The sequence below is a fragment of the Salvelinus alpinus genome, chromosome 6 (assembly GCF_045679555.1).
Source record: "Salvelinus alpinus chromosome 6, SLU_Salpinus.1, whole genome shotgun sequence".
In the NCBI taxonomy this organism is placed as follows: domain Eukaryota; kingdom Metazoa; phylum Chordata; class Actinopteri; order Salmoniformes; family Salmonidae; genus Salvelinus; species Salvelinus alpinus.
This window is the reverse complement of record NC_092091.1, coordinates 23,529,183-23,673,361: the sequence shown is the minus strand read 5'-3', so window position 1 is coordinate 23,673,361 and position 144,179 is coordinate 23,529,183. Positions and strand designations below refer to the sequence as shown.

The 144,179-nt window shown below is 42.5% G+C and overlaps 5 protein-coding genes across 15 annotated transcripts; all 5 read right to left on the bottom strand.

Moving 5' to 3' along the window:
• Window positions 1-28,439: 28,439 nt before the first annotated feature.
• LOC139578406 (casein kinase I-like) lies at window positions 28,440-68,332 on the bottom strand. Of its 8 annotated transcripts, none has more exons than XM_071405936.1 (12): window positions 67,461-68,217; window positions 63,857-64,639; window positions 45,034-45,103; window positions 39,251-39,399; window positions 38,775-39,009; window positions 36,720-36,805; window positions 33,400-33,484; window positions 33,142-33,287; window positions 32,791-32,871; window positions 31,699-31,806; window positions 30,265-30,371; window positions 28,440-29,986 (listed from the first exon to the last, which is right to left on the bottom strand). In XM_071405936.1, the coding sequence occupies exons 2-12, from the start codon at window positions 64,073-64,075 to the stop codon at window positions 29,932-29,934; spliced, it is 1,341 nt and encodes a 446-aa protein (XP_071262037.1). In that variant the 5' UTR covers window positions 64,076-64,639; window positions 67,461-68,217; the 3' UTR covers window positions 28,440-29,931. The 8 variants fall into 8 exon arrangements, with proteins under 8 accessions (XP_071262037.1, XP_071262038.1, XP_071262040.1 ...); XM_071405935.1 differs by having other exon boundaries at window positions 29,786-29,986; window positions 33,142-33,290; window positions 68,206-68,332; XM_071405933.1 differs by having other exon boundaries at window positions 29,786-29,986; window positions 33,142-33,290.
• A 6,336-nt stretch (window positions 68,333-74,668) lies between these two features.
• On the bottom strand, window positions 74,669-77,289 carry LOC139578405 (diencephalon/mesencephalon homeobox protein 1-B-like). The gene is made up of 4 exons (XM_071405932.1): window positions 77,088-77,289; window positions 76,587-76,741; window positions 75,897-76,072; window positions 74,669-75,692 (listed from the first exon to the last, which is right to left on the bottom strand). Exons 2-4 carry the CDS (start codon window positions 76,732-76,734, stop codon window positions 75,234-75,236), a joined length of 783 nt encoding a protein of 260 aa, XP_071262033.1. The 5' UTR covers window positions 76,735-76,741; window positions 77,088-77,289; the 3' UTR covers window positions 74,669-75,233.
• A 5,738-nt stretch (window positions 77,290-83,027) lies between these two features.
• On the bottom strand, window positions 83,028-96,761 carry LOC139578404 (RNA exonuclease 1 homolog). Of its 2 annotated transcripts, XM_071405931.1 has the most exons (16): window positions 96,090-96,761; window positions 91,685-93,588; window positions 90,620-90,721; window positions 90,316-90,526; window positions 89,904-90,061; window positions 89,678-89,815; window positions 89,303-89,426; window positions 88,976-89,101; window positions 88,741-88,878; window positions 88,516-88,629; window positions 88,310-88,383; window positions 87,961-88,071; window positions 87,726-87,841; window positions 87,450-87,588; window positions 87,226-87,346; window positions 83,028-84,152 (listed from the first exon to the last, which is right to left on the bottom strand). In XM_071405931.1, exons 1-16 carry the CDS (start codon window positions 96,274-96,276, stop codon window positions 84,064-84,066), a joined length of 3,852 nt encoding a protein of 1,283 aa, XP_071262032.1. In that variant the 5' UTR covers window positions 96,277-96,761; the 3' UTR covers window positions 83,028-84,063. The 2 variants fall into 2 exon arrangements, 1 of the variants encoding a protein (XP_071262032.1); XR_011675539.1 differs by lacking the exons at window positions 83,028-84,152; window positions 87,226-87,346; window positions 87,450-87,588 and having other exon boundaries at window positions 87,961-88,102.
• Window positions 96,762-108,992: 12,231 nt separating this feature from the next.
• LOC139578402 (MAP kinase-interacting serine/threonine-protein kinase 2-like) lies at window positions 108,993-128,209 on the bottom strand. Its single transcript, XM_071405926.1, has 14 exons — window positions 128,076-128,209; window positions 127,367-127,542; window positions 126,794-126,878; window positions 126,550-126,651; window positions 126,356-126,453; window positions 124,088-124,167; window positions 123,792-123,865; window positions 123,357-123,461; window positions 122,896-122,951; window positions 122,319-122,414; window positions 113,246-113,440; window positions 111,532-111,696; window positions 111,374-111,414; window positions 108,993-111,218 (listed from the first exon to the last, which is right to left on the bottom strand). The coding sequence occupies exons 2-14, from the start codon at window positions 127,415-127,417 to the stop codon at window positions 110,954-110,956; spliced, it is 1,413 nt and encodes a 470-aa protein (XP_071262027.1). The 5' UTR covers window positions 127,418-127,542; window positions 128,076-128,209; the 3' UTR covers window positions 108,993-110,953.
• A 6,078-nt stretch (window positions 128,210-134,287) lies between these two features.
• LOC139578403 (MOB kinase activator 3A-like) lies at window positions 134,288-139,565 on the bottom strand. Of its 3 annotated transcripts, XM_071405928.1 has the most exons (5): window positions 139,337-139,565; window positions 138,691-138,767; window positions 137,827-138,370; window positions 135,361-135,563; window positions 134,288-135,154 (listed from the first exon to the last, which is right to left on the bottom strand). In XM_071405928.1, the coding sequence occupies exons 3-5, from the start codon at window positions 138,242-138,244 to the stop codon at window positions 135,125-135,127; spliced, it is 651 nt and encodes a 216-aa protein (XP_071262029.1). In that variant the 5' UTR covers window positions 138,245-138,370; window positions 138,691-138,767; window positions 139,337-139,565; the 3' UTR covers window positions 134,288-135,124. The 3 variants fall into 3 exon arrangements, with proteins under 3 accessions (XP_071262029.1, XP_071262028.1, XP_071262031.1); XM_071405927.1 differs by lacking the exon at window positions 138,691-138,767 and having other exon boundaries at window positions 139,337-139,563; XM_071405930.1 differs by lacking the exon at window positions 138,691-138,767 and having other exon boundaries at window positions 137,827-138,286; window positions 139,337-139,549.
• Window positions 139,566-144,179: the final 4,614 nt, after the last annotated feature.

Here is a 144,179-nt window from a genome sequence, read left to right as displayed (position 1 = left end):
GTACAGTATAGACAGTATAGACAAGTAAAGTTTAGTTGCTCCACTCTACTGTACTGTGCTGTCCAAACTTATGAAACATACACTACTGTTCAAAAGTTTGAGGTCACTTAGAAATGTCCTTGTTTTTGAAAGAAAAGCAAAAAAAATTGTCCATTAAAATAACATCAAATTGATCATAAATACAGTGTAGACATTGTTAATGTTGTAAATGACTATTATAGCTGGAAACGGCAGATCTTTTATGGAATATCTACATAGGTGAACAGAGGCCCATTATCAGCAACCATCACTCCTGTGTTCCAATGGCACGTTGTGTTAGCTAATCCAAGTTTATCATTTTAAAAGGCTAATTCATCATTAGAAAACCCTTTTGTAATTATGTTAGCACAGCTGACAACTGTTGTGCTGATTAAAGATGCAATAAACTGACTAGTTGAGTATCTGGAGCAGCATTTGTGGGTTTGATTACAGGCTCAAAATGGCCAGAAACAAAGAACTTTCTTCTGAAACTCGTCAGTCTATTCTTGTTTTGAGAAATTAAGGCTATTCCATGCGAGAAATTGTCAAGAAACTTAAGATCTGAAAACCTGGTAAGCATTGGAGTCAACATGGGCCAGCATCCCTGTGGAACGCTTTCGACACCTTGTAGAGTCCATGACCAAACGAATTGAGGCTGTTCTGATGGCAAAATTGACACCCAATTTGACATGCTCCTGTGAACTTCAGATATTGGCGCTCATGGATCCTTTTACATGGAAATTACCCTTTATTGAACAGAAACACAAAACGACCCGTGTTTAAACGACCCATCCCAAAAAACAATTATGTCCAAGTTATAAGCAAGAGTCTAAGCTTTAAACGTTGCAAGCCCCTTGCTCTATGGCTTTGAGGGGCATCTGTTCTGAGTGGTTTTTCTCCTGAGAGAGACACACACACACACACACACACACACACACACACACACACACACACACACACACACACACACACACACACACACACACACACACACACACACACACACACACACACACACACACACACACACACACACACACACACACACACACACACACACACACACACACACCTCCCTGCCCTGACCAGGTAACACAGGTAGAGCTGACTGCCAAGGGAAGCCATCAGGGAGACCAACATCTCACCAATAATAACCACACAGCTGGAGTTAGATAATAAAGCTCTTTTCCAATACTTTTTTTTCTTATTGGACTTTAAATGGAGGAGAGAGACTCGTTACATACTTTCATCGGAGTGTAGTCAGCAGGCATTCTGCAATGGCTTTGTATTTTTTTTTCAAAGAGTGTGGTAATTAAATGTCTGTTGCACAAATCCTCCACATCCCCCGGTCTTGGGGTAACCAGCCGTTGACCCATTGACATATGGTTTGACCACATAAATGCTGAATCTGCATAGAACAGATGTAGAATACTCTTTTTGTCTTGTTTTTGTCTTGTTATTGTTTCTCTCCCAACTGTTTCTGTGGTCAAAGATATCAAAGGCCAAAAAATATGTTGTTGTATGATTTTAAATTGTGGTAAAAATTATTTTTTGGATCAAGAACACATTGGCCTAACATCCATTATGAAATAGATACCGTGCATTCTGAAAGCATTTAGACCCCTTCCCTTTTTCCGCATTTTGTTACATTTACATTTACATTTTAGTCATTTAGCAGACGCTCTTATCCAGAGCGACTTACAGTAGAGTGCATACATTTTATTACATTTTTTACATACTGAGACAAGGATATCCCTACCGGCCAAGAGCAGACGCTCTTATCCAGAGCGACTTACAGTAGAGTGCATACATTTTATTACATTTTTACATACTGAGACAAGGATATCCCTACCGGCCAAACCCTCCCTACCGGCCAAACCCTCCCTAACCCGGACGACGCTATGCGCAGCTAGCACTGCGATGCAGTGCCCTAGACCACTGCGCCACCCGGGAGATAAGCCCCTTGCTTAGCTGCGCCACCAGAGAATAAGGCTGTTACATTACAGCCTTATTCTAAAATTGATTAAATCGTTTTTTCCCCCTCATCAATCTATACACAATACCCCATAATGACAAAGCAAAAAAACAAACATAATTTTTGCACATTTATTAGAAGAAAAAAAGTATTCAGACCCTTTCCTATGAGACTCAAAATTGAGCTCAGGTGCATCCTGTCTCCATTGATCATCCTTGAGATGTTTCTACAATTTTATTGGAGTCCACCTGTGGTAAATTCAATTGATTGGACATGATTTGGAAAGGCACACACCTGTCCCACAGTTGACAGTGCAAAAACCAAGCCATGAGGTTGAAGAAATGGTCCGTAGAACTGAGACAGGATTGTGTCAAGGCACAGATCTGGGGAAGGGTACAAAAACATTTTCTGCAGCATCGAAAGTACTCAAAAACACAGTGACCCCCATCATTCTAAATGGGAGAAGTTTGGAACCACCAAGACTCTTCCTAGAGCTGGCCGCAGGGCCAAACTGAGCAATAGGGGGAGAATGGCCTTGGTCAAGGACGTGACCAAGAACCCGATGGTCACTCTTACAGAGCTCCAGAGTTCTTCTGTGGAGATGGAAGAACCTTCCAGAAGGACAACCATCTCTGCAGCACTCCACCAATCAGGCCTTTATGGTAGAGTGGCCAGAAGGAAGCCACTCCTCAATAAAAGGCACACGACAGCCCACTTGGAGTTTGCCAAAAGGCACCTAAAGGACTCTCAGACCATGAGAAACAAGATTATCTGATCTGATGAAACCAAGATTGAACTCTTTGGCCTGAATGCCAAGTGTCACGTCTGGAGGAAACCTGGCACCATCCCTACATTGAAGCATGGTGGTGGCAGCGTCATGCTGTGGGGATGCTTTCAGCGGCAGGGACTGGGAGACTAGTCAGGATCGAGGCAAAGTTGAACGGAGCAAAGTACAGAGAGATCCTTAATGAAAACCTGCTCCAGACCTCAGACTGGGGCGAAGGTTCACCTTCCAACAGGACAATGACCCTAAGCACACAGCCAAGACAATGCAGGAGGGGCTTCGGGACAAGTCTCTGAATGTCCTTGAGTGGCACAGCCAGAGCCCGGACTTGAATCTGATCAAACATCTTTGGAGGGACCTGAAAATAGCTGTGCAGCAACTCTCCCCATCCAGACTGACAGAGCTTGAGATGATCTGCAGAGAAGAATGGTAGAAACTCCCCAAATACAGGTGTGCCAAGCTTGTAGCATCATACCCAAGAAGACTCAATGCTTTAATCGCTGCCAAAGGTGCTTTAACAAAGTACTGAGGAAAGGCTGAACACTAATGTGATATTTCATTATTTATTTTTATACATTTGCAAAAATGTCTAAAAACCTGCTTTTGCTTTGTCACTATGGGTTATTGTGTGTAGATTGATGAGGGGGGAAAAAACATTCAACCCATTTTAGAATAAGGCTGTAATGTAACAAAATGTGGTCTTAATACTTTCTGAATGCACTGTAGATCTAAAAGATCATTGGAATGTAGACAGAAGACTGTGACGACTACTTTCACAGCGCTGGAAAATGTAGACTTCCTTCTCATAATCTAAAACTGAAATTCTTCAACTATCACTGTGTTTTTGACAACCCTAATTGTTGTGATGAAAAATACAAGTGATCATAAACGAGGCAATGGCATCAGTCCAACCACAGTGGCTCAGAGCATGACAGTGGGTCCGACACTTCAGTTAGCATCTACCCAGTAGAAAACAGAAGGTCTACATAAACCCCTGTCTAAACTAACCACATGCTTACTCTCCGACTTTAGGAGCAAGGATGACCATAGAAAAAGCGCAAACCTCAGATGAGGATGACATTTCACCAACCTTCTTGGGGACAATTGGCTGAAACAGACTCCTATTGTTTTAAAATTATATTTCAGGCTTGAAAAGTAGCAAAAGCTGTTATTATTCAAACATATTCAAAACCACAACAACTAAACTATAGTGGTACTCTGCAATTAAACCAGTCATTCGGAATATTGTCATAATTTAATATCTAACTTCTAATGGGGAAAAGCTGGTGAAAGCTCTTTCAGGGTAAACAATGAAAACAACTCATGTACATGATGTTTTAAGTGTCTATGCTGGAGTAATAATAGTGTCGTAAATGTTCCATGACTTTTTGAATTCTAGCTTCAGCAGGTCTGATCTGGACTTCTGCTGGCTGAGTTGGCATCAGAACTTGTGCACATTCTTTGGCCATCCACAATGAATCATGACCTATCCTTACTCTGACAATAATGACATGCTCTGCAACAGTAACCTTTTCCCTCCTCTAATTCTCTCTTTTCTCCCAACTTCTCAGAGTTTCATCAGGACAGTGTGGTGATATTGTGGCAACCCTCTCCCCATACCATGAAGAGATTTTTCCCCAACCAGAAAAACATTAATAGTTTTAAAGGGGAGGATAAAAATTGAGAAATTGTTGTGCCCACAAAAAAGGCATCAGGTCATTCCCAAGACTCACAATTGTAACCCCACTCAACCAGGCACTCAACAAACAACATCCATAACTCACCAGAAAAGAAGACACCTCCCACAGTGCTTAGACATCAATAGACCCCTCAGTAGTCTTCAACTGTAAATAAAAGACAAAACAAGTATCTAAACATAGGCCTACTGTAGGCTTAGTAGTAGACTAACCCATTACTAGTGCTAACTACCTTTAGCGCCTATTGATGAAGGTACACTACATGGCCGAAAGTATGTGGACACCTGCTCATCAAACATCTCAATGCAAAATCCTGGGCATTAATATGGAGTTGGTCCCTCCTTTGCTGCTATAACAGCCTCCACTCTTCTGGGAAGGCTTTCCACTAGATGTTGCAACTTTGCTGTGGGGACTTGCTTCCATTCAGCCACAAGAGCATTAGTGAGGTTGGGCAACGATATTGGGTGATTAGGCCTGGCTCGTAGTCGGCGTTCCAATTCATCCCAAAGGTGTTCGATGGCGTTGAGGTCAGGGCTCTGTGTAGACCAGTCAAGTTCTTCACACCGATCTTGACAAATAATTTCTGTATGGACCTTGCTTTGTGCACGGGGACATTGTCATGCTGAAACAGGAAAGGGACTTCCTCAAACTGTTGCCACAAAGTTGGAACAGCACAGAATTGTCTATAATGTAATTGTATGCTGTAGTGTTAAGAATTCCCTTCACTGGAACTAAGGAGCCTAGCCTGTACCATGAAAAACAGCCCCATACCATTATTCCTTCTCCACCAAACTTTACAGTTGGCACTATGCATTGGTGCAGGTAGCGTTCTCCTGGCATCCACCAAACCCAGATTCGTCCATTGGACTGCCAGATGGTGATCACTCCAGAGAACGCGTTTCCACTGGTCCAGAGTCCAATGGCAGCGAGCTTTACACCACTCTAGCCGACGCTTGGCATTGCGCATGGTGATCTTAGGCTTGTGTGCGGCTGCTCTGCCATGGAAACCCATTTCATGAAGCTCTCGACTAACAGTTATTGTGCTGACGTTGCTTCCAGAGGCAGTTTGGAACTCGGTAGTAAGTGTTGCAACCGAGGACAGATGATTTCTACACACTACACGCTTCAGCACTCGGATATCCAGTTCTGTGCGCTTGTGTGGCCTACCACTTTGTGGCTGAGTCGTTGCTGCTCCTAGACGTTTCCACTTCACAATAACAGCACTTACAGTTGACCGGGGCATCTCTAGCAGGGCAGAAATTTGACAAACTGACTTGTTGGAAAGGCGGCATCCTATGACAGTGCCACGTTGAAAGTCACTGAGCTCTTCAGTAAGGCCATTCTACTGCCAATATTTGTCTATGGAGATTGCATGGCTGTGTGCTCGATTTTATACACCTGTCAGCAACGGGTGTGGCTGACATTGCCAAACCCACTAATTTGAAGGGATGTCCACATACTTTTGTATATACAGTGACGTCGGAAAGGATTCAGACCCCTTAACTTTTTTCACATTTTGTTAGATTAAAGCCTTATTCTAAAATTGATTAAATATTTTTTTCCCTCATCAATCTACACACAATACCCCATAATGACAAAGCAGAAACTGTTTTTTAGAACGTTTGGCAAATGTATATGTATTAAAAAAAACACTAACTAGCTGTAGCGCAATGACTTGAAGCATTGGCTTGAGAAACTATCCCTAACTTCCTTCATATGGACGCAGAGACATACAAATGGTACCCACGAGTTCATCTGACTCTGTGGAAGTATATAAAGGACTCCATTGCTATTGTATCTCTTATGGTACGTTTCATTTAAAGGTGTAAAATTCAGAAATCGCTCTGCCATGTCTTGGTTGCAAAAATTCTAATAGTACCCTTAATTTCAGTTTGTGACAAAACAAGCAATGTATAGTGTAGAGAATCATTGTACCATCCAAACCGCTGTGAAATATATTTTCAATAACCAAAAATATTGTATTGTGTACAAAACCGCAAAATCTAAACTAAAGAAGGGGAAGCATAGAAATAACTCACATAGAAAAGATCTACCACTTCTTAGACTTGCTTTCTATGAGAATGAGATGTATAACTCAAATTTCTATGTGAATTTGGTCAGATCACTCAAAAAGTTACATTTTGCAGCTTTAATTTATATTCAAAATGTTAGCCATGTTCTAGTGGAAGGCTGCCAAATAGCCTACTTTATCTTCATGGCTAACTCACCTGTGTATGCCTACCATCAACTTTCAAGTTGGAGAGAATTTTGCGATGCTAGAGATTCCATCGGATGAGCATGTGCGAGCGCTCAGTCTGCCCGTTAAAGCCATGCAATGCATTTGAGCTTACAATCGTCCACATTTTTACTGCAGCACCTGACCTGAACGCATTGTTGCACTCACCACTAATGAGTTATCACCTAAAAATCGAACCAACTTCACCACCGTCTTGCTGTTTCTATGTGCAATATAAAAATATATTATCTAAAAAAAAATATCTGTTTCATCCACAGAAGTCTGTGGTTTAACTTTAAGCTATATGTCCATTGTCCAATGTTTTGTTTTTCATTGGAAAACAAATGAAACTCAAAGTTAGTCAACTCAAAGCAGCAGGGCAACCACACAGGAATAGGTCAGTATGTCACGGATCCAAGAGCAGAAGCAGCTGTCATGACTTGCCACAGCTATGTTGGGACACAAGAAATGATGTAAATGTCAAGTTACTGTTTTTAAATCATGAAATAGCTTCAGGCACAGAGATGTTGGCTATAATTACATATGTTTGAGAGAATTTGATAGCCACGAGGAGCCACAGAGCACAAAAGGGACATAGTATTGACATTGGAACACTGGACACCAATAGTTCTTATGATCAAGAATAGATAGGTCGGCCTAATTAATTTTCAAACATGCAACTATCCTAAAATCAAGCCTCCTTATATAATAGCTGGCCGAGCACTTAGAAACAGTGTGACACATTGGGGGAATGTATGCTGTTTACAGACATCAGTTAACACTGAACAAACCCCCCCCCCAAAATGATGGACTCCCTCTAACTCCATTGGAGGTATGTATCTGTGTGTTTGGCACGCTAATTAGATGGTTTGTAGGAGGTGGTTTATGGTCCACCTGACACATTAATGAGAAAGAGCTCATATTTAATGGGATTTATCCACTGATTAAATATTCATCCTGAAGGAAGCATGATAGCTGTAGTTGACAAGTAGGCCTACAGTTGACAAGTAAATGACTGTGTGATATGTGTCTTCTTGGTAGGAGGTGGTTTATTTTCCAAGAAACAACTGAAAAAAAACACTAACTGAGGAAGCAACTGGTGGTGTAGAATGGTGAGTAGATTATCATAATATACAGCAATAACATTGAAATGGGACAATGAAAACGTTACCTAAAAAAGTATTTTGTCGTATGGACTGATGAAAAAAGAAAAGGAAGGGTGTCAGTCCTGGACAAGCATTATGATAATGGTATGCTTTCTGTACAACACTATTCCAAAGCTATAGCCCCTTAGAGGACCACAGCGTACCACTGCTCCCGCCACCCACCTCCCACCAATTGCCAGCACAGACTCCAATTACTGGTTCAACTAACAAGCAGTGATGACGCCCACTCTCCAAATTACCAAGACCGCATTTCTAAACAGTGCTTTGGGGAATCAGTTAGACGGCTGTAGGCTGAGCAACAAGCCCATCTCACAGAGAATAATGAAAGGACCTTTTCTCTATTTGTTTCTCTTGATTATATTTCATAACAACCTTTCATATTGGACTGAACTGACTGTACTCCCCAAATGGTTACAATGTGCGACTCACAACATTGAATTCAACTTTACAACAACATAAATCCAACTTGCAATGTGGTTCATTGTGATGTCTACCCAGGGAACCCACCTGTGGAAAATAGTATGTACAGTTGAAGTCAGAAGTTTACATACACCTTTGCCAAATACATTTAAACTCAGTTTTTCACAATTCCTGACATTTAATCCTCGTAAAAATTCCCTGTCTTGGGTCAGTTAGGATCACCACTTTATTTTAAGAATGTGAAATTTCTGAATAATAGTAGAGAGAATTATTTCTTTCAGTTTTTTTTTCTTTCATCACATTCCAAGTGGGTCAGAAGTTTACATACACTCAATTAGTATTTGGTAGCATTGCCTTTAAATTGTTTATCTTGGGTCAAACGTTTTGGGTAGCCTTCCGCAACCTTCCCACAATAAGTTGGGTGAATTTTGGCCCATTCCTCCTGACAGAGCTGGTGTAACTGCGTCAGGTTTGTAGGCCTCCTTGCTCACACACGCTTTCTCAGTTCTGCACACACATTTTCTATAGGATTGAGGTCAGGGCTTTGTGATGGCCACTCCAATACCTTGACTTTGTTGTCCTTAAGCCATTTTGCCACAACTTTGGAAGTATGCTTGGGGTCATTGTCCATTTGGAAGACCCATTTGCAACCAAGCTTTAACATCCTGACTGATGTCTTGAGATGTTGCTTCAATATATCCACATAATTTTCCATCCTCATGATCCCATCTATTTTGTGAAGTGCACCAGTCCCTCCTGCAGCAAAGCACCCCCACAACGTGATGCTGCCACCCCCGTGCTTCACGGTTGGGATGTTGTTCTTCGGCTTGCAAGCCTCCCCCTTTTCCCTCCAAACATAACAATGGTCATTACGGTTAAACAGTTCTATTTTTGTTTCATCAGACCAGAGGACATTTCTCCAAAAAGTATGATCTTTGTCCCCATGTGCAGTTGCAAACCGTAGTCTGGCTTTTTTATGGCGGTTTTGGACAGTGGTTTCTTCCTTGCCTTGCGGCCTTTCAGGTTATGTTGATATAGGACTCGTTTTACTGTGGGTATAGATACTTTTGTACCGGTTTCCTCCACCATCTTCACAAGGTCCTTTGCTGTTGTTCTGGGATTGATTTGCACTTTCCAAACCAAAGTACGTTCATCTCTAGGAGACAGAACACGTCTCCTTCCTGAGCGGTATGAGGGCTGTGTGGTCCCATAGTGTTTATACTTGCGTACCATTGTTTGTACAGATGAACATGGTACCTTCAGACGTTTGGAAATTGCTCCCAAGGATGAACCAGACATGTGGAGGTCTACAATTTTTTTTCTGAAATCTTGGCTGTTTTCTTTTGATTTTCCCATGATGTCAAGCAAAGAGGCACTGAGTTTGAAGGTAGGCCTTTAAATACATCCACTAGGTACACCTCCAATTGATGCAAATGATGTCAATTAACCTATCAGAAGCTTCTAAAGCCATGATTTCATTTTCTGGAATTTCCCAAGCTGTTTAAAGGCACAGTCAACTTAGTGTATGTAAACTTCTGACTCACTGGAATTGTGATACAGTCAATTATAAGTGAAATAATCTGTCTGTAAACAATTGTTTGAAAAATGATGTATGTCATGCACAAAGTAGATGTCCTAACCGACTTTCCAAAACTAGTTAACAAGAAATTTGTGGAGGGATTGAAAAACGAGTTTTAATGACTCCAACCTAAGTTTCCGTAAACTTCTTACTTCAACTGTAACTGTACTGACAATGAATTGTCTCATGTCCCTCAGTGAAGATATGAGTGAGACGTAAATGTTGACTCCTCTGAGATAACTCCTCTCCATTTTAATCAGAAACTAGTCATTGACAAAATTACTACATTGTGTCCACTATGCATTAGTCAAACTTGGCCAAAGACTCTCAATCTTAAAAACAACAAGACAACATTTTAAAACGTTCAATCTGAAAAGAATCACCCAAAACCAGTTTACATCTCTGCATATAATTTCTAAATCAGTACAATGAAAATCTGAAGGTAATAATGGATACTGTAGACAATACACACATTGCACACCCTGTTATGTAATTAGTTCATAAACTTCTATGGGAGAAAAAGTAACTGCTTTCTCATTTAAAAAAAAGGTGATTCCCTTTTAGTGTAAAACATTGACATGTCTTTGTAAGTACAGTAAAGTATGCAGTATTAGTATAAAGTAGAATATTGGATCCATGTATAGATTTTTCCCTATAAATTACATTAATTACCCCATTCAATCAAAATCTCTTATGAAAAGGTTTAGATACAGTGCATTGGGAAAGTATTTAGACCCCTTGACTTTTCCACATTGTTTCTCTGACATGCACTGTCAACTGTGGGACCTTCTATAGACAGGTGTGTGTGTGCCTTTCCAAATCATGTCCAATCAATTGAATTTACCACAGGTGGACTCCAGTCAAGTTGTAGAAACATCTCAAGGATGATCAATGGAAACGGGATGTACCTGAGCTCAATTTCAAGTCTCATAGCAAAGGGCCTGAATACTTCTGTAAATAAGGTATTTCAGTTTTATATAAGGCATTACAGCCTTCGGCCATGAGGTCGAAGGAATTGTCCGTAGAGATCCGAGACAGGATTGTGTCGAGGCACAGATCTGGAGAAGGGTACAAAAACATTTATGCAGCATTGAAGATCCCCAAGAACACAGTGGCTTGCATCATTCTTAAATGGAGAAGTTTGGAACCACCAAGACTCTTCCTAGAGCTGGCCACCCGGCCAACTGAGCAATTGGGGGATTTTTTTTTTTTTTTAATGATTTAACCTTTATTTAACTAGGCAAGTCAGTTAAGAACAAATTCTTCAGAGATCTACATCTGAAGGCCTGGTACAAGCAAAACATCTCTCCAACTACAGACACCAGTGTCTCTGGTCAGGCAGTTTCTGTGCCCTCAAAAACACCTTTTATGCCCAAGTCCACCTTTTGTCCCATCGTCCAGAATGCCACACTAAATACATTTGTCAAGAAGGTAAATTTTGATGTGGAGAATCTGTTTAAGGGTAAAATTGACTCTAACCAAACACAACGTAGTCTTTCTAAGACAGAGAGGGATGCAATTCAATCATTGTCCAAAAATGGACGATTGTGGTTAAAAAAAGCAGACAAAGGTGGTGATACAGTAGTGTGGAGGAAAGACAAATATGTGACAGAAGCCTACCGTCGATTAGATAATGATGAATTCCACCAATCTCTTACCTTCAACCCTACAGAGGACCTAAAAACTGAATTGAAAGGGATCCTCACAGAAGTTAAGTAGAATGGCTACATTTCAGACAATGAGTTCAAATTTATTTTCAATGGCAGTCCACGTATGGCTTCTTTTTATCTTCTTCCAGAAGTCCACAAGAATGTTGAAACCCCCCCAGGCCGACCAGTCATTAGTGGTCATGAAAGTCTGACAGAACCCATCTCTACATACATTGATTACTTTATTAAGACTTTTCTGCCGTCACTCCCAGCCTATCTTCAAGATACCACAGATGTGTTGAACAAAATTAAGGAATTGACCATTATAGGTACAGATTCCTTTTTAGTCAGCATGGATGTGGAGTCTCTATACACCACCATTGAACATGAACAAGGATTGGCAGCAATGGACCATTTCTTGAGTAACCGGCCTGAGACTGAGATGCCTCTAACAGAATTCATCGTCTCACTGACTGAATGGACTCTTAAAACTTCTAATGGCTGGGGGCAGTATTGAGTAGCTTGGATGAATAAGGTGCCCAGAGTAAACTGCCTGCTACTCAGGCCCAGCAGCTAAGATATGCATATTATTAGTAGAGTTGGATAGAAAACACTCTGAAGCTTCTAAAACTGTTTGAATGATGTCTATGAGTATAAAATAACTCATATGGCACGCAAAAACCTGAGAAAAATCCAACCAGGAAGTGGGCAATCTGAGGTTTGTAGGTTTTCAAGTCTTTGCCTATCCAATGTACAGTGTAAAATTTGGTCCGATTGCACTTCCTAAGGCTTCCACTAGATGTCAACAGTCTTTAGAACATTCTTTCTCCGTCTTCTACTGTGAAGGGGGAGAGAATAAGAGCTGTTTGAGTCAGGTGTCTGGCAGAATGCCATGAGCTCAGTCAGGCGTGCGGCCGTGAGAGTTAGCTGAGTTCCTTTTCATTTCTAAAGACAAAGGAATTCTCCGGTTGAAACATTATTGAAGAGTTATGTTAAAAACATCCCAAAGATTGATTCTATACATCGTTTGACATGTTTCTACGAATTGTAATATAACTTTTTTGACTTTTCGTCTGGGCTAAGTGCCTGCGCCTCTTGAATTTGTGAAATAAATGCGCGAACAAAAAGGAGGTATTTGGACATAAATGATGGACTTTATCGAACAAAACAAACATTTATTGTGGAACTGGGATTCCTGGGAGTGCATTCCGATGAAGATCATCAAAGGTAAGTGAATATTTATAATGCTATTTCTGACTTCTGTTGACTCCACAACATGGCGGGTATCTGTATGGCTTGTTTTGGTGCCTGAGCGCTGTACTCAGATTATTGCATGGTGTGCTTTTTCCATAAAGCTTTTTTGAAATCTGACACAGCGGTTGCATTAAGGAGAAGTATATCTTTAATAATAACATCTTTGTCTTTCAGGACCGTATTTTTAAACAGGTCAAAGGATGTGCCATGGGAGCTTGCTACAGCCCTTCCTATGCTGGTTTGTACTTGGGTAAATGAGAAAATGACTTCATTTTGGATCCTTCTAATAACCAGTTCTTTGACCGGATTATATGGTGGGGACGCAATATTGAAGATGTTTGCCTGTTCTGGTCCGGCTCAGAAGATGAACTTATTTCCTTCCACCAATACCTTAACAGCATTAACCCTAACATCAAACTAACGACGGAGTACAGCAAGGATAACAATCATTTTTGGACCTTGACATCAGTAAAAAATGACAAAGGTTGTCTCCACACATCAATCTTTAGGAAGCCTACAGATGGGAATAACATTCTGGAGGGCAGACAGCTTTCACCCCAAAAGGCTAAAAGAGAACATTCCATATGGCCAATTCCAAAGAGTCCGCAGAATTTGGATCAGGAAACAGTGTCAAATCTGCTGAATTGCAGAATCGCTTCTTGAATCGGGGCTACAGCGCTCAGGTCCTGAAAGATGCAGGTATAAGGGCCGGACAACTTGACAGAGAGAACTTGTTGCGAAGGGGAGTGCCTCGTGATACATCAGAGAGTGCACTTTGTTACAAAATACAGCACTGAAGCAGAGAACATTAAAATAATCTTTAAAAATAATTGGGGAATCATCCAAAGAAATATGCTACTACGCCAAGTCTTCCCAGAACCACCAGTCATAAGCTTTAAGAGATATCCTACCCTAAAAGACAAATGTGTCCACAGCCATCTCCCTGGTGACTCTCAAAAAACTTGGCTAGATGACAAACCCAAGGGTTCTTCTAAATGCAACCATTGCAGAAATATTGCACAGATAAAGTATATTGTTGACACAGCTTCTAAAATGGAGTATCACGTCAAGCATTTCATTAACTGCAAAACCACTTATGTCATCTACAGATTGGAATGTCCACAGTGCAATGTGTTCTACATTGGACGGACAAAGAGACGCCTTCAAGACCACTTAGCGGAACACAAGTACGCCATACGGCACTACAAGTCCTTACACAATGGCAACCCTGCCTCCCTACAAGCTATGTGTATTGATCATGTTCTGGCCTCAATTAGAAAAGGGAACCGTCTTAAACTGCTGAACCAAAGAGAACGTTTTTGGATTTACAAACTACAGGCCACTAAGTACCCTGGTTTAAATGAAGATATGAATTTCTCACCTTTCCTGTAGGGTCGTGATAGGTCCATTTGCTGTCATCTAGTGGACATTTTGCTCTATTGCCCTCAGCTATGTTTAGACTGTTATTGTCCATGTTTACTGTGTTCTAGTGTACTATGAAATAGATTGCTTTCCTATTCTTGGCACTTTTCCCAGTCATATTTAAGGTTAGAACTACCTTTCTAGGCATTCTGAAGCTTCTAGCTTGGAGTTGAATTATTTGATGACATATCTACAGTATTTCACTTTTTAATGTGTATAGTACTGCTTACTAGGTGTTGTCCAATCAGTTTTGTAACCACTCCCTCTTCAAATTAGGGCTGATTGGAAAAAGCTGTTCAAAAGAGGACATTGTCAGGGAGTACAAAGACATTATAATACAAAGGCCATGCAGCCGAAACGCGTCAGATTTTTAAAACTTTGTTTCCACTGAACATGCCATACAAATAAAGGCATTTTAATTAATTATCTGAAGAATCCCTTGGTCCTCCTTTCTTTTTGATAACCAATTTACCCCTTTTACCAAAGAGCACCTTGAGCCTTATGACTCGACCTGACTTGATACTCTCCCTAAACCCAAATATTAAAAATTATGCTATTAAAAAAGTGTGCAGCTCATCAACTCTTCATTTAATGGTTTACAGTTTGAATCGGACAGCAGCCAATCAAATTGTGCCAGCTGAGAAAAAGTTGTGCGTGGCAATGCAGAGGAACGTCGGCGGGTGAATTCAGATGGAGCCCTTGGAAAGATGATACCCCAAATTATTATTTTCAGATATAAAGACAACGCTGTATTAACAAAAAACGGATTGCAACTTGCAAAACATGCGGGAAGAAAATTACAGATGGAGCTTTGTTCGACATTTGAAGCTGCACAAAGAAAGGTAAGTCGTGGCTAATATAGCCGACAGCTATATATTTTATTACTTTACTAGTGTATCATGTAGGCAAACGTAATGTTAAATCAATGAGCCTCCACACAGTCAGTCAGTGCGGGAACGTGATCATTGCACCCAAGATTGAGCTACAACTGGCTAGGCAGTTGGTAGCCTGCTGTCTACCAAAATCTACTATTGTGTACCTTAGCAGCGCTTCCCTTCCTCCTCTTTTTTCCTTTAAGAACAAATACTTACTTACAATGACGGCCTACCCCGGCCAAATCCGGACGACTCTGAGCCAATTGTGCGCCGCCCTATGGGACTCCCAATCATGGCTGGATGTGATACAGCCTGGAATCAAACCAGGGACTGAAATGCAGTGCCTTAGACCGCTGCGCCACTCGGGAGCCTAAGAGGGTTTTATAAATAAGCATCAACCAGTAGGTCTTGCGATGGGTATACAGAGATGACCAGTTTACAGAGGAGTATAGAGTGATGTGATGTGTCCTATAAGGAGCATTGGTGGAAAATCTGATGGTCGAATGGTAAAGAACATCTAGCAGCTCAAGAGCACCCTTACTTGACGATCTATAAATTATGTCTCCGTAATCTAGCATGGGTAGGATGTCAAGGCTCAGGAGAAGACCCAGATGCAGACAGTTTCGAAGTAACAAAAGTTTATTACAAAAACGGGAGGGCAGGCAAACGACAGGTCAAGTGCAGGCAGAGGTCAGTAGTCCAGAAAAGAGTTTGAAAGGTACAGAACGACAGGCAGGCTCAGGGTCAAGGCACGCAGAATGGTCAAAAACCGTGAAAGCTAGAAAACAGGAACTAGAGACAAAAAGGAGCATGGGAAAAAACGCTGGTTGGCTTGATGAAACAAAACGAACTGGCAACAGACAAACCGAGAACACAGGTATAAATACACTGGGGATAATGAGGAAGATGGGCGACACCTGGGAACGGGGGTGGAGACAAGCACAAAGACAGGGGAAACAGATCATGGTGTGACATAGGATGGCCATCTGAATCAGGGTTAGTTTGTCAGCTGGGGAGAAAGAGGAGTGATTACGATAGAGGAAACCAAGTCTAGATTTAACCTTAGCGCCTGCAGCTTTAGTATGTGCTGAGAGAAGGACAGTGTACCGTCTAGCCACACTCCCAAGTACTTGTATGAGGTGACTACCTCAAGCTCTAAACCCTCAGACCAGTGGGGAGAGGGGCATTCTTCTTACCAAACTACATAACCTTGTTCTGAACACCTCCAAAACAAAGGTTAAGGGCAGAAAAAGCTTGTTGGACACTAAGAAAGCGTTGTTGTAGAGCGTTTAGCACAAAATCCGGGGAGCGGCCAGTTGAGTATAAGACCACATCATCTGCATATAAATGAATGAGAGAGCTTTCTACCGCCTGAGCTATGTTGTTGATGTAAATTGAGAAGAGCATGGGGTCTAGGATCGAGCCTTGGGGTACTCCCTTGGTGACAGGCAGTGGCTGAGACAGGAGATGTTCTGACTTTATACACTGCACTCTTTGAGAGAGGTAGTTAGCAAACCAGGCCAAAGACCCCTCAGAGACACCAATACTCCTTAGCCAGCCCAAAATAAGGGAGAACGGCCTGGATCAAGGAGGTGACCAAGAACCCGATGATCACTCTGACAGAGCTCCAGAGTTCCTCTGTGGAGATGGGAGAACCTTCCAGAAGGACAACCATTTATGCAGCACTCCACCAATCAGGCCTTTATGGTAGAGTGGCCAGAAGGAAGCCACTCCTCAGTAAAAAGCACACGACAGCCAGCTTGGAGTTTGCCAAAAGGCACCTAAAGGGCTCTCAGACCATGAGAAACAAGATTCTCTGTTCTGATGAAGCCAAGATTTAACTCTTTGGCCTGAATGCCAAGCGTCACGTCTGGAGGAAACCCGGCACCTTCCCTGCGGTGAAGCATGGTGGTGGCAGCATCATGTGATGGGGATGTTTTTCAGCGGCAGGGACTGGGAGACTAGTCAGGATCGAGGGAAAGTTGAACGGAGCAAATTACAGAGAGATCCTTGATGAAAACCTGCTCCAGACCTCAGACTGGGGTGAAGGTTCACCTTCCCAACAGGACAACGACCCTAAGCACACAGCTAAGACAACGCAGGAGTGGCTTCGGGACAAGTCTCTGAATGTCCTTGAGTGGCCCAGCCAGAGCCTGGACTTGAACCCGATCGAACATCTCTGGAGACCTGAAAATTGTTGTGCAGCGACGCTCCCCATCCAACCTGACAGACCTTGAGAGGATCTACAGAGAAGAATGGGAGAAACTCCCCAAATACAGGTGTGCCAAGCTTGTACCCACAAAGACTTGAGGCTGTAATCGCTGCCAAAAGGTGCTTCAACAAAGTACTGAGTCAAGGGCCTGAATACTTACGTAAATGTGGTATTTCCTGGGTGGTTTTATTATACATTTGCAAACAATTCTAAAAACGTGTTTTGTATTTGTCATTACGTGGTATTGTGTGTAGATTGATGAGGGGAAGAAAACATTTAATCAATTTCAGAATAAGGCTGTAACGTAACAAAATGTGGAAAAAGTCAAGGGGTCTGAATACTTTTCCGAATGCACTGTAGATATGGGGGTGATGAAGTGCCGATTTGTTCCCTTTGCATCTCCAATGGGTATACCGTAGGTTTCCTGGTCTTTGTCCTGTGAACAGGCACAATGTTTTCCCCACAGATGAGTCAGTGTAATGATGGATCTCTGTACTTCAGTAGACTGCTGTGTAGTCTCATTCTCTAACTTCTGCCTCCATCTGGACGAGAAGGGTGGAATTGCGGCATTTCTGTATCTGCAGGAACACCTCTTTATACTTATATTGGTCAATTTTAAGCTAGAACAACGTTGGATGCCAGCCGCCGATAAACCCAACAGAAGAAGGGGCGGGGGTGACAACGGTATCCAGCTTGCCGTATACCGGTAAACAATGCCCCCACCTGTTGGCACTGTTTTCCTGCAGTTCTGTTAATGACGGTGAGGGCAGGTGTTCGCTCCAGCTAGCTAGCAAGTAGGACTCTGGGAGGTGGGGTCGAAAACTCAGACAATACTTTTATTTCCCTTTCGACCACATTCAAAAGTGTCACAAGCATGACGGTGTCATGTTTGAGGGTGGAGAGTGAAAGGGGGGTGTTCCTGCAGGCTGCAGTTGCACACTATTGATCTGGACAGAAGCACTATGAGGAGAGAACAATTATAGGAAGGGGATAGAAAACTCAGATATTATATTCAACCAGTGTGCCCATGTTTGAGTGCTGTTGTGCGGAAGGCCCATATCAAAATGAGATGTAGTTCCCATATGTTGACACTAGAGGGAGGCGTGGCTTTATTTTAGGGCGTAAAACATTTTGTGGGGCAAAGACCAAATTTGCAAGTAGCAAATACAAGTCTAAATATTTCTGGAATTAGCAGCGCCAGCTTGTCGGAATAAAAAGCGAAGAATATTAGTTAAATGCTCTCAAGCTGCCGACTGGTTTTCACCCTTCACCTGATCACAAAAAAAACTTCACCTGTCTATAGAGCAGATCTCCCACTGTTTAAATGATATTCCAGTGAGACTGGAATAAAGAGCAGTAAATTACAACACCACCACCATACCCTCCAACACACCCAATAACCAGATACTGCAACCTCACAAATAACAGTCGCAATCCTCTGCTCAGACGTTGCATTTATCAACCAATTGTTGTGTGCCACGTCATCGACTGTCCTGTCAAGGCACCAGTTTGCTTTAACATATTGATTCATTGATACTTAAAATAACTATCCAGGCGTTGTAAAGATCTGGCATGCGTCAGCAACTTCTAAACAGGGGAACACGGCCAACAATTTATTTGGACGCTTACGTTGGCGGATACCAATAGGCCAGATAAGGAGGGCGCAAAAGGAAATTGCTGCTGCTAAGGACACACAACCGGTCACAATCACTACGGTAGAACCACACATTAGTCGCATTCCCCTGCACAGACGTTGCATGCATCAACCAACGGTTGCGTGTCACGTCATCGACTGTTGCCGTCTGGTACCAGATTTCTTTTACACGTGATGCTCTTAGCTGATACTTAAAATACCTATCCAGGCGTTGTAAGATCTGGCATGCATCAGCAACGCCTGGGCAAAGGAACACGATCACTGCCTGAACAGCTATCTTGTGAACGTATACAACACAGAGCAACACAGTTACTCATAAAGTTGCACCCTGGTTTTTATGGAACGCCGTGTGTCTTTGTGTGTCAAATAAGATACAAGTCAAATAAGCTTGTTGACCAATTAGGACCTAAATATGACTGCACACCAGATAATAATTTAACACGTTCATTATTTTTTTACGTAGTTATTACACATAGATTACACTATCACTTGTATTTCAGCGATCCACGGATACGTATGCTATGATGCTGGTAAAGTGGTGTGTCCCTGCAACTGCCGCACTTCAGCGCAGACACACTTCTCCAAGCTCTGGGAAAATGCTGGTCATAAAAAAAAGCTAGCTAGCTGATGGAAACAATGTTCTAGAAAAACTAACATCTGTTTCAGTAGCTATATTTAGCTAGCTAGCCATTTAGTTAGGTGTCATAATCTAAAATACCCCCGATTTATGACAGTTCTTATTTGATTAATGATGGTCAGACCCACCTATGTGAAACTAGACACAATAAGGATTAGTCACAATAGTGGAATTTTCGGTTCGCCTTCAAAATAAAACTATCATTGACAGTGATGCAAATGATTACAAATAGTGCCACAATTGAACAGATCACACTAAACGAGGTTGGAATGTTGTTATATAAATTAATCAAAAGACAATAAAGTATTAATTTGGCAAAAATCTGTTAATCGCACTGTGTCGCACTGTATTAGACTTTTAGAATTGCATTGGGGGCATGCCTAGTTAAATAAAAGGTTAAATTTATAAAAGGTTAAAATGCAATCACTGTACAGCCTTACGTATGAATTGTGGATCAATGACATGGGGTACCAGTTTACTCATTGACACCCACAGAACATTAGCGTCGTAGCTCTTATTGCGGGACTCTGAAACCACTGTGAAATGAGCCACGTTTATTTTACCAGTCAACCGACTGTATTGAACACTATTCCAGAGGAAAAACAATACAAACCTGGATGATTTGGAGTCTGAAAACTCTGAGGACTATGGGAAAAATAACTTAGGTACTGAGTGGACTGATTCCCCATTTCATTCATCCCAAATCCTTAGGTAATGCTGTACATAGCAATATGAATGGCAATACGCACAATAGGCTGACTGGGGAGGTGATTTCACACAGCTAAAGTCCTGCAATAAGAGCTACGATGCTAATATTTGTGTAAGCTCCTCACAGTTGTGCTCTGTGGGTGTCACCGAGTAGACTGATACGCCATTTCATTGCTCCACATTCCAACACTCGAACCTTGTTTAACGTTATCTAGTCTAAATGTGGCATGATTCCATCAATACTAACCATTTGCATCACTTTCAAACGTGGACTTTTATTTTGAAGGCAACCCCCAAATTCCTATTTTCTGGCTAATCCTTATTGTGGCTACCTTGTTAAGAATATTGATAATGACTGCAGTTTCTACTGGTCATTGTTTTCAGTCTGCTTGCATTGGTGCCAGTTAGGATGGTATCACGCTGAAGCTAGCTAGCTACCCACCCCCAGGAGTTTCTAATAACATCTGTATTAAAGATATTTCAAACATTTTTGATCCTGCTCTTATTTCAAATGCTCACACAGACATTTTCCCATTCGATCGAACAAATATAATATTGCCTTATTACCAACGCGATATTGTAAACACATTGCGGCTGGTGTGTGTGCTTGTTTTCATACTTATTTTTTGTACATCATTGACAGTGCTACTGATTGTAGTGGTGGCGCTTGGCTTCTACGTGCAAATTCAGCACACCCAACATTCTATAATAAAATTGTGTTATTTGACGTGTCAAATTAAAAGCTTATTTGATGCATCAAATAGTCTTATTTGAGGCGTATATTTTTTCGACACGGGGGAGGTATTCGTGTACGAACCAATGGGAAGTGCTAGAGGGGGCGTTCTAGCAGTAACCAATGGGATGCTGAAGGGGTGGGGGATGTTCATGAAGGAGCCAATGGGATGTTCGAGGGGGGCGTACCTGCAGATTGCCCCGCATTGTGGGCTGCAGTTGCACCCTATTGCTTGTAATAATAATTAGATAGAGGACTCATTATAGATATAACCCGTTTTAGCTTGGCCATTACGATTGGGGGCTTCCACCATTTTAAAGTAGTCACCAGGGTGGTGATTCCTATGAGTTGGGAGCAGTCAGCCAATGAAGAAGAAAATGTACTACTTTAAAATGCCCATTCTGTTACAGATGCTATAATGACACATATATACCTCTATCTCTGTGGCTTGTTGTTCACACGCTATCTGCCCTTTCATTGGCTATAATGGTCCCACCAGATCCGCCAACGTAAGCGTCCAAATTCCATCTTTGAAGACATGTATTTCCATTGTTAGAGCGGTCAATCGAATATCCTGTCAATAGAGCTAAGGATAACTTTCTTCATTGCGCTAGGCTACTCCAAAAACACACAACATTCCTAGAAAGATGAAACCAGCAAAATTATGATTAGCCTACATCAAGCTGTTCCCCTGCTTGATCAGCTGAAACAATTTAAAATAGGACCTAACTTGGAGGTAGTGTCACCTAATCCTAAAACAAAATATACTTTACGCAGGCTATGAGTCTCAACCTGCACGCACAAGCCAGAGATGCCTATCCACAGGAAAATTACATTTTCAGTGAGTGCACATGCCTTCAATGCCACTTGTCAAAATGAAACCCATGAATGTGATGGTTCTCCACTTTTCATTTCCAGGCCTGTAGAAACCAATATCATACCATCCAAGTGCAGACTAGGATACATATAGTAATCTAGTGTTAAAATGCTTGAACCCTTGCATCAACCTGGACTCAGATGTAGACGTAACATTGTAAATGTAAATCCAGGACATGCCAATGAGTATATATTACTTTTGTTATGGTATGTATTAATTTGTTGATGTCCATCCATTTTGTAAGTACCCTGATTTCTGCAAGACAGCGATAGTGGGGATAGTTAGAGGAACAGATCAGTCTGGTCCAGACTCACTTGTAGGGATGCAGGATCTGGATTATGATGACACCAATGCCATTGGCCACCTTATCTGCAAAGCTAATCTCGACATACACAAAAGCCCCACTTTGCTGCCAAACCAGGTCACAATTCCTGTTCCTCTAACTCAGTGATCACCAATCTTTGAGTCAAGATCACTTGGAGTCAAAATGCAAGCCACGATCACTCAGATTTGTTAAAAACATGACTTAAAAAACATAAGCCTCTGCAACCTTATCCAATTAAAAACAATGAGCAATGAGGTTTGTGCAGTAGGCTCTAGACCCAATACATTATCACTGCCTATTGGCTATTCTTGAATTGCCCTACCAATGTTCTTTACAGACCATTTCAAAATGGTAAATTTTTTAATTAGGTACATGAACACAGGTAGTAGATCATTTGCTGTATTGCTTGTGAGGCACAGCTAAGTGAGCATAATAATTAGCTTATTTTTGGGGGTTTAACTTGACTGATGGCCTGCATCTGATGGTCAGTCTGAGGGAGCAGCGATGAGGCTGCCTCTTACCAGACTCGTCGCGCACTAGCGACTCCTGTGGCGGGCCGGGCGCAGTGCACGCTGATCAGGTCGCCAGGCGTACGTACGGTGCTTCCTCCGACACATTGGTGCGACTGGCTTCTGGGTTGGATGTGCATTGTGTCAAGAAGCAGTGCAGCTTGGTTGGGTTGTGTTTCGGATGCATGGCTCTTGACCTTCACCTCTCCCGAGTCTGTACGGGAGTTGCAGCGACGAGACAAGACTAACTACTCCCATTTGGTGGGAGAAAAAAAAAGACAAGTCGCACTGCATTATTTCTGCCTCCTGCACCAATTCATGTTGTTACTCCTATGACCAGAGAAAGTGAAATATTCCTCTATATAAAAGAAAAAACAAGCAGATATTAATAACAAGCTTACCGGAACACTTTGCTATACTCATTCATTGCAGTGCTAGTTGTAGCGTGTGGAATTAGGGAGAAAGCGCATTTTATGGCTAATAAGTGTTGACAGTAATGAATAACAACTTAAACATTAACTTACACATAGAAACAGCAGCTCTTAGCTCTATTCGTTGCGTCTCTCTCTAGTCATAGTTTTAACGTTTTAAAATCTCATAGTATCAACTTTACTGTGCATTCAAGGCTTCTTTTGTACAGTCTATGGTCTACAGGCTATTACGGACTACAAAAGAAAACCAGCCACGTCGCGGACACCGACATATTGATTCCAGACAAACTAAACACCTTCTTTGCCCGCTTTGAGGATATTACAGTGCCACCGACACGGCCCACTAACAAGGACTGCGTCCCTCCCCACCACCACCGTGGCTGACGTGAGTAAAACACTTAAACGTGTTAACCCTTGCAAGTCTGCTGGCCCAGATTGCATCCCTAGCCACATCCTCAGAGCATGCGCAGACCAGCTGCCTGGGTTTTTTCCCGACATATTCAATCGCTCCCTATCCCAGTCCGATGTCCCAACATGCTTCAAGATGGCCACCATTTTTCCTGTACCCAAGAAGGCAAAGATAACTGAACTAAATGACTATCGACCCGTAGCACTCACTTCTGTCATCATGAAGTGCTTTGAGAGACTTGTCAAGGATCATATCACCTCCACCTAGACTAATTTCAGTTTGCATTCCGCACCAACAGGTCCACAGACGATGCAATCGCCAACACATTGCCCTATCCCATCCGGACAAGAGGAATACCTATGTAAGAATGCTGTTCATTGACTACAGCTCAGCATTCAACACCATAGTACCCTCCAAGCTGGAGGCCCTGGGTCTCAACCCTGCCCTGTGCAATTGGGTCCTGGACTTTGAAGGGCCGCCCCAGGTGGTGAAAGTAGGAAACAACATCTCCACTTCGCTGACCCTCAAGACTGGGGCCCCACTAGGGTGCATGCTCAGCCCCCTCCTGTGCACCCTGTTCACCCATGACTGCGTGGACATGCACGCCTCCAACCTCAATCATCAAGTTTGCCAAAGACGAGACAGTCTACAGGGAGGACGTGAGGACACTCGGAGTGTGGAGTCAGGAAAACAACCTCTCACTCAATGTCAACAAAACAAAGGAGATGATCGTGGACTTCAGGAAACAGCAGAGGGAGTACTGCCCTATCCACAACGAAGGGACAGTAGTAGAGGAGGAAAGTTAAGTTTCTCAGCGTACACGTCACAGACAAACTGAAATGGTACACCCACACAGCCAGTGTTGCGCAACAGCGCCTCTTCAACCTCAGGAGGCTTAAGAAATTTGGCTTGTCACCTAAAACCCTGACAAACTTTTACAGATGCAAAACTGAGAGCATCCTGTTGGGCTGTATCACCGCCTGGTACGGCAACTGCACCGCCCTCAACTGCAAGGCTCTCCAGAGGGTCGAGCGGTCTGCACAATGCATCACCGGGGGCAAACTACCTGCCCGCCAGGACACCTACAGCACCCGATGTCACAGGAAGGCCAAAAAGATCAAAGACATCAACCACCCGAGCCACTGCCTGTTCACCCCGTTACCATCCAGAAGGCGAGGTCAGTACAGGTGCATCAAAGCTAGGACCGAGAGACTGAAAAACAGCTTCTATCTCAAGGCCATCAGACTGCTAAACAGTAATCACTAACTCAGAGGATGCTGCCTACATAAAGACTCACTAATCACTTTAAACAATGCCACTTTAATAAGAATGTTTACATATCTTACATTACTCATCTCATATGTACATACTGCATCTTATACATCTATTGCATCTTGCCTATGACGCTCGGCCATCGCTCATCCATATATCTATATGTACATATTCTTATTCCATCCCTTTAGATTTGTGTGTATTAGGTCCTTTTTGGGGAATTGTTAGATTACTTGTTAGATATTGCTGCACTGTCGGAACTAGAAGCACAAGCATTTTGCTACACTCCCATTAACATCTGCTAACCATGTGTATGTGACCAATTTTCTTTTATTTGGCTCGAGGAAACTGTGCAGACACAGTGATCTGAGCTATCTGATTGGCCAGTGGTAGGCCTATAGGTGCACTCGAATTTGCTCTCTGGGCTTGTTCTACCTTCAGACAGATGAAATAGATAAAAATGGGAACACTTTGCCTTCCCGGCATTAGGGCTGCCGAGTCAAGTGCACCTACCGCCAACATGGTGAATAAATGAATAAAAATACATTTTTAAAAAGGCATAAAAAAAATTAAAAAAATTACAGACATTTTTGGTGATCGCGATCAACCGGTTGGTGACCACTGCTCTAACTCATATGATACAGTACATGGCCAAAAGTATGTGGACACCTGCTCATCGAACATATTCCAAAATCCTGGGCATTAATATGGAGTTGGTCCCCCTTCGATGCTATAACAGCCTTCACTCTTCTGGGAAGGCTTTCCACTAGATGTTGGAACGTTGCTGCGGGGATTTGCATCCACTCAGCCACAAGAGCATTAATGAGGTCGGGCACTGATGTTGGCGATTAGGCCTGGCTCGCAGTCGGCGTTCCAATTCATCCCAAAGGTGTTGAGGTCAGGGCTATGTGCAGGCCAGTCAAATTCTTCCACACTGATCTCGAAAAACCATTTCTGTATGGACCTCGCTTTGTGCACGGGGGCATTATCATGCAGAAACAGGAAAGGGTCTTCCCCAAACTGTTGCCACGAAGTTGGAAGCACATAATCGTCTAGAATGTCATTGTATGCTGTAGTGTTAAGATCTCCCTTCACTGGAAGCCCGAACCATGAAAAACAGCCCCAGACCATTATTCCTCCTCCACCAAACCATACTTGGCACTATACAGTAGGCACCATGCATTGGGGCAGGTAGCATTCTCCTGGCATCCACCAAAACCAGATTCGTCCGTTGGACTGAGATGGTGAAGACTGATTCGTCACTCCAGAAAATGAGTTTCCACTGCTCCAGTCCAATGGATGCTTGGCATTGACCATTGTTATCTTAGGCTTTCATGCGGCTGCTCGGCCATGGAAACCCATTTCATGAAGCTCCCGAGAAAGTTATTGTGCTGACGTTGCTTCCAGAGGCAGTTTGGAACTCGGTAGTGAGTGTTGCAACCGAAGAGAAACAACTTTTATCCGCTGTGCGCTTCAGCGGTCTCATTCTGTGAGCTTGTGTGGCCTACCACTTCGCGGCTGAGCCGTTGTTGCTCCTAGATGTTTCCACTTCACAATAACAGCACTTACATTTGACCTGGGCAGTTCTAGCAGGGAATACATTTTACGAACTGACTTGTTGGAAAGGTGGCATCCTATGACAGTGCCAAGTTGAAAGTCTCTGAGCTCTTCCGTACTGTCAATGTTTTCACATAGAGATTGCATGGCTGTGTGCTTGATATTTTTACACCTGTCAGCAACAGGTGTGGCTGAAATAGCCAAAACCTCTTTTGGCCATGTAGGCAGGGTATGTAACGAATTACAAGGTTAGCTAACATGCAAAGTAGCTAAAAAGTAGTAAGTTTGTTTTTGTCTAAAGTAACCTGTCTTATGTAACCCTACCATACTAATTTGAGTGTCCTGGTTTTACGTTTACTATGTTACATCTAGTCTATGAGACCAGGCTGCTTGTGTGGGTGGTAAATGTGTGTTACCAAAAGGGCTTTTTTCTCTTTTATTACACACATGGTGAGTCAGGTATATGTAGTCCAGTTCTAGCCTAATACTAATGGCAGTTGAACAGGCTAAGCCTTCTACACTATGTTTCACTTCCCCATCTCACTTCGCTCACATAACACGTCAAGAATGGAGGTTAGTTCGAACTCCAAACAAGACATGACCAATACCATACAGGTTGATCAACAGCATCGCGATTACAATCAGTGATATTTTCATATTGAAAAAGTTTAGCATAATTTGAGTAAAGCATCGTGACAAATACTGCACCAGAGCTCACACCGCACAATCATAATGGAGATTTGCCCTGTTAAGAATCAGAATGACCATAAGTATAAAGCTTCTTGTATTGGTGAAACTCATATCCATTCTGTTGCATTGAATATTGTATCACTTGAATATTGTATCACCAGAGCACTCACAGTATAGCCAGGGGTTAAACTAGGAGGAAATGAATTGGAAAAGAGTTCTACCAGCATGGTGGCAGACAGCAAATAGTGGGAATCAAATAGATTAGATTTTTTTTTTAAGTTTTGGGAAAACAACCAAACTGGAAACAGTTCCACTACATGTTAAAATCCCAATTAAAAACTCATGGGTATTGCTATTTACAAAAGAGACTAATTATTTCCTTAATTTAACTTTTTAGCCCAATATGTCTCCCCTGCTCTTCTTAGTTTGAGACGTTTATAAAAATGTACATAGCTGCTATTGATATTTCCATATTTTTTTAGCAACCCTACTACCCCAATGCCCTCATGTTAACATCTGCAGGGAGAAAAAAACAAAAAAACAGAGCATGTATGACTGATCTCATGACAACAATACATTCTGGGTCACATGGCATTGACTCATAAGCACAATGATGACACAAGCATATAGAATGCTATTTTAAAGGGCATAGTGATATCTTTCGTAGAAGGGGGTATTTACAGTATTACAATCAAGGGGGTTATGGGGGCTTCGCTTGTGAACAAATGTTTGAGACCACACACATCTTTGATTAAAAAAAAAAACTATTTGGGACCACTGTACCTACTGTGTGTGTGTGTATATATATATATATATATATATATATATATATATATAGACTTGAGACGACGGAGCATGTTGTTGTGGTCGAACACACATCTCATGTTAAGCCATGAAAATCATAGACCATTACAACGTTCAAGCAAAGATTTACAAAACTACTGCGAGGAACTTCAAAAGAAAAACAGTTTTGTATCCAATTCAAGTCTTGTGGCAACTTCAGTCATTGATGGGAAAATCGCTTCATTTTTTGTCTTTAAACATAAACTTGATGTATTTGCATGCTGCCCCTAACTTTGATCAGCCACCACCAATGACTAGAATTGCTTAGCTCACAATGCACAAGCTTTCCTCTTTTTTTATGTCGAGTGCACCTAGAGAGTTAAACTGCAAAGATCCTTTGATTGTCCTAGCAGAGGAGATGGACACGGTGGTTGTGAGACAGTAGGACCTCTATACTGGGCATCCTATAAAGACGATGCTTTCAGAGATATACACGCACGCCCGGACACACAGTTAATGAGCAACATTTGGAACAGTTCAGATAAAATGTCATTGCAGGACACTTACTTGAGCTTTAAACATTTTACTTGGAAAGGCACAAACTATGATTTCCTGGTAAATTATTCTGATGTAGAAATAAAACTGAAAGATATCTTGTTTCATGTAAATTGACATTTCAGCCCTTACTCAGATATGCACTGAGTGTACAAAACATTAGGTACACCTGCTCTTTCTATGACAAACTTACCAGGTGAATGCTATTATCCCTGATTAATGTCACTTGTTAAATCCACTTCAGTGTAGATGAAAGGGAGGAGACTGGTTAAAGAAGGATTTTTAAGCCTTGAGAAAATTGAGACATGGATTGTGTGTGTGTGCCAGGGTGAATGGCTAAGACAAAATATTGAAGTGCCTTCGAACGGGGTATTGTAGGCGACAGGCACACCAGTTGGTGTCAAAAACAGCAACGCTGCTGGGTTTTTCACGCTCAACAGTTTCCCGTGTGTATCAAGAATGGTCCACCACCCAAAGGACATCCAGCCAACTTGACACAACTGTGGGAAGCATTGGAGTCGACATGGGCCAGTATCCCTGTGGAACGCTTTCAACACCTTGTAGAGTCCATGCCCCGATGAATTGAGGCTGTTCTGATGGCAAAAGGAGGGGAGGAGGCGCAACTCAATATTGGGAAGGTGTTCTTAATGTTTTGTACAGTCAGTGTTAGCCTTGTATAGGACTCTTCCTAGATCAGTCTTCAGTTGTTTTCCTGTTTGTTAATTTCAAACCTAGAATTCCATTGTACTTTCTTTTTGTTTTCAAAAGTGCAACAAGAAGAAAAGAGCTAATATCAGTTTCTCTCAATCTTCCACAGTACCTGAGGCCAGTGACTGTGCTACAAAGTCCACATTGACAGACATGAAAGCCAGAGAAGAAAAAAGAATACAAAATGAATTCCAGTACACTAAAACAAACATTTGTTTTCAATCCAGGGAGTTGACTTTGAAAACAACAGAGGATTAAATAAAAAACTCCAATTCTGATTTAGATGAAGTGTTTTCTGTTGCGCTCAGTGATTCCAGAGTTATCATTAGTATAGTTCAGTCTTGATCCCACAAGTAAAGGACTATTTCTATGGAACAGATTTCTTTCCCTCGACTCATTGACAGTTCCCTCAGATCAATGGCTGTTGAACAGTAAATGCTATGTATGGAATCTAGAATACAACAACTGTTTCAAACAGTATCATTTTTTTCTATTCACGCCACGATATTCGCGTTTCTTTGTTACAGCTTTTAAACGTTCTCTCTTTATTATGCAGGTACTTTAACGGTTTCTTTCTTTTGGAAGCCAGTGTCTGTTGTGAAGCCCACAAAGTCTGTAGGACAACAACATTGCTTTACACGCCTGTAGCAGAAGAGCGCTGAGAAAGATGGAGAAGAGCGAGAGGGAGAGAGAGAGAGATTGGGAAAGGGAGATAGGATGGGTGATCGGTGTGGTTGCTTCCATTTAAAACTTGAAAGTGAGCAGAATGTTTCAAGTTCCCGCCGAGGTCTTCTCTTCACTTGTGCCGCTGGAGAGTTTTCCTCTTTCTCATTTTGAAGAAACAGCAGCACCTGCAGGCAAGGACACACACTCATTTAGTTTCAAAAGGAAATTAATGTTGCATATCAAAAAATACAATGTTTTAAAGCAAAAAAAAAAGGCAAAACTGAACATTAGAGGCCTTAAACATGTGGAACCTGTTAAATGTTTTATTGTAACAGTATTTTGAATGACTGGGTTCAGATGTCATTTGACAGTGCGTTTCAGGCAACGACTGCCAGAGGTCGTGAGACCAAGCAGAGCATGGTGAGCCAATGCAGTCAACGCCAGGGAAAGACAGCTGTCTTACTTGGTATCATCAGCCACCTCCACCTCAGTGGGAGCAGTGATGGGAGCATTGGAGTGTCCCGCCGTCGGGTCGTCAGTGTTCAGCTCTCCATTCGTCGAGCTCATCACCTGTACAGGTGAAGACAAGGAATTCAGACAGGATGTCTGTGCATGACTAATTATCTGTCATTTATCCTTCATATGAAGTGAGAGATTGAGCATTAGCTTATGACTCTTACCTTTGACATTACATTGTAAAAGAGCTGTCAAGAAAGGCATTTCACTGTACTTGTGCACGTGACATTTAAACTTAAAATGGATCTACTAGTTGGTAAAAAGAGGTCATTATTTCAAAGGATGCAATTCCCTTCCAAAACCCTAGATGGCACATTTGCTCAAAAAAATAATCTTCAAAATGTAATCATCTGAGACGGCATAATTGCGCCATAAAGGACTCTAGATATGAAATATCCACTTCCGAATTGTCATGTTTTCATGTGAAGAGTGTAGCTAACAGGCATCTCCTGAGATGCTGTTGCCCCTTCATCCCTTTAAAGGTCGAGTCCGTTCTGAGACAGTGCATGCTCAATCAGATCCTATATCACACCCTTTTCCAGGGAGAGGGGAGGGGAGTTCCTGTCCTGATAATGGCTTCAACGGCCGCAGGGTTCCCGACTGTGCATCCCTCCCCTGTTATCAGCCTGGATGAGTGAAGCAGAGCAGGCAGACAGATAAGGAGATAGAAAGCCAGTGACACAGACAGACAGAAAGCCAGCGACACAGACAGACAAAAAGCCAGCGACACAGACAGACACAGACAGACAAAAAGCCAGCGACACAGACAGACACAGACAGACAAAAAGCCAGCGACACAGACAGACACAGACAGAAAGCCAGCGACACAGACAGACACAGACAGAAAGCCAGCGACACAGACAGACACAGACAGAAAGCCAGCGACACAGACAGACACAGACAGAAAGCCAGCGACACAGACAGACACAGACAGAAAGCCAGACAGACAGACACAGACAGAAAGCCAGACACAGACAGAAAGCCAGACAGACAGACACAGACAGAAAGCCAGACAGACAGACACAGACAGAAAGCCAGACAGACAGACACAGACAGAAAGCCAGACAGACAGACACAGACAGAAAGCCAGACAGACAGAAAGCCAGACACAGACAGAAAGCCAGCGACACAGACAGACAGACAGTGACACAGACAGTGACACAGACAGAAAGCCAGCGACACAGACAGACAGCGACACAGACAGACAGCGACACAGACAGACAGCGACACAGACAGACAGCGACACAGACAGACAGACAGTGACACAGACAGACAGACAGACAGTGACACAGACAGTGACACAGACACAGACAGAGAAAGCTGGAGTGGACAGACACAGCCATGCAGCACCATGCGCAGCACCATGCGCAGCAAGCAGTACCTGGACAGAGCCCCCCAGCCTTTCGGCCACAAGATGTGACCCCAGTGTCTCTGTATTGGTCATTGGAGACAGCTGACGCTGAGCCTCATCTCCTTTGGCCTCAGGCAACTGACAGGGGGGCAGGGTGTATGGGGGGCGGGAGTCAAGAGGTGGGAGGTAATGTGGTGGTGGTGGGAGAGTGGGATGGGGAAGTGAATGAACAAAAACAAAGAAACAAATGGAAATAAATACAGAAGGCAGGCTTGTTAAAACTATGTTAACAGAAGGAAAATAGAGCAAAACATAAAGCAGAGCCCACTGACTGATGCAAGAGTAAAAACAGCCTTGATCGGAAAAAACAAAGCATCTTGACTTCTATTCCAACATCTAGATTTTCTATTGATCTGACTGAATTAGCTAATAATTGTTCTGATTCTATTCCTGGTTTCTGCAACAACAACAAAAATCTAACTGTTTGCGCTATGCAACGTGTTGCACATAAAGGATGATATGTCCTACTCATGACATTGTTCTGGAGAACCATAAATAAAGACCAGAGTCCACAACAACCAGAAAACCGTATGCACTTTGCCTTAGAGGAAAAGATTATGACTAATAAAGTTCAATTAGTCATCGTGAATTGGCAAAAATGTAAACAATGTGTCACGTTGGTGACAGTGTAGTAGGACCAAGGCTGAAATAGCATGCTGATAGAACAAGGAAAAGAACGCAATTTTGCCACACACTAAGCAAACTGCTTTGTCATTGCTGATGTGAACAATGCATTTAACTCATGCATGAAATAACTAGTTCTTTGGGAGGCAGGCTGAAGACAAAACCGTCCAATGCTAAAACTGTTCCAACTTTCAGAGATGTTGCTACAACATTTAATGACAATTAAATTCATCAGTTCCCCATCTTTCTTGCTCAATCGCCACAACAGAGTAAAGAGGAAATTGAAGAGGTTGGATTGGAAAAAGGTGACATTGTAAAAAAAGAGGCCATATTGTTGAGGAAGCGGAGATTAAGATAGGAGGTTTGGCGGCTGCCTCAGACACGGGGAACTCGACTGACGAGGTGGGTGGGTGTGGCGGGCGGCGGCGGCGAGCTCACCTGGTTTTTGGTCTGCTGTTGTGCTTTGTCTCTGCTGGGCTGAGCGGGCGTGTCACTGGGGATGGGGCCTACCGGTGTAGGCTATGGTGGGGGGGGGACAAAATGACAGCATTTTACCTAGGACATCAAAATCGTGGCTGAGAATACTTACACTCACCACAAGCTGAAGATATTCATATATTATATAACAAAAAAGAAAGGCCCTTGAATAACAGACGTCACAGGAAATCTCTATTTTGATCCTTTTGTGATTATTTACAGAAAAAGACTAATGAAAGTCTGCAGATTAAGGGGTCAAGTGCTCCACTCAAAACGTTGAATAGGAAGAAAAAGCAAGTGATGGAGACTCACAAGTGGCTTGCCGACCCAGTCGTATTCATAATCAAAGACGTAGCCGTTCCTGTCAAACAGTTCCGTGAAGAGTTTCCGTAAGTAGTCATAATCAGGTTTCTCAAAGAAGTCCAGCCTCCTCACGTAACGCAGATATGTGGCCATCTCTTCTGCAGCAAAGGACAAAGGCACACAATCATTTAATTTGCATAAACTGAACTAGATCTAGGCCTAAAGAGTTATGAAGATTCCAAATGAAACCAAAATGGCAGTACTGACCCGGGAAGCTTTCACAAAGCACTTCAATTGGGGTAGCTCGCTTGGTATCGCCAATCTTCTGATACCTCTCCTTCAATGTGTCCGCCTGGAATCAACAGACAGTGCAACAATTATCCTCCCATGTGTTTAGCTTTAATTACCACAAAGCACAGTAGAGTTGAAAAACTACAGCTTTGCAGAATGCACAATATAACAGCCACATTTGGGGCTGGAGGCAGCATGACTGAATGGGCATAATGTCCACGTGTAGAATATTTGAGGTGTCTTAGTTTTTCTCCACATGCATATCCTCTCTTAAGAACAAATTCTTATTCAGAATAACTGCCTACCAAGAGGCAAAAGGCCTCCTGCGGGGACGGGGGCTGGGATTAAAATACAAAATGTAGGACAAAACACATCATGACAAGAGAGACACCACAACACTACCTAAAGAGAGACACCACAACACTACCTAAAGAGAGACACCACAACACTACCTAAAGAGAGACACCACAACACTACCTAAAGAGAGACACCACAACACTACCTAAAGAGAGACACCACAACACTACCTAGAGAGAGACACCACAACACTACCTAGAGAGAGACACCACAACACTACCTAGAGAGAGACACCACAACACTACCTAAAGAGAGACACCACAACACTACCTAAAGAGAGACACCACAACACTACCTAAAGAGAGACACCACAACACTACCTAAAGAGAGACACCACAACACTACCTAGAGAGAGACACCACAACACTACCTAGAGAGAGACACCACAACACTACCTAAAGAGAGACACCACAACACTACCTAAAGAGAGACACCACAACACTACCTAGAGAGAGACACCACAACACTACCTAAAGAGAGACACCACAACACTACCTAAAGAGAGACACCACAACACTACCTAAAGAGAGACACCACAACACTACCTAAAGAGAGACACCACAACACTACCTAAAGAGAGACACCACAACACTACCTAAAGAGACACCACAACACTACCTAAAGAGAGACCTAAAACAACAACATAGCATGGCAGCAACACATGACAACACGGTAGCAACATAACATGAAAGCAGCACAAACATTGTTAGGCACAGACAACATCACAAAGGGCAAGAAGGTAGAGACAACAATATATCACACGAAGCAGCCACAACTGTCAGTAAGAGTGTCCATGATTGAGTCTTTGAATGAAGAGATTGAGATAAAAAACTGTCCAGTTTTGAGTGTTTTTTGCAGCTCGTTCCAGTCGCTAGCTGCAGCGAACTGAAAAGAGGAGCGACCAGGGATGTGTGTGCTTTGGGGTCCTTTAATAGAGGGTTGCAGTAGGTATCTCAGATGGGGGGAGTGAGGCCTAAGAGGGTTTTATAAATAAGCATCAACCAGTGGGTCTTGCGTCGAGTATACAGAGATGACCAGTTTACAGAGGAGTATAGAGTGCAGTGATGTGTCCTATAAGGAGCATTTGATATGAAGCTGTTATACACCCCTTGACTTTTTCCACATTTTGTTGTGTTACAGCCTGAATTTAAAATGGATTACATTGAGATTTTCTTTATCACTGGAATGTCAAAATGGAGTTGTTTTTAGATTTTTTTAACAAATTAATTAAACATTTAAATCAATAAGTATTCAACCCCTTTGTTATGGCAAGCCTAAAGTTCAGGAGTAAAAATGTGCTTCACAAGTCACATAATATGTTGCATAGACTTACTCTGTGTGCAATAATAGTGTTTAACATGATTTTTGAACAACTACCTAATTTCTGTACCCCACACCTACAATTATCTGTAAGGTCCCTCAGTCGAACAGTGAATTTAAAAAAGATCCAACCACAAAGACCAGGGAGGTTTTCCAATGCCTCGCAAAGAAGAGCACTTATTGGTATAGGGGAGGCGGAAAAAAGAAACTTGAAGATCCCTTTGAGCATGGTGAAGTTATTAATTACACTTTAGATGGTGTATCAAGAGAGGAAGGAATCAGCCTGGGATTTCACTAACTTAAAATAGTTAGTGTTTGATGGCTGTGATAGGAGAAAACGGAGGATGGATCAACAACATTATAGCTACTCCACAATACTAACCTAATTGACAGAGTCAAAAGAAAGACGTCTGTACAGAATAAAATATTCCAAAACATGCCTCCCGTTTGCAAGAAAGCACAAAAGTAAAACAGCAAAACATTTGGCTAAGAAATTAACTTTATGTCCTGAATACAAAGCATTATATTTGGGTCAAATCCAACACATCACTGAGTACCACTTCATTTTTAAGCATGGTGGTGGCTGCATCATGTTATAGGTATGCTTGTCATCGGCAAGAACTAGGAAGTTTATGATAAAAAGAAACGGAATAGAGCTAACCACACACAAAATATTAGAGGAAAACCTGGCTTAATCTGCTTTCCAACAGACACTGGGAGACAAATTCACCTTCCAGCAGGACAATAACCTAAAACACAAGACCAAATACACACTGGAGTTGCTTACCAAGACGACATTTAAATGTTCCCGAGTGGCCTAGTTACATTTTTGACTTAAAATTGTCTTGAAAATCTATGACAAGACTTGAAAATGGCTGTCGAGCAATGATCAACAACTAACTTAACAGAGCTTGAAGAATTCTAAAAAGAAGCATGTGCAAATATTGTACAATCCAGGTGTGCAAAGCTCTAAAGAGACTTACCCAGAATGATTCACAGCTGTAATCGCTGCCAAAAGGTGATTCTAACATGTATTGACTCAGGTGGTTGAATACCTATCTAATAAAGATATATTAGTGCTTTATATTTCATAAATGTTTTACAAATGTGCAAATTTTTCTTCCACTACAGAGTATTTTGTGTAGATCTTTGACAGAAAAGGACAATTAAATCAATTTTAATCCCACTTTGTAACAACAAAATCTGGAAAAATAAAAGGTTTCTGAAGGCACTGTATATACTGCCATGCAGGTCCTCCTCCTGACACTAGCCTGGGTGGAGAGGACCTCACAGGGGGAAATGTGGAAGTGACTTATGTTATAATATGATGACATTTAAATCTCAGGAGGTGAAAATCCTTTCAGTGTATGGTTACAAAAGCACTATTGACATGGCATTTTTCATAAGCATGTTTTCCTCTTCCTTAAAGGGAAATTTAAAAAAAATTATACTTCATACTCATTTCAAGCACCACCTCAGCTTCAACATATGTGAAAACAATACGTTTCTATATTTTGTAGATAAACAGATATAGAGGAACATGTGTTTTCAATGACATCGGTTATTTAGCAGCAGGGTGAATGTGCCTGAAGCCATGTAGATATAATGAAACTGTATACCTTCAGGCCTTGCCAGGGAAGACTGCCTCGCAGGAAGTACATGAACATGTGACCCAGAGCCTCCAGGTCATCCCGCCTGCTTTGCTCTGGAGGAGAGGAGAAGAAGAGTTCATTAACGACACACGCAGAAACAGCACACAAATTTAAAAAAAACTATAATCTCTCAATTATCCACCCTGTCAACTATATATGATACCATTAGTCCTAATGTGAAAATCTCAAATTCAATCAATGAATGCAAGATCCACATGGAAGTAATGTTGGTCAGATATGTGTCCAGTTCTGAAGTTAGGATGAGGTCCTTCCTGAACATTACGGAGAACTTGATCATCAACAGCCCAGGACAAATTTATAGGATTAGGAAAGAAAAATATATACAGTGGGGCAAAAAAGTATTTAGTCAGCCACCAATTGTGCAAGTTCTCCCACTTAAAAATATGAGAGAGGCCTGTAATTTTTATCATAGGTACACTTCAACTATGACAGACAAAATTAGAAAACAAAATCCAGAAAATCACATTGTAGGATTTTTTATGAATTTATTTGCAAATTATGGTGGAAAATAAGTATTTGGTCACCTACAAACAAGCAAGATTTCTGGCTCTCACAGACCTGTAACTTCTTCTTTAAGAGGCTCCTCTGTCCTCCACTCGTTACCTGTATTAATGGCACCTGTTTGAACTTGTTATCAGTATAAAAGACACCTGTCCACAACCTCAAACAGTCACACTCCAAACTCCACTATGGCCAAGACCAAAGAGCTGTCAAAGGACACCAGAAACAAAATTGTAGACCTGCACCAGGCTGGGAAGACTGAATCTGCAATAGGTAAGCAGCTTGGTTTGAAGAAATCAACTGTGGGAGCAATTATTAGGAAATGGAAGACATACAAGACCACTGATAATCTCCCTCGATCTGGGGCTCCACGCAAGATCTCACCCCGTGGGGTCAAAATGATCACAAGAACGGTGAGCAAAAATCCCAGAACCACACGGGGGGACCTAGTGAATGACCTGCAGAGAGCTGGGACCAAAGTAACAAAGCCTACCATCAGTAACACACTACGCCGCCAGGGACTCAAATCCTGCAGTGCGAGACGTGTCCCTCTGCTTAAGCCAGTACATGTCCAGGCCCGTCTGAAGTTTGCTAGAGAGCATTTGGATGATCCAGAAGAAGATTGGGAGAATGTCATATGGTCAGATGAAACCAAAATAGAACTTTTTGGTAAAAACTCAACTCGTCGTGTTTGGAGGACAAAGAATGCTGAGTTGCATCCAAAGAACACCATACCTACTGTGAAGCATGGGGGTGGAAACATCATGCTTTGGGGCTGTTTTTCTGCAAAGGGACCAGGACGACTGATCCGTGTAAAGAAAAGAATGAATGGGGCCATGTATTGTGAGATTTTGAGTGAAAACCTCCTTCCATCAGCAAGGGCATTGAAGATGAAACGTGGCTGGGTCTTTCAGCATGACAATGATCCCAAACACACTGCCCGGGCAACGAAGGAGTGGCTTCGTAAGAAGCATTTCAAGGTCCTGGAGTGGCCTAGCCAGTCTCCAGATCTCAACCCCATAGAAAATCTTTGGAGGGAGTTGAAAGTCCGTGTTGCCCAGCAACAGCCCCAAAACATCACTGCTCTAGAGGAGATCTGCATGGAGGAATGGGCCAAAATACCAGCAACAGTGTGTGAAAACCTTGTGAAGACTTACAGAAAATGTTTGACCTCTGTCATTGCCAACAAAGGGTATATAACAAAGTATTGAGATAAACTTTTGTTATTGACCAAATACTTATTTTCCACCATAATTTGCAAATAAATTCATAAAAAATCCTACAATGTGATTTTCTGGATTTTCTTTTCTCATTTTGTCTGTCATAGTTGAAGTGTACCTATGATGAAAATTACAGGCCTCTCTCATCTTTTTAAGTGGGAGAACTTGCACAATTGGTGGCTGACTAAATACTTTTTTGCCCCACTGTATCTTTAGGGTTTAAAAAACAGCTTATATTTCCAATAACACAGCAGCATGTGTGATCATTATAATTTCTCACCTTTCCCCAGGTGTGTGTTGATGCTCATGTAGCGCGCCGTTCCCGTAAGGCTCTTGTGCTCCCGGTACGGGATGTGTTTTTTGGTCTCAGGGTCGATGTATTCTTTGGCCAGCCCGAAGTCGATAATGTGGATTGTGTGCTGCCTCTTGCTGCCCGGCCGCCCCACCAAAAAGTTCTCTGGCTTGACGTCTCTGTATATCAAGCTTTTTGTGTGGACAAATTCCATCCGTGTTATCTGGGAGGCAGAACACAGAGCATTTAAACAAGATAGGATCTCAAACTCTTTCAGGACACTTTTCAAATGCTGTAAACCTCTGAGAACAAAGAGAATGACAACACAGCGATAGGAATAGAGATGGCTGACATTGTAGTGATCCCATCATTCACTATCTAATTATGTGGCTGACATACTGTGAATATTCACTGAAAGTAGTCTTATAAGCTCTGGGTCAAGTAAACAACTATTACATTCTTACCAGCTGTATGGCTATCATGAGGACGGTCTTGAGGGAGAAGGTGCGGTCACAGAGATCAAACAGGTCTTCCAGGCTGGGCCCCAGCAGCTCCAGCACCATGGCATTGTACTTCCCACATGGCCCAAAGTAGTACACCTGAGGAATACCCTCTGCAACAAAGAGACAGGTAAGGACACATGTTATATATGAATGGGACCACATAACTTACAGGGAGCATGCTAGCATCCTAAAGGTTTAAAAAAGGCTTTAATTACTAACCATCTGTTTTAGCATCATAAGAGCCACAGATATTTCAAAAGCATTAGGCCCCAGCTAAAGAAGTTTGAGGCAGAGGGCCTATGGATGGCATGAAAGGTCATAGTTAAAGGAAGGCATTGGGGCTTTGACTTGCTGACTTGAATGAGCCTAGAGGCATGTTGATACAGTGCATTCGGAAAGTATTCAGACCCCTTGACTTCTTCCACAGTATGTTACGTTACAGCCTTATTCTAAAATGTATTAAATTGTCTTTTTTCATTAATCTCCACACAATACCCCATAATGACAAAGCAAATACTGGTTTCGAGAAATTCTTGCAAATGTATAAAAAAAAAAACAGAAATACCACATTTACATAAGTAAATCAGACCCTTTACACTAAGTACTTTGTTCAAGCACCTTTGGAAGCGATTACATCCTTGAGTCTTCTTGGGTATGATGCTACAAGCTTGACACATCTGTATTTGGGGAGTTTCTCCCATTCTGCAGATCCTCTCAAGATCTGTCAGGTTGGAAGGGGAGCGTCGCTGCACAGCTATTTTCAGGTCTCTCCAGAGATGTTTGATCGGGTTCAAGTCCGGGCTCTGGCTGCGCCATTCAAGGACATTCAGAGACTTGTCCCGAAGCCACTCTTGCGTTGTCTTGGCTGTGTGCTTAGGGTTGTTGTCCTGTTGGAAGGTGAACCTTCACCCCAGTCTGAGGTCCTGAGCACTCTGGAGCAGGTTTTCATCAAGGAACTCTGTACTTTACTCCATTCATCTTTCCCTCGAACCTGACGAGTCTCCCAGTTCCTGCCGCTGAAAAACATCCCCACAGCATGACACTGCTACCACCATGCTTCACCGTAGGGATGGTGCCAGGTTTAATCGAGACGTGACGCTTGGCATTCAGGCCAAAAAGTTAAATCTTGGTTTCATCAGACCATAGAATCTTGTTCCTTATGGTCTGAAAGTCCTTTAGGCAAACTCCAAGCTGGCTGTCATGTGCCTTTTACTGAGGAGTGGCTTCCGTCTGGCCTCTCTACCATAAAGGCCTGATTGATGGAGTGCTGCAGAGATGGTTGTCTTTCTGGAAGGTTCTCCCATCTTCACAGAGGAACTCTGGAGCTCTGTCAGAGTGACCAAGGCCCTTCTCCCCCATTTACTCAGTTTGGCCGGGCGACCAGCTCTAGGAAGAGTCTTGGTGGTTCCAAACTTCTTCCATTTAAGAATGTTGGAGGCCACTGTGTTCTTGGGGACCTTCAATGCTGCAGAAATATTTTGACACAATCCTGTCTCGGAGATCTATGGACAATAACTTTGACCTAATGGCTTGGTTTTTGCTCTGACATGAACTGTCAACTGTGGGACCTTATATAGACAGGCGTGGGTGTGTGCCTTTCCAAATAATGTCCAATCAATTGAATTTACCACAGGTGGACTCCATGTTGTAGAAACATCTCAAGGATGATCAATGGAAACAAGATGCACCCGAGCTCAATTTCAGGGGGGGGGGGGGGGGGGGGGTTAAATACATTTGCAAAAATGTCTAAAAACCTGTTTTTTCTTTGTCCTTATGGGGTATTGTGTGTAGATTGATGAGGATTTTTTAAATCCATTTTAGAATAAGGCTGTAACGTAACAAAATGTGGAAAAAGGGAAGGGGTCTGAATACTTTCCGAATGCACTGTATATTGTAGAGCAGCCTACGTGTGTGTGGAAAGTCAACACAGGCGCTATGGCAACCATGACAGCCCAGGAGGCGGTTTCGATTAGAACAACAAGAAGGCTAAACAAAACAAACTTGTCAATGTTGATGATGCATTGTGCCGGCAAAACATTTTTGCCAACACACCCTGTCATGTGGTCTCATGTGTGACCTGGGAGGAACTTAGGAGTTTATCATCACAGTAAAATGCCCTTCTGAAAAGGAGACTTCTAGTTGAACAGTGACTCTGTTCCCTATGCGGAATAGAACAAAGGGTAATGGCCATTTATGACCCCCATGGCCTTATGGTCCAGGCTCCAAGGTCACATACAGTTCCCGGTTATGCCTCACCAGTCCAGACCAGTACCAAACGCCAGGGGCCTTCATTCCATTCCTTGGCCGGCAGTTGTGCCAAAGTGACTGCATGCTCCTTTCTCGGCAGGCGGCCCCCAATCCCGCCAGAGAGAGGAGCGGTACGGCAGCTTTAGTAGTACTGCAGGCTGGCCTTTGGGGTGTGTGAGTGTGGGGAGGAGGGGATGGGGACGGGGACGGGGGGTGACTAGAGCAGAATTTACCTGATCACCCCTCACGTCACTCCCACAGAGAAACAATGCAGATCTCACACAGCCACACACCTGTCCTGGGCCTCTTTAGACAGCAGGATTTGCCTGGTAATAATGGCGATGATGGATAAGGCGGAAGCGACAAGCGATCAACCAGGAAGCTGACTCATCACATCTGGAGTGAGGGCATTCAGCCCTGCCAATGCACTAATCAACAGGAAAGTGCCTATGAACAACCTGTCTCCCAACTAGAGAGCTGTAAACACAGCAAGGACAACTGCTGGGGAAAAGATTTACCTCACATGGAATAGGCCTAGAACAAAATGACCATTTCAGAGAAACCATTCAAAAAGAGAATGATTTTATTCTTTACAAAAGCTAGACCTAATCATGTGGATGTTTTACTCCAGTGTAAAAATAACCCAGACCAATGTGGTTTCCTAGAAGCCATTCTTTATTGTGATTCATCACAGATATAATTGTCTGTTCTCCTGTCCGTTATAACACCACAAAGCTTCAAAGTCTATTCTGCTGCGTCCCAGTGCCATTCTGTGCACCGCTCATAACCCACTCTCTCCAAACACGAGTGAAACGTGTCGGGAACAATCCAGTGTATTGTCTCAGACAGGGGCCCCTCTCAGTCTGAACACTGTGGCAGACAACGTCACCCTATAACAGGGTTTCCCAAAATCGGTCCTTGGGACCCCAGGGGGTGCACGTTTTGGTTTTTGCCCTAGCACTACCCAGCTAATTTAAATAATCAACTAATCATCAAACTTTGATCATTTGAATCAGCTGTGTAGTGTTAAAGCAAAAACCAAAACGTGCACCCCTTGGGTTTCCGAGGAGAGTTAGGAAACGCTGCCCTACAATGAAATGTCAAGGTTTAGGCCGAGCTCGACAGGAAGGCGGTCTCTATTAAACATTTAGAATGCTGAGTGCATCGGGTAGAGAAGAGGAGGCGCTGATTCCATTAGGCCGAGTGGGCGACGCTGTGGAGATGTAGCCAGGCTGAAACGTGATCGTCCGGCCAGCCTGCCTCTCCTGCAGAGAGCCTGTGTGACTCAGTGTTAGATCATGTTATCTATCACCAGGCAGGCAGTACATCAAATATCCAGACTGCTCTGGACTGGATGAACAGGGTGGACCACAGAACATCACTGCAACCTCACACTCAAAATGGCACTGATTTATCACTCCCAAGACACTAGGGCAGTAGGCATGGCAGAAGGACACACGCACGCATCCATCTGACCAACAGAGTCTCACAATGCTTTTAAGCAGAGCCTTGATGGCTCACTAAATATTCACAAGTACTGATATCAGTGAAATGTTAATCATCTCATAAGGAGACGGGTCTCGTACTCTGCTTTCAAAAGAGAAGACCATCCAGGCGTATCCGGACTGTGAGCTCAGTCAACCAGTCATCCAGTTAAATTATTGATAGCGACATAAAAAGTGGATGATATCACTTCCGACGCCCCATGCTCAGTGGTTAATGGTGGAGTTGGGGCGTGGCCAGGCTAGACCAGCTAGTGTGTGTAACTGAACGTGTTGTTCTCGTGTTTGGGTTCTTTCCAGGGCAAGAGAGAATTAACACGAGGTAAGCTCTTCAGTTTTAAGCACCATGTAGAGCTGACATTGCGAAGACCAGGACTTGAACCTTATGTTGCCACATTCATATTGTAAAAACAACTACATGCCTGTATCCATCTGTACCATAGGGTTTACAGAAGGATCAGCAGAAGCAAGTGGCTTGAAGAAGACTTTCATAATTCCTCACGTGCATTTTTTAATGAATGTAGCCACCAGTTGGAGGAACACTTCCCTCTATTCTATAATGTGGGGGAAGCTGAAGCACCATAATCTGTGGTTCCATCTTTAGCTCAGCCTATGAGATTGTAGCAGGCCTCTGGTGGTCCCTCTGCCACAGTGGCCGGGGGAGGAGAGGGGAGTGGAAGTCAGGATGTGTTTAACGCACCAGTACAAACGCCACAGAGGGGCTGCTGCCTGAACTCGTCCAATCGTTCGGCCCAGGGGGTGGGGATAAAGACTCACTATCCAATGAACGGACCAGGATCAACAAGCAACTTCGAGTGACTCTGTTCCCAAATAGGCGTAAGGCAGCGAAATACTAGTGTGCTGTAGTGCTGCCTGGGATTGGAAATACAACTTCTGGTCCAGTCAGACAGATCACACGAAGGAGGGCTGACAGAGAGAGATAGGCCAGACCTTTTCCCTTTGCATCATGGGAGAGTTTCCCTGGGCTTTCTTCTCCAGGCAGGCCGGAGTCAGTGCTGAAACCAGACATAGAGGCAGAAATACTCTAATAATGGCCCTACTGCACGGAGACGGCCATCTATAAATAGACTAGCCTAGGACACCCCTAATGCCCTGCACTCCAACTTCCTATTAACACAGTGGAGCTGCTGCCCTGGCACAGGCACAGACAGACAGCTGGCAGGTGATCAGCTCACTACGAGAGAAAAAAGAGAGACACTTGTGACAGAGAAGATCACTGGGCGCAGTGACATGCACTCTCTATAACACAAGCGCGCGTGTGTGTGTGTGTGTGTGTGTGTGTGTGTGTGTGTGTGTGTGTGTGTGTGTGTGTGTGTGTGTGTGTGTTCTGCCTTCCACTCCAGTGAACAAATGGGTGCAGTCAGGCTTTGCCCAAGCTGTTCATCCTTTTCCTTTAAAAAGGCTAAAAGGATCAACGACCAGTGTCCTCAGTCAGTCAGGGTAGGCCTAATTAGAATACAAACATTCAGCTTACCTGCGCTCAAATACAACATACCGTAAATATTCCCTTTCTTGACAGATGCTCATAGAAAGTCACTAACTAATGATGAAAAGTATCATCTTTGGCAACAAAAAAAAACAGCAGTCCAATGTCAGAGATTATCAATGAAAAATGAAGCTGCAAGGTTCTAGTGAGAGGATGAAAAACGAAGGCTGGCCGAGCTGTGGGCTGTTCCAAAGTCCCTGTCCCTCCCCACCATCTGATCTTACTGCCCCACCGATCGCCACTGAAGCCAAGCAGCCACATCAAAGGGCTGGAGGCACTGCACAGCCCCATGGACCACAGCACAGAGTGAGCACACAGACATGTTGGGCCTGCGCCTGATAGGGATCAACCAACTACACAGAGGGGGCAGAGCCATCACATCTTCTAGCTACAGAGAAGAACTCCATCCATCCAGCTGATTCTACTAGCTAACTCAGTGTTATTAAAACAGTTATAAAGTATCAACAACAACAGTTATATGTGCTTACCTGAACTTCCCAACTGTTTATAAAATCTATATTCCAAATGAAGCTGTGGCGCCCGGGACTTAATTGGTTCCTGAAAAAGAAGAGAAAGAGAAACCAATTAGTAATGGTAATTAAAATGGAATTAAACATTCTATAGGTGGATCATTACAGCAATAAAGACTGTATGACAAAAAGGTTGAAAAAAATTTATATAATGTACGTAAAGAGTATAGGACTTCTGGGATATTCCAAGATGCAGCTTGGCGATGCATTTATGTTTACTATAACATTCATAAGATACCTAAGACTTAAACACTGTATAGAGCTAAGAACCTAAAACTTAATCATTGGCTTAACACAACATCCTTCCTCCTCTATGACACAAGCCAGGGCATTATGCAATTATAAACAAAATGTAACTAGCAATATCTTGAAATGCACGTTTGAAGTCTGGTACCATCCAATCATGGGCCATTTCCCATGATTGGATGGAGAGCATTCTGTACTAAACCACACTCATACTCCCGGTTTTGTTCTCTCCCCTGCCATAATAGCAGGTTAAGCTGGTTTGTGACTGCGGAACACACGGCCAGAGATACAGAGGGCCACGCTTCAACCAGCTGCTCATCACATCACAGGAATAACTATAGGGCTGTGCGACATCAAATTAATTAGAATGTATGTTTTTGCACAATATTTAGAACGCCTAAATCGTAGAATAATTTTTGTTCTGTTTTTATGAGCGTTTATGTCCACTTGTTCTCATGTTATCTTTTTTGTCTCGTCCACACCTTCTGTGCTGTACACCTTCCCATTTACACCAGAGACCTGTATATAATGACGAGATGCTCATGTCTCCCCACTAACAATGGGAGTCGTTGTCCCGGGGGGGAGGAGACAAGCTTAGGTTCAAAATAAGCACATAGAAACGCAGTGGGCTTATTTTGGCGAGAGTAAAACCTCTCGCGTCACCTTCCCCCAAGCCCCTCCCACTCCCACTCAAAGATGAGAGATCACTTGTTCCTCACTGACAAATGGTTTCAATTCACTATTTGCATTTGAGGTTTTTATTTTACTGTACTAGACAAGTTAACCTTTTGAACCATACCCTGTTTATGTTTCAACTCCTCAAATTCTGAGCAGAGCAGACACTACCAAAACAGAAGTACCAATGAAAACTAATTCTGGAAAATGTATGCTCAGTTCGTTGCGCACACATTACAGTCCCACATATCGCTACCAGCATTTTAGTCAAATAAAGATTGTTATACTAGCTGTTTAGTCTGTGTTGTATAAATGTGCAACAACCAGCTTCATGAGGTAGGCACCTGGAATGCATTTCAATTAACTGGTGTGCCTTCTTAAAAGTTAATTTGTGGCGGCAGGGTAGCCTAGTGGTTAGAGCGTTGGGCTAGTAACCGAAAGGTTGCAAGTTCGAATACCCGTGCTGACAAGGTACAAATCTGTCGTTCTGCCCCTGAACAAGGCAGTTAACTCACTGTTCCTAGGCCGTCATTGAAAATAAGAATCTGTTCTTAACTGACTTGCCTAGTTAAATAAATTAAATGCCTTTCCTTCTTAATGCGTTTGAGCCAATCAGTTGTGTTGTGACAAGGTAGGGGTGGTATACAGCAGATAGTCTATATTATGGCAAGAACAGCTCAAATAAGCAAAGAGAAACAGTCCATCATTACTTTAGGACATGAAGGTCAGTCAATACGGAATACATTTCAAGAACTTTGAAAGTTTCTTCAAGTGCAGTCGCAAAAACCATCAAGCACTATGATGAAACTGGCTCTCATGAGGACCGCCACAGGAATGGAAGACCCAGAGTTACCTCTGCTGCAGAGGATAAGTTCATTAGAGTTACCAACGTCAGAATTTGCAGCCCAAATAAAATTAATTATTCAGAGTTCAAGTAACTGACACATCTGAACATCAACTGTTCAGAGGAGACTGTGTGAATCAGGCCTTCACTGTCGAATTGCTGCAAAGAAACCACTACTAAAGGACACCAATAAGAAGAAGAGACTTGCTTGGGCCAAAAAACACAAGCAATGGACATTAGACCAGTGAAAATTTGTCCTTTGGTCTGATGAGTCCAAATGGGAGATTTTTGGTTCCAACCGCCGTGTCTTTGTGAGACGCGGGGTGGGTGAACGGATGATCTCCAAATATGTATTTCCCACCGTAAACCATTGAGGAGGTGGTGTTATGGTGTGAGGGTGCTTTGCTGGTGACACGGTCTGTGATTTAGAATTCAAGGCACACAACCAGCATGGCTACCACAGCATTCTGCAGCGATACGCCATCCCATCTGGTTTGGGTTTAGTGGGACTATCATTTGTTTTTCAACCGGACAATGACCCAACACACGTCCAGGCTGTGTAAGGGATATTTGACCAAGAAGGAGAGTGATGAGTGCTGCATCAGATGACCTGGCATCCACAATCCCCCAACCTCAACCAAATTGAGATGGTTTGGGATGAGTCGGAAAAGCAGCCAACAAGTGCTCAGCATATGTGGGAACTCCTCCAAGACTGTTGGAAAAGCATTCCAGGTGAAGCTGGTTGAGAGAATGCCAAGAGTGTGCAAAGCTGTCATCAAGGCAAAGGGTTGCTATTTGAAGAATCTCAAATATATTTTGATTTGTGTAACACTTTTTTGGTTACTACATGATTCCATGTGTTATTTCATAGTGTTGATGTTTTCACTATTATCCTACAATGCAGAAAATAGTAAAAAATAAAGAAAAACCCTTGAATGAGTAGGTGTCCTAAAACTTTTGACCGGTAGTGTATATCGTGAATCACCCATAAATGTGAAAAAAATAGAGATGAGTTTTAGGCCATGTCGCCCAGCCCTAAACCCTGCCATCAGTCCAGGCTACACGTCAGACACTCAGGCCAGCACCAGCCTACTCAGCACCTCTCATCCACCCAGCACCAGCCTAATCCCAGACAAACACCTATCAGGGTGGCGATGCATATCAATAGTCTAAAGCACATCTCCTCTCCTTCCTCCAAACTGAGTAGAAAGAATAAATGCAAATTCTCTGTTGGCCTCTGGCATACTGCGTCGCTTCCACCTATCCTGTTTTCAGATTAGTCTGAACATTGTTCACATCCAGAGAGGAAGAGACGAAGCGAGAGGATTTACTCCACCCAAAATCTGTCCCTGTGAGATAAGCCCTTTTTTGTATGGAGGTCTATGAGAGTGTCTCGAATTACACAAGGCTTAATGGATTGACTAGAAGTTTCGTAATGTGGCCCCCCGAGTGGCGCAGCACTCTAAGGAACTGCATCGCAGTGCTAGAGGCGTCACTACAGACCCGGGTCCGATCCCGGGCTGTATCACAACCGGCCGTGATAGGGAGTCCGATAGGGCGGCACACAATTGTCCCAGCGTAGTCCGGTTTAGGGGAGGGTCTGGCCGGGGGGGGGGGTTACTTGGCTCATCGCACTCTAGCGACTCCTTGTGGCGGGCCGCGTGTCTGCAGGCTGACTTCGGTTGTCAGTTGAATGTGTGTTTCCTCTGACACATTGGTGCGGCTGGCTTCCGGGTTAAGCGGGCGGGTGTTAAGAAGCACGGTTTGGCGGGTCATGTTTCGGAGGACGCATGACTTGACCTTCCCCTCCCAGTGTGGAGTGGGGGTAAAATACACACACAAAAAATGTGTTCCGTAATGTTTAGGCTGTTACAAATGTACTAATATAAGTGGATGCACGTTGCAACTTTGAGAAAAACAACTCAGTTGTGCCTGTTGTTCACACACGCATCTGCCCTCATTGGCTAGAATGGTCCCACCTGATCTCGCCTGCCTTCAATCATTGAGGATATGTATTTCCATTGTTAGAGCGGTCACTCGTCTATGTTGTTAATATAATAGATCATCTTTGGCACATCACATCCATCTTAAGTGGAAATCTGAGGAGAGCGAGAGACTGGTTGAGTGAAGCTGAACTAGACATGACTGGGCAGGGAGGAAGGTCAGGGCGAGGCACTGTGTGACATCAGTAGAGGAAAGCTCAGCCTCTCTACTAGGGAGGAGAATGTGGGAACAATATGTAAATAAAAAACAGATGGCACAAAACCACAGGACCCTCTAAAACGCTTACAGTGGAAAACGGAGGCTTATGGCGGCTTTACCTGCTTAGATTCAGACTCATCCCTGCAGATAACTGTGCAAATAACCAAACCAACCCAGGAAATAATATCTACAGCACCGGTAGGTAACTTCCCGGGTTAAAGGGTTCATTAACTTCCTTTTCATTGCCTCTCCAAAATTATAGTGACCCTCTCGATGCCCAATCACCACACCCAGCCTTTTAAAAGAAAACACTGGAATAAAGTGCTTTTGCACCAACGCTCAGAACCTGAAGCATTTAAGGATGTCCCTACAGCTGCTCTTTTCAGGAAATTAGCAGGCCAAAAGCAGATTGTGTAACGTAAGGTTACCGCTTATTCTCCATAAATCTAATATCCAAATGAAATCACGCTCTTGTGCTTGTAAAGACTAATGCATAGGCTGCCTAATGGATAATGCACTTAAATTAAACAAATGTATTCTTCCTCAAAACGTCCTCTGGACTGGACACAGGTGTCTGTTAAAAATGGGTTGGGGGTGGGGTAGGAGGGTGCTTCAGTCCCTTTCAGACAATTTTTGTGAACAGATTTCCATATCTTCATTCCGTTCCCGTACCATACTGGGGTATACAGTATTACCGGTAGTGCACACAAGGGTCGCCATTTCTTTCTAAACATTTATTTTTATGATGCTAAGAAATTGCTAGCAAATTCCGATAGCAGACCCCTAGATAAATACTAAAAACCCAAGCGAACATAAAACAAAATCAGAGATAATTGTATAAACTTTATGAGCTGGGTTGTCTATCTCAAAAGGCTACTCACACTTGATCCAGGAGGGGATTGATTGTCTCTGCTGTAACCATGAAGATTGATTTTGCAAGCTAGCAAACCAAATGCATAACTGGAGCCCTGAGCTAAAGAAAATGTATTTGACACTTAGATAATTAACTTATAGTTAAGATATTTAGCTCAGCAGTGAATTTTAAAGTGTAACTTAATCACCTCTCATGCTGCTCAACAGTGGACGTCACATCACAAAACTTATCCCATGTGCTCTGAGAAGATAAAAACAGCACATCTACAAATAGGCTAACTAGTAACAATTAATCTTTTTGTCAATATCCTTTTCATGAATTGTGATTTTTTTAAACATTATAGTATAGCAGGTATTTTGTTTTGTGTGTGTTTTACAAATGTTGGAGTGTGACGAGGCAGGGCTGGTGTCCAGGGCAGCTGACCTGCAGGGCTAAAGGGCACTTCAGTGTCAGACCTGCTGCTGCAGCCTCTCTCCTCCTCAGCTGCCACCGCCACACCGCTCTCCAACAAAAGGATCAGCCAATTAGTTTCACAGCCAAGCCTGAAGTAGTCTAGTAGTTGTAGTAAGGGCAATATCATTTCCCTGTCAAGCTTGCCCTATTAGCATGTTAATTCCAAGAAAGATGCTTTAGGCTCGTCAACATCTTGTTATGTCATAGATCTCATGATCAATGGCGGATTTTAATTTGAACCATTGTGTTCCTGAGCTCGTCTGAACGCTGTGCTACCAACGGAGCTCTGGGTGGATTACGGTTGCAGCTGATCATCAAGCTCCATCACAGCTGAGACAGAGAGAGAGAGAGAGATCAGACGAGGCCTGTACTGCCCTGCCAAACGACACGCCTTCCTGGGCACAAAGGACAATATTGCCACAGCTCCCAGGAGATTGCCCCTTGACCCCTCTACGGGAAGAACATCAGCGTAATAGAGCATATTACTGAAACAGTCATCATGTAAGACATGGGAGACAAATACACAACTGTGTATTCTCATCTTGGCTGTCAATCAGGCACTGCTGCAGAGTTTATTTCTGGATCAAAAAGGGGCTTAGGTTGTGGGCGTGGCCGGCTTGTTGGCGCAGCTGTATTTGGGACGACATTTTAGAGGCCTCCCCCATCTTGGCTGTGAAGAGAAGTCTTAGCATTTCTCTATGGAGCGGAGAGAAATTTGAGAGTTTAAAGAAAATTTCCAGCGATTCTACTTATTCTGCCATGAAGCAGAGAGAAAATGTTGCCGTTTTAAAGCTAATTTACTGCAATGCCATGCATTTTGACATGGCTAATGTTGTTATTCTGCTCGAACAGTCAATACTGCTAAATTCATTGTTTTGGGAATTTTCAATTCACCCTGACTGTCTAGCTTTTATTTTGGTGACTGTTTGTCCTCAAAGATTATATTTAAAAATATATAATCATAAATTAATTTGACTTATATAGCGCTTCTCTAGACACCCAAAGCGCTTTACATAGTTAAATGGAAGCTCACCACCCCCAGTTAGTGTTCTGACAAACACTAACTAGGGGTCTAGTTAGTGTTTGTCAGAAAAGGACTTCAATGTCAGAAAAAGTCCCTGTGCTGGCTCTGTAAGTAGTGCAGAGTTCAGAGAAATGGGCATCCCTGATTATAACCTACAGTTAAATATTAAACCATACAAATGGGAATATGAGATTTATCTCATTCAGAGAGCAGAGTGAACAGTCAAACAGTGCAGAAGCCCAGCTATCGTCACTTTGGACAAACCTGCATAAGGAAATGAGTGACGCTAAAATAGTAAACAGGGTGCAAGGGGCGGGTCCATCAGCCTTTATGGCCAGAGGTGTGGAAGAGGCAAGAGAGCAACAGCTGGCCTGTGACCAGCCCTTCTCCTGTTTCAGATCAGGTTTCAGGCCCCAGATGGAGCCAGCAGCTGCCCCCACGTGATAGCAGCACTTCAAACATGTCTGCGACAGCTGATGAGACACAGAACACTGTTACCAGTTACTCAGGCAGCTCCGCTCTGACATGAGATAGAGGAGTGGACCTCCATAGCTAATGGGACAACTACTACTGCTGCACCCAGTTCCCCTGCTACTACACAGCTCTCTCCCCACATCACAGCACTGGGTTTTATAGTTCATAATAAATACTTTCTAGTAGGGATGCACAATATATTGGTGAACATATCGGAATCGGACAATATTAGCTTAAAATGCCAACATCGGTATCGGCCCGATGTCTAGTTTAACGCCGATGTGCAAAACCGATGTCAAAGCTGACATGCATACCTATATAACGTAGGTACAGGACATAATGACGCCACGTAAAATGTTCCGCTACAAGTGCAACACAGCATTCCTAACCTAGCCCACAATGTCTGCTGTGTGGCTCGAGTAGTCAACATGTCGAGTCGTCATTTGAAAGAGTAAGAACATTTCAGCGAGACAACTCAGATGAAATACATTAACGCCAAGACAATGGAATTCATTGCCCTTGACAATCAACTGTTCTCTGTCATGGGTGATGTCGGCTTTCACCAACTGGTTCGAGCACCGGTACACGTTGCCCTACCGAAGTTACACAGTAATAGCGTCACTGCTATTAGCTTCATGACATACTATGGAATGCCGTTTGGGTCTTTGCATGTCATAAAAGATACGTCCAACAACACTATTTGACCCGTCAAATAACAGTTCTATTATAGAATGTTGTGTGTTCTGAATTTGCATGTGCAAGCCAAGCGCCACCACTACTATCAGTAGCACTGTCAAAGCTGTACAAAAAAAGCAAACACCGGCCACGAATGATGTGTTTACAATACCGTGTTGGTAATAAAGCATTATTTGTTAAACCGCAACTTTTTGGGTAGCTAGCTAGCTTTAGCTTGGTACCTAGCTAGCACCAATACAACCAGCCTGAAAACAATGACCAGTAGAAACTGCAGTCATTTTCATTATTCTTAGCAATGTTTTAGGAATCCTATGACCAGCACTGTAGGTGCGCGAGACAACTTTACCAGCATCATAGCATACGTATCGATGAATCATTATGACACATCAAATACGAGTGATAGTGTAATCAATGTGTAATAACTACGTAAAGAATGTATGAACGTGTTAAACTATGTGACGTGCAGTCATATTCAAGTCCTGATTGGTCAACAAGCTTATTTGACACGTCAAATAGTGTTATTTGACACATCAAATAGTGTTATTTGACACGCAAAGACCCAAACTGCGTTCCATAAGAAATCCTGGTTGAGAATGAAACGACTGAACAAATGAACAACGAAACAGCACAGCAAGTAAGTGAAAGAAATAGGTTTCGCTTATGTTTTACTGGTCATGGGGACATACGTAAATGCCAACAAAATAACTTTTTGGTCGGCGTGTGTGTAACCTTTATTTAACTAGGCAAGTCAATTAAGAACAAATTCTTATTTACAATGACGGCATACCCCGGACGACGCTGGGCCAATTGTGCGCCGCCCTTGGGACTCCCAATCACAGCCAGATGTGATACAGCCTGGGTTTGAACCAGGGACTGTAGTGACGCCTCTTGCACTGAGATGCTGCATCCATGTGTGTGTGTTAACTATTTAACTGTACTAGAATGCTTAAAAGGCCGCATATCGGTATCAGGGTTTTTTTTGGAAAGGAAAATATCGGATAAGGTTATTGGCCAAAAATGTCATATCGGTGCGTCACTACTTTCTAGAACAACAGCTTGATGTACAAGATGGGCATTGGTTAATTAAGCCAGTAGCCTGTACACGAACAGCAGACTTTTTACATCACAGAATTGGCATGCTGATCAAGCGATTGTACTTTAACACACTTCAACCACCACCACAAGCTGCAAAGGGAATGATACAGTAAAATGTGGAATAGGATACTGCAACTCTGGTTTCCATGATATGGTTGACCACAATTCTGTCTCTTCACATGCCACAGCATGTCCTCTGTGTCACACTACTATCTGTTTTCACATAGCTACATATCCTATCCACTAAGTATTAATGAGCACTACAAGGTCATTCCAATATCCGTCATTCAGCAGTGGGGACTTGTATAGAGTCTCCATGGAAGTGTATTTCACTTACAGATGTAGGATCTTACATTTTAGCCAGTTTGCTACAGCAGGAATATAATCCTGCAACAGGAAATGTGAATATGTGGATAATAAATTGAAATTTTTGTAGGGTTTGACACATTTTCATAAGGTAAAATCAAGTAAAATGTAATTACAAAACTTCAGAAGCCTTTTTAAACCTCAAATGTCCTGAATTGAAGGAAAGTTCTCCTGCAACAGGGTGATCAAATTAAGATCCCAGAACTGTAACACTCTCCAACAGCAGTGAGTTATTGCTAGGGGATGTGCATCTTTCCCTTTGAAGACAATTCAATACATGGGCTACGATAGGATACAGGAACAATACGCTTTAGTTTGAAGCGATTCAGTGTGATTTGGTTGGATTAGACGAAAGAGTCTGTGCGATTCGGTTCGATGCACTAACATTTGTTGCATTAAAATTCATTTCCCATTCTAAATTCAAAAAATCTGCTAGTGATGGAGCTCATGAGCTGGGCTCTCGGAGCGGACTTCTGTTTGCGAGACGTGTGTGTGTAAATGATGTATACGTCTATGGTGTAGTACAGTGAGCTCCAAAAGTATTGGAACAGTGACATTGTTGATGTTTTGGCTCTGTACCCCAGCACTTTGAAGTTGAAATGATAGAGGGTATTTCCATCCATTTTGGGTGAACTATTCCGAAATTACAAGACTTTTTGTACATAGTCCCCCACATTTCTGGGGACCAAAAGTATTAGGACAAATTCACTTATGTATTTTTGGTCCTATATTCATAGCACGCAATGACAACATCAAGCTTGTGACTCTACACATTTGTTGGATACACTGTTTACCATTCATTTCAAATTGGGCACAAAATAATCTGAAACAACCAAAAACAAACAGCAAATGCATCCAACAAATTTGTAGAGTCACAAGCTTGATGTAATCATTGCATGCTACAGTAGGAAAAGGGGATCAAATACTACACTTTTACTACTTTAAAACAAGTGAATTTGTCCCAATACTTTTGGTCCCCTAAAATGGGGAGACTATGTACAAATGCTGTAATTTCTAAAAACTGTTCACCTGAAATGGATTAAAATACCCTCAAATTAAAGCCGACCATCTGCACTTTAACCTCATAGTCATTGTATCATTTCAAATCCAAAGTGCTGGGGGTACAGAGCCAAAACAAAAAATGTCACTACCCCTATACTTTTGGAGCTCTCTGTATGTAGGCACCTGAGCTGAGCCATAAAGGAAAATAATCTGTTTGTCATTTTTGCAGATGAAAAGTGTTAGAGCTAATAATATCAATATTTATTTTTAAAATTAGCTCTGACCGAGTGCATTGATTACTGCATTGTTGGGAGGGCTTGCAAAAAATGAATTTCACTGTACTTGTACACGTGACAAAACTTGAACTTGAATATATAGCAAAACTTTGGATTTCATCCAATCTCATAATTTAATGGTATAGACTGTCTGGAAGTTGACTGACTTGGGAGTGAGCTTCTCTTCTTCTCCCGCTGTCCTCGTTATGAAATTATCTACTTTATCCTGTAAAGTTAAGCAAAACTACCAAAACTGTCACTGATGGTGAACCTGAACAATCAAAATAAAATTGAATGTAAGCCATGATCAGCATGTCTAGCCAGATGAGAGTTGTGCCTCCGGTGGTAGTTTAGGCTACTTTTATTCCGGTAAAACAATTTAACAGTGCATTTGATCAAAATCACCTTACAAATTATATTGGTGGTCACTCAACTAATAAAGCCTTTTGAGTATTTGAATGCTGAAGGTGACAGGCAGATGTGCAAGATCAGGAATAGGCCTACCTCTCGTTGGTCAGTGTGCAGTTTGACTAGGCTAAATGACTTGTAGATCAATGACTGTCAACACAATTGCATGCTTAGTTCGACACTGAAGTAGAGGAATCAGTTAATATTAGGTATTTTCAGAAGGTAGAAAGAAAGTAATTTGAGCAACAAATATTAGTGAACCGGCAATTCGTAAAGTTTAAATCTATTTCCTGACCGATGCATGCTACATTTGGATTGAGTTGGGGTCCCATGGACCGATGAACTCATGTCTTAAACATTTGAACCGGGGACCAATTCGTATCAGTGAATGATTACATCCCTAGTTATTGCTAGTGAAAGCAGAAGCTGTCCATCAGTCAACAGCAGGTCCAGCCCACTAGTAGTAGAACACAATGCCAGTGGTGTAAAGTACTTGAGTAAAAATACTTTTAAGTACTACTTAAGTCGTTTTTGGGAGGTATCTGTACTTTACTATTTATATCTTTGACAACTTTTGCTTTTACTCTACTACATTCCTAAAGAAAATATATTTTTTACTCCATACATTTTCCCTGACACCCGAAAGTACTCATTGCATTTTGACAGGAAAATGGTCCAAGTCACACACTAACAGTGGGGCAAAAAAGTATTTAGTCAGCCACCAATTGTGCAAGTTCTCCCACTTAAAAAGATGAGAGAGGCCTGTAATTTTTCATCATAGGTACACTTCAACTATGACAGACAAAATGAGGAAAGAAAATCCAGAAAAATCACATTGTAGGATTTTTTATGAATTTATTTGCAAATTATGGTGGAAAATAAGTATTTGGTCACCTACAAACAAGCAAGATTTCTGGCTCTCACAGACCTGTAACTTCTTCTTTAAGAGGCTCCTCTGTCCTCCACTCGTTACCTGTATTAATGGCACCTGTTTGAACTTGTTATCAGTATAAAAAACACCTGTCCACAACCTCAAACAGTCACACTCCAAACTCCACTATGGCCAAGACCAAAGAGCTGTCAAAGGACACCAGAAACAAAATTGTAGACCTGCACCAGGCTGGGAAGACTGAATCTGCAATAGGTAAGCAGCTTGGTTTGAAGAAATCAACTGTGGGAGCAATTATTAGGAAATGGAAGACATACAAGACCACTGATAATCTCCCTCGATCTGGGGCTCCACGCAAGATCTCACCCCGTGGGGTCAAAATGATCACAAGAACGGTGAGCAAAAATCCCAGAACCACACGGGGGGACCTAGTGAATGACCTGCAGAGAGCTGGGACCAAAGTAACAAAGCCTACCATCAGCAAGGGCATTGAAGATGAAACGTGGCTGGGTCTTTCAGCATGACAATGATCCCAAACACACCGCCCGGGCAACGAAGGAGTGGCTTCGTAAGAAGCATTTCAAGGTCCTGGAGTGGCCTAGCCAGTCTCCAGATCTCAACCCCATAGAAAATCTTTGGAGGGAGTTGAAAGTCCGTGTTGCCCAGCAACAGCCCCAAAACATCACTGCTCTAGAGGAGATCTGCATGGAGGAATGGGCCAAAATACCAGCAACAGTGTGTGAAAACCTTGTGAAGACTTACAGAAAACATTTGACCTCTGTCATTGCCAACAAAGGGTATATAACAAAGTATTGAGATAACTTTTGTTATTGAACAAATACTTAATTTTCCACCATAATTTGCAAATAAATTCATAAAAAATTACGACAATTGAGTACTTTTCCCCCACTGCACAATGCTGTGTAGTAGAACACAATGCTGTGTAAGCCTCATATGTGGTACGTTTAACAACCACCATCCACCGTACCTCCAGCTGTCAATAAATTACTGTACATGACGGAGAGAAATGAAAGACCAACTACCCCTCCTTATAGAAGGGCAGAGGCCGATTTCAATTTACTGTCCTCGCCCTAAGCATGAGTGTGTGTGCGTGACGGGGAGCAGGGGTCCCTCATCTCTACATCCATGGCAGGGTTATTGAGGGGGCACCAGTGCATTGATGACCTTGACTGCCAGGTCCCTAGTCCACAGGAGAGCAGAGGAAAAATGGTATGGCTATATTTCAAGTAAATGGCTTGAATGGGAATTATGAGCTGCCATTATCGTAAAGCCCCCCCCCCAGTGTGTAAGCCTGCAGTGTAATTGCAGGAGTGGGCTCCTGCTTCCATCACTGAGGGGTTTGTTAGTGTGAGAGAGCGCACAGCTGAACCAAAGACTAGACCACTGTGCGTGGACAAGGCTGGCTAACAAAAACGACCTTTCAGTGCTCAACAATTTTTCGCTCTGCTTTTTTTCCTTCTGTCCATGAACGTGCAGTGCAGTTCCAGATACTCTGACAGAGAGCTGTGACTAATACGTTTTTTTCTGTTCTCACAAGTCTGGGAAGGGTGACACTGGCCTTCACCTTTGTCCCAGGTGCAGGCGTCGCCCAATAGCACGCACCCTGCTCGTGCAACTTGGTACGAGGCAGAGAAAATACACAAGACACTTGTCAGTCCATAATGAACAGAGGCGAATTAATCCTGACAACACAGGAACCATATTAGACTGGGCTGCAATGTTCACTGGGTATCCAGGGCCTGCCTGAGTGAGTGCCCAGGGAGGTGAAGGCACAAACCTGTGGGCAGCTGCACTAGACTGGAGGTCAGCCAGCAGAGTTAAAGCAGCACTCGCCACTCATGCCCAAACTGAGGTCAGGGCCTCAGAGGAGAAGACACAAGTCAAACCAGCAGCACATAAAAGTCTACATTTCACAGGAGAAAACATATTCCTGGCAGTGTTAACCCAATCAGTCCCGAGACCCCAGCAAAAATCAGCTTTTCATTGATCTGCATGTCCAGCCCTTATATTTAGCCTCACAATTAAGTGTTTTACCATTTTCTTTTCAGGACAACCAGGGCTACTAGTAGAAACAATATGAAATAAAACAGTTGCATTCATGAGTCTTATTGACAAATAATAAAAGGTCCGCCAAAGCAAAAACCTGATAAATTCATTTAGATGAATTCTGTAAGTACATAAATTGCTTGCTTAGTGGGAAATTAATATCCAACTAGTCAGTGACAACTGTGTGGAGTTTGACAGCAACTATGTGAGCTTATTACAGTATTATAGACACTGTCCTGGGATTCTCTATTCTCTTCTATGTAGAACCCCTTACCTTCTAACCACTGGTGTAGCTTGTGAGCGTCATAAAGCAAAACATAATACACATGCTCGTGGGAGTCTCAGCATTTCAAAGATACACTATGTGGACACCTGCTTTTCGAGTAGGTACCCCTTTGCTGCTACAACAGCCCCCACTCTTCCACGAAGGCTTTCCACTAGATGTTGGAACATTGCTGCGGGGATTTGCATCCACTCAGCCACAAGAGCATTAATGAGGTCGGGCACTGATGTTGGGCGATTAGGCCTGGCTCGCAGTTGGCGTTCCAATTCATCCCAAAGGTGTTTGATGGTGTTGAGGTCAGGGCTCTGTGCAGGCCAGTCAAGTTCTTCCACACTGATCTCAACAAACCATTTCTGTATGGACCTCACTTTGTACAAAGGGGTATTGTCATGCTGAAACAGGAAAGGGCCTTCCCCAAAAATGTTTCCACAAAGTTGGAAGCACGTCATTGTATGCTGTAGCGTTAGATTCCCTTCACTGGACCATGAAAAACAGCCTCAGACCATTATTCCTCATCCAAACTTTAATTGGCACTAAGAATTGAGGCAGGTAGCGTTCTCCTGGCATCCGCCAAACCCAGATTTGTTCGTCGGACTACCAGATGGTGAAGCGCTACTGCTCCAGAGTCCAATGGCGGCGAGCTTTACACCACTCCAGCTGACACTTGGCATTGGGCATGGTGATCTTAGGCTTGTGTGCGGCTGCTCGGCCATGGAAACCCATTTCATGACGCTCCTGATGAACAGTTCTTATGCTGACGTTGCTTCCAGAGGCTGTTTGGAACTTGGTAGTGAGTGTTGCAACCAATGAAACGATTATTACACGCCTCAGCACTCGGCGGTCCCATTCTGTAAGCTTGTGTGGCCGAGCCATTGTTGATCCTAGACCTTTCCACTTCACAATAACAGCACTTACAGTTGACCGGGGAAGCTTTAGCAGAGCAGAAATTTGACAAACTGACTTGTTGGAAAGGTGGCATCCTATGATGGTACCACGTTGAAAGTCACTGAATCCACTAATTTGAAGGGGTGTCCACATACACTAAAGTATCTTTTATTTTCACCTTTATTTAACTGTTTGCTGTTTGATTGTTTGCAGCTCCTGGCCCCGGGCCCCTTCGGGATCCGCCCTTGTCTCACAAACATAGCTCTAGCTCAGTCCCTGTTAATCACATTGGTACCAACCGACAAGGTAGAAATAGATTAATTCAAAATGGTACATCCCAGAAGTTAGTAGCTCACGTAATGTTTAAAAGGGTTTAAAAGTCCTAAATCACACCAGTGCGGCATTGGGACGGGCATGGAATTTTGGATGACTAAGTGGTCAGCCAAATGACCGTGGTCTGCTTAATAACCAACCGTTCGAATAGTAAAAATAATTATTTCAAACATTTTCTGCTTTACTCTGCTCCTGAACGCATGTGCTGCCATAGAAATAGAATGAAAAGAACGGGCATCCCCATTCAAGTCAATGATGGTATAATGGATGGACTGGCGGCCATTGCAAGTGTACTCAAAGTAACAAAGCTATGTTGAAGATGACAAAGTTTAAAACAAGGGATTCTAATATCCCATAACTCTTCACAACAATGGGACTATGCTGGTCCCAGATTTGTGACGTTTTCTTAACCTGTATATTTTTCGATCTAGGAGCAAAGCAGGGAGTAAAAGCAGGAAGTGTACTTATCAGTATCTGCTTTGAAATGTTGATTCAACTGACATTACAAAAAAAATACATTCTAACGTCATTTGAATGAACATTCTACATTACCATGGAAATTATTGCATCACAATACCAGGCAGCCATTGCGAGTGTACCCACGAGTTTACCAGTCAAATTACCAGGGTTGTCTCACTTCAGATGGCGTCACTCCTATGCAACACTCATCCCTCAACCGATCTGTCTTGTAGAACATGGAACATCTCTAAAAATGTAGATTTTGCTCATCCGCCTAAAACTAGTTCCAAATTCAGAAAATCACTCCTCTCTCGGTAGCTATGACGCATTGGCTACTAAAGCAAACCATGCTTGATCAGCTGAGCAAACTTGCAACAGCTAGCAGCCTAGTGCAAGCTTGTTTGAATGGCCATATGCTAGCTAGCTACCAGTTTGTTGATTAAGTTGTACGGCGCCAAAGTTAGGGGACTGTACTCAGAAATCGGCATGTATCTGACTGACTGCTGGCACTGTGCCTCACTACTTTGTAACATTTGGCCAACCCGATGGCGCAAAGAGCAGTGCTGTAATGCTAGAAATCTGCACACTAATAAAGGCAGAAAAGATAAGAAAACAAGGGCTGGGAATTTCCAGGGACCTCGACACGATATTAACACAATACTTTGGTGGCGATACGATCATGTGATTTTATTGCGATTCTTTATTCCAAACATATTGCTCACCATATGTCTGCTGCAGAGGGACAGGAGATAACTTGTTTTCTCATGGCTTTGATCAGTCATGGAAATAAATGTGCTGAAAGCAAATTGGCTCCCTATTTAAAAAGGAGATGGAGAAAAAGCTATGATGGAAAAATACTGGAGTTTTGGGTGCAGGTACAGCCAACTAGCGCAAAAACATTGCGATAGTCAAAACGATGCATAATCAAATAATATCCCGATATGTAACTATCGACCCCCCATCACTAATGAAAACTCATTTGTGCATTAGCTAGAACTTTACTACACTAGCTAGTTAGAGGGAGTATTCAGCATTGAATGTGTGAACAGTCGATGTTAGCATCCCTGCCTTGCGTTTCATATGGATTAATTGGCTCAGCCAGCAGGCAGACACTAACTAGCTACTTTTCGTGCACATTTCAAAATTCATAAATACTGATTCTCATTCTACCACCACAAAACAACTTAGCTATATGTAGAATTAGGTAGTGAAGAATTGCTCATGAAAAAAAAACATCAATATTACAGTTTTATTGTTTATGGTAAGATTTAACTCGCATGTTTTGAGGATGAAAGGAGGTTCAGTGGACGATGTTACCTTGGTAACATTTTCAAATGTTAGGACAGCATATTGTAGCCAAACGCATTTTTAGCTATCCCATGAGTACTATCAGAAAGATCAGTAAAGACAGCCGCGTGCCATCTGATGTGAGAAAATGGGTTTAAAGGTCCCAAGCCCATTCTATTCATTGTTTGCTACAAGACCTTGCTTGTTTTAGCAAGGGGCAATAAAGTTATCCTGTTCTTTAGAGTCCATGTTAATTGCAGAAATGGATTCAACTGCACAAATGCCCGGCCGTCCCGTCTTCTGTTAGCTATTCGTTCCACAGAAGAAAAAATTAAAATAAATGTACGGTTATTAAATGTTCATGCCGGTCTTCATCCAGAACTGTCACTAACACCGTTACATGGTAATTGTGTCAGTCCTAGTTAATTAAGATGCCCAGTAAGGCCTTTAAGTGTTGCCTGGCTGAACAGGTCCAGGTCGCTTGCTAGCTGATGAGATCAAATCGACAGGGCACCATGCCATTGCCCTAACTATGAGAGTTGAGGGAGTAGTCAGCTGGTAACTACTACAATTGAAACAGATTCTTTGGTTCATTTAAAATATACTCCAGGAGCAACAGGGCCAAAAGATCCAGTGATGTTACAGAAATAATCCAAGAGCTGGATATGGCTGTACATTATACAGAATACCCCCCCCCCCCCCAAAAAAAAAAATGATGGGATGCCTCACAGACAGAGAAACAGCATAACAGAGGACTTCAGGAGTAGAGATTAAATTTCAGCGCTAACCTCTGCTTTCAATGAGGTTAGCAAACCCGTCAATGTGCCTAGTCAGAGATCATGACCTCCCCGGGAGATCCAATGTAAAGATAATCATACATTGTCCAGTGTGGCTGTGTAGGTAGTGACGTCAAGCCCACACTCGAGTGCAGATTTCAGACACTATCTAGGACAACCTTCTCTCATAGGGTGCAGAGTTACACCAAGGCCTTTTTCCAGGAGAATTCTAATTGGCAACTTCAAATGACCCCAATAAAACACAGATACCAGTGTTTATGGTGACATTCAAGCTTACACTGATCCTCTGTGTAGGACTGACACATGACTGGAGGATGAAAACAGAAACTTAAGTATGTTGCAGAGGAAGCTCAGTTTCTGTCTGGGCCTCCCTTCACCAATCTGAAAATAAACAAGCCTTGCCGTTTCATGTGGTTTCCCAGACCAACCCTCTGCGTGCTTCAGAACTAAAATCTTGACTTGCAACCTCTTGAGTTTCTATTTCACTTTTGAGCTAAAAAGGCAAGAGCTCTGCTGTGTGTTTGTGCGTATATGTACACATCACCTTGAGATGGATGGTACTGTAGTTGACTTGTTCTCATAGTGATATTGTGCAACAACTCTGGAAGCTCCCTGAAGGAGATCTAGTGGCTCAGTTTGTATTATATTAAAGAGAAGGAAGAAGAATCAACTTCCCCGGTCATGACGTGTACAGTATATCATGACCTGGGCAGTTGATTCTTCTTCCTTCTCTTTAATATAATACAAACTGTGCATGGTTGACTCATTAACTGTGCATGGGACCAAGCTACAGATATGTAAATATTTGCCTGTTGGGGGAAGAAACATTGTCAGCACTCAAATGTTTCCTGTCTCTTAAAAGGTCACCAAGTCATCAGGGATGGGGTGTTCTGCTGCTATTAGGAAACTGGATTTAGTTACCTTGGCCAAACTACAGTAATACTAAAACATTTGTCACAAAGCAGAAAACCAATGGCAAACTGCACTAGTTGTTGTAGTGAAGAGAAATGTTAGATGGGAGAGGGTGGCAAAATATAGACCTACAGTATAATTTACAAAGAATAGTGGTGAGGATGATTAATGTAGGAGTGCATCCAAACAGAAACATATCACAGCCATGCTGTTTAGTCAAGCATGTTGGCCTTACCAATTTGATGGCCACATATTCGTTGGTGTAGAGGTTCTTCCCCAGCCGCAGCTCTCCAAAATTGCCACAGCCGATTTTTTTTCCAACGCGGAAGTTTGGGCCAACCATAAGAACCCCAGAGTTGGTCCCTGTACCCCGGACAGTCCTGCTGCCAGCTGCCTTAGACATATTTTTCCCTTCCTCCGTCTCTCCCTTACCCACCTTCTTGTCAAAATCCATAAGCTTGTGATACCCTGGCCTCTCCACGATTACTCCCCGGCCATGCAAATCACAGAGGCGCCAAAACAACAAGGACTCTTAGGGGGGAGGGAGGCGATACAAAGACAGAGGAAAGGTGTTTTATAGAAATGTGCAGTGTATTAAAAGCCACTTCCACTGGGTTAAACTGCAGCCAAAACACACAGTATTTATATCTGGCAATGTTGTACTGCATACGCTCTTCTCTTCTTTCTTCTCCTCGTTTATGGAGGTCAACTCCTTTCTTCTCCAACTCCAATATCAGAGTAGCATGTCCCTGCCTGAAGGGGACAGGTTGTGCTAGCATGCACCCACACACACACAAACACACACTCATACACAACAAGCACTCTGAATCCCAGCTACTGGATCCACAACGCAGCTTGGCAACTTCCCCCAAAGCCCGTCATTGCTTTCTTCTGGTCAGTCTTTGGTAATACAGCAGACATTCTTCATGTTCCAGTGCCACGGCAGAAGAGGCAATGGTGGAGACAGTGTCAACAATGATGAGGTACTGCAGTAGTCCTGTTCGGTTTAGTTGGATATCTGAAAGACATGCAAACACACACTAAATTAGCCATTAGGTGTAACTGAATCCATTACAGAACATCTGGGCAAATACTTTTGAAAACACATTTGCAGTGATCAGTTATCAATTACATGTATTTTTTTATGATAAGCCTGAAAGACTGGAGAAATCTGCATGACATCTCCAAACAAGTCTGAGATAAGATCTTATAAAGGTTAGTAGGCTACTCATCTTTCATACATTTCCAGCCTGAAGTAGAAATGGGATCCATTTTCAGAGTAGCACATGCAGTGAATTCAATAAAACAATCAATACGGGTGGAAACATCACATACTAGATGGAGTTTTAAGATGAGAACACCACATCTTTCCATGTTGTACCATCTTTGAATGCCCGAAAAACCTGCATCTAAACACACTATAGGGCTATGGCTTTGGACAAAATGTGGTCCTTGCCTATTAGCTGTAAAGGCTCAACCGTGACCGATTCATAGGGCTTTTTGAATGGACAAATTCAACTGTAGTGTGCTACATAACCTAAGCTTTGTACAAGTTCATCATCATCATATCAGTATTCAGTGGTAGCATTTGAATAGTTCATAGCATACATTAAGGTTTCTGTATAACCCTGAGGCCCAGCTTTCCTCCCTCTCCTCCCCTTGGGACCTGTGATGTTGTGGATACTCGTGGAGAGCAGGTAATGCCAGCAATATTGTCAGGCAGCTATGCTTTCCTCAGGCAACCCACTTAAACTGATCAATGACTGACAAAATGCCTCTCCTAATCCATGTAGCTTGGGAAACTGATTCACATCATAGAGTAAAGGAGATGCATTGAAATAGACGGGGGAAAGGGGGATAGCTAGTCAGTTGTACAACTGAATGCCTTCAACTGAAACCACATGGCTTACCTATAATATCCATGTTAATCATTCAAATTATGAAAAAGTATTAGATGTAAAGAAAAAGAAAGTAAAACAACTTTCCCAATGCCCAGAAAGCTTCTTACAGTAGTTGTAGAATAAACTAGGCTAACTTACACGAGTAGAATAGGCTAAATGTCTGAATGTGTGTGTTTCTTTGCCTGTGCAAAGAGTGAAACAATAAGCAAGTGTTCAATCATTGTCTACTTACAGTAACAACACTGGTCAATCAATGAAATGGAAGCCCCTTTAGTTGTATCCACCACCACAAGTTATGAAATAGAGAGTACTGAATAGAATACATTCTTCTTCCATCTCAGTCATGTAATCACAGATAATTTAAAAAAAAAGAGGGAGTTTTGTTTGGAGTGTGGTAGCAAGTGTGGCTAGTTTTAATTGGGAAACCAAATTTCAATCTGAAAGTAAAAATAACTTTATTTGAGTCAGTGGTGATGAGTCTCTATCCAATCTACTTGGAGAAATTGAAAAGCCACAGAAACAGAACATTATACTACAACGACTAGTCACTAAATACCACTCTGTTATGACCAAACAGTTACCAAATATTATATTGTCACATTAGTTTTCACCTGACAAGTTACCAACAACGTGTGGTGTTATGAGTAGCAACTGTCTTTGTTTACAATATAGTTATCCTTCAAGCAATATAGCTAAAGATACTAGCTAGCTATAAATAAAATAGTATCGCTGCAAATGACAACATAGTGATTGAACCATTGCATTGAACCCTTTTGGTAGGCATTTGACAAGGAAAATAGACAATGAATGCTGGGCATGTTTGCTAGACGAATTTTTACGCAATGTTTCTTGTTAACTAGCTAGCTACTGGCCTAACCTGCTATTCTCAATTTATATCCAGAGAGTTGAGTCGTTAGCTAGATAACAGTGACATAGACCAACTAGACGATAGCGTCTGTAATGAGTTAGCTAGCTAACAAGTAAACATAAAGTGACAAACTAAAGCTAGCTTCTGTGACGAAGGCAACTGGCACTGGCTAAAGAAGGCCTCACATCAAGCTACTGTTGTAGCGCGCTAATTTAGCTCATTCTCGTCCTCTTCGTGCTAGCGGTTCTATGGGCGGCACCTGCTGTCAAGTTGTGTGGGAAAGGCATCCAGCTAGCTACCTATAAAACCGCTACCTGTACGAAGAGGACAATACTTATGACCAATCTGTGGTTTTAATCTTCTTCAACTTGTCAACTCCGTAAACACTTCGTGACAGTGAAAACCTGAGTCGCTTCAACCGTGGAAAATGTATCAAATCGTTTCAGATTTGCAAACTAGCTATAGTTGCAAACTAGCTACTAGTATCGCAGCTGAGCTGCTGCTAGCACTGCAGGTAATTTGGGAAGTGGCCAACAGTCTCTGAGATAGTGACTTATCAACAGTTTGTCGTCTTTCTACGCTAGGTTACCAATTTGTAAACTATGAAAAGTGTTAGCTACTGTAGTTAAGTATACTCATCGGGTAATAATTGAAAATACCATCGTTTAACGTTACTGATTGCTCCCAAAACACACTGATCAGTCCCGTACAGCTAAGCAAGCTAATGGCGCCGAGTAGAACAAGCTAAAACTAGGCAGAACATCTAATATTAATTACATAACCTTCATTTCATATCAATCAAGACACACCCTTCTAATATAGTTAGATAGCTAGCAGACATAGCTAGATAACATTATACGAGGCTTGTAGCCGTACGTAAAAGAAAGTGCATTTCACCACAAAAAAACTGCGTTTGTATTCAGTTCCCAAATATATCAGCGGGCAACTCCTTAATCTTCACAACCGAAATCCATTTGCAGCTAGTTAGCTAGTTAATATACGGGTAAATGCCTTCTGGGAAAAAGCACCCCTATTTAAACGTGTATAGTATCAACAAAGAACATATTTACCTGCCTTTATGTTCAAAGTGGATGCATCAACATGTTCACGTATTTATGAGATGTAATATCTTCGCCCCTCGCTAGCTAGGGCTTGATGTTGTTGTCTCGATTTAAGCCTCCCCAGCCGATAACTAAGTAAGCGTTCGATAATTCAGCGTCACCTTCTTCCTCTCCCATCAGCGCTGGTTAACTAGCGCACCTCGCTTGGAGAATATGACTAAATCCGTACAGATCAAGCTACCATGAAATATTCGTGCGTAGATGCTGGGTCAGTTTCCAGCCGTACAATTTACGGAGATGCAAATGTTGATATTTTGTGAAATACTGGTCTGTAATTTGGTAACGTATACCAGCATTTATTTGTCTAACTTTGGTGTCTTGAGGGTGCTTTCTATATAACCCACTACCACTAGACATAAAAGTAGGTGAGAGTGGGGCAAATTGAGTAGCCCTTGTTTCTAGGAAACCATTAGCTCTTGAAAACCACAGTTTAGTGCCTCCAGTTGACGACCTACACCTCCTCCCCAGTCATCTAAAAACAGATTTATGGGCAATCTGATGTCTGGATTGGTTTACAGCATTTACAGAGATGCGGCCTCCTTAGAAGTCCGAACATTCAAACTTCTTGTGCTTCAGGGAGCTATCATATGCTTCCAATAAATTGGTCTGCACCGCACCACTCATAGTGATTCAGGGCTAATTTCTATAGCCATCCAGCTAATTACAAGCGACTGGCTAAACGAAAAGACCTTACTTCTTCTGAGATGTTGGAGTCCGTTTCCCGGTGCTTGATATAGGAGTTCAGCCAACATAGCATGAAATAAAAAGGCAGCACAGTTTTCCCACCTGCATCTCCATCCCGAATCTCCCCATTGCCCCCCCACAGCAAAATGTGTCTATATTTAAGCTATTGTTTATATTTGTATTTCACACTATGTTCAGGTAAATATCTGAGTATAATGCTTTATATGGATGTCAACCCCAATTCATGTTCATGTCATAGTGATCAATCAACTGCATTACAGTTAAAAACGACTGACTGCCACCATCGATTTCTGTATGCTAACTATGCTACCAGTTTATACGAGTGGGAGTTCAAATTTAGCAGTCACTTTTTCTGAACCTGGAAGTGACAACTTTGAAATGTTATGCAGCAAAAACAGCCAAATACAGTTGAAGTCGGAAGTTTACATACACTTAGGTTGGAGTCATTAAAACTCGTTGTTCAACCGCTCCACACATTTCTTGTTAACAAACTATAGTTTTGGCAAGTCGGTTAGGACATCTACTTTGTGCATGACACAAGTAATTTTTCCAACAATTGTTTACAGATAGATTATTTCACTTATAATTCACTGCATCACAATTCTAGTGGGTCAGATGTTTACATACACTAAGTTGACTGTGCCTTTAAACAGCTTGGAAAATTCCAGAAAATGATGTCATGGCTTTAGAAGCTTCTGATCATTTGAGTCAATTGGAGGTATACCTGTGGATGTATTTCAAGGCCTACCTTCAAACTCAGTGCCTCTTTGCTTGACATCATAGGAAAAATCAAAAGAAATCAGCCAAAACCTCAGAAAATAAATTGTAGACCTCCACAGGTCTGGTTCATCATTGGGAGCAATTTCCAAACACCTGAAGGTACCACGTTCATCTGTACAAACAATAGTATGCAAGTATAAACACCATGGGACCACGCAGCCATCATACCGCTCAGGAAGGAGACGTGTTCTGTCTCCCAGAGATGAACGTACTTTGGTGCGAAAAGTGCAAATCAATCCCAGAACAACAGCAAATGACCTTGTGAAGATGCTGGAGGAAACAGGTACAAAAGTATCTATATTCACAGTAAATATTGACATATATTGACATAACCTGAAAGGCCGCTCAGCAAGGAAGAAGCCACTGCTCCAAAACCGCCTTCAAAAAGCCAGACTACGGTTTGCAACTGCACATGGGGACAAAGAAATGTCCTCTGGTCTGATGAAACAAAAATAGAACTATAGAATAGAAAATGTGTGGGCAGAACTGAAAAAGCATGTGCGAGCAAGGAGGCCTACAAACCTGACTCAATTACACCAGCTTTGTCAGGAGGAATGGGCCAAAATTCACCTAACTTATTGTGGGAAGCTTGTGGAAGCCTACCTGAAACGTTTGACCCAAGTTAAACAATTTAAAGGCAATGCTACCAAAAACTAATTGAGTGTATGTAAACGTCTGACCCACTGGGATTGTAATGAAATAAATACAAGCTGATATAAATTGTTCTATCTACTATTATTCTGACATTTAACATTCTGAAAATAAAGTGGTGATCCTAACTGACCTACAACAGGGAATTTTTACTAGGATTAAATGTCAGGAATTGTGAAAAGTTTAAATGTATTTGGCTAAGGTGTATGTGAACTTCTGACTTCAACTGTATATCCTAATCGGATTTTAGTAACCACGTTGTGGGCCTGTTACAAATCATCAATCATGACGGATTTTACAAATATCCACTTTGTTAGATCAGATTTGTTGAATGTGCACCAATCCAGTGTCCTTCCATCCCCCATGGTCTGCATTCCAATTACCTCTTTACCGAATCTATCTCCCCAATCTCTTTCCAGGAGTTCAAATTAATTTTGTGTCTTAGAAATCCCTACATGAGGTATCATAAAGATCAATTGTATTCATGAACTTGTTCTGATAGTCTTTTTGTCAAAGTTCTCCATGTTTATTGTCAAGGTAGTAAGTTTGTTTGAGGCGCATGGCATTGCTGTATGTAGCTCGATTTGGCCTCCGCAATTGCGTCACACCCTCCTTACGGAGCCTCTCGACCTTATTGGATCAAGCATTTTACACACAGGTGTTCGGTGCACGCTTGATAGCTAATTAGCACAGGTCTGTCTGGCGATATGAAGGAAGAACCCACATGTAAAAAGTGGTTAGGTCCCAAAAAAATTATTTCACAAAGTCAAATTAATTTATTGTGTTAGAGGTTTCATGATGCTTGAATCTAAACCAAAGTAGATCATTTTAAGATTGTTCTATACATCAGTTGGGGTCTCTAAGCTTCATTATGAGGTCCTAAACCTAGCATGAAAGTGCATCCTTGTAGCTGTGTGGGCTAATATAGTCAAAATGTTTGCTTTACCCCATATGATAAAACTCATGCTATATACTGTGTCAACATTTATGATCACTATGTTTGATGTACAGTTACAAGATGACATGGCGTTATACCCTGGGTTGTCCTGAACAGAATTACCCTAATTTGCTGCGGACCCCGCATTTGAATGCAGTCCTTGACTCCATTCTATGCGCACCAAAATTACAATCTGCTTCCCTGAATTGCATTGTGAAAGCCTAACACTGTAAAATCGCATTTGGTAATTTAGCTAATCATGTTGACATTAGAACAAGCTTTCACATTATGCCCACCCGACCCAGATTGCGATTTATAATGGACCATTTTTGGATTGCATAAACAACAACAATAATTGTTTGATGGCGGGGATGCAGGGCTGTGTTCCAAACAAAACAACTACAAGTGTTCTTGCTCTAGTTCCTCGACTGCACATCTAGGAGAGCTCAAAAAGCACCTTATAGTTGAAGACTCTTCTTTGAGTCATAGAAGTGCATTGAAATTACTTAGGAACTGTGTACATATTGGAGAGGTGTGTGGCCACTTGGAGACAACAGTTTGACCTTTCTCTCAAACCCTTGGAATTGTTTTGTCTTATGTTGCACCTACCCCACAATTTCAAATAATATTCCGATCATATACTTAATGTATCCAGAGTATTCTCAGATTTCGTTATCAACAAATGCTGTGAAAAGTACAGTAAATGTAAAATCAACAATCTAATGTTTTCGATTCAGTCTTGTCAGGTGAAGTGTTGTGTCCTCACCTTTAGTCTAATAATTTCCCCATAATTTCCAAATGGTTCCCTTTCAATTGCTACCATGGTTATGCATATTCTTTCCATATTTCTTCTGTAAGACACATTTAAATGTAGCCCTATCCATATAGGCCAATTCCCACAGGTGTAACTGGTTCAAATGTATGCCAAACAAAAACCGAACATTGCAAAGTTAAACAAATCATACCACTCTATGCACAACAATTTTACAAAAACACATGTATTTGAAGAACAGTGCAGATGCAAAAAAAAAAAAAATTTAACCTTTTTTAACTAGGCAACTCAGTTAAGAACAAATTCTTATTTACAATGACGTCCTACCAAAAAAATCTATAAATATAGGACAAAACACACATCACGACAAGAGAGACACCATAACACTACATAAAGAGAGACCTAAGACAACAACATAGCAAGGCACCAACACATGACAACACAGCATGGTAGCAACACAACATAACAACGTGGTAGCAACAAAAACATGGCAGCACAAAACATGGTACAAACATTATTGGGCACAGTCAACATCACAAAGGGCAAGAAGGTAGAGACAACAATACATCACACGAAGCAGCCACAACTGTCAGTAAGAGTGTTCATGATTGAGTCTTTGTATGAAGAGATGGAGATAAAACTGTCCAGTTTGAGTGTTTGTTGCAGCTCTTTCCAGTCGCTAGCTGCAGCGAACTGAAAAGAGGAGCTACCCACGGATGTGTGTGCTTTGGGGACCTTTAACAGAATGTGACTGGCAGAACGGGTGTTGTATGTGGAGGATGAGGGCTGCAGTAGATATCTCAGATAGGTGGGAGTGAGGCCTAAGAGGGTTTTATAAATAAGAATCAACCAGTGACTCTTGCGACGGGTATACAGAGATGACCCGTTTACAGAGGAATATAGAGTGCAGTGATGTGTCCTATAAGGAGCATTGGTGGCAAATATGATGCTCGAATGGTAAAGAACATCTACCCGCTCAAGAGCACCCTTACCTGCCGTTCTATAAATTAGGTCCCCGTAATCTAGCATGGGTAGGATGGTCATCTGAATCAGGGTTAGTTTGGCAGCTGGGGTGAAAGAGGAACGATTACAATAGAGGAAACCAAGTCTAGATTTAACCTTCGCCTGCAGCTTTGATATGTGCTGAGAGAAGGACAGTGTACCGTCTAGCCACCCTCCCAAGTACTTGTATGAGGTGACTACCTGAAGGTCTAAACCCTCAAAGGTAGTAATCACACCTGTGGGGAGAGGGGCATTCTTCTTACCAAACCACATGACCTTTGTTTTGGAGGTGTTCAGAACAAGGTTAAGGCAGAGAAAACTTGTTGGACACTAAGAAAGCTTTGTTGTAGAGAGTTTAACACAAAATCCGGGGAGCGGCCAGCAGAGTATAAAACTGGATCATCTGCATATTAATAGATCCTGCTGCCTGAGCTATGTTGTTGAAACTTTTTTATATACACTGCTCAAAAAAATAAAGGGAACACTAACATAACACATCCTAGATCTGAATGAATGAAATATTCTTATTAAATACTTTTTTCTTTACATAGTTGAATGTGCTGACAACAAAATCACACAAAAATTATCAATGGAAATCAAATTTATCAACCCATGGAGGTCTGGATTTGGAGTCACACTCAAAATTAAAGTGGAAAACCACACTACAGGCTGATCCAACTTTGATGTAATGTCCTTAAAACAAGTAAAAATGAGGCTCAGTAGTGTGTGTGGCCTCCACGTGCCTGTATGACCTCCCTACAACGCCTGGGCATGCTCCTGATGAGGTGGCGGATGGTCTCCTGAGGGATCTCCTCCCAGACCTGGACTAAAGCATCCGCCAACTCCTGGACAGTCTGTGGTGCAACAGAACAAGGTTGGTGGTGGATGGAGTGAGACATGATGTCCCAGATGTGCTCAATTGGATTCAGGTCTCGGGAACGGGCGGGCCATTGATGCTATGGCCAGTCCATAGCATCAATGCCTTCCTCTTGCAGGAACTGCTGACACACTCTGTCTTGCATTAGGAGGAACCCAGGGCCAACCGCACCAGCATATGGTCTCACAAGGGTTCTGAGGATCTCATCTCGGTACCTAATGGCAGTCAGGCTACCTCTGGCGAGCACATGGAGGGCTGTGCGGCCCCCCAAAGAAATGCCACCCCACACCATGACTGGCCCACCGCCAAACCGGTCATGCTGGAGGATGTTGCAGGCAGCAGAACGTTCTCCACGGCGTCTCCAGACTCTGTCACATGTGCTCAGTGTGAACCTGCTTTCATCTGTGAAGAGCACAGGGCGCCAGTGGCGAATTTGCCAATCTTGGTGTTCTTTGGCAAATGCCAAACGTCCTGCACGGTGTTGGGCTGTAAGCACAACCCCCACCTGTGGACGTCGGTTCCACCCTCATGGAGTCTGTTTCTGACCGTTTGAGCAGACACATGCACATTTGTGGCCTGCTGGAGGTCATTTTGCAGGGCTCTGGCAGTGCTCCTCCTGCTCCTCCTTGCACAAAGGCGGAGGTAGCGGTCCTGCTGCTGGGTTGTTGCCCTCCTACGGCCTCCTCCACGTCTCCTGATGTACTGGCCTGTCTCCTGGTAGCGCCTCCATGCTCTGGACACTACGCTGACAGACACAGCAAACCTTCTTGCCACAGCTCCCATAGATGTGCCATCCTGGATGAGCTGCACTACCTGAGCCACTTGTGTGGGTTGTAGACTCCGTCTCATGCTACCACTAGAGTGAAAGCACCGCCAGCATTCAAAAGTGACCAAACATCACCCAGGAAGCATAGGAACTGAAAAGTGGTCTGTGGTCACCACCTGCAGAACCACTCCTTTATTGGGGGTGTCTTGCTAATTGCCTATAATTTCCACCTGTTGTCTATTCCATTTGCACAACAGCATGTGAAATGTATTGTCAATCAGTGTTGCTTCCTAAGTGGACAGTTTGATTTCACAGAAGTGTGATTGACTTGGAGTTACATTGTGTTGTTTAAGTGTTCCCTTTATTTTTTTGAGCAGTGTATATATGCGTCTTAGTGTGACCGGTGTGAAATGGATTGCTAGTTAGCAGGGTGCGAGCTAATAGGGTTTCAATAGTTGACGTCACTGAAGTAGTTGTTTCTCTTGCTCTGTAAGGGCTGTGGTTTTTGTGGAGCGATGGGTAACAATGCTTCATGGGACGCAGTTGTTGATGTGTGCAGAGGGTCCCTGGTTTGAGCCCAGGTAGGGGCGTGGAGAGGAACGGAAGCAACACTGCTATTTCAGCATTATTCTGCCTATTTGCAGAATAAACAAATGTAAACTAAAAAGACATTAAAAATTTTTTTATTCACAATACATTTTTTTAAATTCACATACAGTTGAATTACGGTTTTGTTGTGTATAACCATAAAATGAACATAGGATAGGAATAAAGATTCCTACTGTGAGACATTACAGAAAATTGTCTTGAACAAATTGATATTCGATTTGAAAAGTGAAAAGAAAAGTGCCCCAAACCACATCACAATTCTCTATTCTTCTAAGTGCTTGTGATAAGTGAGTAAAAACTGAAAGTAACATCTTTATGCAAATGAAGCATGTACCAATCCACTCCAGGTTGCAATCCCGAATGCTCACAACAACACAACATACTAGCCCCTTTGAGTGTTTCTTAATCAAACTTATCTACAGACATATTCACTTGTCAGATGCACTCTACCAGGACAATTAGCAAAGGCTCATTGTACTCACAAAGTTGTACAGAGTCAAAGTATAAAATCAGTAGTTTATCTGTGTCCATGTTGATACCAGTGCAGCAGTGTACAATTCTCTCCTTTGAGTCCCTTTTTGCCAACACACACTGAAGAGAAGTTGTTGTTGTTGGGAGTGCAGTTATAGACCCAGGTTGGGGATCGGTACAGCTTTACTGGGACAGGAAGTCTGAAGGGAAAGGCTGCAGTTTTTACCAACCAGTGGGGCAACTCCTATAGTCGAGCTGTGTTGCTGTAGAATGGGCCAGAATGTGGGGGTGAAATGTAGGCCAGCTGACAGCATCCCTAAAGCCTGATGATGTGGAAGGTGGTACCGCTCTCCACCCACAAAGGGAAAAACGGGAGGAGAATGTAATCTTGAGTGGTTCTGAGTTACAATGGAGTCTCCAGGACAAGAAATGGTAGGAGCACCACTGACTTCCCAGAGAGGAGCTATTTCACTTTGTGTTTTTGAATCCTTGGTACTCCTCTCTTTCCCTCCTGCCTTGGTTTGATATGGTTCCTCCAGGCTTTGCTCTCTGGGAAGAGGGGAGCATCTCTGTCCCTTACGGAACTTTGCTCTTCTGTTCTTAAACCACACCTGGAGGAGCATATTATTTTGTTATTTGTGAAGGGTTGACGTGTTTATAACAGTAATATTGATCAAAAGTTTAAAAAGGTAATAGCACCACAGCTGTTATATATATCACAAGAATAAAGTTACTAAAAGCAGCAGTTCAAATAAATATTATGAATGAAAGCATGCACACAGGCTGGTCCTCTTTGAGGAGCGACCTTTACTGACCTGAATGCGAGCCTCAGGCAGATTGATGCAGACAGCCAGTCTCTCTCTCATACCTACATCAGGGTACTGGGTCTGCTGGAAGGCTTTCTCTAGAGCCTGTAACTGAGACACAGTGAAGGCTGTGCGGCTCCGACGCTGCTTCTGCTGATTCCCATAACGGGCCTCCAGTATCAACTCTGTGGGGACAGAAGACAAGCCACAACAAGATTAGAGGTGGTGAAACAGTCGGAGGGCATGTGAGATATCAGGCTACACTGAAAATACCAGCATGACAATTATCAATTTCAACAACTTTTTCAGGTGGGAAACAGGTCTTTTGACAATAGAATACCAGTTCAGCTGCAATGTTTTTGAATGGCAAATTATTTAATTTTAAATGTTTTGATTTTTTAAATACAACCTATATTTAACTAGGCAAGTCAGTCAAGAACACATTCTTATTTACAATGACGGCCTACACTGGCCAAACCCTCGACGACGCTGGGCCAATTGTGCGCAGCCCTATGGATTTGAACCAGGGTGTCTGTAGTGACGCCTCTAGCACTGCGCTGCAGTGCCTTAGACCGCTGCGCTACTCGGTAGCCCTAAAATTATAACTAGAACACTTTTGCCACCTGCATTTGTTTGATTGCATGCATCGATTACAGACACAGTCATAAATTACAGTAAATGACAGTCTACTCTAAATACCTGCAAGTCTTTCAGCAACAGAGAACGTGTGAACCGAGGAGGGATTGGCTGATGGATACACCGGGTACTGGTCTGCCATCAGGTGGTGTAGGTCGAAAAAGACTCCGTTGACGCTGTCGGATCCTCCGCAGAAATTTAAGGCATTCATAGCGGACCTAAATCGATAGGGTAAAACTGTTTAAGTTATATGGGCCTTACACCATACTAACTAGGCATACAATGGGAAAAAAGTATATAGCCTATAGCTTACTGTACAATTTATGTAGAACGCTTGCACTGTGCAATTTGGATTTAGGCTACAGTCTAAACTCACTTAAATAATAACAGAACAAATGGTAAACATACGCAACTTTCTTGATCATTAAAAGTAATTGAAAGTTATTATTCTTTACGCATAAACCATTGCCACTTTACTTCAGTAGGCTACCAACATCCAGAAAACACATTTCAAAACAAAGATCAGACAAAAAAGTATAACATCTGCAGTATTTTTTCTTTTACCTGAGAAGCACACAAAACAGCAGAAATGAACCTATTCTCGTGAGCTTTTAGAAGTCCACCTATACAGTCCAATAGTTTGAAATGCAGGCCTTATCCTTGTACGCCGCTACCCTTTGTCATGGCATGGATCTAATTATCTGAAGACCATTCTCACCCACGACTATTTAAAGAACCGTTTACTCCAGCTCCCCATCAACCATTAGCCAATAGAAAGAAAGGTATTACCCTGGATTAGGTGGGATGAGGGAAAAGAGGGGGTCCAAGGGCTCAAGTTTTTTAAACTATTGAATTTGGGGAGATTTACGCAAAGGATCCCTCCTCAATAAACGAGCGTTTCATTCCCTCCTGTTAAAACAATTAAAACAATGTGGTCTGCTAATCTCAGTGGCAGGCCAGATTAAAATAACAGCCCGTTGATTGTTCCCTGTTCTCAGCCTCCTTTCTCCTAAACTCCCTGCTTTGTCAATCTCCACTTGGACGGGGTTTTCTTTGCAGTTTGTTTTGCTAACAGGCTACATATTTTGCCCATAAACTGTCAGCCTGTGAAATACAATTTGGACATTGGCCATTGAGACCAATTTCCTAAGGTTCAACTGAGCCAGATTCAAGATCTCCTCAAAGAGAACTATTATCCCACCAAAATAAGGAAAATAATGATAAAACACAACATGCAAATGGTTTTTCCTAATTTCAAATAGGTTAGGTGGAGTGTGTTTTTCAGTAACACTTGAATTAAACTCAACGTTTTTTCACAAATGTAGTAAACATGACATTACACTTTGTGAAAGTAGACTACTGCACTGCACACACAGAGAAACGTTCAGAACTTCAGTGTCCATGACTAAATCATGCTCTAAGCCAGTGGTGTGTACAATATATTGTCATGTAAAGTAGTACGTTGGAATTAAATGTGTATCGGAATAGAAATATGATATCCAAATGTTACTAATGGTGGAATGAAATCTGTATCTTGTGGAATGAAAATATGAAAACCCAATTACTAGTATGGATATCACAGTCCATCTAACAAAATGTATTTCTCCTCACCCCAAAGTCCTGGCACACCTGTGCATTGTGACACATTTCAAATTGTAACACTCTCCAATAAGATCATCTCCAATAACCCAGCTCTAGCTTTAGGCTGAAGGGTTTAGACATGTAAATTCCACTAAGGCCTTAGCGGAGGTGCGAAGGGTGGAAAGGCAAAGCATTCAGTGACAGATTATGCTTCCCACGAGTATCAGTTGTGTCCCAGAGTCAGGGTAAAACACACCAAGTACACCAGCCATACAGTCAGGAGAGGAGGGGCCATTACCACAACTGGAGCGAAAACCAGCCACCTCAATGTTTTGAACAGCCCTCTGTGTTCTCATCTTCCATTTGTTACTGAAACGTTCATTCTTCCCTGTTACTCTGAAACTCAAGGCAAAAGTCTGGCTGGCGATAAAGATGTTTTAATTTTTGCCCTCGATTCCGCTATTTCTGTAGGAATTTAATTGCCTAATACCATGACTTAAGGTCAAATCAAATCAAATGTTACTGGTCACATAGACGTGATTAGCAGATGTTATTGTGGGGAATATATTTCTTAGACCTCTTGGGTGGTTCCATTTCTGTTCAAATGTCTGCTGCATTCTATCAGTGACCCACACAGTCAGTCTCAGGGGTCACACAATCCCATGCTTTTTTCTTTGGAAATGTATACACTCACCACCATGTGTGTTTGTACAGTGAAGCTACATTTTTTTATTTGGCTCTATACTCCAGCATTTTGGATTTGAGATCAAATGTTTAATATTAGGTTACAGTATACCTTTTATTTTGAGAGTATATTTTAATATATTTGTTTTACGTTTAGAAATGAAAGCACTTCATGTATCTAGTTCCCCATTTGAATAATGACTTTATCAAGCTTGTGACTACAAACTCGTTCAACACTTGTTGGATACATTATATTTTTTGTAGTTGTTTTGCCCAATAGGAACTGAACATTTGGCATAAAAGGTAACATTTTTGTTCATACTTGTACAGTACTTGTTCATACATTTAGATTCCTAAAATATGTGGATATATGTTTTCTTTGCTTTTTTCCCACTGTTCTTGGCTGTCAAGCTATATTAGTGTCTGATAAAAATAAGTCATTTAGAAGAGGCTCTGTAGGCCAGCCCCGGAACCTCACTAAAAGCTCCAGGATTAGGTCCCAGAGGCCTTTGTCTCCTCAGCCCGCAGGATTAGGGGAGATTTACTGCTAAGGGGAAAAAAAGTAGTTATTTCATGGCACTTTCATGATGAAACCTGGCCAAAGCTGTGTTGGCTGGGGGGATTAAAGACACAAAGACTCTGGTTGTGTGCAACCCCCTCCCCATAGCCACCACCCCAACCCACTGCCCTCCTGGAAACCTTCTCCTCGAAAAGGCACACCTCCTCCCCATCCCCACAGAACTGGGTTCCACTCTAAATAAGGGATGACCTTACTGATTTCTCCCACTGTTCCAAGTCATCCAAAGGGCTCCTCGCTGATTGCTTTGTTTGTTTTAAACTCCAGACACCATCCATTAAGTAGTAGGTGATAGAACTGGAAGAATACACAGTACGGATGTCCAATGATATTCAAAATTCACAATTTGAAACTGGATCTATCAGCAGGCATTATGATTCACATGCTATGTCTTTTCAACACAGTTGGGAATATCATTTCTGCAAATAACCTGGATTACTGTGAGAACAGAGGCAAAAATAAGTTACTGGCTTGCAGTCCCTCCCGTAGTGTTTAAAAGATCTTAAGGGAGTTATCCTCTTCCAGGTAGATCCACTTACACAGGCACGGATTACTGGAACTAAAAGACAAAGGTTATCCTTAGTTAGTCACGTCACAATGGTTTCGCCATCAACCAGCTAGGCGCATGCAGGTCTAACTGCAGTGAGCGTATTATCCGGCCTATATGTAAAATAAAAATACTGTTGGAAAGGTGAAAAATATAATCACGGACAAAACATGAAAACATTTTCCTGTTGCATGGTATGTTGCACAAGGAGAAAGCAATAATGACAGCAAAAGTGTGTGTAATAGATCACAAGAAATGATTGTTTGGTAAAAGCTACAATTCTAATGTTATGAATGAAACAAGACAGAGCAAGTTCATACTCCCACTATCAAACACTTTGGAGTAGGAACAGTTTGAAGAACAAAAAGCTACCAGTTTATCCAATGTGTTCCGTCCTGTCCATCCACTGAATGTTGTTTTAATAATATTCAGATTGGTTTAAAAAAAACTACAGGGGAGCCTGGAGAGGGCAGAGGGGGGCTGGTTTTGTATTCTAAAAGTGTTTTTGTTAATGTCTCCTATTTAACAGATGTTTCCGTTTGAGAGCAGCAGTCTGAGGAGCACCCCCTAAAGCACCTCTCTCTTTAATTACTTATCAATAGTGGAAATTTGTATTGACAAGTGGCTATCAAGACAGGAGCTTTGTAGTTGTCAATTAACAGTGGGAGAGCATCTCAAAGGAGAGGCCCCTTGGACACCAACTGGATCGATCGGCACGCTAACACAATAGTGGCCTTCAGGCCTGCCCAGTCAGGACTGGGGCATGGGGACCAGAAGAAAGCGGGTAAGGGGCTGAAGACTTCTTCATTGGGGGAAATCGATGGGGCCGGCTGCCCTTTCACCCATAGGAGACAGGGATAGCGAGCGGCAGGTCAGTAGCTCTTCTTAAGCCCAGGATCACGTGCCAGGATCACGCTGTGAGCCCTGACACTAGCTATGACACACAAATAATAAATAGGAGCTATAGGGGTATCTGTGTTGTTCCTTTACCATTGAATAACTGCTTTAGAATAAAAAATAGAATAAAACATGTTGAGTAATACTGAATACTAAGGACATAGAACCTGAACAGCATATCTTAATATCTCTGCGTACTGTTCTTAATTAGACATTTTATGGAACTGATCCCTACCAGTTGCTCTCATAACTATCAGCCATTAAAATTGTCCAACCAGCCTCAAACCAATCTATCAAGCTCATCTAATAGATCTGAAGTGGAGCATTGGGATCTCTGAAACTCATTGATTTTGGTTAACTGGGCATTAGTAATTCCATTCTTATGAGGCCTAGAGGCATTAACTTCATATGATCTCCACCCAACCCCCAGGGAGATTTGCCACAGGCAGCTCCTCTGGCAGATCAATATGAGAAACTGAGTAAAGATCAGTCACTTAATTGGGCAGCATGAGTCTGAGTTAATGACAGAGAGAGGGACAGGCGGCTGCTAGGCCCGCCTGGGGGGTCAAGGGAAGCAGCGTAGGGCCGGGTAGAGGCTGGCGAGGACACACAGATGATCTTTCAAATGGACTCGCCTATTATGGGCCATAATCCAAAGTCAAAACAAAGGCCTTAGTCAAATTGCAAGCAGCCGCTATGATTCACACAGATTCGTTAAGGTAACTGCAGAAAATCATTTACATTTCAACTCATGAAAAAAATAACTTGCTAGCTTTCAGGTCAATATGAAATGTTTATTCAGGAAAGGTTGAGCACTTTTCAGTCCTAAGCAACAAACACTATGCTGTCCTGTCACAATATGTAATTGATACACAGTACAACTGGAATCATACAATAATAAGTTAAAAGGTATACTTTTAAGAAACCTAACCAAAGTAGAAAACATTCAAAAGAAACCAAAGGTCATAAAACAAATTCTCCCAATAAGTTTGATAGGGATGTGGTTAGTGGGTAACTTATGTTCAGTGTTTTGAGGGATAAACAAGACATCTCCCAGCATGGGGTCAGCGTGAGTGCTGCCGCCTGCACAGAGCCAGCACCAACCCTGGCCCCTACCAACCCCCAGCAGTCAAAGGTGAACAGAGGGAGCACACTGATCGATTTTGATAATGAAGACCTCTAGACGCTCTTAGAGATGCTTCTCCCCACATGTTCAAATCTCTGCTGCATTTAAACACTAGGTATCCCCCCTCCCTGTCAGGAGAACACTGTGTGGTTATTGATCTGTGCTAACTAGGTCTTTAATACCTGGGGTCAAGAGATCTCTGGCCTCAGTTGGGGAAATGCATGGTGACATGTGACGGGAGGAGCTCAAGAGGCAAAAATGTGGAGCCTAGTGAAAAAATAAATAATGGACCTCTCCATTTAGCATTTCTGTCCCGTTTTGTATCCCTAACACATCTGCGAAGAAAAGGAGACAATACCAACGCACCTTCCGTCAGAGTACACACACAGGGTAGAGAGATATGACAGCTGCAATAGCAAGAATGTACTGTACTATAAACACAGATGATATGCACTAACATAAATAAACCTTAACCTACATTTGGAAACCTATACATTACACACTGTATACAAAACTTTAAGGACACCTTACTAATATTGAGTCCCCCCCACCTCCCTTTTGCCCTCAGAACAGCCTCAATTCGTTGGGGCATGGACTCTATAAGGTGTTGAAAGCGTTCCACAGGGATGCTGGCCCATGTAGAGTACAATGCCTCCCACAGTTGTGTCAAGTTGGCTGGATGTCCTTCGGGTGGTGGACCATTCTTGATACACATGGGAAACTGTTGAGCATGAAAAACCCAGCAGCGTTGCAGTTATTGACACAAACCGGTGTGCCTGGCACCCTGTTCAAAGGAACTTAAGTCTTTTGTCATGTCCATTCACCCTCTGAACGGCATACCCCATGTCTCAATTGTCTCAAGGCTTAAAAATACTTATTTAACCTGTCTCCTCCCCTTCACCTACACTGATTGAAGTGAATTTAACAGGTGACGTCAATAAGGGATCTTTCACCTGGTCAGTCTATGTCATGGTGTTCATAATGTTTTGTATACTCAGTGAAGAAGGCACTTCTTGTTAGTGATGTTATGTTTATCCTGCTGTGACATAGGCAGAAAAAAAGGTTTACTTTGAAATTATTAAGTAAACCAGATCTTTTTAATCTTTTTAATAGAAAAAGATAATACAAAAGGAAACAATTTACAGCATAATTTTTTTTTTACCAGTATATGTTATACCATATAAAAAATTATAGGCGTTATTTAATATAAACGGTTTCATATCGGTCTACATTGAATAACTAAATTGCTGCATAATGTGGACATAGGCAAAGATAGAAACTAAGTTACTTTAATGCCGTGTACAGAACAGAGATGGTGAGATTTCATGGTCAAGCTATTCAACACAATATCTCTAGTCAACCACTCCAGGACAATTTTAGACATTCATATTTCTGGTTTGGGTTCTGACCAAGTCCATCATGATGAATCAAGTTTGAGAGCCACCAAAATACTAAGAGACTGACCACATTTAATGTAACGTGAGAACAGAGTGCAAGTTGGGCCAAGGATGCAGCTCGGCAGCAATAGCATTTTCACCCTAACAATGTGAACAAGTCCAATGCCCTGACAAGTCTGTCATTTTCATTTGATAGAAAGGTTATATTTTATGGGTGACATCGATGTAACCCCCCCCCCCCCCCCCCCAGAAATAGATGGCGGGAGGAGAAGAATAAATACCAACAAAAACTGGTGACAATCATGATCATGGATCTTATAAATGAAATGCGTAAACAGTAAATTAAAACACTGCTGATTTCTGCTCTTTCCCTGCTTGCTCCATCGAGGGCTTTGGCTCTGCTGTATTCCAACAAGGCCGGAGCAGCACCTGTTCACAATGGCCCACCTGTCCAGGCAACGTAGTGACTTGGCTGTCTGTGCAGATCTCTGCAGAGGAGCCTATTCTCACCCTCTGTCAAGGTCCTATCCCAGTCAGTGGAACTCATGTGCTGTGGCTGTTTTGGAATACCTGAAGCGTTCCTGCTACTTCTTTCTTGTCAAGTGCTGGGCTGATGGCTTCTCAGACTGACAGTTCTTTCTCCGGGCCTCCAGCGCCCCGCCTCTCTCCCTCCCTGTTTGTCTGCAGCAGTCCGGTTAGAGGGGAGGTGGGCGGAGAAGAGAAGGCAGAGGTCACCTCTTCACCTTGGCGTCTTCTCGGATCTTCCACATCATAAGCTCCATGCAGGCGCAGGCGTCCTCACTGGAGTCATGACCTTCAACTGAAACCAGAGAGAGGGAAATGGCCTACTAAGGATTGTTGACATGTGACCAAAAATAAAAAAGCAACAATCAAAGATTTTACTGAGTTTACAGCTCATATAAAGGAAATCAGTCAATTGAATTACTGTAAATTCATTAGGCCCTAATCTATGGATTTCACATGACCGACTGGAAATATAGATATGCATCTGTTGGTCACAGAAAATGTACCAAAAAAAGGTAGGGGCGTGGATCAGAAAACCAGTCAGTATCTGGTGTAACCACCATTTGCCTCATGCAGTGCGACACATCTCCTTCACATAGAGTTGATCAGGCTGTTGATTGTGGCCTGTGAATGTTGTCTTACTCCTCTTCAATGGCTGTGTGAAGTTACTGGATATTGGCGGGAACTGGAACACGCTGTCGTACACGTCGATCCAGATCATCCCAAACATGCTCAATGGGTGACATGTTTGATGAGTACGCAGGCCATGGAAGAACTGGGACATTTTAAGCTTACAGGAATTGTGTACAGATCCTTGCAACATGGGACCGTGCATTATCATGCTGAAACATGAGGTGATGGCGGCGGATGAATGGCACGACAATGGGCCTCAGGATCTCGTCACGGTATCTCTGTGCATTCAAATTTACATCGATAAAATGCAATTGTGTTAGTTGTTCATAGCTTATGCCAGCCCATACCATAACCCCACCATGGGGCACTCTGTTCACAACGTTGACATCAGCAAACCGCTTGCTCACACGCTGTCTGCTCGGTATAGTTGAAACGGGGATTCATCCGTGAAGAGCACATATCTCCAGCGTCAGCGGCCATTGAAGGTGAGAAATTGTCCACTGAAGTCTGCTACAACCCTGGTGAGGACGACGAGCACACAGATGAGCTTCCCTGAGACTGTTTCTGACAGTTTGTGCAGAAATTCTTCAGTTGTGCAAACTGTCCGGGTCGCTGGTCTCAGACGATCCTGCAGGTGAAGAAGCCGGATGTGGATGTCCTGGGCTGGTGTGGTTACACGTGGTCTGCGGTTGTGAGGCCAGTTAGAATATACTTGCCAAAATCTCTAAAACGACGTTGGAGGCAGTTTATGGAAGAGAAATTAACATTCAATATCCTGGCAACAGCTCTGGTGGACATTCCTAGCCAGCATGCCAATCACACTCTCCCTCAACTTGAGACATCTGTGGCATTGTGCTGTGTGACAAAACTGCACATTTTAGAGTGGCCTTTATTGTCCCCAGCACAAGGTGTGTAATGATCATGCTGTTTAATCAGCTTCTTGATATGCCACACCTCTCAGGTGGATGGATTATCTTGGCCAAGAAGAAATGCCCACTAACAGGGATGTAAACAAATGTGTGCACAACATTTGAGAGAAATAAGATTTTTGTGCATATGGAACATTTCTGTGATCTATTATTTCAGCTCCTGAAACCAACACTTTACATATTAGTTTTAATTTTTTTCCCCCAGTATACAGTTGAAGTCGCAGGTTTCCATACACTTAGGTTGGAGTCATTAAAACTCCATGAGTTTCTTGTTAACAAACTATAGTTTTGGCAAGTCGGTAAGGACATCTACTTTGTGCATGACACAAGTCATTTTTCCAACAATTGTTTACAGACAGATTATTTCACTTACAATTCACTGTATCACAATTCCAGTGGGTCAGAAGTTTACATACACCAAGTTGACTGTGCCTTTAAACAGCTTGGACAATTCCAGAAAATTATGTCATGGTTTTAGAAGCTTCTGATAGGCTAATTGACATAATTTGAGTCAATTGGAGGCGTACCTGTGGATGTATTTCAAGGCCTACCTTCAAACTCTGTGCCTCTTTGCTTGACATCATGGGAAAATCAAAAGAAATCAGCCAAGACCTCAGAAGCAAAAAATTGTAGACCTCCACAAGTCTGGTTCATCCTTGGGAGCAATTTCCAAACGCCTGAAGGTACCACGTTCATCTGTACAAACAATAGTACGCAAGTATAAACACCATGGGACCACTCAGCCGTCATACCTCTCAGGAAGGAGACGTGTTCTGTCTCCCAGAGATGAACGTACTTTGGTGCGAAAAGTGCAAATCAATCCCAGAACAGCAAAGGATCTTGTGAAGATGCTGGAGGAAACAGGTACAAAAGTATCTATATCCACAGTAAAACAAGTCATATATCGATATAACCTGAAAGGCCGCTCAGCAAGGAAGAAGCCACTGCTCCAAAACCGCCATAAAAAAGCCAGACTATGGTTTGCAACTGCACATGGGGACAAAGAAATGTCCTCTGGTCTGATGAAACAAAAATAGAACTGTTTGGCCGTAACGACCATCGTTATGTTTGAAGGAAAAAGGGGGAGGCTTGCAAGCCAAATAACAACATCCCAACCGTGAAGCACGGGGGTGGCAGGATCATGTTGTGGGGGTGCTTTGCTGCAGGAGGGACTGGTGCACTTCACAAAATAGACTGCATCATAAGGAAAGAAAAGTATGTGGATATATTGAAGCAACATCTCAAGACATCAGTCAGGAAGTTAAAGCTTGGTCGCAAATGGGTCTTCCAAATGGCAAAATGGCTTAAGGACAACAAAGTCAAGGTATTGGAGTGGCCATCACAAAGCCCTGACCTCAATCCCATTGAAAATGTGTGGGCAGAACTGAAAAAGCGTGTGCGAGCAAGGAGGCTTACAAACCTGACGCCAGCTCTGTCAGGAGGAATGGGCCAAAATTCACCCAACTTATTGTGGGAAGCTTGTGGAAGGCTACCTGAAGCGTTTGACCCAAGTTAAACAATTTAAAAGCAATGCTACCAAATACTAATTGAGTGTATGTAAACTTCTGACCCACTGGGAATGTGATGAAATAAAAGCTGAAATAAATAATTCTCTACTATTATTCTGACATTTCACATTCTTAAAATAAAGTGGTGATCCTAACTGACCTAAAACAGGGAATTTTTACTAGGATTAAATGTCAGGAATGGTGAAAAACTGAGTTGTAAGGTGTATGTGAACTTCCGACTTCAACTGTATATCATAGGAACAATAATAAACATGGTAATGAGGTTTTAGCTGCTCACCGCTGTCCTGTATGATGCGTTTGAGGTGGTCTGCCATGAGGTTCCTCAGGGCCCGCTTGTAGGGCAAGCCCAGGCGATGGGGGAACACGATGGCTGTGTCCACTACAGTGCTGTGTATGACCTACGAAGACAGCAGAGAGAGGTACAGAGTGAGTGGGGCACATCACAACCACACACACATAATGACCAGAGGGCAATCAGATTAGGGGAGTGTGTATGTTTACCTTGAGGGCAAAAAGGTCACTCTCCAGGCTGTGTCCTATGAGGATGGATTCAGCGTTGAACATGTTGAGCATCACCGCCTGCACGTCTCTCAGGGTGATGCTAGCATTCTCCAGGTCCTCCTCCGTTACACCCGAAAACCTGTGCAAAACATGATGAACATTGTTATTTTGTCCTTGTGTGCACGCGCACATGATAGCTATAACTCCACACGCGCGCGCACATGCTAGCTATATCTCCACACTAAAGACTGAACAAAGATCTTCTGTATCCATTACCGTGTGTTGTAGTCTACCACTTTGCTTTCAGGTTTAACAAATGTGTCATAGATGACTTTCAGCTCAGAGTTGATAACAGTCACCCTGGTCAGCTCCAGACCCTGCTTTGTGTAGCACTGTTACAGAGGAGTGAGAGAAAGAGAGAGAGGACACATTATATAGGGTATTGAGAGCCACTCTCAGCACTCAAACAGCTAATTGTGCCCGAAGGAAAGCAGCGCAGCAGCCAGCTCACCATCTCACAGTCCAGGGCATAGACTCCACAGTTGCCGTCCGGGGGCAGCTGTTTCTCAAAGGTCTGAACGTAGCCACCCAAAGACTCTTTGCGGCCGTCCTGAACGTGTTGCTATGAACAGAGCGGACGCAAGGTGGACTACCTTTTAAAAATAATGGTGGAATTGACTAATTCTTAAATATAAGCACAGAGATGCGATTCTGAGGAGGCATCAGGTCTAATGAAGTAGCACAGTCACGATGTGCCATGGACAACACCGCCCCCTTCTGTTCCCATAACAGTTCAGTATTCACATTATTACTGGGTTCTGATTGCATAAATGCAATGCAGAGGAACTGCGTGGTGTTACCTTAGACACGGAGCAACCAGGAGAGCCCACAGTTCCTGAGCAGCAGTTGTAGTTGGTTTCCCAGCCTCCCGACACTATTCATAGACAGACAGAAGCCCTTACTAGTTCCATCCAAAATGGGCAACTACATTCAAATCCTAACATCTTGCCCTTTACAGCATGCAAAAATTAAAACCACGTACAAGTTATTAGACAGAAAAACAGACCTTTATGTCTGCGCAGACGGCCCCAGTGGTGATTACACTCCTCCTTGCGAACACAGTTGCCGTTGGCATTGATCTTATACTCGGCCCCACATCGACAGCACACCTTGGCAAACGCTTGGAACGAGAAGAGATTAGTGGAAGAACATTTTTTTATGTGTCTGGTCGAGAACGATTGGATCCACCCCCAGACTGAGGAGGATTTGTAGGTGCTTTGTAAAGACTTACGGTCAACGTTGTTCTTCTCTGGGACGTTGTGGACCACGGCTCGACCTGAGCGCTCAGGGTGGGGCCTAGGGTATCCATGCTCCTGCAGCCGTTCCTCCGTCATCAGATAGTCCCTCAGCTTCCGGTACAGAGTAGCGCCTACAGCAGACCAGATAACACATAGCTAGGATACAAACCCCCACTGCCTCTGCCGCCAGTAAAACCAGCTCCAACCAGACGAGGACTAGCTACTCACCACTGAGTTTCTCTGCCTGTTGCTTGCCCGTCCTGTTTATCGTGAAGCTGGTCTTGGCAGCGAGGCGTCCCCCCAGCACTTCTTCATGGGACTGGGACTTCCTGTTCCCCACCACTGCAGGGTTCACTGAAAGACAAGCAAGCTGATAAGACTCTGATATACAGTTAGTTTGGTGTTTTTCACCTAATGGTAAAAATTTGAATTTTGGGGGGAAATGTTTCTCCTAGATCTGTGCCAAATGGCAATGACTAACATGAGCACTGCAAATACACCATACACCATCCATTTGTAATTGCTAAATGGATACTGTATGTATCAGTGACATACTGGCAACGAGTGAATTGGGGGAGCTGCTCTTGCTGCGTAGCTTCTTCAGTGAGTTGACTGCCACGTTGAGGTAGATGTTCTTACTGCTGCTCCGGTCATACACCACCTTCTCCTCCTCCAGGGCCTAGAGAGACCGTCAGCTGTTACAACCATCAACCCATATATACAAGTAAAGAGAGTGGCACACTATGAATAAGCACCTAAAAATGTGTAAGGGTAAACCAACTGAACCCACATCAAGGATTTCACAAACATAACTCATCCACCCTTCTATGAAATGGGACACCACTAGCTGTGCTATAAGCACACATACTTTACTGTAGACATGGATCGATTTTATGATGAATCAGTTCAACCCTGTGTGGTCTCACATACCATTTGGAAGGCCATGTCTTCAGAGGGGCAGAACTTCATACACTCGTCTATAAATGTGTTGAGGTATCGTTGGCGGACGTTGGTGGGTACTTTGGCCCCAAACGCGGTGGGAATAATTGGCCGCTTCATTGCAGAGCTCTGAGAAAAGAAAAATCATGTCAATTACAATGGACGCTAAGATCCATTTTATGGGTTGTTGTGGCATGATATAAATGTCTGGCGTTACCTTCATTGTGGGAGTGTGTGCCACCCTCTTCTGTACAATAGTGGTAGTGGTCTTTGACAGGATGCCGGCTGATGTCTGGGCCTTCACAGAGAGACCTGCTGGGAGGGTCCTGGTGGGCGACAACACTCTGCTGCCCGCCGACTTCGCCGCGGCAAGACCTTCCGTCAGATATAGAAAGGCTTCTCAACAACACACCTTAAATTACACTTCTCTGGTCTCATATTGTTTGTGCAATCGTAATGTATGTAAACTGTGTTAGATAACATGACCTACATGGTGTGGAAGATAAAACTTGAAACTTCTATTAGTCGTATGTACGGGATACAGATGATATACACCGTCCAACGAAATGCTTACTTGCAGGTTCCTTCTCGACAATAAGAAATAAATAAGAACGGACAAGCTTTCCTACCAGATTTGGAAGAGGATGGTAAAGGGGTGGGGCGGTGGGCTACTCTCTTCCTCTCCCCAGGGAAAGGGCTGGGGCTAGGCCTGGGTGTGGAGGCAGTCTTCACAGCTGCAGCCAGCTGGGCAGCCTGCTGCTGTGCTATCTGCATACGCTGGTAACAGATCTCCTGGGCAGTCAGTCTCCTGTATGGTGGAGGCTTCGGGGTTGCCTCAGTCTGAAACACAGAATCCAGTTTGTAATCAATGAAAGGCTTTTTACTACTTGAGTTACCATAGATAGGTGGGTAAATACCAGAGAACAAACTCACACTTCCTTTGGCTGAGAAATGTGAAACCCTTTTCCTCTGACCGGGGAAAAGAGTGGTTTGATTGCTCTCTGTGGAATCCTCATCCTCTGAATCTTTAGCGGGCTGGGAAGGGAGAGAAACTTTGAGCAAATGTACAGTACATTTCATACAATATTCTACGAATACATACTGAACAAAAAATATAAACGCCACATGTAAAGTGCTGGTCCCAAGTTTCATGAGCTGAAATAAAAGATCCCAGACATTTTCCATACGCACAAAAAGCTCATTCCTCTCACATTTTGTGCATAAATGTGTTAACATCCCTGTTAGTGAGCATTTCTCTTTTGTCAAGATAATCCATCCACCTGACAGGTGTGGCATATCAAGAAGCTGATTAAACAGCATGGTCATTACTCAGGTGCACCTTGTGCTGGGGACAATAGTCAATAAAAATGGGCAGTTTTGTCACAAAACACAAAGCCACAGATATCTCAAATTTTGAGGAAATTCCACCAGAGCTGTTCCCAGAGAATTTGATGTTAATTTCTCTATCACAAGCCACTTCCAACATAATTTTAGAGAATTTGGCAGTACATCCAACCGGCCTCACAACCGCAGACCATGTGTAACCACGCCAGCCCTGGACCTCCACATCCAGCTTCTTCACCTGCGGGATCGTCTGAGACCAGCCACCCAGACAGCTGATGAAACCGAGGAGTATTTCTGTCTTTAATAAAGCCCTTTTGTGGGGAAAAACTTCTGATTGGCTGGGCCTGGCTACTCAGTGGGTGGGCCTATGCCCTAACAGGCCCACCCATGGCTGCACCCTTGCCCAGTCATGTGATGAATTAATTAATTTAATTCAATTGCCGGATTCCTTATATGAACTATAACGGAGTAAAATCGCTGAATTTATTTTTTTGTTCAGTATGATATTGGAGAAAACATTACATTCAGTCCCATTCTTAAAATAATGACACCATTACTGACCTGAACTAACAGGATAAACAGCAGTGAATGCTAAACCAAGGAAATATTATACAAAACAAGCAACAATGAAGGGACATGGCAATCTATGGGTACCTTGGCTTGCCTTCCCTTGTCCTCAGTCTTCACATCCTTGGATTCATTGAAGATCCGTAAGCACTCCTCCATTGGGTCATTATCCAGGTCAAAGTCCATGTCCACCTGTAGACTGGAGTAGTCCACCCCACAATCATCCATGTCATCATAGCCTCTGTCATCTTCTGCACCAACATCTTCATCCTCTGAGGATGAGGGGGTGAGTTCTGAGACATTCCTCCTAGTCAAACTTCCCCTCTTGAAAGGAGCAGCTGACTTCCTCACAATTGTCTCCTCTTCCTCATCGTCTTCATCCTCCTCACTTTCCTCCTCTACACTCTCATCACCAAACAGATCTACGTGACTCAGAGATCTTTGTTTCACCTTTCCTGTTTTGCCATCAGAGGAGCTACTGCTGCTTTTCTTCACCTTGTCTTTATCGATTTTAGAACTCCCTTTGCTTACTTTCTTTGAATCTTTTTCATTGCTGTCATATTTACCATTCTTCTGTTCTTTAAACATAGAGTCCTTTTCCTTGTCTGAAGTCTGCAGTTTTTTACTATCCCCACCTCCCTTTTCTCTCCTCTCATTCTCCCTCTTGCTTGACTCCCCTTTAACTTTGTCTGTCCTTATCTTACTCTTTCCATCACTTCTCTTTTCTCCCTTTCCCTCCTTCTTGCCTTTGTCTATGGATGTATCCTTTATCTTGCATTTTTCTTCTTTCTTTCCCTGATTCTTGCGGTCTTTCTTTGCAGTTTCGTGGCTTGATTTCTTTGAATCACTTATTTTCTCCCCGTCCCCTGCTCCTTTTTTACTACTACTATCACCACCAGCACCACTCTTTTTACTGGACTCCTTTTCAGATTTATGCACCTTCTTTACTTTGCTGCTCTTCATTTGGTTGGTTTTACCTGCCACTATTTCAGTCTCTGGCTTGTCTTTCTGCCTAGCTACTATTTCCTGGTTCTCCAAGTCCTCTGACTCCCAGTGTGCGGCGTCCTGCTGCTTTTTTAACTCCTGACTCCTCTGTTGTTTCAGCCCACCTACGGCTCCTTCCGTCCTCTCTCCTTTCCCTGGACCAGAGGCTTCCTCCACTGACCCACTGCTGCTTTTCCTCCTCTGCAGACGGCTGAGAGAAGTGGGTCGATACTCTGTCCCAGAGCGCTCTTCATCAGACTCAGAGAAATTGGCAGTGTACTTCAGTGGGTCTGGTATTACCTGCCGAGGCTTCTTAATGGTTGGCACATATTCCTCATCTGTTGACTGCTTTCCTGTCCCTGACAGGTGAGGTCTCTTTTTTCCTTCACCCATAGTAGCCCCTGTCCTCTGGTGTTTCTTATTCTTGCCAGCTATTTTTGCTGAATAGTTGCAGAGAGGGTCATATTCCATGTCTGTGGATGGTTTAGAATGATCCACTGTGTACTTATTCTTGGAGCAGGATGCAATAGTGGAGTATTTAGGACTAGTAGGCAAAGAGTGTAGATGAGGAGTTTGTGTTCGAGGAACAGGCTTTTTCACAGCTATTTTGGTAACTGAGGTGGGCACATATTCCATGGAGCTGGCATGGTTGTCTTTGCTGTCGGAATCCAAGGTGTACTTACTGGAGCGAGGGGTAGGGTTGTAATCAGCTGTTGTAGTCATCTGATAACTGCCTGGGTCATACGCCAAGTGTGATGTCACGGCCAGTGGTTTTGGCCATTTAGCAACCACTTTGGGGGAACTGTCGGTAGGGTCATATTCCTGATCCCCGATTCGTGAGAGTTTCTTCTTTTCCCGCTCCACCTCACTGCGTACCTCCTCGATGGCGCGATTGACCAACTCAAGCTCCAAGGCACCCATGTCCACTGTTGCAGCAGCAGGCTCCCCATTCTGTTGCTCCTCAGGTCTCACTACCTCTGGTTTGAATGGGTCATAGCCGCATTGCTCTGGAGAGAGCCATGAGATACAGATTAGAATGAGGAAATTGTCTATCATTTTCAACTGTAAGAATAATGTACAGTTTTACAGTACTGTAACAGTTCCGTTGAATACGTTCTAGTCGGTCTGCCTTGGAGTGAAATAAGGTTTCAAATGCCGTTGTCAACCAACCTGTCAACCAACCTTGGTTAACATCCGGATACCACTTACCCACCCCCCGTCAGAGAGAGACACGTTCCCCTCAGAGAGAGACACAGCTGCATCCCTTAATGTTGAGGACATGGTAGTTACTGACAAGAAGCACATGGCTGAGCTCTTTAATCACCACTTCATTAAGTCAGGATTCCTATTTGACTTAGCCATGCCTCGTTGCCCGTCCAACATTTCCTCATCTCCCACCCCTTCTAAATGTGACTATCCCCGATGCTTCTCCCTCTTTTTCCCTTGCCCCGCTACAAAGTTTCTCCCTGCAGGCAGTCACAAAGTTTGAGGTGCTAAAGGAGCTCCTTAAACTTGACCCCAAAAAAACATCTGGGGTGGTTCCCATTGCTTGGAAGGCAGCCACAGTTCATCCTTTATTTAAAAGGGGAGGTCAAGCTGATCCTAACTGTTATAGGCCTATTTCTATTTTGCCCTGTTTATCAAAAGTGTTGGAAAAACTTGTTGATAATCAACTGACTGGCTTTCTTGATGTCTATAGTATTCTCTCGGGTATGCAATCTGGTTTCCGCTCTGGTTATGGATGTGTCACTGCAATCTTAAAGGTCCTCAATGATGTCCCCATTGCCCTTGATTCTAAGCAATGTTGTGCTGTTATTTTTATTGACTTGGCCAAAGCTTTTGTTCCGGTAGACCATTCTATTCTTGTGGGCCAGTTAAGGAGTATTGGTGTCTCTGAGGGGTCTTTGGGCTGGTTTGCTAACTACCCCTCTCAAAGAGTGCAGTGTATAAAGTCAGAAAATCTGCTGTCTCAGCCACTGCCTGTCACCAAGGGAGTACCCCAAGGCTCGATCCTAGGCCCCACGCTCTTCTCAATTTATATCAACAACATAGCTCAGGTATTAGGAAGCTCTCTCATCCATTTATATGCAGATGATACAGTCTTATACTCAACTGGCCCCTCCCCGGATTGTGTTAAATGCTCTACAACAAAGCTTTCTTAGTGTCCAACAAGCTTTCTCTACCCTTAACCTTGTTCTGAACAAGGTCATGTGGTTTGGTAAGAAGAATGCCTCTCCTCCCAAAGGTGTTATTACTACCTCTGAGGGTTTAGAGCTTCAGGTAGTCACCTCATACAAGTACTTGGGAGTGTGGCTAGACGGTACACTGTACTCTCAGTACATACTAAAGCTGCAGGCGCTAAGGTTAAATCTAGACCTGGTTTCCTCTATCGTAATCACTCCTCTTTCACCCCAGCTGACAAACTAACCCTGATTCAGATGACCATCCTACCCATGCTAGATTACGGAGACCTAATTTATAGAACGGCATGTAAGGGTGCTCTTGAGCGGCTAGATGTTCTTTACCATTCGGCCATCAGATTTACCACCAATGCGCCTTATAGGACACATCACTGCACTCTATAGTCCTCTGTAAACTGGTCATCTCTGTATACCCGTCGCAAGACCCACTGTGGGATGCTTATTTATAAAACCCTCTTAGGCTTCACTCCCCCTATCTGAGATATCTACTGCAGCCCTCATCCTCCACATACAACACCTGTTCTGCCAGTCACATTCTGTTAAAGGTCCCCAAAGCACACACATCCCTGGGTCGCTCCTCTTTTCAGTTTGCTGCAGCTAGCGACTGGAACGAGCTACAACAAACACTCAAACTGGACAGCTTTATCTCAATCTCTTCACTCAAAGACTCAATCATGGACACTCTTACTGACAGTTGTGGCTGCTTTGTGTGATGTATTGTTGTCTCTAACTTCTTTCCCTTTGTGATGTTGTCTGTGCCCAATAATGTTTGTACCATGTTTTGTGCTGCTGCCATGTTGAGTTGCTACCATGCTGTGTTGTCATGTTGCTGCCTTGCTATGTTGTTGTCTTAGGTCTGTCTTTATGCAGTGTTGTCTCTCGTTGTGATGTATTTTGTTCTATATTTATATTATATATATTTTTAATCCCAGGCCCCCGTCCCCGCAGGAGGCCTTTTGGTAGGCCGTAATTGTAAATAAGAATTTGTTCTTAACTTTCCTGCCTAGTTAAATAAAGGTTCAATAAAAAATAAATAAAACCCGGTATATCACTTTGACTTTACTCTAGTTAGCTAGCTAACTAGTTAATACAGCTAAGAAATTACAGAGTATAGCCGATTCAGAGGATTCATGTAATGTGCAAGTTGCAATTGTGTTGTCAACCCTTCAGTAAGGGAATAATTTAGCTAGCTCAATGTTTTCACATATAACTAAGTTAAACACTATGCAGCCACTGTATAATAATGTACACTAGCTAGTTAGCTAACGTAAGCCATATAATATTAATACAATAGAATTGCAACTCACCCTTTTGTTTGGAGTAAAGCTCGTTTGATTTTCTTATGTCATTTGATCCATAAGACGCCCGTCTCTGTTGGCTGTGTCTGAAGTGACAGTACGGTCTTTTGCACCCATCTTTGACACTTATCACGTTGCAACTATCCGTGTAAAACGGGCAGTCAATCCCAAGGAAGAAACCGGTGGATCTCAGCATAGTCTTCCCAGACCTCTCTCATACCCGCCGAATCGAGACCGACACAATTTAATCTAGTAGTTGGTTGGTTTGTTGTTTAGTTTGAGTAAATGGAGATGAATCCACTTGGCTTCCTTCACATAACTACGTGCAATACAACAACAACAGAATCCCTACGACGCCATGTTGGATGGCCAAAGAAACTCTCGCAAAAAGCCCCACGTCGCACATAACCACGTCATTTAGAACTCTAAATATTTGCCTGTGCAAATTCAGCCCAGATCATCAGCGTGTAATATACCCGCGGTCTGCGCTTGTTTGTTTGTTTAATGTCGTACCTTTAAAACATGTGTTATCTAATATTGTTACAATGTAACTAAGGACTTACAAAAGTGACTATGAAAATGAACCCATTAGGTCACCCTGCTACCTCAAGCTTCTAAGAATATTGTAACATACACTAGATTGGTCTTTGAATTCTACTACGTGTAGTATGTGCAAGGTCCAAGGTTAGACTAACTTGTTCAGTTCTTATACACATCATTGGTTCTATTGGGCTGCTCTATTGGGCTGCAGCATTGCATAGCCTAACACTTGTTTGACTCCGATCAGATCTTAACAAATAAGAGCAATGAAAACTTTTTTTCTCACAATAAGTTTCCATCACATTTTTCCCCAGTCCTTATGGTCCTCAGAACAGCTAGCAGCTTGAAGAGAAAGTGCACTCATCCTAATCAGACATAAAATGTAGAAGATAATTAAAGAGTGAGAATGAGTTTACCAGAATCATTGTACCGATTTGATAGATCGAAACAGACATTTTACAGCCTTTCTAAAAATGTTCAATCAACCCCAAATGGGCAATCTTCTGTCAAAGGCCTGATTACATATCGCATCAAAATACCTGTGCGTTTAGTCTGATTCAAGCAGGTTTTTATAGCCAAAATTGTACAAGAGAATTTTGCACAACAGTTAGGCCTAATAGGGCTACAATGTAGGATATAGTCTGTAAAATCAATATAGCCTAACCATATCAAATCAAGCTTTATTTATAGCACATTACAAACATTAACACAACACGCCTCACAGGCAAAGAAAATCACACTACGGAAATGTAGAGCTAAAATCGTGTGTTTTAAGATCTTTTCAAAATATGTCCAGTGTCGACACCCATCGGGTTCTCTGGCAAGCTATTTCAGAAGTTGGGGGCATAAAGGCTGCCTCTCCATTGCCTCTTGGTCCTAGGCTTTGGGATTGTTAAACGGCCAGTGCCTGAGGGACCTACTGGGTACATACATTTAAAGCATGTCTGACATGTATTGGGGTTCACAATCGTGGATTGATTTTTAAAAAACAGTTGAAAACCCTTACAAGTAATTCTAGAACTCACAGGCAACCAGTGCAGAGATATTAAAACCGGTTTAATGATTGTTCTCCATCTGGTCTTGGTCAGTACCCATGCTGCAGCATTCTGTATGTTTTGCAGTTGACCAATGGCTTGCTTGGGTAGACCAGACAGGGGAGTATTACAGCAGTCAAGTCTGCTTGTAATAAAAGCATCGATCAGTCTCTGTATGAGCCTGAGTTAGAAACAAATAAATCAAATCAAAGAAAATATATATATACAGTGGGGAGAACAAGTATTTGATACACTGCCGATTTTGCAGGTTTTCCTACTTACAAAGCATGTGGAGGTCTGTAATTTTTATCATAGGTACACTTCAACTGTGAGAGACGGAATCTAAAACAAAAATCCAGAAAATCACATTGTATGATTTTTAAGTAATTAATTTGCATTTTATTGCATGACATAAGTATTTGATACATCAGAAAAGCAGACCTTAATATTTGGTACAGAAACCTTTGTTTGCAATTACAGAGATCATACGTTTCCTGTAGTTCTTGACCAGGTTTGCACACACTGCAGCAGGGATTTTGGCCCACTCCTCCATACAGACCTTCTCCAGATCCTTCAGGTTTCGGGGCTGTCGCTGGGCAATACGGACTATCAGCTCCCTCCAAAGATTTTCTATTGGGTTCAGGTCTGGAGACTGGCGAGGCCACTCCAGGACCTTGAGATGCTTCTTACGGAGCCACTCCTTAGTTGCCCTGGCTGTGTGTTTCGGGTTGTTGTCATGCTGGAAGACCCAGCCACGACCCATCTTCAATGCTCTTACTGAGGGAAGGAGGTTGTTGGCCAAGATCTCGCGATACATGGCCCCATCCATCCTCCCCTCAATACGGTGAAGTCGCCCTGTCCCCTTTGCAGAAAAGCATCCCCAAAGAATGATGTTTCCACCTCCATGCTTCACGGTTGGGATGGTGTTCTTGGGGTTGTCCTCATCGTTCTTCTTCCTCCAAACACGGCGAGTGGAGTTTAGACCAAAAAGCTCTATTTTTGTCTTATCAGACCACATGACCTTCTCCCATTCCTCCTCTGGATCATCCAGATGGTCATTGGCAAACTTCAGACAGGCCTGGACTTGCGCTGGCTTGAGCAGGGGGACCTTGCGTGCGCTGCAGGATTTTAATCCATGACGGCGTAGTGTGTTACTAATGGTTTTCTTTGAGACTGTGGTCCCAGCTCTCTTCAGGTCATTGACCAGGTCCTGCAGTGTAGTTCTGGGCTGATCCCTCACCTTCCTCATGATCATTGATGCCCCACGAGGTGAGATCTTGCATGGAGCCCCAGACCGAGGGTGATTGACCGTCATCTTGAACTTCTACCATTTTCTAATAATTGCGCCAACAGTTGTTGCCTTCTCACCAAGCTGCTTGCCTATTGTCCTGTAGCCCATCCCAGCCTTGTGCAGGTCTACAATTTTATCCCTGATGTCCTTACACAGCTCTCTGGTCTTGGCCATTGTGGAGAGGTTGGAGTCTGTTTGATTGAGTGTGTGGACAGGTGTCTTTTATACAGGTAACGAGTTCAAACAGGTGAAGTTAATACAGGTAATGAGTGGAGAACAGGAGGGCTTCTTAAAGAAAAACTAACAGGTCTGTGAGAGCCGGAATTCTTACTGGTTGGTAGGTGATCAAATACTTATGTCATGCAATAAAATGCAAATTAATTACTTAAAAATCATACAATGTGATTTTCTGGATTTTTGTTTTAGATTCCGTCTCTCACAGTTGAAGTGTACCTATGATAAAAATTACAGACCTCTACATGCTTTGTAAGTAGGAAAACCTGCAAAATCGGCAGTGTATCAAATACTTGTTCTCCCCACTGTATATATATTTGGTATAGGCATAGCCCTCCCATACGTTTGTCAGGATTAGGATAGAACAGGGGTTTTCAAAGTCATTACACGGAGGGCCGAATGTCTGCCGATTCTTGTTTTTTCCTATTCAATAAGACGTAGACAACAAGGTGAGAGGAGTTCCGTACTAATTAGTGACCTTAATTGATCTGCTTCAAATGGCTTTTGTGTCAACTGTGTCACAAATTAGAACGCATTACGCTGTTGCGCAGCAACTCACTGCCTTCCTGAAGACAAACAATGTATACGAAATGGTTCAGTCTGGTTTTAGACCCCATCATAGCACTGAGACTGCACTTGTGAAGGTGGTAAATTACCTTTTAATGGCGTTAGACCGAGGCTCTGCATCTGTCCTCGTGCTACTAGACCTTAGTGCTGCCTTTGATACCATCGATCACCACATTCTTTTGGAGAGATTGGAAACCCAAATTGGTCTACACGGACAAGTTCTGGCCTGGTTTAGATCTTATCTGTCGGAAAGATATCAGTTTGTCTCTGTGAATGGTTTGTCCTCTGACAAATCAACTGTAGATTTCGGTGTTCCTCAAGGTTCCGTTTTAGGACCACTATTGTTTTCACTATATATTTTACCTCTTGGGGATGTCATTCGAAAACATAATGTTAACTTTCACTGCTATGCGGATGACACACAGCTGTACATTTCAATGAAACATGGTGAAGCCCCAAAATTGCCCTCGCTAGAAGCCTGTGTTTCAGACATAAGGAAGTGGATGGCTGAAAAGTTTCTACTTTTAAACTCGGACAAAACAGAGATGCTTGTTCTAGGTCCCAAGAAACAAAGAGATCTTCTGTTAAATCTGTCAATTAATCTTGATGGTTGTAAAGTCGTCTCAAATAAAACTGTGAAGGACCTCGGCGTTACTCTGGACCCTGATCTCTCTTTTGACGAACATATCAAGACTGTTTCAAGGACAGCTTATTTCCATCTACGTAACATTGCAAAAATCAGAAATTTTCATTCCAAATATGATGCATAAAAATTAATCCATGCTTTTGTTACTTCTAGGTTAGACTACTGCAATGCTCTACTTTCCGGCTACCCGGATAAAGCACAAAATAAACTTCAGTTAGTGCTAAATACGGCTGCTAGAATCCTGACTAGAACCAAAAAATGTGATCATATTACTCCAGTGCTAGCTTCCCTACACTGGCTTCCTGTTAAGGCAAGGGATGATTTCAAGGTTTTACTGTTAACCTACAAAGCGTTACATGGGCTTGCTCCTACCTATCTTTCCGAGTTGGTCCTGCCGTACATACCTACACGTACGCTACGGTCACAAGACGCAGGCCTCCTAATTGTCCCTAGAATTTCTAAGCAAACAGCTGGAGGCAGGGCTTTCTCCTATAGATCTCAATTTTTATGGAATGGTCTGCCTACCCATGTGAGAGACGCAGACTCGGTCTCAACCTTTAAGTCTTTACTGAAGACTTATCTCTTCAGTAGGTCATATGATTGAGTGTAGTCTGGCCCAGGAGTGTGAAGGTGAACGGAAAGGCTCTGGAGCAACGAACCGCCCTTGCTGTCTCTGCCTGGCCGGTTCCCCTCTCTCCACTGGGATTCTCTGCCTCTAACCCTATTACAGGGGCTGAGTCACTGGCTTACTGGTGCTCTTTCATGCCGTCCCTAGGAGGGGTGCGTCACTTGAGTGGGTTGAGTCACTGACGTGATCTTCCTGTCTGGGTTGGAGCCCCCCCTTGGTTTGTGCCGTGGCGGAGATCTTTGTGGGCTATACTCGGCCTTGTCTCAGGATTGTAAGTTGGTGGTTGAAGATATCCCTCTAGAGGTGCGGGGGCTGTGCTTTGGCAAAGTGGGTGGGGTTATATCCTTCCTGTTTGGCCCTGTCCGGGGGTATCATCGGATGGGGCCACAGTGTCTCCTGACCCCTCCTGTCTCAGCCTCCAGTATTTATGCTGCAGTAGTTTATGTGTCGGGGGGCTAGGGTCAGTTTGTTATATCTGGAGTACTTCTCCTGTCTTATCCGGTGTCCTGTGTGAATTTAAGTATGCTCTCTCTAATTCTCTCCTTCTCTCTTTCTTTCTCTCTCTCGGAGGACCTGAGCCCTAGGACCATGCGTCAGGACTACCGGGCATGATGACTCCTTGCTGTCCCCAGTCCACCTGGCCTTGCTGCTGTTCCAGTTTCAACTGTTCTGCCTGCGGCTATGGAACCCTGACCTGTCCACCGGACGTGCTACCTGTCCCAGACCTGCTGTTTTCAACTCTCTAGAGACCGCAGGAGCGGTAGAGATACTCTTAATGATCGGCTATGAAAAGCCAACTGACATTTACTCCTGAGGTGCTGACTTGTTACACCCTCGATAACTTCTGTGATTATTATTATTTGACCATGCTGGTCATTTATGAACATTTGAACATCTTGGCCATGTTCTGTTATAATCTCCATCCGGCACAGCCAGAAGAGGACTGGCCACCCCTCACAGCCTGGTTCCTCTCTAGGTTTCTTCCTAGGTTTTGGCCTTTCTAGGGAGTTTTTCCTAGCCACCGTGCTTCTACACCTGCATTGCTTGCTGTTTGTGGTTTTAGGCTGAGTTTCTGTACAGCACACCGAGATATTAGCTGATGTACGAAGGGCTATATAAAATACATTTGATTTGATTACGCAATAGTTTATGACGCTTTAACTGTAACATTATAATCATGATTAGAGCGGTCCACTTTATGCTCTTGCTACATTTGCTCACCGTTAAACCAACCTTCAAACGCGCCATTAACGGGGAAAATGCTGAACACTAAATGTAGCAGGCCTAGATGATTGCTTCCATCGCCCAGTATGTTTGCTACAGCAAATAATTATTTCAGGAACGGTGAGAATTTGACAACGTTCAAGACCGTTGTGTTTTTGTTCTGCTCGGGCATCATACTGTGGTGCTTATGGGATCTATGGAGAGGAAATGATGAAGACTATGATGACACAGATTTTTTGTAAGTTTAGAAACATGTTTGTGTGTGAGTGACAGAGGCGGCTGGTGGGAGGAGCTATACGAGGATGAGCTCATTGTAGTCGCTGGAATTTAATTAATGATACAGTATCAAACACATCATACATACAGTACCATTAGTTTGGGAACATCTACTCATTCCAGCTGTTATCTTTATTTTTACCATTTTCTACATTGTAAAATAATAGTGAAGACATCAAAACTATGAAACAACACATTTTTATTTTATTTGATTTATTTCACCTTTATTTAACCAGGTAGGTAAGTTGAACAAGTTCTCATTTACAATTGCGACCTGGCCAAGATAAAGCAAAGCAGTTCGACACATACAGCAACACAGAGTTACACATGGAGTAAAACAAACATACAGTCAATAATACAGTAGAAAAATAAGTATATATACAATGTGAGCAAATGAGGTGAGATAAGGGAGGTAAAGGCAAAAAAAGGCCATGGTGGCAAAGTAAATACAATATAGCAAGTAAAACACTGGAATGGTAGATTTGCAGTGGAAGAATGTGCACAGTAGAAATAGAAATAATGGGGTGCAAAGGAGCAAAATAAATAAATACAGTAGGGGAAGAGGTAGTTGTTTGGGCTAAATTATAGATGGGCTATGTACAGGTGCAGTAATCTGTGAGCTGCTCTGACAGCTGGTGCTTAAAGCTAGTGAGGGAGATAAGTGTTTCCAGTTTCAGAGATTTTTGTAGTTCGTTCCAGTCATTGGCAGCAGAAAACCGGCCAAAGGAGGAATTGGCTTTGGGGGTGACAAGAGAGATATACCTGCTGGAGCTTTGCAACACTCTTGGCATTCTCTTAACCAGGTTCGTGAGGTAGTCACCCTGAATGCATTTCAATTAACAGGTGTGCCTTTTTAAATGTTATTTTGTGGAGTTTATTTCATTCTTAATCCATTTAAGACAATCAGTTGTGTTGTGACAATGTAGGGGTGGTATACAGAAGATAGCCCTATTTGGTAAAAGACCAAGTCCATATTATGGCAAGAGAAACGACAAAATAACCAAAGATAAACGGCAGTCCATCATTACTTTAAGACATGAAGGTCAGTCAATGCGGACAATTTCAAGAACTTTGAAAGTTTCTTCAAGTGCAGTCGCAAAAATCATCAAGCTATGATGAAACTGGCTCTCATGAGGACCACCACAGGAATGGAAGACCCAGAGTTACCTCTGCTGCAGAGGATAAGTTCATTAGAGTTGCCAGCCTCAGAAATTGCCGCCCAAATAAATGCTTCACAGAGTTCAAGTAACAGACACATCTCAACATCAACTGTTCAGAGGAGACTGCGTGAATCAGGCCTTCAATGTCGAATTGCTGCAAAGAAACCACTACTAAAGGACACCAATAAGAAAAAGAGACTTGCTTGGGCCAAGAAACATGCGCAATGGACATTAGACTTGTGGAAATCTGTCCTTTGGTCTGATGAGTCCAAATTTTAGATTTTTGGTTCCAACTGCCGTGTTTTTGTGAGACGCACAGTAGGTGAACGGATGATCTCCACATGTGTGGTTTCCACCATGAAGCATGGAGGAAGAGGTGTAATGGTGCTTTGCTGGTGACACTAAGTTATTTATTTAGAATTCAAGGCCACAGCATTCTGCAGCAATACGCCATCCCATCTGGTTTGAGCTTAGTGGGACTATAATTTGTTTTTCAACAGGACAATGATCCAACACACCTTCAGACTGTGTAAGCGCTATTTGACCAAGAAGGAGAGTGATGGAGTGCTGCATCAGATGGCCTTCACAATCACCAGACCATTAACCCAATTGAGATGATTTGGGATGCGTTAGACCGCAGAGTGAAGGAAAAGCAGCCAACAAGTGCTCAGCATATGTGGGAACTCCTTCAAGACTGTTGGAAAAGCATTCCAGGTGAAGCTGGTTTAGAGACTGCCATGGGTGTGCAAAGCTGTCAAGGCAAAGGGTGGCTACTTTGAAGAATCTCAAATCTTAATTATATTTTGATTTGTTTTAGACTTTTTTGGTTACTACATGATTCCATGTGTTATTTCATCGTTTTGAGGTCTTCACTATTATTCTACAATGTAGAAAATAGTATAAATAAAGAAAAACCCTTGAATGAGTAGGTGTGTCCAAACTTTTGACTGGTACTGTATGGAAACCACACGTTGGGCTCATTCTATTTATTATATTCCAGACATTACAATGAGTCCATCCTCCTATAGCCCCTCCCACCAGCCTCATGTGTGTGTGTGTGTGTGTGTGTGTGTGTGTGAGCGAGCAATCGAGCGAGAGTGTGTGTGTGCTCTAGCCAACACTTGAGGAATTTCATACATTTCTTGTGTTTTTTAAAATTAATATCAGTGGTATCTTTTCTCACAAGGGACATGCTGAAGGATTTGACCACCCAGAGCTACACTCTATACAGTAGCTGCTTAGACCATGTGAATGAACTGGATGATTATCCGGAGAACACTGTGCACAAGGTCAGCTGTGGAGCAGAAGACAGAGTAAGCCACGGCGGAGGCAGCCTCCAGATTCCTATCTTGACTCCAGCCCAGATTATAGCCCTGCTACTAAATGTGACTCTGAATACGACAATGAATATGACTTTTTCTACGACAGGGCTAGTGAACTGGAAACGAAGAGAAAACCTTTATTTTACTCCAAACGTCATGTCGAGTTACCGTCTGACTGCAAACAGTGCACCTGTGCAACAACGATGGTGACAGGTGCGTCAACATCAGAGTGGACACTCCAGAGTCCAGAAACGACACCGCCACCAGCAGTGAGACTGAGTACAGCTTTTGGTCTCTGAACATTATGGGGTCATCTGATTCTATCAGCTCATTTACCTCCTGGTCCTCCTTCAGCTCAACATCCAATCTATCCACTCTTGTGTCTGAGATGAGTGAAACAGTCCATACTACACCAGTGGTTTCTAAGGATGAGCCATCCTCTACTAACAAAGGTCCTGCTGGCAGGTCAGAGTTGAATAACCCACTGTCAGTAAAAATTCAAGGGAGGCACAATCTAGAGCACAGCATCCGCCGAAAGATCATACGCAGGTTATGGAGACGTGCCATATTGTTGGTTCGAGTTATTGGGATGCTACTCCCAGAAACACTGAAGCAGGCCACAAAGTGGATTCCTGAAATTCTTTTCATTGTTGAAGAGGAAAATCAACCAATGGTATGTGACAAAGTTACAGATCCCAACCAGCACGTCAACGCAAAGACCACATTTAAAAAAACACTACTCTTATATCCCAGGTGGCAATCAATGGTCAGAAAGATCTGAAACGGGAAAAGATGGAGACTAGAACATCTAGCAAGCCCTTAGGTTCGAAATTATGTCCAGGGTTGGTGAAGACTCCTCGTCCTCAATGTTTGTCCATATTTTTGCATATCCCAAGCCAAGATCATTTTTAATCCGTATGATTGGAGAGGAAACAACTGATTTCCTTGAGATGACTGAAGCAAAACCGACTACACCACCTACTGGGAGTGCCTACTCTACTCAGACTCCCTGGAAAAGACGGCAGCCGAGGAAGTCACTCCGGTCACACCACAGCCAGCTCAGTTGGATTTCCATGGTGTAGAAACCCCATTCCTCCCCCAGGAGGTAAGGAACAGACTTGAGTGTCATGTGAAGTATAAAGTGATAAAAAAGCAGTGGGCTCTTCCCAAGCTTGCTTTGAAGTATATAAAAGCCTTTAGGTCAGAAGGCGCTAAGTGTCAGAGATATAAGAGTATGGACAACGGAAATCTGATTATAGACAGTAACGCTGAAACAATTTCCCAGCCTCTGATCACCTGCCAACAACTTCAGGATGTGATACGGCCAATAACAGTAACATCACTGGGACAAGAAACAGAGGGGGAGAAATCCCTCTCTGCAGCATCAAGTGGGTCTGATGATTATTCTACTGAGGAAAGTGTATGTAGTAGCGTTCTTGTCATAGATACAGCCACTCAACCTGATGCGTTGGAAGTTAGCACAGCTTATCCCAGGACCAAATTTGAAATCGAACTGAAGAGCAAAGTGCCTGGAAATCAGTTTGTCTATGCCACAGGGAAGGGTTCCTCCAAAGAGGTTGGTAAAGAAGCTAGTCAGACCAGGTATGCGCATCCCTATACCCAGAGTGAAAAATATTTTATTTAATGAGAAAGGCATCCATTAAACTTCTTGAGATTAACCTGAAACATTTAGCAAATGCATTGGGAGCACCTACCATCTTCAGCAAGTCCATGGAACTGATCACACCCAAAGAAACTCCTCAGCCTAAGGAAGGGTCACAGGTAGAGTTTGAATTGAATTGTTCTAAGGCACTTATGAAAGAAATGAGACAAGCTAGAGTTCCACATCAAACTGGGAAAAAAATGCCTCTGGTGGTGCAGGAATCTATTAATGCCCTCATACCCAAGGCACCAAAAATGGATCCCAGCAGGGTTTCCCAAAGCATGACATTGAGGTAGTGACGAGTGACATGCCATTTTTGATTGACGAACAGAAAGGGGATTGAGGGCAAAAAGAAAGCTAACAAGAACTGGGGTTACCCAAAACTGATAATGGACTCTGAAGGCATTTGAGGTTCCTGAGGCTGTGGCCAAAAACCTGGACAAGAGACACCCTCCAGCAGCTTCCAAGGCTAAGGATGTCCCTGTGGAGCCGATGTCGTCAACGTCCTCACAGAAATGAGTAATAAACACCAGAACAACTCCCACAGCAGTCCTGAAGGGAGAAGTGTATTTTGCTCCACAGGTTTGCTCTTAGTTTATTTTGACCCACATATCAAATAAAATACCCATTTGGTTGTGTGCAATATTTTTAGGTGAGCTGGAGTAGTTTTATGAAGTCAACACTAGGGGGAAGACTCAGGATTTGAGCAATGCTCTGACACTGGCGTACCGAGCCAGATATAACTCGGCACCAAGCAAAATAACATTGCATAATTTCCTTGAAATCCCTGGTGATGTTTGCGCAATCGGTTAGTAGTGCATCTTATGGAATACAAGATATCATAGGACTTGTTGACATTCCTTTTCTATATTGTTGAGCAAATGGAAAATTGCAGTATCAGATTGAGCATTTGACTAGTGTGCCGAGTATTAGCAGGCATTGTGTCCGAAATCCCTGGTGATGTTTGCGCAATCGGTTAGTAGGTGTTGATAAGCAACACTGCCAGATCTCCTGGGGAAACACGGTGGCAGCGCTTGCAGCGAATTGCATCACTTACCTTTTGTATAGACAGTCATGACTCCTTAACACCTCCGACTCCAGACCAAACCAATTACATGTGACTAGGTTGCTAGTAAATATCCCTTAACTGCCCCCAAGCAAAGAGCACGTGTCCTTTACTCTTTGTATCTGAGTGCCATTTACAGTAGAATAGATCAAGACTTAGCCCTTCGCCAAGCGATGAACTGGCAGAGTAAAACTATGGTGATTGTACCAGTTAACAAGTGAAAACATGTTAGAATGGTTCAGCAGTTACATCCTTGAACTGGCCCCTAGGCTTCTAACCATTTGTAAGACAAATAGCAGAATAATTGGAAAATACTTCTGTTCAAAGCAATTTATTGTATTTAGAAAAAAACAATAAAAAAATTCTGCACGTCATGTTTCTTTGCGTGAACTGCAAATCAGTCCCATGTTACAGTAAAGTGCTTATTTCAATTAAAGTCTCAGAAGTATGATTTGTAAAAATAAAAATCCTGTTAATATTTTGGGCTGGGACAAAAGAGTTAAAAACAAGGGGCAACAACTCCGAAGAGAAGGCTTGAGTAGAGAACCACGTAGAAAAACATTTACGTTACCTCCCTCGAACTGAAATATTTATACAAATGTTCCAATGTTATTGTTAAAATCTTAAATGCATTGCCTGTGGGCACCATTCAAATAGTGGGGAAGTGGATTATGACTGTCCAGTTGAACGTCTCATTTTACACATCGTTGCAAGATCATTTTGAAATGTAAAAAAATAAGGGATTGCTTCTATCGATTCTCCCCAAATAAAAGGCAGTCCAAAACTACTGCATTGGGGAAAAATTAGAAATGGTTATGACTAAGAACACACCGTAGATGTAAGTACTACATCTGTGCATTTCGGAGAATCACAACCCTAACAAAATAGGGAGACACTTGTCTGATAGATTTTTTTTTTTTAAAGGCAAGCAGAAAGTCAATTGAATAGGCATTTTCACAACCCAAAAAATGCCTTGCGCAGCTTAATGCTTTTGTTCTTGATAGCAAGTTAGTTTCCCCAAACAAAGAACAGCTGCATATACAAATTCAAGTAAGTCTTACTATAAGACATAAAACCCCAGAAACATACATTGGTAGAAAGGATTCTTAAAAAGATTACAATCAGTGTCCCATGAATCAGCATAATGGGCCTTTTGACACTAAGGGAGCCATTTCTTCCAAGATTACCAAACTGCAGCGGTTGTGACACTAAATGGACATTCATGAGTTTAGTCGTTGTACTCCTTGGTGATGAGAACACGCACGTTGTCACTTGTTTATGACTTTTAGCCTCTTTGGCATTGGCTACAGTGTCTTGAACCCATCACTAATATAATTTGTCCATTTCCTAACAGCCAAACTTGTTTCCAAACAGATTGTTGCCAACACTTTCGCAGTACAAAATAACATTAAAATAACCTTCACTGGGCATTAATTTTGCTCCAGATAACAAAATAGAAACTTCCCCATCTCACACTTTAAAAAAAGGAATCTTAAAAAAGGAACATCTGGTGTTCCACCTGAACAGCACCTGCATGAGGTTGACATCAAAAAATAAAAGCTTAAAAACTAATGTAAAAATAAAAAGTGGCACAGTTAAACATTAACATGGAGTTAAACATAAAATAGTTAACTTTTTAAATAACTCATTAATACAGCTACATGTCCTCGGAAGACTTTTCTGGAATGCTATTCCATTTAGACTTTTCCATTGTCTCCTTCACCATGTTTAATGCAAATTATTTCTCCCAAAATGAGGTATTTGCAGTTGTGATGCAGTTTGGAATCATTCTGAGGGTGTCACATTATAGAGGTCAATAGCAGGTTAACCTCTTAACAGAAAAGCCTGATTAAACCTTGAACAAATCCAAATACATTAGCCAAGTGTCATGTCGGCTAAAATTAGCGTTTCTAACGCCGCTAAACTAGACAGATTATTATGACAGCCATGGCATAATTACTTTACACAGCAGTCAAATAACTAAAGATGTTTACATTAATACATCTTATGGTTTGATGACAACACTTAGTACACAATTTGGCATGGGAAGCTTTCGCATGGGGAACCAAATTTGCTATTTTTCTGCTCCATGTTTATTGAGGGTAGCATCAGGCCAACCCAGTTCATGTTCTGGTATCAAATGAGTTGCATGTGCCAAGAACTTTAGGTTAGTGCATAAAGCAACTTTTGCAGAGGCAGGCGCAACATTTAATTCAACCCCTATTGCATTGTAGAAATTCAGGAGGAATTCCCTGATATCAGAAAAAGTATATGAAAATTGAATGATGCATGGCGATTGGTAGTTTGGCATAAATCATTTCATTTATGAAACTGCATTGGTAGGCATTGTAGCGTAATAAGGGCTGGTTATAGATACATTCTCTGGTACTAGAGGCTCATGGGCACAGCCACAACCTTTTGTACTGTGGGCTTAGACCTTCTACAGAGGAGGCTCAGTTGAAGAGGAATTTATCCAAACAATGGACTGCACCAGACACTGGCAGCATTGGCTTCCAGCCTTCTGAACTCTTTCCACTGAATACCTCCACATGTAAAACCCTTCATGTTTGCCATTGCATCAGCGTGTATGCATCTGCTGATGGGACATTCAGACATGGAGAACATGCCAGATAAACTTCATTCACAGTGGATCCAGTTGTAACATGTGGAAGCAGCACAACAGGTAGTCCTTTGGTGTCTGAGCTTGGTTCAACCGTTCTGCCATAGACTCAAAAGAAAAACAGCTTGAAGACCCCCCCCCCCCCCAAAATCCCTAGAAGGCCCAGTAGCCCCTCAGCCTGGACGTGCCATGTATGCAGGCCCTGGCTAATGTGCTTTACAAGTGCTGCTATGGGGCAGAAGGCAGTGAAGCAGTGTACACAGAGTCCAAAGTGTACACAGCAGTGTTGTACTTTTCTAATTCTCAGCGCAGCTCAAGCCATTTCTCCAACTGCCATCACATTTCAATTAATAGAGGACGCATACGTGGAGCTGCGCTGATCAGGAATTTTGGGGATGTGCGTTTGGGGTGCCGGCTCTGCATCGTTACGCTCCGAAATATACTTTAGGAGCCAGGCATGGCAGCGGTCTCTCCTGTTAAAGAGGGGGACATGCCTGCAGTCAGTAAGTGTGGTTGAGTTGGGGCCAGGGCGAGGCAGGGGCCAGGCTGAGCGGTCATCTGGAAATCTGAATCAGTGGGTGCGGATGGTCAAAGGCGGTGATTCAGGCAGATGACGTAATGACGAGGGGGGCGAGGAGCTGGCAGAGCTCAGAGGCAGAGACAGGCCCCGTCTTTAGCAGGCTCTGCCTGCGCTTTGCCAGCTTGGAGTTGGATGGAGGGGAGAGGTGCATGGAAGTGGAGCTGGCTGTGATGACAGTGGGAGCCTCGTCAAGCTGCTGCTGCTCCGCCATCACAGCCTGCTCAGCCAGCTGCCGGTTCATGGCCACTGCCTTGCCAGCAAAGAACGTCAGGTCCTTGGCACTGTTCCTGAAAAGTGTAGAAGGAGCAACCAAACAAAAAACTTAATGCAGAAGTTGACATTTTAGTTACACTAGTTGTACTTTCTTATAATGGAGGTGATCAGGATGCACTATACTGAAGAACATAGCCCATATCCCTCAGGGACTCAAAGATTAACTCACCTTTGAGGTAGGATGGATGTTGGCAGTGTGTCAGAGAATCCCTAAAAATAAAATGTTTTAGCAGGTGGTTAGACAAAAAAGAAACCCCACCCATTCTACCCACTGAAATTTACATAGAGTTTAAGGAGCCTGGGGGGGGTATAGAGAGCGAGACTTACCCCCTGCACCCAGGGGTGCTGCAGAACCTGGCCGGCACTCAGGCGATTCTTGGCATCTCTAACAAGAAGTTTGGAGATCAGGTCTTTGGCACTTGAGGAGATGTGAGCCCAGTCCTTCTCTGGAAACTCATACTTCCCTTCCTGGATACTCTCAAACAACATGTTCTAGGGATAAAGAGCTTTCATTACCATCACATAGTAGGGAAACTCAGAGCTTGAATTTCACAATTGTGCGCAAGTCAGTGTCTTGTTAACTTCTTATGGCTGGGGGCAGTATTGAGTAGCTTGGATGAATAAGGTGCCCAGAGTAAACTGCCTGCTACTCATGCCCAGTTGCTAATATATGCATATTATTAGTAGATTTGGATAGAAACCACTGAAGTTTCTAAAACTGTTTGAATGATGTCTGTGAGTATAACAGATGGCAGGCAAAAACCGGAGAAACAATCCAACCAGGAAGTGGGAAATCTGAGGTTTGTAGGTTTTCAACTCTTTGCCTATCGAAGATAGTGGGATATTGGTCATATTGCACTTCCTAAGGCTTCCACTAGATGTCAACAGTCTTTAGAACCTTGTTTGATGCTTCTGTGAAGTGGGGATGAAGGAGAGGGGAATGAGTAAGGTCTGCCATGAGCTGACCATGCGCGTTCACATGAGGGAGCTCTGTTCCATCGCACTTCTGAAGACAATGGAATTCTCCGGTTGGAACATTGAAGATGTTAAAAACATCGTTTGACATGTTTCTGACTATTACAGAACTTTTTGACATTTCGTCTGCTTTTGGTAACACGCTTCGTGACTTTGGATTTGTTAACCAAAATCGCTGACAAAAGTAGCTATTTGGACATAAACATTACCGAACAAAACAAACATTTCTTGTGGAAGTGGGAGTGCATTCCGACGAAGATCAGCAAAGTTAAGTGAACATTTATAATGCTATTTTTGAATCCACAATTTGGCGGGTAACTGTATGGCATCCTTTTGTGGCTGAACGCTGTTCTCAGATTATTGAATATTGTGCTTTTGCCGTAAAGCTTTTTTGAAATCTGACACAGCGGTTGCATTAAGAACAAGTATCTTTAATTCTATGTAAAACATGTACCTTTCAAAGTTTATGATGAGTATTTCTGTTATTTGATGCGGCTCTGCAATTTCTCCGGATATTAGAGGCATTTCTGAACATGGCGCCGATGTAAACTGAGGTATTTGGATATAAATATGAACTTTATCGAACAAAACATATGTATTGTGTAACATTAAGTCCTATTAGTGTCATCTGATGAAGATCAAAGGTTAGTGATTCATTCTCTATTTATGCTTTTTGTGACTCCTGTCTTTGGCTGGGAAAATGGCTGTGTTTTTCTGTGATTTTGCATTGACCTAACAATGATATGTTGTGCTTTCGTCATAAAGCGTTTTTGAAATCGTACACTGTGGTGGGATTAACAACAAGTTTCTTTAAAATGGTGTAAAATACTTATGTCTGAGGAATTTTAATTATGAGATTTGTTGTTTTGAATTTGGCGCCCTGCACTTTCACTGGCTGTTGTCATATCGATCCCGTTAACGGGATCCCAGCTATAAATTTGTAAAGTGCACCTAGGAATATTATACCTACACTTCCTCCTAAACAGGATACAGTTTCTGGAAAGCACACTAAACAAATGAAAGAGAATCTGGGTCAGCCAGAGGTGGCCTTGGCTTTCTTTCTTACCTGGCATGTGTGGCAGGGTTCTCCCATATCCCAGCCACAGTCGCTGCCGCAGCGGCCTACAAAGGGCGGGTAGCCGCTCAGCAGGATGTAGAGGATGACCCCCAGGCTCCACAGGTCACAGCGCTTGTCATAGTTGGTGGCCTCCTCACTGAAGGCCTCCACCACTTCAGGAGCCATGTACTCTGCCGAGCCACACTGCAGGAAACACAGACAGCAGGGTTAGTTAGCTCTGGGCTGGGAGCAGTCAATGCCCCACCTGAGGCTACTGCTTCGGTTAAACAGAGCCGAGTGTAATGCTGTGGGTACAGTGAGAAGGAAAGTGAGTCTATGCTGTCCAATGTCCCTGAACAAGTTCTGTTTTTGGACAGCGGCATTCCTCACTAGTCGGAAGGATTATCCACACTGATGGAGTCCTTTAAGTGCCCCTGCTTTCAAAAACATTTGTTCTTTGGAAAATGCAAGGAGGCATGGAGAACATGTGCAATGATGTAGGGTAGGGCAGTGAGTGAATACTAGGGCCCTGTGCGACAGCCTGTTCTTCGCACTCAAAGCTCAGTGGACTGACTGAGCAGGCTACAGGGTCAGCATGATTGCCTGTGGAACTAGGCCCAACACCGAGCTAGGAAAAGACAATTGCCAGGGGGGGCAGTCCAAGAAAGCACAGTTGCATAACGCCGACAAACAAAATGACCAAATGGGGTTAATACTTTCCATAACACGGTGAAGAGATATGGGTCACTGCTGGTTTTTGCAGGACAGGAGAACAAAGACATTCCTTAGGAGCTGGCTAGCCCTACTCTGATCAAATGACCTTCTCTTCAGCTTACTTTCAGAGAAAATGAACCCCTGGGAAAATAATGCAGGCTTTTGAAAGATTCTAGTTTTAGTTCCAGTAGGGCCAAAACTCTGCTTAACCTTTCAAGGAACTAGAGTCAAAAACACATTTCTGAACAGATTAAATCTGTGGTGTTAGAATCACCTGACCACAGAAACAAAACCCAGAGCTCAGAGCTTAACACTGCTGATAGGCTAGTTTTATCATGAAAAGTGCTCTGGTTGAAGGAGACCCAAGCACCCCTCTGGTAAAAATCAAACATGCTATGGAATGAGAGCCTGCTAAAGCACCAGGGCTCTAAACAGCTCCGTTTTGTGGGGTGGTTTGAAGCAGACTTGTGTTCCTTTAAAAAAATCCCATTCCTCGGTCCAAGGAGAGGGTCTGTTTGCACACAGCTAGCCTCTTGTCAGATGAAGCAGATGCTAAGCTATAGGACTTTTGCTAGCAGACTGGAATATGTGCCGGGATTCCTCCAATGGCATTGAGTCCACCACATCAGTCTTCATCAATAAGTGCATCGATGATGTCGTTTCAAAACAGTGACCGTACGTACAAACCCAACTAGAAGCCATGGATTACAGGCAGCATCCACACTGAGCTAAAGGCTAGAGCTGCCGCTTTCAAGGAGCGGGACCCTAACCCGGAAGCTTATAAGAAATCCCGCCATGTCCTCCGACGAACCATCAACAGGCAAAGCGTCAATACAGGACTAAGATCGAGTCGTACTACACCTGCTGCGACACTCGACAGATGTGGCAGGGCCTGCAAACCATTACAGACTACAAAGGGAAGCAAAGCCGAGAGCTGACCAGTGACAAGTCTACTGGACGAGCTAAACTACTTCTATGCTCGCTTTGAGGGAAATAACACTGAAACATGCATGAGAGCACCAGCTGTACCGGAAGACTAATCACGCTGATGTTAGTAAGATCTTTAGACAGGTCAACATTCACAACAGTCCTCAGATCCTCAAAAGGTTCTACAGCTGCACCATCGAGCGCATCACTGCCTGGTATGGCAACTGCTCGGCCTCCGACCGCAAGGCACTACAGAGGGTAGTGTGAATGGCCCAGTACATCACTGGAGCCAAGCTTCCTGCCATCCAGGACCTATATACCAGGCGGTGTCAGAGGAAGGCCCTAAAAATTGTCAAAGACTCCAGCCACCCTAGTCAGACTGCTCTACTACAGCACTGTAAGCGGTAGCTGAGCACAAAGTCTAGGTCCACGAGGCTTCTAAACAGCTTCTACCCCCAAGCCATAAGACTCCTGAACAAATGACTACCCAGACTATTTGCATTGCCCACCCCCCCACCACTCTTGTCATCTATGCATAGTCCCTTTAATTAACTCTACATACCTCAACTAACCGGTGCCCCCGCACATTGACTACCGGCACACCCCGTGTGTGATATATATATACACACTTATTTTTTTTACTGCTGCTCTTTAATTACTTGTTACTTCTTAATCGTATCCGTATTTTTTTTTAACTGCACTGTTGGTTAGGGGCTCATAAGTAAGCATTTCACTGTAAGGTCTACACTTGTTGGAATTGGAGACAAGTGGGAGTGGAGTTGCTGTGCAGGAGATTGACCATCCTAATACAAGTGATAAAAAACTAAAACAATAAAAAAGTATGTTTGAATGACACTGGGGCAGTGTTTTTATAACTAATGCCGGTGTGCATGAGGCTGATGCCATGCAGGCATTTGTACACATGCATATACACTCATTTAAATAAACGCATACATGTAATAGTGTCAGGCAAACAGTCAGCATTGCTATTATGGTTTTAGTTGTCCTTTGTTTTAAAGGAATTAATTTTATTATTTTGCGTTGTTTGTGGTTTCTTGGCTTTCTTTTTTCTCTTAAATTCATTCCCCTGGTTGTTGGTGCATGGGGGGGCTGTGGGAGGGGTCTCAAATGGTTGAGGGACTGCTATTGGGGAACTGTGGAAGGGGGGGGGGGGGGGGGGTCTTAATGTTTCGGTTCCAGTTTTTGGCCTGGTGGGAGATCTGTCAACGTGCCCTTGAGCAGGGCATTGACCCTGGATGCTTCTGTGTCGCTCTGAATGAGTGTTGGATGACTGGTATGTAGTTGTTGAGCGCCTTCACTGCAAGTATATTTGTGTTTCGGATATCCAATTTAATAACATAATTTAAAAAGAAACGTTTTTTTAATAAGTCTACACCCGTTGTATTCGGCACATGTGACTAAAAGTTGATTTGTGAGCACCATCCTGCTGCACCCTTATGTAATGCAATTTGCAGGGCAGGAATCTGAGCGCAGACAAAGCCTTGTCTGTGGCCAGCGAGCCACAAGCCCCTCCAACCCCCACCACCGTAGTCATGTCTGGAGAAGCTGGCTGCCGACAACACCACCCCGTTTGAGGTAAACTGAATTTGACTCTAAATGGTTGATTGATAAAAGAAGTCATTGTTGTAATGGTATGTTTCCCACTCTCAAACTCTTACCTTATATGAACTATTTTGCCTTTAAATTAAGGAATGAAGTATATTACACCAATTTTCCTAAAGTGGGCAGTTTGTGTTACTACCTTACGCAAGCTTGAATTTTCACCCCATAACATTGGAATTACACACCTTTAACGCAGATTGGTGATAGTATTAAAGTTTAGTCATGAGGATAAGTTTGATAGCTCAAACCAGATCAATATCTTCGGTTTCTGTTGATTGTGTCACGCTCGGGGATGCGCACGACTTGGAACCACTTAGAATGTGGATTCAATGAAACGGCATGGAAAATTCAGGGTATTCTGTGTAAGTCGCTGGCCACACACGCCAATACATGGATTTGACAGTCAAACTGTCACTTAAATAACAGCCAACAGTTGTCAAGTGATATCTTAACCTCCTAAGGCTCAATTTTCACCTAAAATGACATACCCAAATCTGCCTAACTGCCTGTAACTCAGGCCCTGAAGCAAGGATATGCATATTCTTGGTACCATTTGAAAGGAAAGACTGAAGTTTGTGGAAATGTGAAAGGAATGTAGGAGATTATAACAATAGATCTGGTAAAAGAAACTGTCCATTTGTATTTTTTTGTGCCATCATCTTTGAAATGCAAAGGCCGTAATGTATTATTCCAGCCCAGGTGCAATTTAGATTTGCCACTAGATGGCATCAGTGTATTTGCAAAGTGTTAAACTGATACAATGAACCATTGCATTTCTGTTCAAAATGTATCAAGACTGCCCAAAAGTGCCTAATTTGTTTATTAATAACTTCATGTTCAAAGTTGTGCACTCTCCTCAAACAATAGCATGGGATTCTTTCACTGTAATAACTAGTGTAAATTGGACAGTGCAGTTAGATTAACAAGAATTTAAGCCTCCTGCCAATATCAGATGTCTGTCCTAGGATATTCTCTTGTTACTTACAACCTCATGCTAATCGCATTAGCCTACGTTAGCGCAACTGTCCCGTGGAAGGGACAACGATCTCGACGTTAAGGCGTGTCGTGATTGGTTAAGTTAAGAAAGTGTTTTGTTAACTTCACTGTGATGGCAGCCTCCCGAAATGAACATCCTACATAAAATAGATACGCTTTCTACAAGTTATGTAACCAACCATGTATAGTTTATTCCAAGTTTCCGTGTGGCCTTTAAATAGTGTTAGATTCAACAGTGCTACACCAAATGTATGCCCTGTTCTATTGATTTCAGCGTGATTGATGGAAGTGATTTAGCCAAAACAGTGTTGCGTTACCGCATTGGCGACATACTTGAATCAAAACGCAACACTTCAAAATGCAGCTAGCAGTCTTCTACAAATTGTCTAACGTGACGAACACATTCCCACGTGGTAATTGTGTCGTTTGAGCCGTTAGTTAACAGGACATGCAACCTCACCTCCATCCTCTCACGCAAATTATTTAAATGCGATATCGTTATGAGTTGCTGGGTGTCGTGTTCTGTTTTGGCGACCCCAATTCAAAATACATCACTCTAAAATGTAGCTCACCATCTCCTGCAGGTTGTGCTCTAACCAGTGATGTAAAAAAAATCTCCAGTTATGCGTTTTTTTAGTTGCGTTAGTTTCAAAAGCGCGTACAACCCGATTTCCGCTCTAAATTTTTTATTTGCTGATTAGTGACTTGCCAAAACAGGGTTTTTGATAAGTGTGCAGTGTATACGGTGCTCGTTGAAAAAAATACAAGTAATATGATTATTATGCACATATGTAGATGTATAAACTTTCTGCATATTGGTTATTGAATTGGACAGCGAAACTGTTGACATTGGGCCATTTGTCAAAATGTTTCGTCAACAGGAAGCAGTGACATCATTTTCAACTTAAGTTTTAGGAATATAAATTGAACATTTCCAATGGTATAGTACTTAAGTTAAAAAAAATACTGAATGACTCCAAAAACATACTGCAATTGATTTATTTTGATGATATCAGAACTCACCAAAATGGGCTTGCCCTGCCTAGCATCATGGAACAAAATATATTTGTCCACCAAGGTGCTTTTGAGGAGGAATGGGAGTATGATAATCAAAGTACTCGTGTTTCAGAGCCCCCTTAAAAAAACATGGCTAAGCCCAGTAACCTGAGCTAGCCAGCCTATGACTGCTCTGGGCATGACAAGGATATGGGACAGCAAAAGGGGATAAGGTGAGGGAGCTCTGCTCCACTGATTTGTAGAGCAGCAGATATACTTCAATAGTATTGCACCAGCAGGATGAAGACTTGCATCGGTCTTCGACTCTTTAATCCTGCCTGCGGTGACAGAGATGGTGGCTAATCAGCCGACATTGAGGATTTGTTGGCAGAAATCACCGCAACCTGGAGCTTTCCTAACCATATGACCAGTCAACTCATAACACAGCTGCCTTTGCTTGACAGCTTACAGAAAGAGGCGCTGGTCTTTCATTAGCACCTCAGCGCCTGACAAACGTCAGAAAAGTCCTGTGAATTCCCCTTAAAGCTGCAGTAAACAGAATTCCTGCCCCATTTCCAGTTTGTTAAAATAAATTTCCCTAATTTCAGTTTGTGACAAAGCATTGTATAGTGTTTCAGATGGTGTACAAAATCAAGACAGAAAACAGGGAGCATAGAAATAGAGCACAGAACAGATCTACCACTTCTTAGACTGGCTTTCAATTAGAATGACAAATCTATAACTCACATTTGAGAGTTTGGTCAGGAAGCCCAAAGTTACATTGAAGCATCAAGGTACACCACATGCCTGTATGTGTACACAGCCTCATGCAGACCTGATTACACCACTAAATTATCAGGAAACCACTTTAACATGATTCTCAAAAAAGAGACCATTCACTGAAAGTAAACCCTCTTAAGGCTCAACCGCTACAAGTACAGTAACCACAACATTGCCTAAGTGTGCTTTCTATAGGACTTCTATAGGACAGTCAACAGGCTGTTGGCAACCGAGATTATTTGCGCTTATAAAAATAAATCCCATGGTGCACAGGATTTGTCTGATTCGTGCCTGTCTCAGTGGACTATTCCATTGGAGGCCAAGGGGATGGCACAGTACACTCTAAGATGTGATACTGAAATATTATATGGTTTTAGTATTTCAAATTATGATGCAACACAATAATCTAATATTTTATAACAAATGCACTTTCTCCAATGTTGGATAAGTTCCCTGTCCGGTTTTGAAACAATCTTCAGTGCACTAAAATTGACACCTTTCCCTGTATTGCTATGTGCATAATAGCAAAGTTAACCAGGATATTGGGATGAGAACAATTCAGACGAGGCAGCAATGAGGAAACAGCCCTTGCCTTACAAAAATGTATGTTAGAACAGAATGGTATTTATAATTTAGTGTTTACCCAGTTCCAAACAGGCAGAAAAATATTGCATTCTATCACCTCATAACACATACATGCAGCACTTGCTCCTATACCATCCTTTTTCTTGATCTCCTTATTGTTGTTGACATTATAATACATATCATTAATAGGCTTTGTATAGTATCCTTGTATAACCACCGTCAAGCTGTAGGCCTAAGAGTGTCCTGTTTAGTCTTAATACCTTTACTTAGACCCATTTTTCAATATATAGGCTACTGAATCAATCATTCATGCTTTGAAATGCAATCGAGCATTAAAAAAAAAAAAAAATGAAACTAACTTGACAAATTAGTCTAAACAATAAATAAACCGCAATTCAAGAATGCATTAAACTGTTCAGTCTGCTGTAATAAAGGCTTTATACATTTGTTAGAACAGACTGGCACACTTTAGTATTTAAATTGATCCAAATGGTCAGAAAAAAATTGTAATCTAACAGCAACTGTTTGGCACAATGCTCACAACACTTGAGCCTTTACCCTCCTTTTTCCCTGTACTCCAGTAGTTTCCACAATAAGTACAATGTCATCCACACAACGGACTTCTTTAAACAAGGGCCAGTCACAGGCTGTCATTTTATTTAACAGTGACCATCAAGCGCCAGTCATTTGTGTGTCTTTATTATTTAATCAGTGTGCTTAAAGCATCAGACAAGCTCAGTCCATATGTAGTTCTTAACACAGAAAAAAACATTTAAACATTTCGACCAATCGATTGATTGAAAGAACAGGACGGCTCTTGGTTGACCAAGGTTGTTTTGGGGGGGCAGCCCTGGCTTTCTTTCAAATTCAATTTACTCAAGCACATGAAAACATCTGTAAATACTATGAAACATTGGGGAATAACACTAAGTGCAGGCATGTGGGGAAGGGGAAAAGTATGTCAGGAAAGAAAATCAGATAAGATTGGCCTGAACAGAGACTAGGATAAACAAGGGAGAGGCACATGAGCAGTGCACACACACACCACTCCCCCGCACTCCTTCCCTCTCCCCTTGGCTCAGCCAATCAAAGCACAGTTGCTAGTAGGCACAAGGGCAATTTATCTAGAACAACCGTTAGACATGGGGCTTTTGTGTTATGAATACAAAGAGAAATGCAGGCTTGCACAAATGTGGTGAGAAAGTGGGTGGAGATTACAGTGCAAGAGCAGAGACCAGGGTGGGTGGCAATGTTATAGCTCAAGTGCTACCAGGGGAATGTAGCAGCGGATCAGTGACAGGAGACATGGTCTCGTTCCAATTACTGATAAGGAAAATAAGCTTCTCATTCAACCACTTCCACACACTGTAGCATGGTTTGGCCTCACGGTCTGCGCAATCTGTTCCCTGTAGCCTTGCCTCCTCAAGGATATTATATCTAGTTCTTTACACAGGAATTACAAAATACCTTTATTTAAAGAGGTCCGTCAGTCTGACCCAGGGCCAGGTCAATCTCTGATAAAAGACCAGTCTGTTGAAACCAGAGGACACAGGGGGGAGATGCAAACACGGCTATCCTCAGACTGCCCTGAGAGCTGAGACCCAAGATCACAGAGGGGGAGACCACTCAGCTCTCACACCGCCCTGTCTGTCTCCAACATGGGCCAAACTATAATACCCACAAATTGTGCAGGCCAGGGCTGGCCTGCCAACAGGCTACCCAAGCTAGGTCAGGTTACAATGCAAAATCCCCCACCTCCTACATTACTCCCTCCAACTAGCCTGGTCATCTGGGTCACCTGCTCACATCCATCTCCCTCTGACAGGAGAGGCACAGAATGGGATGGCTGCCCTTTACATTTGAAGCATTCCAGTAACATTGTGCCGGTCAGGTTTTAAAGATAGTTTTTATTTTTTATGAAACTTTGCCTTAACCCATCATAGCCTAGCCCCATGTGCCTCAACATTTCCACTGATAAGTAGCAGGATGTGGACATTAGACTTTTAGGAATCTGAATGAAGCTGATAAGTGCTTCTCAGATACCTAAGCAAAGGAGCTGCCAGATAGGAGAGCGTGCCAAAGGTGTATGTGTTATTACACGGGCTGAGAGTCAATCCCCATCATTACAATGAAACCAGCCAACAGTTAACTTTGTCCTTAGATACCAGCACACCTTCTCCCTGGTTTCCAATGAGAGGGCTTCCTGCAAGTGACGCCACCTGGGCTTGTCCAATACCGTACAGGAAAGCCAATCTACATAGGGAGCAGAATTGTAAAACCACCCTGCCTCAGAAAACAGCACAAGAAAGCTTTCACTGGGGCTTTGCTGTGCCATGTGCCAATCGTCACACCACCTCTGCTTTCCATAGAATTTCTGTTTCCTGCCCAAAGCATTGCCACAGGCCTATTTACATGGAGTCAAAACTACACTGGCTGAACAGAGTGTAGTAGACAGACTTACTGGAGTGAGGAGCTCTGGGGTGGAGATGGGAGAGCTGTCGCTGTTTAGCTTGATCCCACTACCCAGGTCAAAGTCACAGATCTTCACAGGCGAAATCTGTAAAGGAAGGGAAATGGGTACATTTTAAAAATGTTACAAAACAATTCTACTGTTTCTCAAAAGATTTGACCAGGGTGCTGGTTGTGGGCTACGGCTCCATTGAGTGTGATTGACAGAAAGCGATTTATGGCCAATCAAACTGGGTGGATCGAGCCCTGAATGCTGATTGGCTGACAGCCGTGGTATTCAGACCATATACCACAAGTTATTTTTACTGCTCTAATTACATTGGTAAACAGTTTATAGCAGTAAGGCACCTCGGGGGTTTGTGATATATGGCCAATATACCACAGCTGAGGGTGGTGTACAGGCACTCTGCGTTGTGCCAGGCATTAAGAACAGCCATTAGCCGTGGTATAAAACCATATACCACCACCCCCCCCCAGGCCTTCTTGCGTAATCATACTTCCAGATTAGTGGCCAATACACTAGTGGCTACAGATATCTACAAACCAGACACCTGTAAATGGAAACTTACTTTGTCCGCATGCTCACATAAGATGTTCTCCGGCTTCAGATCTCTATGTGCCATTCCTGTAAAAATTAAACGCAGAGTCATTCTGATGCATGTATAATTAGGCAATAGACAGAAGGGGTGGGCATGTGTTTTAGTATGTGTCAAATGACCAGCCTGGGCCACTGCTAGGGATCAAATGGGAACCATGGCTTTCACTTAACAGCCCAGGTGTTGAGGGAACATGAGACCTTTGAACCATTTGTTATTCTACCCAGAAGTAGATTAAAGTGGGCCGAGCCTTTTATCTGCTGAAACCAGATCAGCTAGCCTTGCATTGTAAAGCTCTCATGATAAATGCCAGCCAGCCCATCTCCAGATGCCAGCGCCAGGCCCTTCCCAGTCCCCATATGAAACCCCATCCACCCCCTTGGCCTGCCAGGCAAGCCCTGGTCTGTGGCTCAACCCGGTTGTAGCAGACGTACCTTTGTTATGCAGGAAATCCAGAGCGCTGGCGATGTCCTGCACCACAACGCAGGCTTCCTGCTCGCTGAAGTGTAGTCTCCTGTGAATGTGAGCCAGGACTGTACCTGCAGGTTAACGCCACACGTGTTACCTTGCTCAACCCTATCACATTGCAAGTATTAAAAGTGCCTGTATTAAGATGAGGGTTGCTTAATTCCTGTAACTTTCAATAAATTCCAAGGTTATCCAGAAATCCTGGTTGCATGATAACGGATTTCCCCCTTATTCCAGGAATCCTCTAACCGGGATTTCTGGAAAACCAGGGAATTTATAGAAAGCTGCAGGAATTTTGCCACCCTAATTAAGACCCACTAAGAAATTCAATATGAGACGCATGCAGAAGGAAATGGGGCATATTACTTTTAAAGCCTTTAAACCCTGTATGAAGCACTCACCTCCTCTCAGCATTTCAAACACCAAGTAAAACTTGTCTTCCTCCTCAAAGAACTCCACCAGCTCCAGGATGTTTCTGCAGTGAAGGAAACAGGACACTGGTCAAAACTAATCACACGACAGTTATTACTTATAAAGATTTGTCAGTCAAGGAATTTATTTATTGAATGACTATCAAGACTTTGCTCAGTGCATTGCTCATTTACAGTGCAATGAAGGTCTAATGAGGTAAGCTGCTTTCCACTCAAATATATTATTCAGAAGTCCCCGTTGTTGTGCGTCTAATCAGTAATCTTACCTGTGACCCTGGCACTGGTACAGCATCTCCACTTCCCTGAAGACGCGACTGCGGCTGTGACCAGGTCTCTTCTCAATGATCTGGAATGGAGAAGACTGGCTTAAGGGCCGCTGGGGTAACAATCACACATGTATAAAATCCTATTAATATACTGTGTAAGGACTGGAAATATACCGTTGTGCCTTTAGGTTCACTTCTCACCTTCCAACCTTTAGGCACAGTTAGGATGAAGGGTTAACCTACTTCTGGGGTCTGCCAAGTGCCTACCCACCCAGAGAGCCAACGGGTGGAGAATCAAGGCCGCACACCTCTAAATATTGCATACATATGTATACCATATTCCAACCTTCCATGCTTGTGCCATGAAATTACAAAGCAACAGGCAAAGTGTTCCCAAAGAGTTGTATTGACAATAGAGCAATGACTAAATATAGTTCTAGTGCTGCGGGTTGCTGCCTGGCAGCCCAGCTTGTTGCTCGGCCAAGGGAGACTGCTGACACCAAAAGCAAAGGCCTGAATTTTCCAGCCACCCTCTCATTGTCTGAGGGTGTACGTGACGCTCTTCCTGCTAGCTGGATTAGGGCTGCCATTGAACCCCACCGGGTCAGAGCACAATGAGTGTCTAGGATTAGGGGCCTGTGTACCCAAAGCCTAGGGACTGTTCTAAAAAGACGCTGCACCCAACCAGTGAGTTTCTCCTGATCACAACCAACGAGTAGCCTACATGTAGCAGAGCACACACCAGTATCGATGAACTGATAATGGAAAAATTGATAGCTAAATGAAGAGCTAACGCTGTGGGGGTGAGCGCCCTTTGTCCTTGGAGGGTTGTGGGGGTTTTACTGTCCTGTTGCAAACAGTCACCCATCACCTCCAGGGGCTATAAATCCCTGCAGCATGGCTTTAGGAGGGCCCCATTGAGTCATACTGCAGGTTTGTAAATCAGATGTATGAACGCCCAGGAGCACTCCTTATGCAGGACCAGAGGATGCCAAACTCAAAGGGGCCAGCTAGCCAAGCAGGCCCCTTTGAGTTTGTTTTCCTGCAGCTTTGGATTTTGTTGGGATTGCAACACGAGGAGCCCCCGCCTCCCATCCAGCTGTCTAGAGGGGGAGGGGTGTCTGGCAAGGACATCTGGGCAGTTGAAGTCCCCTCCTAGACCCAACTGACCTCGAGTCATTGGTTCTCCCACACCCCTCCCCCTAGAATTCTCCTCAAGGGACTCCTCTATAGTAAACTATTTAACACCAGTATGTTAATTAGAAAGGGAACAAATACCATTAATATACTGGATGCAAAAATAACAGTCTTTCAGTAGTATACAAGGAATCCATACAAAATATGGAACAAACTAAATCTTACAATACTTCTGTAAAATGAAAAACTGCCAAAAATGAATTTCACAACATTTACTTGCTCAAGGCAAGAGAGAAAAAGCAGCAAGGCACATGCATCCAAAACACTTTATCTATATCCCTTTATTGTAAAAAAAATAAAATGAACATTCGAGAGAGAAAAAAAGTGTAAACACCCTAGGTCATAACCCATACCATGTTTTGGCACTGCTGCTAGTACACAATGTTCTCACTACTAGGAGCCTGGCTGACGAATGAGAGCAAAGAGAGGGGGTGGATGTAGCCTTCCGCTGGCTCGGATTGGCAGGCAGAGTCAGAAAAACACTGAGGGGAAGTTTGTGCTAGCAGTAGCTAGGCCCCCAGTGCCCATAAAACTACAGCAGAAGCACAACACTGAGTGAGAGCCTCAGACATCCGTTTCAAAGGGCTGAACAGAACAAACATGACGACATCTGTCTAGGGAATTGAACAATGTCCCAAACAAGTTTCCAAGAATACATGCTACAAATGTAGATGCCAGAGAGGACATTGATGTAGTCCACACCCTCAAGTGTTTCTATAGGTTATACCACTAAAACCATTAAATTAATTCAGGGTCTACATTTCCATAGCAATTCCTCCCAGTGGGGCTAATGATCAGGTGACCATGTGCAGTTATCTCCATATTGATCACATGCCAAAGCAGTAAGGAAGTGAAATGTAAGATGATAGCAGTCACAGGCCCTTGTCAGGAGCGTGACACTTAAACATTATCCTCTGAGGGTCGCAATATCCTGGGAGAGCTTTCAACCATTCCTAAAAACATCCTCATCCACAAATTTGAAACAAACCACTCAAGACAATTACATGTTCAGGCACACATTACATTGGGGTTCCTTTTTTGAGAACTTGTGCAGCATGAGAAACATCTTACCTTGACAGCATATTCCTTATTGGTGATGAGGTTGATGCAGGTCTGTACTCTTGCATAAGCCCCCTCTCCAAGAACCTCTGACTGCAGGCTGTAGACATCTGGTGGGACAAATTTATATTTAAAACAATTCAACAGATAAAATTTGTACCATAATCTAGAGAATCTGTCCTTTAGATGATAAGAAAATGACTCACCCTCAAATCGGCCAGAGAAGCTGTCAGTTGCCCTGCAACGCTTTTTCTTCTTATTTCTCTTCTTGGCATCAGGGATGTCAATAGGCTTGCTGGAGGTAATATCTACACAATCACAAAAACCTGTATGAATACTAGGGTGCTACTTAACATAGGAAATGCTACTACTGAGTTGGTGTCCCAGGATGCTGACATTGGCCTTTTGGAGTAAGTGTTCAGTAAAAAAACAACAAAGAAACACACTTACCATGTCTATTTGACAAATCAAAATTGAAGTCTGAATTAAGGAGGGAACCATTTGTGAATTCGTCACCCGCAAAGGGATTTGGGCCCTAGATGAGAACACATGTGTGAATTTCAACTAATAACAGTTCAGCATTCAAAATGACCCATAAAACTGTATGATAAAATTATCAACCCATTAGCTCCAGCGGCCATGGTCTCATGGCATCCACTACAATATTGGAATCAATTTAAGAATTTCACAGCTGATAAGGTGTCCAGTGAAAAATGATGTGCACTGCCCACTTGTACCAAGGCTTCATATCCAATAACAGCATCTGAACCAAATTTCACTCAATCTGTTGTGCCATTTAACATTGTCCAAGTAGACCCGTTCCCTAGACAACTCAGTCATTACCCATATTTTCACTTGTGAACTGTGAACATTGGTGGTAAGGACACAAGTTTGTCACCCAAATGTGAAGACAGATGTCATTAAATATAGAAGGATGTAGTTAAATATTGCAAGATGCAGCCTAGTCCCACTTCTCCATCTTGTAACCAACGCAACCTAATAGAAACAGTAACGTTAACTCACCTTGAAAGAGCGATGGAATCCAGTGACTTCGGTGATCTTATTTTGCACCATTTTGCATCGATTAAAGCTTATTATGAAGGACTGATGGCGGGTGCAGTATGTAAATACAAAATATTTCAGACTGAAGCAAATGATCCCCGCGTTCTCTGGTCAAGATGCAGGGCTTAACCGGAGCACTGTGTTAAAAACATGTATAGCACAACGTTAGACAACAATCGGGAATAGTGGTCTAATAATAGCCTAAGCCATAGATAAAGAAGTGAAATAATTTAAGAATACTTCGATAGTTAACAAGTATCGCAGCATGGCCCGTTGTCTGACATTAAAAACACGCTAATTGAACACACTAGTCAGACTAGAAGAAAACACTGGCTGCGTATGTGCACACTAGACACTGCACAGTAACACGAATACGCAGTTAGTCAACTAGCTAGCTAAAATCAATAAATTAAATCAATATCCTACCCATAATGAAATACCAACGTCATCCGACAAAAATATATAAGCGTGAAACAATATGGTATGACATTTTAAGTCAATTAAACGACTTGGCTAGACAGATACCTAACGTTAACTGTTACTGTAACATTAGCTATGCTAACGCTGTCAATAAACCACCGCCAGAAGCTTTAATTTCGAATAACGCCGAGTAGAAAGGACGTCAAGCAAAAGTAACTAGCCTCTTGTCGACAAACTACGTTTAATTTACCCTCTTGTCTTTTTTTAGAGCTCCAGCGTAAACACCGTTGTTTGACACACTGCTTTCGTTAAACCGCGGCGACGGTCGAGGATTTGCCAGATCGTGAGTGTGTGGAAGGTGGAACGAATCGCAGCCCAACAAGCATTTATAATCTCACGATTGTCTCCGCCCATTTCTCGAATAATCCAGTCATTTGAGAACTCGCCCCCGAAACACAGCAACAGACAGTTTATCACATGGGCTGGGGTGACGTGTGTATTTTACAGGTCTGATTCAAATTCAGTTCATATAGCTTCCTTCTTTCCTAACGCCGTCTCGTCTACTTCACCCTTCACAGATCTGATATTACTAGTTATAAGAAATCTGAGTGATTGGTTTTAGGAGAAAGGACAGGGGACAGAAATGGAACTGGGCGAGAGTGGATTGCTTTCATTTTTTACGTTTTAGTAATTTAGCAGACACTTATCCAGAGCAAACATTTACAGTTAGTACATTATTCTTAAAATAGCTAGGTGGGACAACCACACATCACAGGTATAGTAAGTACTCATTTCCTCAATAAAGTAGTTATCAGAAAAGTCAGAGCTAGGAGGGGTCAAGTGCAAGTGTTGTTTAGGAACGTTTTTACATTTTTGGTGAGGAGTGGGATTATTTAAAAAAGGGGTTCCCAAATATTTTCACACAAGCCCCCCCCTTCCAGCATTGGGGAACATCCCACGTCTATTTCTATGGGCACAATAACTGTTCATGACAAAAACTGTTCACACCCATCATGTTTATTTCCTGCAATTCTACAAATTTTGTCACAGGTGCAGAGAAAGTTTAGCAGTTTCAAAGTACATTTTCTTGCAATTCTATATATTTTGCCATGTCTAATGTGTATTCATGTGATATTTGTCCTCCCCAAGTACAATGCTATCTTGTGAGTCGTGACTTAGCATCGACACATTTCAGAAACTGCTGAGGTGATACACAGCCAATCAATGTTCTCTCACAGCAGTGATAATGAAATAACTCTCTCTGAGGATTTTAAAATGCGTTATCTTCCCTGTTGCTTCAAGAGCAAGTTAAGCCTAAGCAACATTGACACAATGAGTAAAAGAGTGATTCCATTTATTTTGGTCATGTGCAATGGATTGCTGTCTCACAATGTTTAAAACAAGCTTGAGCAAGTTCTAAAAAATGATCAATTACATATACTACACAAAAAATATTTCATATGTTCAAATTCAATGGTTGTGCAAAATATGTTGAATTATTGCCATGACCCATACTTGTAGGTCATGTTCTTTCTATTGTTTACCTATTTGTTATCAACTGTAAAGTTGCCATGAGAAGCATGCTTTGTGCTAGTTTCCTTGTAGGGCTTGTGTAAAGGGACATTTAAGATGAATGAAGTTCACATTCAGTTAAGTGATTATTAACACATTGTAATATACTTTTTCTTTCTGTAATACACATGATTCTGTTTGTGCAAGGTTGATGGTCACTAGACTTGAATGTTATGGACAGTTCTATCTGCTGATGCTGTTGGCTCCAGTCTAAAGGTGCCAGTTCTGAGGACACATGGGCTATTATTGTATTCTGTGAGACTGTGGTTCACTTCCTTGTGTTATGTCTTTTGTTATGTGTTTACAGAATGTATGTGATATAATGGCCTGCTCAGAGATGGCTCGTTAGACATTTTTCTATGCTCCCATGCTGCAGGTTGTCTCCCTGTTGCAACTTGTATTAAACCAGGTTGATTTGTTTGACTTTACCAACGACTGCTCTCCTTTTTGTTTCACCTGGAAATTCCCTTTACAGCTTCTTTATGAGGGGAGGAACATCTTGTGTGACTGTGTTTTCTCTCTCCTTTCCTCTCCCTGGGCCCTCAGTTTATTTTGCCCCATAAACTTTGGCCTTAAACTGCAGCGAACATTACGCAAAAGGCTGTGCTGCTACTCAATAGTGCCAGGACTACATGACACAATCCCAAGTTAGGTTGGAAAACAAACCATGGGGCTGAGGAGGGACACTGTTTCTACAGGGTAACAGTAGCAGCCTCATTCCTCAGTGGACATGAATGAGTTTCAAAATCAATAACATCCTAGTGTAGGTAGTCTTTTAGAGGGGATATTTCTGCCTGTTCACAGATTGGCTGAGTTCAGGAGGTGTGGCTTACAGGATGACAATAACAATGGAATGCATTTATATAGCACTTTGTGTTCTATAGTCATACAAATTAATTTGGTATTTTACATTCAAAATATTACACATAGCCTACATATCACTACATACACATACTATTTAGGTCTAATATATAATATAGTGCAAATTACAATACAATATATATAAAATGTCTATCTCTTTACAGTCCCCTTTGTGCACTAAGGTGTTCTTTTATTCGTTTTTTAAAACTTGTTTTATTGCTAGCTTGAGTTACCTGGGGTGGCAGAGAGTTCCACGTAGTCATAGCTCTATTTAATACTGTGCGTTTCCCAGCCTCTGTTCTGGACCTCTGCACTGTGAAGAGACCTTCCGGTTGCATGTTTTGTGTTGTACCAATGAGTGTCCGAACTGTGTGTCAACTGCTTGAACAGACAGTTCGGTACCTTCAACACATCAATACCTCGCACAAATACCAATAGTGATGCAGTCAATCTCTCCTCAACTTTGAGCCAGGAGAGACTGACATGCATGTTACTAACACTTTCCCTTTGTGTACATTTAAGTGTGATACGTGCTGCTTTGTTCTAGACCAACTTAAATTTACCTATGTCCTTCTTTGCCACACATGCCCACACAGCTGGGCAGTAGTCCAGGTGCAACAAAACTAGGTCCTATAGGACCTGTCTGGTCGACTGAGATGTCCAGAAGGCAGAGCAGCACCATATTATGAACAGAACTCTTCCCATATTAGCAACCATTGAGTCTAAATGTTTTGACCTTGACAGCTTGCTACTGTATCTAGGGTTACACCCAGCAGTTTAGTCTCCTCAACTTGTTCAATAACCACATTATTCAATAATAGATCTAAACGAGGTTTAGCGTTGAGCGAGTGATTTGTCCCAAAAATTATGCTTTTCATTTTTGTAGATATTTAGCACCAGCCTATTGCTAGTCACCCATTCTAAAACTGACTGGAGCTCTGTGTTAAGTGTCTAAATTATTTATTTTACTGTTGCAGCGGACGTGTATACTGATGAGTCATCTGTAAAAACAGAAAACAATAAATGGCCCTAGCCAGCTGCCCTGCAGTACACCACACTCAACTGAATTTGCATGAGAGGCTTCCATTGATGAAAACCCTCTGAGATCTATTAGATAGGTATCTCAATCCATAATAAGGCAGAGGATGCAAATCCATAACACCTATGTTTTTTCAGCAATGGGTAATGATCAATGACATCAACAGCTGCACTGAAGTGTAACAAAACAGCCCCCACAATCTTCTATCAGTCATTAGTCATTTGTGTCATTGCCGAGCATGTTGAGTGCCCTTCCCTATAAGCATGTTGAAAGTCTGTTCTTAATTTGTTTTCTGTAAAATAACTTTGTATTAGATCAAACAGTTTTTTCCAAAAGTTTGCTAAGCACTTGTAACAGGCTAATCATTCACTCCCAATCACCTGAGTGATGTATGACTGACATGAATCAGAACGCTCACTATACATTAACAACCAGCTGTCTGTACACTGACACCGTTTTTAATGTGTAGTAGCTCACAACATAGCGATATAACTAATTAATTTAAACAACATACTTGCAGTAAGTACTTACATCATATAGACCTCAACTACAGTAATAACTGTGGAGGAATTAAAACCAAAACAAACATGTAAGTGTGTCTCTTGTGTTTTTTTCAGGGGGGGTCTACATGCCCACTAATGTATATGTGTGTATGTGTCGTGGGTGTGGGTGCACAGCTTATTGAAAAGAACTACACGTTTTAAGCTAAATCAAATGTTATTATAGTAAGTTGTAGGTACCAGAGACAACACATGATACAGCTTGCCGACCCAATACCCTCTCCACGAAATTCCCACCAGGGAAATGTACAATTGCTCAAATGTTCACTGAATGGGTATATTATTGGTCAGCCCACCCCATGTCAGGGATCATTAACTAGATTAAGCCGCAAGCCGATTTTTGGCAGATGGTCAGAGGTCCGGAACGTAATTAGAAATAATTTGTAGACAGCGATTTGACCCCAAGAAGATCATACAGATATACCATTTGACAAAAAAAATAATATTCTAAACCTTGCATACATTTGTATACGATCACATAAATTATATTTTATTGGTCACATACACATTTAGCAGATGTTATTGCGGGTGTAGCGAAATGCTTGTAAGAAATATAGGAGCTAGAAGCAGAACTGCTCTATCTGTCGACGCCATCTTGCACATGTACAGTTGAAGTCGGAAGTTTACATACACCTTAGCCAAATACATTTAAACTCAGTTTTTCACAATTCCAGATATTTAATCCAAGTAAAGATTCCCTGCCTTAGGTCAGTTGGGATCACCACTTCATTTTAAGAATGTGAAATGTCAGAATAATAGTAGAGAGAATTATTTATTTCAGCTTTTATTTCTTTCATCACATTCCCAGTGGGTCAGAAGTTTGCATACACTCAATTAGTATTTGGTAGCGTTGCCTTTAAATTGTTTAACTTGGGTCAAACGTTTTGGGTAGCCTTCCACAAGCTTCCCACAATAAGTTGGGTGAATTTTGGCCCATTCCTCCTGACAGAGCTGGCGTAAGTGAGTCAGGTTTGTAGGCCTCCTTGCTTGCACACGCTTTTTCAGTTCTGCCCACAAATTTTCTATGGGATTGAGGTCAGGGCCAATAACTTGACTTTGTTGTCCTTAAGCCCTTTTGCCACAACTTTGGAAGTATGCTTGGGGTCATTGTTCATTCGGAAGACCCATTTGCAACCAAGCTTTAACTCCCTGATTGATATCTTGAGATGTTGCTTCAATATATCCACATCATTTTCCATCCTCATGATGCCATCTCTTTTGTGAAGTGCAGCAAAGCACCCCCACAACATGATGCTGCCACACCCGTGCTTCACGGTTGGGATGGTGTTCTTCGGCTTGCAAGCTTCCCTTTTTTCTCCAAACATAATGGTCATTATGGACAAACAGTTATATTTTTGTTTCATCAGACCAGAGGACATTCCTCCAAAAAGTATAATCTTTGTCTCCATGTGCAGTTGCAAACCGTAGTCTGGCTTTTTTATGGCGGTTTTGGAGCAGAGTCTTCTTTCTTGCTGAGCGGCACTTCAGGTTGCTGAGCGGCATTTCAGGTTATGGCGATATAAGACTCGTTTTACTGTGGAGAAAGATCATTTTGTACTGTTTTCCTCCAGCATCTTCACAAGGTCCTTTGCTGTTGTTCTGGGATTGATTTGCACTTTTCACACCAAAGTACGTTCATCTCTAGGAGACAGAACGCGTCTCCTTCCTGAGCGGTATGACAGCTGCGTGGTCCCATGGTGTTTATACTTGCGTACTATTGTTTGTACAGATGAACGTGGTACCTTCAGGCATTTGGAAATTACTCCCAAGGGTGAACCAAACTTGTGGAGGTCTACAATTTTTTTCGGAGGTCTTGGCTGATTGCTTTTGATTTTCCCATGTCAAGCAAAGAGGCACTGAGTTTGAAGGTAGACCTTTACATCCAAAGGTACACCTCCAATTGACTCAAATTATGTCAATTAGCCTATCAGAAGCTTCTAAAGCCATGACATAATTTTCTGGAATTTTCCAAGCTGTTTAAATGCACAAACTTAGTGCATGTAAACTTCTGACCCACTGGAATTGTGATAGTCAATTATAAGTGAAATAATCTGTCTGTAAACAATTGTTGGAAAAATGACTTGTGTCATGCACAAAGTAGATAAACTAGAAATTTGGCAAGTTAACAAGAAATGTGTGAAGTGGTTGAAAAACGTGTTTTAATGACTCCAACCTAAGTGTATGTAAATTCTGACTTCAACGGTCTCTCTTTACTGTGCGTGGGAATACTTTGGAAAAGATTTCCAGAATTAAAATGACTAGGAGCTGGTGTTTGTAAGTCTTTTAGGTCCAACAACAGTTGGGCAACCCTGCAATATGGCATTCATTTCATTTCTCCTTATTCAAACTGGGACAATACTAACAAAGGAGATCAGTGAACAATCAGCACACCTGGATGAAACATATTCAGTTCACTTCAGGACTACTATGTTTGGAATATTATTTAAAGAAGCTTTTAATCAAACGTAGGGCTAGTCCAGATCAATCACCGCCAACAGACAACCTTAACTTAAAAAGTAACCTTATATTCCCTAAGGTGTCCTTAAAACTGTATTTGCATGGTACTGAGGTAGGCAGATATGTTTTTCATTTGAGTTATGGGGTATTTAACACTGCCTTTCACCAGCCGTATTTATGTGTGCTCCTTTCGCCACCTTGTGGACTAACATAAGACCTGCATGACTGTTTTACTACCTTGATTGGCCTCACTCCACAGGCCTTGTTCTCAGTTATTTTACAAAACAACACCATTGAATAGATGTAATACACAAACAATATACCAGTTTGAATGTATATTCCGGAAAAATAACAATGTATGACAATACTGCACGGCTTCGAACGCTGCTCGTCTAATCAGCATCCAGGATCAAAACTACCCATTTCATAATTAAACATATGACACTCAGTTTAGAGCAGGAACACTGAGTACATTTAAATGTCTCAGTGGCCACATACTACAATCTTAGATATGTACAAACAAACATATTTTCATTTTAGATAAGAGAACAAGAACTAAATTACAGGACTGATTCAACTTCAAATTTAAAAAAAGGAAAATCTCTTAATACTGTGCTCAATTTCAAAAAATTAAAATGAAGAGAATGCCTTACAAGGTTCCTGGTTAAACAAACCTACATGGTTAAAAAAGATTGTTGTACTTGTTTATAAAAATAAAGACTATTTTAGACTTGGTTTCCTGTTTCAGTCTTCTATATGGATGGAACTAGTCTTCAAGCTGGAATTTGTCAAGTGGTCAATGGTGCTCCGTTAGTGGCACATCTGTGATGTCATCTCTTTCTGTAGGGGCAGGAGTGATGCCAACATTATGATAGCAAAAGTACACAAATGTGCTTGTAAACATCACAATTCTAGATGGCAATATAGGCATCATAACTTCCTTTCAGCTTCCTTTGCAAAACAAACATGTAAGAAAATATATGAATATTACAATTTCTGCTCGCCTTCCTACAAGATAGACAATTCAATAATTTTTTCTCACTCACCAGTGGCTCAAGCTCCTTGTGGTCTGTGAGGTTAAACTCCATTACAAAGTAATAGAAGTGCTTGTAACAGGTGTTGACGTGGGCCTCTGCACCCATCTGGTTCACACGATCAAAGTGATGGATGTAGACGTGGACGAACACACGGAACAGGCGAGACAAAATCTTCTTAGCTACCTGCATGAAGGTCTTTGGGAAGGGAGTACCTTCAAAAACCAAACATAAGATGGCAAAAAAGATTAAGACGTGTCCTCCTGGGACATGTAAAGTAAACACAAATGTGGTCATGCTCTCAACCTCATCTCTGTGGTTGGTTCAGTTTAATTGTCAGATTAATTCTCAACTTTAAATATTACATTGGGTGCAAATATAATTAATATACACTGCTCAAAAAAATAAAGGGAACACTTAAACAACACAATGTAACTCCAAGTCAATCACACTTCTGTGAAATCAAACTGTCCACTTAGGAAGCAACACTGATTGACAATAAATTTCACATGCTGTTGTGCAAATGGAATAGACAAAAGGTGGAAATTATAGACAATTAGCAAGACACCCCCAAAAAAGGAGTGATTCTGCAGGTGGTGACCACAGACCACTTCTCAGTTCCTATGCTTCCTGGCTGATGTTTTGGTCACTTTTGAATGCTGGCGGTGCTCTCACTCTAGTGGTAGCATGAGACGGAGTCTACAACCCACACAAGTGGCTCAGGTAGTGCAGTTCATCCAGGATGGCACATCAATGCGAGCTGTGGCAAAAAGGTTTGCTGTGTCTGTCAGCGTAGTGTCCAGAGCATGGAGGCGCTACCAGGAGACAGGCCAGTACATCAGGAGACGTGGAGGAGGCCGTAGGAGGGCAACAACCCAGCAGCAGGACCGCTACCTCCGCCTTTGTGCAAGGAGGTGCACTGCCAGAGCCCTGCAAAATGACCTCCAGCAGGCCACAAATGTGCATGTGTCTGCTCAAACGGTCAGAAACAGACTCCATGAGGGTGGTATGAGGGCCCGACGTCCACAGGTGGGGGTTGTGCTTACAGCCCAACACCGTGCAGGACGTTTGGCATTAGCCAGAGAACACCAAGATTGGCAAATTCGCCACTGGCGCCCTGTGCTCTTCACAGATGAAAGCAGGTTCACACTGAGCACATGAGCACGTGACAGACGTGACAGAGTCTGGAGATGCCGTGGAGAACGTTCTGCTGCCTGCAACATCCTCCAGCATGACCGGTTTGGCGATGGGTCAGTCATGGTGTGGGGTGGCATTTCTTTGTGGGGCCGCACAGCCCTCCATGTGCTCGCCAGAGGTAGCCTGACTGCCATTAGGTACCGAGATGAGATCCTCAGACCCCTTGTGAGACCATATGCTGACACATGCACATTTGTGGCCTGCTGGAGGTAATTTTGCAGGGCTCTGGCAGTGCACCTCCTTGCACAAAGGCGGAGGTAGCGCTCCTGCTGCTGGGTTGTTGCCCTCCTACGGCCTCCTCCACGTCTCCTGATGTACTGGCCTGTCTCCTGGTAGCGCCTCCATGCTCTGGACACTACGCTGACAGACACAGCAAACCTTTTTGCCACAGCTCGCATTGATGTGCCATCCTGGATGAACTGCACTACCTGAGCCACTTGTGTGGGTTGTAGACTCCGTCTCATGCTACCACTAGAGTGAGAGCACCGCCAGCATTCAAAAGTGACCAAAACATCAGCCAGGAAGCATAGGAACTGAGAAGTGGTCTGTGGTCACCACCTGCAGAATCACTCCTTTTTTGGGGGTGTCTTGCTAATTGCCTATAATTTCCACCTTTTGTCTATTCAATTTGCACAACAGCATGTGAAATTTATTGTCAATCAGTGTTGCTTCCTAAGTGAACAGTTTGATTTCACAGAAGTGTGATTGACTTGGAGTTACATTGTGTTGTTCAAGTGTTCCCTTTATTTTTTTGAGCAGTGTAATAATATTCTATGTTTTTGTAAATCAAGTGAGGGATGTTATTTTCTTGTGTACTGGAGGATCATGCTTGTATCACTTGATTGAGATATGTGAGCCTTGGAAATTACCACCCCTAGGGCAGGGGATTTATATTTCCCTTCATCCATCAAGAATAGATTAAGTTATCAGTTTATCCTCTTACAATAATCTAATAGCATTTAAAAAAAATGCATTCCTGGGGACATGTGCACATGCATTCCTATTTATACCCTACTGTAGATTGTGTGACCATTTCTAAAGTCATTGCTTGGCTGTTTCTACAGATAGTCAGACGCCAAGTTATGTGTGGTGGGAGGACGTGAAGAACGGAAGGTCAAGAATTTCTGAATTATAGTAGATTAACTGATACAGCTGTTGCACTTTATAATGACAGAGAACTCAAGGAATTCAGCCCATGAAGATGATTCAGACCTATTTATCATCATCATGAATAGCCAAATAACAGATCCCATCTACCTAGTTATCATTCTTCGTACATACCGACGTTGGTGGGGAAGATGTGCTCGTTGTTGATCTGTACCTCGATCCAGTCCATCAGCAGGCTCATGTATTTTGGGGCTGGCACAGCTGTGGGCTTCTTGTACTTGTGCTCGTCCTGCCAGCGGTACTCATACTTGGGCCCTCCGGACATCATGGGGCAGGTCTGGTCGGTGCAGGAGTCGCTGATGGTGCCGTAGATGAGGTTGATGCGGTTGAAGAAGTCCACCACGTGAACAGCCACCCAGTCATTAAGGTCCTCTCCATGGGGCAACGCCACCGCCTGCTTCAGGTCCAGGCCTGCATTCAGAGACGCCTGGGCCTTCTTGTGCAGCTCAAAGCGCTGTGTCCCGGGCTCAAACTTACGCTTCGGCCGGAATGTCCTCTCCTTGTTGAAGACTTGCTTCAGGGCCATGGACATTGTTGCATGTGTCAGTTTGTTTATGTCTTAATGGATGATTTACTGGTTAGAACGAGGAGATATAAACAACAGTGGAGCCGTTATACAATGGTTGTATTTGTCTCGCAGCTGGTTTTGGTCCTGAGGCTGATGAAGGGTCAAATCAGAGAGATGGAAAAAATTATTTTGTGTTAGATCCACATATATTCCATATTGTCCAATTTAGCAGTAACGTGCAGTATTCAGTCTGGTGCTGCAATGCCAACAACGTAGGCCCACAATGTATTTATTGGTGGCGCTTTTATAAATCTGTAACATTTTACAAATATGCATCACCATTCGTTCTGTTGTTTGGTACAAATGCATAATAGTGTAAGTGTTTGTGGTGTCTCGATCCATTAATGAAAATTAATAACAAATGTTTTTTGTTTTTTGATTAATCAGTTAATAATCCATATTTCACTAACCAAAATATGTAACACATTGCTGTCCAAAGAGTGGTAAATTCAAGGAAGTCTGTCCTCCAACATAACCTGAACATCAACTTCGAGAAGAATAACTCCAATCAGTTACAATGTTGCAAAGTGAGTATTGTCACAGAGTTAGTTACCACGTTGCAAAAAGTGAGGGTTGTTAGAATGTAGTTACAATTTGTTGCAAGCTATATGAGTAATTTCCTACTTTTCACAATACATTAAGGCCTGGTTCATGCAAGCGAGACAGCATGTACAACCTTGCACAACTTTATGAAGTGACCTCAGACAATAACGCCATGTCATATATTGAGGTTACTTATATGACTATATCTAGCCAGCAGACAGAAAAAGTGGTCAGGAGCAAAAGTTAAACTAAGTATAGAAGCTAACTTTAGTCCATGATGTATCCTAGCGGTAGCCGGAGCGCTGATGCTACGATGCTTCAAAGATGAGGGCGCCAAGTTTATTCACGAGAGAAAAAAGGATAACAATCTCACTTCTTGCTTTTCGCGTGATAAAGGTAACCACAAACTACTCATTAAAACATGTTATTCATTATATAATTTAACGTAGAATTGCTGACCGTAAACGCAACCAATTTCCCCCGAAACGTAGATAGGCTAACGTTATCACTTACTTGTTCCACTTTAATGTTCCTTCCCTTGCTGTGTTCTCTTGAATATAATAAAATTTGCTAATCGTTTTTAAATGTATAACAACGGCTACATTTTAATTCATGTATAACGTCAGTAGTTCTGAACATAGCACTAAGTCTTTACTTAGGCAACTAAAATAAGCCCCTCCCTACCAAAAAAAAAGAAATAACAAGCACTTCCTCTGATTTTACGTCACTTTACACGGACCAAGCAGGCGCACATACAGTTTTTCGTTTTATATTAATGCATTGTTCAAGGATAGTCTGACCTCGGAAACTTGGACGTTTTACTCGATTACTGGTGTACACGGCACGTGTGATTTTACGTCACTTTACACGGACCAAGCAGGCGCACATACAGTTTTTCGTTTTATATTCGTGCCGCGTTCAAGGATAGTCTGACCTCGGAAACTTGGACGTTTTACTCGATTACTGGTGTACACGGCACGTGTATAACTAGGGCCAGTCTGTTAGCAAGTTGGACATTTCCGAGTTTCCTGGTTGCAGTAGCCTACCGGGGGTGCTGTTTAACAAATGTTAAATTGTGAAAGCAAAATGTGTTTACATTCAGGACATAGAAACACAGTACACTGACACACACACAGAGTTTCACAGCAAGATCTAAGTGAGCTTGACAGGTTTTTCTTTGTATTTAATTAAGTTGCATGTATTTGAGAATGTCTACATTGGTCAGTCCAAAATGGCTTTTTAATTCTGTCATGGAAAGAAATGTATTTCCTATTACCAAGTCATCTACGGTTTCTATGCCTTTGTTTTTTTCCCCATGTGGGCCAATTTATCAGTTAATTCTGAAAAGCTATCCAAGGATTGTTCCATATGTGTGTGTTTTTAGAGGAGTGATATTGGTTCTAGTAGAATCTGTTTCATTTTCTTCCATATTGTTATAGTGTTATGAAGTTGTTCATGTTCTTAGCTTTATCGATTGAAAATAGACACGTGAAAATGTTCTGGGGATGTGCATGACATCTTCAATATGTACCCATTGTTCCTCTTTAGTGCATTTAACAATATGTCGCAAGGTAAAGCCTTGGGGGGTTTGGAAAGTTAAAACCACCCAGATGTAAAACTTTGCTTTTTATTCTGTGAAGTTTATTTGCCCATATAAAGTCTCTTATGTCAAGTACACTTTTAAAATAATGTCTTAGTTAGGAAAAATAAATATAGAATATAGAAACTTTGGGAGCCATGCCATTCTAAAGAGGTTTATTCTACCTGTAAGATTTATGGGAATATTGTTCCATTTAATTAGATCTGCTTTCATGTTGAGTAATGGGATAAAATTATCTTTGTTTGTTGTCACTTATTAAGCATCCTAAATATTGAATATTTTTTGTGCTCCACTTACATGATCATTAGTTATAATTAAAATGTTCCTATTGCCATTATTTCATTTTTTCCACCTTCATTTTATATGCTGAGATTTTAGAGCCTTCTGAAAATATGTTTAACAAGGGGGCCATTCAGTTATCAATATTTGTCAGGTATATCAGGAGATTGTCTGCAAATAAAGTTAGTTTATTCATGTTTACCAATACTGATACCTGTTACGTTTGGTTCCTGTCTAATTCTTTCTGCAAACAGTTCAATTGCCACTGCAAACAGGAGGGGTGAGAGAGGACATCCCTGTCTTGTCCCCCTTTCTAAAGCAAATTAATCAGATAATGTATTATTTGTGTATAGTTTAGCTTTAGGAAATTTATATAATATTTTTATAAAATCTATTATTTCAAATGTAAACTTGGTTTTGAATAGAAAAGGTAATTCAAGTCGGTTGAAAGCCTTTTCGGCATCAACAGCCATTATTGATAAATCTATATCTTGTTTTTTAGTGTATTGCATTATACTGAAACATGTTCTTGTATTTGTTTGTAAATGTCTATTTTTAACCAACCCTGATTGATTAATATGTATCAAGACTTTCTGTTGCTTTTGAGTTTTGTAATTATTTTATTGTCATAATTTATGACATTTATGCGTCTGTAATCTGCAGGGGACTCTCCGGATTTTCCTGGTTTTAATATAACTGAAATAACTGTATGATACATGGAACTTAGAACCACTGAATTGAGTGACGTGTGTTGTCATTTGAGTAACCCTCAATTAAAAACTGACTCAAATAAAATGATATGGGAAAGCCGTCCATACCTGGTGCTTTTCTCCGTGCGAATGCTTCAACAGTGTCTCATATTTATTTTTGTGTGATTTCAAATTTGTGTGATTTTTTTTGTCTGCTGATAGTTGGTTCAGGGTTATTGAGTCTAAGAAGGCTGTATGATCAGTCAAACTGTTATTTAATTCTGATTTATGTAGATTTTCATAGAAGTTTTTAAATTGTTATTAATAGAGTTGTTGTTTCTAATTCAAGCATTTGTGTCCTTCGTTTTGTGAGGGCTGCAAAATATTTACCAGGTTTATTTGCCATTAAATAGTATGATTCAGTTGAGTTTAACCTGTAGTTTTTGGCTCTCTTCAAAAGTAAAACATCATACTCCTGCTTAAGTTCAGAAATTATATTTTCTTCTTTGCCTTGTAAAGATTTTTTATGGTATTATTCTAAGATAGTCATTTATTTAAAATGTTTCTTTCATTTTAATTTCAAACTCAGATTGAACTTTTGCCGAGTATGAGATTATCATTCCCCTAACGTACGCCTTAAAAGTATCCAAAATTATTTAGGTGGTCGGCTATTCTCTGTCCTATATGTCTACATTTGTAATGGTAAAGGTCTTTATTTTTTTGTTTACGTATTTAATACATTTCAGGTCTTGAAGATGTGCTCTGTTCATTCTCCATATTCTGTCACTAAATGAATTTTCTATTGGTGTATGTCACGCCCTTTTTTTATGTCTCTATTTTGGTTTGGTCAGGGTGTGATTTGGGTGGGCATTCTATGTTCATTTTTCTATGTTTTGGTATTTCTTTGTTTTGGCCGGGTATGTTTCTCAATCAGGGACAGCTGTCTATCGTTGTCTCTGATTGGGAACCATACTTAAGTAGCATTTTCCCACCTGTGTTTTGTGGGTAGTTATTTTCTGTTTAGTGTTTTCTGCACCTGACAGGACTGTTTCGGTTTCGTTTTGTTATTTTGTTCTCGTGTTCAGTTTAAATAAAAGTCATGAACACTTACCACGCTGCGCTTTGGTCCGATTCTTCCTCTTCAGACGACGACACCCGTTACAGTGTAATTAAGCATGATACAGGAGAATGATCAAATATCCCTATGTCATGTATTTTTTAACCCAGTATATTGTTGAGTGCATTTTGGAAATAAAAATGTAGTCAATTCTTGAATAGCATTTCTTACTTTTAGAAAAAAGGAGTAGTCTTTTGTAGATGGGAATAGTAATCTCTAGGTTTCCTGTAAAGATTTGTGGAGATGAACATTTTCAGTCTCTTTGGAGGTTCCTTGAATTGTACCTGTCGTGGTAATTTCCTGTATTACTCAATGATGAGAGAGCAAACCACACACAAGTCAGAGTTATATTATAAAGTCCATCTTTAATTATATATGAGCTTCACCATAGCCCTTTTTGACTCTCAGATCAATTCAGTGTCTATAAATGAATTCTCTGAGAGTGCTTACAAAACACTTCTTAGAATCTTTTATAGAAAAGATACACCCCTCGCCTCCAGCGACGGTCCCCAGTCCGGAGCCTCCAACGACGGTCCTCAGTCCGGAGTCTCCAGCGACGGCCCCCAGTCCGGAGCCTCCAACGACGGCCTCCAGTCCGGAGCCTCCAGCGTCGGTCTCCAGTCCGGGACCCGCAACAAGGGTCCCCAGTCCGGGGCCCGCAACGAGGGTCCCCGCACCAGAGACGCCACCAAAGTGGGGGGAGCCAGAGATGGAGGGGGGTCTACGTCCCGCACCAGAGCCGCCGCTGTAAAGGAAGCCCACCCGGACCCTCCCCTTTAGAGTCAGGTTTTGCGGCCGGAGTCCACACCTTTGGGGGGGGGGGGGGGGGGTACTGTCACACCCTGGCCATAGAGGCTTTTATTCTCTATTTTGGTTAGGCCAGGGTGTGACTAGGGTGGGAATTCTAGTTTCTTTATTTCTATGTTTTCTATTTCTTTGTGTTTGGCCGGGTGTGGTTCTCAATCAGAGGCAGCTGTCTATCGTTGTCTCTGATTGGGAATCATATTTAGGCAGACTTTTTTTCTTTCGCATTTGTGGGTAGTTATCTTTGTTAGTGGCACTAATGCCCTGTTAAGCTTCACGGTCGTTTCTTTGTTTTCTTGTTTTGTTGGTGACATTTACTATAATAAAAGAAAATGTACGCTCACAACGCTGCACCTTGGTCCACTTCTTCCGACGGGCGTGACACAGTTTTTCACAATTCCTGACATTTAATCCTAGTAAACATTCCCTATCTTAGGTCAATTAGGATCACCACTTTATTTTAAGAATGTGAAATGTCAGAATAATAGTAGAGAGAATTATTTCTTTCAGCTTTTATTTCTTTCATCACATTCCCAGTGGGTCAGAAATGTACATACACTGAATTAGTATTTGCTAGCATTGCCTTTAAATTGTTTAACTTGGGTCAAATGTTTCAGGTAGCCTTCCACAAGCTTCCCACAATAAGTTGGGTGAATTTTGGCCCATTCCTCCTGACAGAGCTGGTGTAACTGAGTCGGGTTTATAGGCCTCCTTGCTCTGCCCACAAATGTTCTATAGGATTGAGGTCAGGGCTTTGTGATGCTTGGGGTCATTGTCCATTTGGAAGACCCATTTGCGACCAAGCTTCAACTTCCTGACTGATGTCTTGATGTTACTTCAATATATCTACATCATTTTCCTGAAGCC

Bases quoted from the DNA above. Each gene is read 5' to 3' on its own strand.
- LOC139578406 (XM_071405935.1), bottom strand. From the start codon at position 64,075: ATGGATTTTGACAAGAAGGTGGGTAAGGGAGAGACGGAGGAAGGGAAA. The intron at 33,485-36,719 runs GTATACAGTTTC...TGTTGATTCCAG, and splicing joins TTCCCTGGCAAGGCCTGAAG to GCGGACACATTGAAGGAGAG. The intron at 29,987-30,264 runs GTAAGACAGCTG...CCTTGCCTGCAG, and splicing joins GAGGTGGCTGATGATACCAA to GTGCTGCTGTTTCTTCAAAA.
- LOC139578405 (XM_071405932.1), bottom strand. From the start codon at position 76,734: ATGAATGCCTTAAATTTCTGCGGAGGATCCGACAGCGTCAACGGAGTC. The intron at 76,073-76,586 runs GTATTTAGAGTA...CTGTCCCCACAG, and splicing joins TGTTGCTGAAAGACTTGCAG to AGTTGATACTGGAGGCCCGT. The intron at 75,693-75,896 runs GTCAGTAAAGGT...ATGCTCCTCCAG, and splicing joins TGCCTGAGGCTCGCATTCAG to GTGTGGTTTAAGAACAGAAG.
- LOC139578404 (XM_071405931.1), bottom strand. From the start codon at position 96,276: ATGCTGAGATCCACCGGTTTCTTCCTTGGGATTGACTGCCCGTTTTAC. The intron at 88,630-88,740 runs GTAAGTCTTTAC...TCTCGTTCCAAG, and splicing joins AGAGAAGAACAACGTTGACC to CGTTTGCCAAGGTGTGCTGT. The intron at 87,589-87,725 runs GTAATGGATACA...TGTTTTGCACAG, and splicing joins GTGGTAGACTACAACACACG to GTTTTCGGGTGTAACGGAGG.
- LOC139578402 (XM_071405926.1), bottom strand. From the start codon at position 127,417: ATGGTGCAAAATAAGATCACCGAAGTCACTGGATTCCATCGCTCTTTC. The intron at 122,952-123,356 runs GTACGTCTGCTA...TAATTTTTACAG, and splicing joins GGATTTCCTGCATAACAAAG to GAATGGCACATAGAGATCTG. The intron at 111,219-111,373 runs GTGAGTTAATCT...TACACTTTTCAG, and splicing joins ACATCCATCCTACCTCAAAG to GAACAGTGCCAAGGACCTGA.
- LOC139578403 (XM_071405928.1), bottom strand. From the start codon at position 138,244: ATGTCCATGGCCCTGAAGCAAGTCTTCAACAAGGAGAGGACATTCCGG. The intron at 135,564-137,826 runs GTATGTACGAAG...TGGTTTTTGAAG, and splicing joins CATCTTCCCCACCAACGTCG to GTACTCCCTTCCCAAAGACC. The intron at 135,155-135,360 runs GTGAGTGAGAAA...CTGCCCCTACAG, and splicing joins ACAAGGAGCTTGAGCCACTG to AAAGAGATGACATCACAGAT.